This window comes from Eschrichtius robustus, chromosome 5 (genome assembly GCF_028021215.1).
Source record: "Eschrichtius robustus isolate mEscRob2 chromosome 5, mEscRob2.pri, whole genome shotgun sequence".
In the NCBI taxonomy this organism is placed as follows: domain Eukaryota; kingdom Metazoa; phylum Chordata; class Mammalia; order Artiodactyla; family Eschrichtiidae; genus Eschrichtius; species Eschrichtius robustus.
This window is the reverse complement of record NC_090828.1, coordinates 74,414,849-74,534,931: the sequence shown is the minus strand read 5'-3', so window position 1 is coordinate 74,534,931 and position 120,083 is coordinate 74,414,849. Positions and strand designations below refer to the sequence as shown.

Below are 120,083 nucleotides of genomic sequence, written 5' to 3'. Positions count from 1 at the left end.
ATAGAAAAAGCAAATCAATAGCACAATATAAAATACTAGGACAAAAAATTCAATTTATTAAAATAAATAAAATGAAACTAAATATTCCAACTAAGAAATAGACTTTTTAAGGATAAGCTTTTTAAAATTGAGCTACATTCTGTTCAAAAGAGACATTTAAAAAATAAAGAGCCAGGCCCTTTGGAACTCAAGGAAGATCTAGGAGGCTGAATGAAGCTTATTTCCTACAAACAAGAAATGAGGGACACAGGAAGGATTTGTACTTGAGAGGGCCCCACAGGGTCCTGCTAGGTTTCATGCCTGCTTGAGCTAATATGACTAAGCAAAAGCAAACGAATACAAAGGTTAAAGTAAAAGTAAAAGAAACTGATCCAGTATGGAGTCAGATTTGTTCTTCCCAATTACACACTGAGTTTCTGTGATGGACCAGGCATTATAATAGGCACTAGAGAAACAAGGATATTCCCTGTCCTCAAGGATATTCCCTTCTGGTTTGTGAGGAAATGTATAAAATCCATGAAGCCAGACATTTTTGACTGCTTTTACTACTGAAATCCACAGACCTGGATTAGTTCGTGGTTCATACTGTGTGGCTGACAGAGTCTTGGTGCTCCAGCTGGGTTTCAGGCCTATGCTTCTCAGGTGGGAGAGCCTAGTTCAGGACATTGGTCCACCAGAAACCTTCCAGCTCCATGTAATATCAAACAGTGAAAGCTCTCCCAGAGATCTCCATCTCAACACTAAGACCCAGCTCCACGCAACAACCAGCAGGCTACAGTACTGGACACCATATACCAAACAACTAGCAAGAGAGGAACACAACCCCACCCATTAGCAGAGAGCCTGCCTAAAATCATAATAAGGTCACAGACACCTCAAAACACACCACAGAACACGGTCCTGCCCACCAGAAAGACAAGATCCAGCCTCATCCACCAGTACACAGGCACCAGTCCCCTCCACCAGGAAGCCTACACAACCCACTGAACCAACCTTAGCAACTGTGGGCAAACACCAAAAACAACGGCAAGAACCTGCAGCCTGCGAAAAGAGACCCCACACACAGTAAGTTAAGCAAAATGAGAGGACAGAGAAATACACAGCAGATGAAGGAGCAAGGTAAAAACCCACCAGATCAAACAAATGAAGAGGAAATAGGCAGTCTACCTGAAAAAGAATTCGGAGTAATGATAGTAAAGATGATCTAAAATCTTGGAAATACAGTGGAGAAAATACAAGAAACGTTTTACAAGGACCTAGAAGAATTAAAGAGCAAACAAACAATGATGAACAACACAAAAAAAGAAATTAAAAATTCTCTAGAAGGAATCAATAGCAGAATAACTGAGGCAGAAGAACGGGTAAGTGACCTGGAAGATAAAATACTGGAAATAACTACCACGGAGCAGAATAAAGAAAAAAGAATGAAAACAATTGAGGACAGTCTCAGAGACCTCTGAGATAACATTAAACACACCATCATTCAAATTATAGGGGTCCCAGAAGAAGAAGAGAAAAAGAAAGGGACTGAGAAAATATTTGAGAAGATTACAGTTGAAAACTTCCGTAATATGGGAAAGGAAATAGTCTATCAAGTCCTGGAAGCACAGAGAGTCCCATACAGGATAAATCCAAGGAGAAATGCACCAAGACACATATTAATCAAACTATCAAAAATTAAATACAAAAAAATTATTAAAAGCAGCAAGGGAAAAACAACAAATAACATACAAGGGAATCCTCAAAAGGTTAACAGCTGATTTTTCAGCAGAAACTCTGCAAGCCAGAAGGGAGTGGCAGGACATATTTAAAGTGATGAAAGGGAAAATCCTACAACCAAGATTACTCTACCCAGCAAAGATCTCATTCAGATTAGAGGGAGAAATTAAAACTTTACAGACAAGCAAAAGCTAAGAGAATTCAGCACCACAAAACCAGCTTCACCAGAAATGCTAAAGGAACTTCTCTAGGCAGGAAACACAAGAGAAGGAAAAGATCTACAATAACAAACCCAAAACAATTAAGAAAATGGTAATAGGAACATACATATAGATAACTACCTTAAATGTAAATGGATTAAATGCTCCAACCAAAAGACATAGACTGGCTGAATGGATACAAAAACAAGACCCATATATGCTGTCTACAACAGGCCCACTTCACACCTAGGGACACATACAGACTGAAAGTGAGGGGATGGAAAAAGATATTCCATGCAGATGGAAATCAAAAGAAAGCTGGAGTAGCAATTCTCATATCAGACAAAATAGACTTTAAAATAAAGACTATTACAAGAGACAAAGAAGGACACTACATAATGATCAAAGGATCAATCCAAGAAGAAGATATAACAACTGTAAATATTTATGCACCCAACATAGGAGCACCACAATACACAAGACAAATGCTAACAGCCATAAAAGGGGTAGCACAATCATAGTAGGGGCCTTTAACACCCCACTTTCAGCAATGGACAGATCATCCAAAATGAAAATAAATAAGGAAACACAAGCTTTAAATGATACATTAAACAAGATGGGCTTAATTAATATTTATAAGACATTCCATCCAAAAACAACAGAATACACTTTCTACTCAAGTGCTCATGGAACATTCTCCAGGATAGATCATATCTTGGGTCACAAATCAAGCCTTGGTAAATTTAAGAAAATTGAAAACATATCAAGTATCTTTTCCAACCACAACTCTATGAGACTAAATACCAATTACAGGAAAACATCTGTAAAAAATACAAACACATGGAGGCTAAGCAATGCACTATTAAATAAACAAGAGAGCACTGAAGAAATCAAAGAGGAAATCAAAAAATACCTAGAAAAAAATGACAATGAAAACACGACAACCCAAAACCTATGGGATGCAGCAAAATCAGTTCTAAAAGGGAAGTTTATAACAATATAATCCTACCTCAAGAAACAAGAAAATCTCAAATAAACGACCTAACCTTACGCCTAAAGCAATTATAGAAAGAAGAACAAAAGAAACCCAAAGTTAGCAGAAGGCAAGAAATCATAAAGATCAGATCAGATAAATGAAAAAGAAATGAAGGAAACAATAGCAAAGATCAAAAAAACTAAAAGCTGGTTCTTTGAGAGGACAAATAAAATTGATAAACCATTAGCCAGACTCATCAAGAAAAAAAAGGAGTAGACTCAAATCAATAGAATTAGAAATGAAAAAGGAGAAGTAACCACTAACCCTGCAGAGATAAAAAGGATCATGAGAGATTACTACCAGCAACTCTATGCCAATAAAATGGACAACCTGGAAGAAATGGACAAATGCTTAGAAAAGCACAACCTTCCGAGAGTGAACCAGGAAGAAATAGAAAATATAAACAGACCAATCACAAGCACTGAAATTGACTGTGATTAAAAATCTTCCAACAAACAAAAGCCCAGGACCAGATGGGCTCACAGGCAAATTCTATCAAACATTTAGAGAAGAGCTAACACCTAACCTTCTCGAACTCTTCCAAAATATAGCAGAGGGAGGAATACTCCCAAACTCATTCTATGAGGCCACCATCACCCTGATGCCAAAACCAGACAAAGATGTCACTAAAAAAGAAAACTGTAGGCCAATATCACTGATGAACATAAATGCAAAAATCCTCAACAAAATACTAGCAAACAGAATCCAGCATCACATTAAAAGGATCATACACCATGATCAAGTGGGGTTTATCCCAAGAATATATGCAAATATATGCAAATCAATCAATTGGATAAACCATATTAACAAATTGAAGGATAAAAACCATATGATAATCTCAATAGATGCAGAAAAAGCTTTTGACAAAATTCAACACCCATTTATGATAAAAAACTCTCCAGAAAGCAGGCATAGAGGGAACTTACTTCAACATAATAAAGGCCATATATGACAAACCCACAGCCAACATCGTTCTCAATGGTGAAAAACTGAAACCATTTCCACTAAGATCTGGAAAAAAACAAGGTTGCCCACTCTCACCGCTATTATTCAACATAGTTTGGAAGTCCTAGCCACAGCAATCAGAGAAGAAAAAGAAATAAAAGGAATCCAAATCAGAAAAGAAGAAGTAAAGCTGTCACTGTTTGCAGATGACATGATACTATACATAGAGAATCCTAAAGATTCTACCAGAAAACTACTAGAGTTAATCAATGAATGTGGTAAAGTAGCAGGATACAAAATTAATGCACAGAAATCTCTTGCATTCCTATACACTAATGATGAAAAATCTGAAAGAGAAATTAAGGAAACACTCCCATTTACCACTGCAACAAAAAGAATAAAATACCTAGGAATAAACCTACCTATGGAGACAAAAAACCTGTATGCAGAAAACTATAAGACACTGATGAAAGAAATTAAACATGATACAAACAAATGGAAAGATATACCATGTTTTTGGATTGGAAGAATCAACATTGTGAAAATGACTATACTACCCAAAGCAATCTACAGATTCAATGCAATCCCTATCAAACTACCACTGGCATTTTAAACAGAACTAGAATAAAAAATTTCACAATTTGTATGGAAACACAAAAGACCCCGAATAGCCAAAGCCATCTTGAGAAAGAAAAACGGAGTTGGAGGAATCAGACTCCCGGACTTCAGACTATACTACATAGCTACAGTAATCAAGACAGTATGGTACTGGCCCAAAAACCGAAATATAGATCAATGGAACAGGACAGAAAGCCCAGAGATAAACCCACGCACATATGGTCACCTTATCTTTGATAAAGGAAGCAAGAATATACAATGGAGAAAAGACAGCCCCTTCGATAAGTGGTGCTGGGAAAACTGGACAGCTACATGTCAAAGAATGAAATTAGAACACTCCCTAACACCATACACAAAAATAAACTCAAAATGGATTAAAGACCTAAATGTAAGGCCAGACACTATAAAACTCTTAGAGGAAAACTTAGGCAGAACACTCTATGACATAAATCACAGCAAGGTCCTTTTTGACCCACCTCCTAGAGGAATGGAAATAAAAACAAAAAGAAACAAATCGGACCTAATGAAACTTAAAAGCTTCTGCACAGCAAAGGAAACCATAAACAAGATGAAATACAACCCTCAGAATGGGAGAAAATATTTGCAAATGAAGCAACTGACAAAGGATTAATCTTCAAAATATACAAGCAGCTCATGCAGCTCAATATCAAAAAAACAAACAACCCAATCCAAAAATGGGCAGAAAACCTAAACAGCCATTTCTTCAAAGAAGAAATACAGATTGCCAACAAACACATGAAAGGATGCTCAACATCACTTATCATTAGAGAAATGCAAATCAAAACTACAATGAGGTATCACCTCACACCAGTCAGAATGGCCATCATTAAAATATCTACAAACAATAAATGCTGTAGAGGGTGTGAAGAAAAGGGAACCCTCTTTCACTGTTGGTGGGAATGTAAATTGATACAGCCACTATGGAAAACAGTATGGAGGTTCCTTATAAAACTAAATATAGAACTACCATGTGACCCAGCAATCCCACTACTGGGCGTATACCCTGAGAAAACCATAATTCAAAAACAGTCATGTACCACACTGTTCACTGCAACACTATTTACAATAGCCAGGACATGAAAGCAACCTAAGTGTCCATTGACAGATGAATGGATAAAGAAGATGTGGCACATATATACAATGGAATATTACTCAGCCATAAAAAGAAACGGAATTGAGTTATTTGTTATGAGGTGGACGGACCTAGAGTCTGTCATACAGAGTGAAATAAGTCAGAAAGAGAAAAACAAATACCGTATGCTAACACATATATATATGGAATCTAAAAAAAAAAAAAAATGGTTCTGAAGAACCTAGAGGGTAAGACAGGAATAAAGACACAGACGTAGAGAATGGACTTGAGGACATGGCGAGGGGGACGGGTAAACTGGGACGAAGTGAGAGAGTGGCATGGACATATATACACTACCAAATGTAAAATAGATAGCTAGTGGGAAGAAGCCACAAAGCACAGGGAGATCAGCTCAGTGCTTTGTGACCACCTAGAGGGGTGGGATAGGGAGGGTGGGAGGGAGACGCAAGAGGGAGGAGATATGGGAATATATGTGTATGTATAGCTGATTCACTTTGTTATAAAGCAGAAACTAACATACCATTGTAAAGCAATTATACTCCAATAAAGATGTTTAAATATAGATATAAATAAAGATCCAAAAACATGGAAAGCATGGAAAATGATACATCTGGCAAATAAGAACAACAATTAAAAATCCTGAAATATATATATTAATATTAGAAATATGGACTTTAATACAAAAGTATTATAGGGACAAAGTCACCTCTACAAAGTGCTGAAAGTAGCCAGTCATCAGAAAGATATAATAATTCTAAACTTTTATACATCTAATAAAATAGCTTCAGAATACATAAAGCAAAATATTATTTAAACATGAGAAACTGACTAATCTAACCCGAAGTGGAAGACTTTCAAACACCTTTCTCATTGCCCATGCACAGAAAGATGAATTATATATAATTCTACAGCCAGAAATTAGAGTACACGTCTGCTCCAATAAACGTGGAGCAAGAAAAACCTGACCATGTAAAAAGCTAAAGAAAATCTCAGCTCATGTTAAACACAATGCATGATGCAAACCATATTATTTGCATTATAATTAATTAAGGAATAAATAACAAAAAGTTAAATAAAGCATCCCATACATTTGGAAATATAAAACACAATTCTATATAGCTCATTTATAAAATAAGTAATAATGCAAACTTAAAATATTTAGTACTAAACAACAATAAAAAAATACATATATCAAATATTTGTCAAAACCTGTGGGATGCATCCAAACTAGTCATCAGAAAGAAATCTATGACCTTCAATTATTACTTTAGAAAATACAAATCCATCATGAGAAATCAGAAATATAACAGTAGGCTAAATTTGAAGAAAGTAGTAGGAAGGAGAAAATTTTAAAAGAGCAAAAGTTAATAAAATCAAAACCAGAAATACAATAAATTCAACAAAGGTGAAGGTTTATTCTCTAAAGACTGATAAAATAGATGAGGCTCTGCCAAGATTGAAGGACAATGAAAAGAGACAAAAACATATTAGGATTTTTAAAAGGTAACATAACCAGAAAGTTAGTGGAGATTAAAAAGAAAATAAAATGATACTAAGAAAAATATTATACTAAAGGCTCTGAAAAGTTACACAAAATGAACAGAGTTCTAGAAATACATAAACTATTAAAAGTGTCTCAAGAAAAAACAGAATTATCCTAAAATTAGTACAGAAAATCAAATCAAAAATTTTAAAGTTTTTCTGCAAAGCAAATAGTAGACCTAGGTGATTTTACAGTTGAGTTCTACCAAGCCTTCAAGGACCAGACCATGCCAACCTTTCAGAAACTCTCTGGGAGGATAGAAAAAGAGCAGACATTCCTCACTTCAACCCTAAGGCTAGTATTACCTTGATAGACCAAAAGGCTACAATGAGGAAAATGGTTCAGTTAAGAGTCAGGACCATAACGAGTACTAGAAAGTTTTGGGTAATCTTAAACCTCAAATAGGATAAGGAGGATGGGGTGGGAGTGGAGTGACTGGATATCTGGAACTAACATAGACAAGGAAGAAGAAAATCAGGAAATCATTAGCATAAGCAAGGGACTCATTAAGATAGTTAAAAGGCTAATTAGAAGAAAACATTTCAAGGTAACATAAATTTTAAAGGGCTTTAGATATTAAAAACTTGATTGTAAATTTTACAAAAATAAGTGGACTAATGAAATTTAAAACATCAAGTTGCGGAGCATTATATATGGTATAATTCAGTTTATATAAGTATATTAAACATTTTTATATTTTTAGATATTAAAAAGTACAGTTTAATATATAAATTATATATATATATTTTTTAAAACCACAATTTAATATATCAATGGCCAGACAAAGGTCTATAAGAAAACTCACCAAAGTTTTGACAAAAATACCTCTGAGGAAGTGAAGAGGAGTTAACTGTGAACATTTTTAATTTGATTTTAATAACAGCACAAAAATTGTTTTGTCACTGCCAGGCAACTATGCTCATGAACATTCTCGTTTGAGGACTGTCCATAATCCGTGCTTGATTCCTGCTAAGCATGTTCCCTGTTCTGGCACCATGCAAGGGGATTCTGCTCTTGTAAACCTGACATTTTCAAATTCTTTTTTGTTTCCAAAATAAACCCAAAGGGCACACATACTTCTGTTGCCTTTCTAAAATGACTGCCATCGCTTCTTGGCCTTTAGGCTAAAATCAAGTGTAGTATCTGTTCTTATCAGTTTAAAATGACTGCCAAATTTTTGTCTGTTCCATGCGTAGTGATGCATACACAACATTTTTAAGTTTTTTGTTGTTAAGGCAAAAACATCAATAAATGTCTTCTGGACCATTTTGAATGTGAAATTCTTCCCCTTAAAATAGCAACGATCAAAAACCTCCCATTGCACAAAAGTAAACCATGTGGATTTACAATCTCGAATTGTAACATTAGCATAGATACTGCAAACATGATCATGTATTAAAATCCAAAGATTTTGCTAAAAGCAGTGAACGTCAACTCAATATTGGCCTGGCAATATACCACTTCTAAGTTCAATGTATCTTTCTACCCAGAGTTGGTTCATGTGCCAACTCCGATGACAGAAAAAGGGAAGGAACTCATTATTACTGGCCTGCAAATTCTGTGACAGATTTTAAGTCTCTTGAGTATTTAAATACAATCTTTCAAAAGAAAGAAAAGGAAGGGAGGGAGAGAGGGAGGAAGGAAGGAAGGAGGGAAGGAAGGAAAGAAGGAGGGACGGAAGGAAAAAAAACCTGAAAAACAATTCACTGGAGCTGAGTAGCAGCTGGCTTCCTGGCCATAACCTCCTGAGTGCCCACCTTTCCCTGTTGTCCTGACGCTGAGGCTGAGTGTCTGTTACAAAATGATTTGTCTTTACCTGACCCACACCACTCATTTATGCATTCTCTCTAATCTCTGTAGTCATAGAGACAGAAAAGTTTGTTCATTCAATACAATTACAATACAGTGTATGTAGGAGAGACAGGGAAAGATAAGGTCAGAGGTTAGATTAAGAGCAAGGAATTCTGGTCTGGGAAAATGGCTGAGGTATACAGCAGTGATATTTGAAGTTGTAACAGAAGATGAGAACCCCAAGGAAAAATGTATAGAGAGGAGAGAACCTAAGGAATGGCTCCATTTAAGTGGCTGAAAGAGGAATCAGAAAAGGAATAATCAAGAAGGCAGGAGCAGAGTATTTCATAAAGGAAAGAGTCTGACTACAGATATCAAATGTTACAAAGAGGTTGAGGAAAATAAAGTTTAATTTTAAAACAACCATAACACTGTTCTTTAGAAGGCTGTCAATGACACTTTTCCAAGATTAGTTGTTAACAGAAGGAAAAAGATACAGCAACAGATGCAAGAAGAAATCAGTCAAGATGCATATATACAGATGTATACATATGCATGTGTGTGTATATATATATATATATATACACACACACACATATATATACATATACACATATATCACATATATATACACATATATTTAAGGCATATAAAATTACGACAAATTTCTCTAAGCCTAGAAGTGGAGACAGCAAGTTATCTTGAAGTATGATTTTGTTAATAAGGGAAGAATCACTAGAAGGGCTCTTTAATTAGCTAGTTGTAACACAAGTAGCAACCTACCCTCCCAGGTGTAAAGATAAAACAGGACCTTTCATCAGCAAACAATGGCTGTCCTTGGTATGAGAAGTTGGACACCACTGGAGGAGAATCAAGAAGCCAGAAAAGAAATACTGGTTCCTCTCTCTAGACTCTAAAATTAGCTAGTTAAGACCTCTGATAAATTGAGATTGTCTTTAATGAGGTCCACTAACAGGAAAAGCTCACAAAGAGATTTCACCACAAGGGAAGGATCAGTCTCAACTGGTGGGTTTTGCTTAACATCTGAACCTTGCTAGGCATGCAAGGAGGGGTTGCTCCATTTTGAAAATTAGACCACAGCTCCTTCCAATTCAGCCATCCCATTACGAAAGGGGTCTTGAAGACAAAAGATGGAGCACGTGAATAAAAGCTAAAAGAACCGCCATCTTGGGAGCTCACATTCTTTTGGCTGCATTAAATACCAGATGACCTAGACTGGCTTCTTTCCAAGAAATACCAAGATCTTGAAGGCTCAGGAGTAGGAATGGTGTCAGTGCCTTGAACTCTACAGGGCAGGATTTCGGTAACAACATTTTGTGACGGTAGCAGAACAGTAACTGAACCTGGGCCCACTAGTGGCATTTCAAATTCTCCATTTCTCTTTTCAGGAAGTTTGGAAGCACCACCCAGTAAGGACCCTCGATTCTCAGGGAATTTAGGAAAGAAGGCAGAACAGGATCCATGAATGAAAATCTCCTCCTGCGAAGCTGAGCAGATCGTGGACTCATGAAATTAAGTATTGAAGAGACGTGATCTTCTTTTTACTTCATGCTGGAAAAGCAGGTCTAACTGGTTAAATTCAGAATAAGGAAAAACAGAAAACCTTTATGGGCCTAATGGAAGAAATCCGTGGGTAAGTAAAAAAGATGTGAGGGATGGGAAAAACATAAATTCACTTCAGTCAGTACCTTATCTCTGAAACAGGGGCAAAGGGAAAGAGAGACAGAAGTCAATGGGGGAAGGGAATTAAGGAAACTCCTTTCAGAAGACTTCCACTGCAGTGGAGTAAGGGTTAGTGTCACTCACTGAAAAGGAGGGGTAATAGAGGCTGGAAAGGGTAAAGATTTCACACAGCCCTGATGGGAAATCAAACAGGAAATTCCTAGGAGGTAGCTTTTTTCTAAAGACACTTAATATTTTTTAGATTTCTCATAATTTTTTCTTATACTTCTCTCTTTATCGCTCAATCTAGCCCTTTAACACGACCAGAGCTGGCAGAGAAATTGTAAGCTTCTTGTGTTTCTCGAAGTGTGGTTCCTTGGTTATCTGTGTGAGAACCTCTTGGGGAGCTCGTTTAAAAGGAAGATTCCTGGACCCCGCCCAGACCTATTTGACAGACTCTCTGGGATCTGGTGCCTGGGAATCTGCATCCTAACAAGTTTCTTAGGTGATTCTTACACAGCAAGCCAGCACTGGTCTGAAGATGCTGTTTCAGAACCACTATCTTAGCTCATGTCTAGTCCAGCAACTCCTATGCATAACTGCTTACCCACATCCTGTTTTGAATCAGTGGCTCTGTCTACAGTTTTAAAACTAAATAAAAGTGTCACACACTGTGGTGAGGAAATGACAGCCATGCCTTCAAGTGCAGCTAGCTAGGATCAGACTCATACCCATGATCATCTTCTATGGTTTCGTTATTTTTTTTATATTTAAAAATAGTTTAAAAATCCACTTAGTTATTGATGGTCAAGAATGGTAGAATTACTATACTGAAGCAATATTATAATAGTAAACTGCATTGTTTAGTCAATTAGATTTGAAGATATATCGACCTAGTTACTTAATTCTGAGCATTTGAGGCCAAGACAATTACAGAATTTCACTCACCAAACAGTGCAAACACTATTCCTCTTCTCATTTCCTCTCTGGTTTAACTGGTTCATTGGTATTTGGAGATTCAGGTAGGAAACGAGTGTGGCAAGAATGGAAGACACTCTCTTCATTGGTCGTTGGGAAGGAAAGTGGGTACCATTCCACCTGCTCTGCTCTTCAGCCTGATCACACACTTTCATCAATAATGAATTTGTGACCTGACCAGAAGCCTCTCAAGTCATAATCACCAAACTGGCACAGTTGTGAAGAAAAGGAAAGCTTACTTCAAATCCAAGTGATTTGCTTACATTAAAAACTTTGTAATTTCCTTTGTCATATGTCTGCTTTAATGTTATAACCAGGTGAAGTTCTTTGCACTACTCCCCCGAAGGGTTTATGAAAAATAATGATCACATTTCTAACTCCAGTCTGAGTTAAGTGGCCCTTGTATAAGTTCTTAAATTACGTTACATATCTTTACCTTAGAATTGATCATGGGGAATTCCCTGGCGGTCCAGTGGTTAGGACTTCGTAGTTCCACTGCAGGGGCCAAGGGTTTGATCCCTGGTTGGGGAACTAAGATCCCGCATGCCGCACGGTGCAGTCAAAAAAAAAAAGAATTTATCATGCTATAATATCAATATGTGTCTTCTGACAGAACTCTACCTTTTGAGATAAGGGATTTTAGTTGTTTTGACTTTCTAAGAGTTCCCATTAATTAGAATTAGCTCAAAAATTATTTGTTGACTTGGATGATTGAAGAAACAAGTAAAGATTGAATATATGTATTCTTTTACATACATATATTCAAATCCTTGTCCCTTTAATAGTTTCCTTACCTAGTAACTGCAGAAATATAATAAAGAAGGAAAAGCGTGCGCGCCACAAATGGTAAGTTAAATTCTGCCCCTTGGAAAGGCTAGCAGGAAATCACACAAAAGATATCACAAAGTGGCATTCTTTACATGAGGAATTTAGTAGGTCTCCTCTCTGTTACAGATGTAGAAACTTGATTCTGTCAACATCATTATTGTTCCTTGTGATTTCTCTTTTCTCTTTGGTTGCTTTTAAGATTCTTTTCATTGGCTTAAGTGTTCCATGGTTCTACTATAATGTTTGAGTGTGGATTTATTTTTATTTGCCCTGATCAAGCCATTCTTGGGTTTTTATCAATTCTGCTAAATTCTTAATCATCAAATCTTCAAATACTACCCCTCTCTCATTTTCTCTATTTCATCTTTCCAGAATATCCATTAGATGTGTATTGGAGCTTTCCATTCTCTTTGCCTTGTCTTTAACCTGTTTTTAATACTTTCGGTCTCTTTATCTCTCTCTCTCTCTCTCTACATTAACATAATTTCCTCCATCTTTCAGTTCATAAATTCACTCTGTACCTATGTGTGATATGCTGTTCCACCCACTGTGAAGATTTAATTTCAGTGACAATGTTTTTAGAAAAGAAATGTGTTTATATTTATTTATATCGTCCCAATTAATGTTACTATTTTTATTCCACTATGATTTCTATCCTTTTTATTCTCTTTAATCAACTTCAAAATCCTTATACTTACTAAACTTTATTTTTTAGAATACTTTTATATCTACAGAAAAATTGAGAAGATAGTATATAGAGTTCCCATATACCTTGCACCCAGTTTCCCCTCTTACTGACATCTTACATTAGTATGGTACATTTGTTATAGTTAACAAACCAATATTGATATATTATTACTAACTAAAGTCCATACTTTATTCAGAATTTCTTTTACCTAATGTATTTTTCTGTTCCAGGATGCTATTCAGATACCACATTATGTTTAGCCATCATGTCTACCTAGGCTTCTCTTGGCTACGACAGTTTCTCGGACTTGTTTTGATGACTTTGACAGTTTTGAGAACTACTGGTTGGTATTTTGTAGAATGTCTTTTAACTATGTTTTTTATTAATGTTTTTCTTGCTATTAGACTCAGGGTATAGGTTCAGGGGAGGAAGAGCACAGAGGTAAATACCATTCTTACTATATCGTATCTTACTACATACTATCAACATGCCCTGTCACTACTGATGTTGATCTTGATCATCTGACTGAAGTAGTGTTTCTCGAGTATATACTGTAGAGTTACTACTTTTCTCCCCTTCCTACCTTGTACTCCTTGGAAGGAAGTCACCTTGTTTAAGGAATGGGGACTTCTGGTCCACCTCCTTGAGGGTAGAGTAACTACATAAATTACCTGGAATCCTTCTGCACAGGAGACTTGTCTCTTCACCCCACTTGTTATTTATTCAGTCATCTATTTATATTAATGTGGATGGACTCATGCAAGGAGATTTTATTTTATATTTTGGGCTATAATCTAATACTCTTTTATTTATTTTGTTGCTCACACTGTTCCATATTTGGCCATTGAAAGCTCATTCAATTGGCTCCTGTGTCCCTTCAATATATCCCCATCATTGTGAGGTTTTTTTCCTTTTGTTTTTTAAATACTTTCTTACTTTCTAGCACTATAAAACACTCCAGGCTCTTCTTGTACACTTTCTGTCCCTGTCCTAGAATCAGTCTTTTTTATGAAGAATGCTGGTTTCTTTTATTGGAGAATGGTATTAGAAACCAAGATCTTAGCGCTAGGTGTGCTCAGTGCTATCAGGATATTGCTTCTAGGCCCTCTCAGCTGACAGAGCAAGTTAATACATGTGTGTATATTAACCCATGTATATAACATATCTATAAGTATTTCTCTATGTAATCATCCGTATCTATATTAATATTATAGTGACTAAATTCTGATGTCTCCAGCTTTAATCCTTTTCCATATGGATCATTCTAACCTCTTCCATTGCTTATCTGTAAACTCTCACTGTAACAGTGAAAAACCTGGTTCCCATAATCAGCCATTTAATTATTAATAGTTCAATTCCAATATACATGTATACCAGTATCAGAATATTTAACTGGTACCCCCATGGGAAACAACTGTTTCAATTAGAGTACAAATGTCCCTGTATCATTTTTTTTGCCTTTAATTGTACAGACGTAAGTCGTTTTCAAAGTTACTTAGGTCAGCTTCTTTTCCTTCCACTTTCTTAAGTAGGTTGTTGCATACATTATTAATACAGTTAGATTGTCTTGTCACATTCTGCATTCAATTCTGGGATCCCCCAGACGCCTAAGTTGGTTTTTATTAATTTGCGTACATTGAGTCATTCTTTGTGCTGAAAGTTCTGTGGATATTGACAAACACATAGTGTCATGTATCCACAATTACTGGTACAATATCATACAGAGTAGTTTGCCACTCTTAGTCAGCTTAGGCTGCCATACAAAATTCCACAGACTGGATAGCTTATATGACAAAAATCTGTTTTCTCATTATTCTGGATGCTGGTTCCAGATCCAGTCCAAGATCAAGTTCTGGGAGGGTTCAGTTTTTGGTTAGAGCTGTCTCCCTGGGTTGCAGATGGTTTCCTTGTCCTCAGATAGCTCCCCTACCCCCAAGGTTCTGCTGGGCAGTCAGCCTCCAGAACTAAGAGGAAATAAATATCTGTTGTTTCAGCCACACAGTCTGTGGTATTTTATTTCAGTAGCCCGCGTAGACTAAGAGAACATTATAAAACTCATGAGTGTCAGCAAGCCCTCGCTGCCCTCAAGAGCAACAGCAGGGTGTCAGCCTGAAAGCCCGAGGGTGGGAGCGCCAGCAGGTGCCCCCAGAATGGGGCCCTGGGCCAAGAGGAGCTCATCTGACGGTACAGCCCTGAGGTCACGTGGCAGCCATTGGCCAGGGCCGCTCTGTGCCCTCCCCCTCCCCATCTTACTTGTATTTAACCAGGAAAAAATGTGATAGCACATGGGTAGCCTAGGCAGTGGGTAAATACCTCAGAAGTCCTCTTGCAGCAAGTGTCTGTATATGTTGTGGTCATTTTCTATCTTACATGTTCTCGAATGTTTGTATTTCAATAAACCTCTACCTCTTCACACACGCACACACACACACAAATTCATGAGTGCTCCATCGATTCAACCTTCTCCACGTACACACCACCCCCCCACACCACCCACAAACCCCTGCGAACCACTGATCTCTTTACTATTGCTATAGTATTGTCTCTTCCAGAATGTCATATAAGTAGAACCATACAGTATGTAGCATTTTCAGACTAGCTTCTTTCACTTATCAACATGCATTTAAGGTTCATCAAGTCTTTTCTTGGCTTAAGAGCTCATATTTATAATAGTTGAATAACATTCCACTGTTTGTTTATCCATTAACCTATTAAAGGACATTTTAGTTCCTTCCAATTTTTTTGTGATTGAGAATAAAGTTGCTACAAATATTTGTGTGTGTTTTTTTTGTGTAGACATAAGTTCTCAAATCAATCAGGTAAATACAGGCATACCTGGGAGATATTGAAGGTTCAGCTCCAGACTACCACAATAAAGTGAATATCTCAATAAATAGAGTTACATGATTTTTTGGTTTCCCAGTGCATATAAAAGTTATATTTACTGTATACTGTAGTCTATTGTGTGCAATAACATCGTCTAAAAGAACCCCCACCAATGTACACACCTGAATTTAAAAATACTTTATTGCTAAATAATGCTAACCATCATCTGTGCCTTCAGTGAGTTGTAATGTTTTTGTTGGTGGAGCATCTTGCCTTGATGTTGATGGCTGATGACTGGTCAGGGTGGTGATTGCTGAAGGTAGGGGTGGCTGTGGAAATTTTTAAAAATAAGACCAAAAAAAAAGTTTGCCACATCGATTGATTCTTCCTTTCACGAATGATTTCTCTATAGCATGCAATGCTGTTTGATAACATTTTACCCACAGTAGAACTTCTTTTAAAATTGAGGTCAATCCTCTCAAACCCTCTTGCTGCTTTAGCAAATAAGTTTATGAAATATTCTAAATCCTTTGTGATCATTTCAACAGTCTTCCCAGCATCATGACCAGGAGTTGATTCCATCTCAAGAAACTATTTTCTTTGCTCACCCATAAGAAGCAACTCCTCATCAATTAAAATTTTATCATGAGACTGCAGCAATTCAGACACATCTTCAGGCTCCACTTCTACTTCTGGTTTTCTTGCTATTTCCACCACATCTGCAGTTATCTCCTCCACAGAAGTTTTGAGCCCCTCAAAGTCACCCACAGGGGTTGGAATTAACTTCTTCCAAACTCCTGTTAACGTTCATATTTCGGCCTCTTCCCATGAATCACAAATGTTCTTAATGGCATCTAGAATGATGGCTCTTTTCCTGAGTTTACTTTGCCCAGGTCCATTAGAGGAATCACTATCTATGGCAGCTACAGCCTTACAAAATGAATTTCTTAAATGATAAGACTTAGAAGTCAAAATCACTCCTTGATCCATGATGTTGTGTTAGCAGGCATGAAAACAGCATGAATCTCATTGTGCATCTCCATCAGGGCTCTTAGGTGACGAGGCACATTGTCAATAAGCAGTAATATTTTGAAATGAATCTTTTTTTCTGGGCAGTAGGTCTTAACAGTGAGTTTAAAATATTAAGTAAACCATGTTGTAAACAGATGTGCTGTCATGCAAGCTTTGTTGTTCCATTGATGGAGAACAGGCAGAGTAGTTTAACATAATTCTGAAGGGCTCTAGGATTTTCAGAATGATGAATGAGCTTTGACTTCAACTTAAAGTCAGTAGCTGCATTAACCCCTAACAAGAGAGTCGGCCTGTCCTTTGAAGACTTGAAGCCAGGCATTGACTTCTCCTTTCTAGCTACGAAAGTCCTAGATGGCATCTTCTTCCAATAAAAGACTGTTCGTCTACATGGAAAATCTGTTGGTGAGTGCAGTCACCATCATTAATCATCTTAGCTAGATTTTCTGAATAACTCGCTGCAGCTTCTACATCAGCACTTGCTACTTCACCTTGCACTTTGATGTTACAGTGATGACTTCTTTCCTTAAACCTCATGAACCAACCTCTGTTAGCTTCAAACTTTTCTTCTATAACTTTCTCACCTCAGTCAGCCTCTATAGAATTGAAGAGAGTTAGGGCTTTTCTCTGGATTAGGCTTTGGCTTAAGGGAATGCTGTGGCTGTTTGATCTTCTATCCAGACCCCTCACACTTTCTCCATATCAGCAATAAGGCCGTTTCACTTTCTTATCCGTGTGTTCCCTGCAGTAGCACTTTTAATTTCCTTCAAGATTTTTTCGTTTGCATTCACAACTTGGCTAACTATTTGGCACAAGAGACCTAACTTTTGACCTATCTCAACTTTCAGCATGCCCTACTCACTAAGTTTTATCATTTCCAGCTTTTGATTTAAAGTGAAAGATGTGTGACTGTTCTTTTTGCTTGAACACTTAGAGGCCATTGTAGAGTTATTAACTGGCCTAATTTCAATATTGTTGTGTCTCAGAGAGGGGGAGAGATGGGGGAACATTTGGTTGGCGGAGCAGTCAGAACACACATAACATTTATCAATTAAGTTTGCTGTCTTATATGGGCACAGTTTGTGGTGCCTCAAAACAACTACAATAGGAACATCAAAGATCACTGATCACGGATCACCATAACAAGTATAATAATAATGAAAAAGTTTGAAATATTGCAAGAATTATCAAAATGTGACACAGAAGTGAGCAAATGCAGTTGGAAAAATGGTGCTGATATTGCTTGCTTAATGTGGGGTTGCCTTCAATTTGTAAAAAAAAAAAAAATTCATTATCTGTGAAGCATAATAAAATAAAGCACGATTAAACAAGGTATGCCTGTACCTAGAGGTGCAATTGCTAGATCGTATGGTAAGACTATGTTTAGCTTTGTAAAAAACTGCCAAACTGTCTTCCAAAGGGCTGTACCAGTTTGCATTCCCATCACCAATGAAGGAGCATTCCTGTTACTCCACACCCTTGCCAGCAATTTGTATTGTTAGTTACCTGGATCTTAGTCATCCTAATAGCCATGTAGTAGTATCTTGTTACTACTTGGGATTTAATTTGTAAACCCCAAGTGACAAATGATATTGAACTCTTTTAATGCACTTATTTGCCACCTACATATTATCTTCGGAGATGTGTTCACATCTTTTGAACATGCTTTAATTGGGTTGTTTGCATTCTTATTTTTGAATTTTAAAAGTTCTTTTGATATTTTGGATGCAAGTTCTTTTTCAAATATGTGTTTTGCAAATATTTTCTCCCAGTCTATGGTTTTTCTTTTGATTCTCTTAACAGTATCTTTCCCAAAGCAGAAGTTTTTAATTTTAATAAAGTTCAATGTATCAACTTTTTCTTTCACAAATCATCCTTTTGGTGTATCTAAAAAATTTATCATGAAACCCAAGGACATCTAGATGTTTTCCTTTGTTATTGTCCAGAACTTTTATACTTTTATGTTCTACATCTAGGTCTATGATTCATTTTGAGTTAATTTCATGAAATGTGTAAAGTCTTGCATATGGATGTCCAATTGTTCAAGAACCATTTTTGAAAATACTGTCCTTTCTCCATTTAACTGCATTTACTTCTTTGTCAAAGATCAGTGACTATATTTGTGCAGGTCTATTTCTGGGCACTCAAATCTGTTTCATTGATCTATATGTCTATTCTTTTGCCAAAACTATGCTGTCTTAATTATTGTAGATTTATAGGAAATCTAGAAATTGGGTATTGTGATTCCTCCAACTTTCTTCTTCTCCTCCTCCTTCTTATACTTCTTCTTTTTCAGTATTACATTGGCTATTCTAGGTCTTTTACTTTTCCATATTAATTTTAGAATTAGTTTCTCAATGATTGCAAAATGTTGATTGGAATTTCAATGAATCTATAGATTAAGTTAGGAAGAATTAGTATCTTAACACTACTGAGTCTTCCAATCCATGAGTACAGAATATCTATTTAGATTTTCTTGGATTTCTTTCATCAGAGTTTTAGAGTTTTCCACATATAAATTCTGTACATATTTTGTCAGGTTTATACCTAAGTGTTTCTCTTTTTTTTTTTTTTTTTTGGTACAATTGTAAACGGTATTGATTGTTGAATTTCAAATTCCAGTTGTTCATTTCTGGTATATAGGAAATCAGTTGACTTTGTATAGTTATTTGTGTCCTGTGACCTTGCTATACTCACTTATTAGTTCCAGAATGGTTGTTGTTGTTGATTTGAGGGGATTTTCCACATTGACAACCATACCATCTGAAAACAAAGTCAGTTTCATGTCTTCCTTCCTAATTTGTATACTTTTTATTTCCTTTCCTTGTCTTAGTGAACTAAGTAGGACTCTCAGTACAGTGGTAAACAGAAGTGGTGAGAGGACATCCTTAGTTTGTAACTGATCTTAGAGAAAAGGCATCCAGTTTCTCACATTATGATATTAGCTGTAGGTTTTTTGTAGATATTCTTTATCAAGTTGTGAGACTTATCCTTTATTCCTAAGATATACATTTTTTATATTCTTTCAAACTGTTTTATTTCCTCAAGTTCTAATAATCCTGCTATTTGTGGAATCACCTGACATTTGCTCATGGTTGATCATTTCCTTTTGTGCTTTGTAGTTTTGATTATGAAAGTTTTGTTTTGTTTTTCTGTGGAATTCCTGTCGTCTGCTCACAAAGACGCACCCACATAGAAGTGATAAAGACCAGCATGTCAATCACTGAATTCACTTAAATACATTCAGATTCCCTGAGCAGAATTTGGAAGCAAGTAACTGGTTCACTCTTTAATATTCTTTTAAAATCTTCTATCATTTCATGCACTTGGGGGACAAAGTTGGGCGGTCAATAACAGACCTGGATACAGTTTCCTATTCAGCTTTTTGGCTAGTTATACAATCTTGGCCAGTTTCTTTAATTTCAAAGGTCGTTAATCTTAACATTTCTCTCTATAAAAATTAAAAATGGTGACATTCACAATTTCTTTTTGCTCAGAGAAGTTTAGAAAAGACTCAATATCTTAAGTTATCAATCTGTGAACTCCTTGAATAGTGTTGTGAATAGATTCTAAGGTAGCCCCTGATCCCCACCTCCTGATGTTCATGCCTTTGTGTAAGCCCTGCTTTGTGAGTGTGGGTGGTTCCTGTGAATTGTGTCTAACAAACAATATACCACAATTGATAGGATGTCACTCCTGTGATTATGTTCTGTTATATGGCAAAGGTGCCGTGATGTCAGTCTGGTTACGTTGCATTATTTAGGTCTCTGTCTTGCTTGCAGTATCTCTTTCTCTCTGTTGCTGGGTTTTAATAAGCAAGTTGCAATGAAACCTATGGCCACAAGGAATGCTTCTGACAACAACCTGAGGGATTGTGGTAGGAAATCCTTCCCCAATAAAGCCTGCAGATGCGAACTCAGTCCTGGGTGACACCGTGATTGCTGCTTTGTGAGACACTGAGGAGACCCAGGTAAGCTTTGCCCATACACCTGACCCACACTTTGAGATAATAAATATGTTTTAAGCCTCTATGTTTGCAGTAATTTGTCAAACAACAACAGAAAGCTAATACAAGTGCAAAGCTTCAATTAAGTAGGTAATGCCTCTTAAGAACCGCAAAGAGGTAGGTGTTAAGAGGTCACCCAGATTTTTTTAATCTTCTTTTAAAACAACCATTTCATTTAAAGTAAGTAAGTAAAGGGAGAGAGAGACAGAGAGCAGAAAGTTCTGACACTGAAGAATAGCATTCTTTATTTCAAAAAGGTGTCAAATTTTTATTTTATTGCCCATAGTTCTGTAAGGAAATGGATATAAAGCACCAATAATTTTGTGATCTGAAGGATAGTATAGTTGTTATGTATTATTTACTGTGCTTAGATTGTATACATCCATAAATATTTATACTTTATGATTAGTCACACAAACTGTGTCCAAGTTTGACTTTCAGTTCAAACTGGGATTTTTAATACTGTTTGTATCATGCAACTAAGATATAAAAGAATTGAAAAGTAGAAAGTAATAAATAAAAGTTCATTTAAAAAAATATGGTTCCAACCTGTTTGACATGATGGTGTTCCTTTTAGTCACATGACAGAGTAATTCACAATAGGCTTGATTCAAATTTGGCTTATCAATCAATGCCATACTAGAAAAATGCATTTTCATAACAAATTATCAATTAATAAGTTCACCAACATTACATATTTGACAACTTTGGGGTTAAAAAAAACTCTTCATTTTTCTTTTCCCAGTAAATTACAGCAAAGTGAGTCACTGTGGTCATTGTGCACCAGAAAATTAGAGAAATGAAATCTTCTAAAGCCCCACTGAGGTCAGATTCAGTCTTAAAAGCTGTGCTATGAGAAATTTACCCACATTTCCACTAAACAAGAGTTTTCATACAACTTGTGAACACACAAAACATGACATACCCTTACTTCCTGTACTTTGGCTAAAAAGTGCTTAACTTTTTTTCCTGAACATGTCTAATTCTTGACTCTAATTCTGCTCATCACAGACTACAGCAAAACATGCTGTGTGCTTCTTCCCTGTACCATTTTGGGTTTGATGTTTACTGTAAGAAAGTATTACACTGTATTTAACACTTAAAACCACAGAAAAGCAAATGACATATTGTCTGCTTTTCCAGATGAACTGTGGTAGTTCTTGAAACATTGTTCACATTGTAGAAGACTTTAAAGTCATCTTTCCTCAAATAAATGTGATATTTCTTTCCCCTTGACTTGGTGAAATAGGATTAACAGATAATGCTGCATTCATGTAAGCAGATCTTTAACATGATAATTCTAGCCTACGATGAGAAATAAGCAGTATCAATCAAATCACAATTGATTTGCAAGCCCTTGTTGAAAATAAATGTATTGTTAACCATGCAGTTATTAATGTGCTTATATCTGAAAACTTGCTTGTGGAAGCGAGAAGGAAGAGTCACCCTAAATATATGTTTGTTTTCCTATTTACCAAATAGGAATGTTTTTTTCCTATTTACAATATCCTTATTCATGCGATATCTACAATTGCGCATTTTAAATTTTCCTGGGATTGGGGCAGGAGGTAGTCCTGTGGTGATAACTACACAGAACCAGCAAAAGGGTAAGCAATATCTAGAGAGACTAAGCGGGTAAGCTAGAGCTGGGAAGAACTGGCTTCCAATATCAGCACTGCCACTGACCATGGGAACTTCTCCCAATACCTGCTTCCTTATCTGTATGCCTAACATCTCTCTACAGGGTTATTTCCAGGATCACATGGAAAGCATCTATAACCTATTATGCATTCAGTAAATGATGGACAAGATTGTTATTGTTCCTGTGAAAGCTCTGCTTTTCACATGAATGATTCTCAAGCAGAGCCCACTGGATACTTCTGAATTCAGAGACTTAATAGGAAGCAGATCTCAATTAGAAATCTTTTTCTATTTTATTTTATTATTTATTTCTTACCCTACAAGCTTCCTTACCTTCACTTCTTTTTTTTTCTCTCAAAATGACTCACTCTTTATTCAGTTTATTTAAGTGTTTAAGTGTATCAGTTGTGCTCAAAGTCAACTATCACACACACACACACACACACACACACACAATTTAAAATCAGTAAGGACTATTTATTGCATTGTCCAGATTATCTACCCTAGAATATAGGTAATGAGCAGCTTTATCACCACAACAGAGAAATCATGGACTTTAATGGGTATTGAATAAAAATATGATTGAAAGGCTAGAAGTAATGTGATACTAACATAACTAATAAACAAAAGAGTGCTGAGGCAATAACTATTTGGAATATATAATATAAAGTGAGGAGTAATGTGGAAAAAAATCTATAGGAGGAAAATACTTTTCCTGACTAATTTTTCAAATTTTAGACATTTGTTCAAAAAAATCACAAGGCTGTAGGATCTTGAGAGTGCTAGACTTGTCATCAATGTTTAGGCAGAACAAAAGTTGAATTAGGTAAGAATGACATCCTCATCTATTTTGTTTAGGCTACCAATAAAAAAGGACTTATTATAGTCTTCCTTAGCACCCATCTTAGATAACATCTTTCCATAGATCTCATAAAGTTTAAACCCCCATATTAAATCTTATACTTCCTGATTTATTGTCATTGTGGATGTAAAAAAGGGCTGATGATCATCTTTGTTTATAATCTTTCATAGATTTGAACAGAAACATTCAAAATTGCCTATTAATAAGCCCCCCCAAAGGCTACTGAGCTTAAGCAAATATAAAGTTTTGTAACCTACCAATTAACCTACAGAAGGTATTCCAAATAATTATATTCTGTCACTTTCTTATTCACACTTGACTCCAAAAAGTGCTCAACTTTTCACATGAATAATCTAGAAAATAAATTTTACTCTTGCCTTCACAGGCAGCATTAAAATGAGCAGGCACTTGTGTTAATTTGTTATATTTTCTAATTTATTACTTAATTTTCCTACTGCCTGCTTAGAACTTGAGTTGTTCTGGTTAAAAAAATGATTGAAGGAGCAAACATAATGATACAAAAATTTAAATAAAGTTCACTATTGCCGTGAAATGGGATGTCAGTTTTGCAAGCCATCTTCACTTTCCCACTAAGCTGGGTGGAGTTGGTCTAAATGAATCTGAAGATATTTATGAAATAAGCTAATATGAAAGGGCACTACAACCCATTAAAAGCGACTCTCTTCCTCTTCCACAGCACGGTGAAGGCCAGGGATGAATTTTAAGAGCTGTTTCCGGACACTTCCCCTTCTGCTTTTCCTGGGCAGGGTCCCAAACATGCTTGAGAAGTTGCCTTCCCACAAGGGAGACATGGACCCACTACTAGCAGAACTAATGCTCTGGTTCCTCCTCGAAGAACACCTCTTCAGAAAATCATCCCCATCCTTGAGGACAAAACACTCATCATCTGTGCTTGTCTGCCGGCTGAAGGCTTCCCTGCTCGAGTCTTCAGACACACATGTCTGGTACCCATCCTCACTGTCTATCGTCATGGAGCTCAGGCAGCTCTTACAGCTGCTCTCACTGGATAATCGACTCCGGTCCAGGAGAGCTGAACCAGGCAGCGGTCCAAACAAAGCTGAATCATCTATGTCCATATTTTCCAAACTTGGGCAGTTAGCTGCATCACCTAGAAAGCAGAAAACAAAGCCTACTATGAAATGGATCTGAGCATCACCCCTTACAAGTAAATACACCAAATTTCCCTTTGAAGGGCACAAGAAAGAGTAAGGGTAAATAATACTTTTCACTAAACTTTCACTTGCATGAGTAAGTAACCGTTCATGAGACCATTCAATAAACCTTATAGTACGATTTTTCAAACTATCTGTTCATGAACTAGTTTCCAGGTAAAAGGGTTCCATGGTGACAAAAATGGTAATGCTAGATTAAATAAATTGAAACAAGATTCTTCATATGAGAACAGTTCAACTCATCTAACAGTATGCCAGTGTGACTTATGAATTTCCAAAAGAATCATTTCTTATATTGAAGTGACCATGCCACCTTTTATTAAAATTATCATAGAAATGGGCTCCAAAGAATATACTTGGGGAAATGCCTCTTATGGATTTTCTCTATTTTAGTTCTTCTGATTTTTAGTTACTATCTTTTTTTAATAATTGTAAAATTATTATAACATCACTTGAAGTGTATGGGAAACACAGTTATAAAACCTGCCCCTGTAGGCTGATTATTAGAGAATTCAAAGATGTTTAAAACAGAAAGGATATCTTCCAGCCTTGATATGCCCAGTTGATTCTTAGAAAATCCTTTAATACTTAAATGCTTTGAAATGGTAGTGTACCCAGAAAACATCCCTGTCCTAAAATAAGTAATAATTCATTTGAAGAAACTGAATGTTATCTGCTTAGCTGAATTTCTTCATCAACCTTTTATAACCTACATCTGGGCTCTCCAAACTCAAATTTTAATCTCACACCAACAGCCTGTTCATATCCCACTTGTTTCTGTACTATTTGAGTTGGTTAGTATGCTGTTAAAAGAAAGGAGATTATTTGTAATACTAGCATGAGAAAAACATCATTAGAAGATGACTTTGCTTCAGGAAAAGTAATAGAACATTACACACTCAGAAATTGTTTTATTTTGTGCTGATAATCTCTACTTCTGCTCTCCTTTGTCCTTGGTTGACACTATAAAAAGAGACTGTTTATTTTTCCATTTGATCTGCAAGGTTGAGTAGGGCCAGCCCTGTGGTGACTCATTATAATGCTTTCCTTTTTGTTAACAAAACCTATTTTATTTCATCTCCCAACAAGTTGATGAATTTCTTTTGATTGGCGAGCAATTGGCTTGTAGAAACTCATGCCCTGGATATTTATTGTAGGTCTAGAAAAAGTAAGCTAAAGAACTCCTTCAATCTCTCAAAAAATATGTACAACAATGACCTATGAAAAGTCAAACTCCTTGATTCTGAACTAAGGATCGTGTCTATACAAGGCCACTTCCATAAAGCCATAGAACTGCCTACACTTACCAGACCAAACCCCATCTCCACTCCAGGATGCTCCAGAAGTAGAGGCAAAGATATTCCAAACACCCTCAAGCCTACAGAAATCCAGGAAGTGGCCAGAAATGTGTGCCTCTGTCTGGTTAGCAAACTTCAGACCCCCCAACAAAGCCTGCTATATGTTTTTAAGAGTATTAATTTAGAAACACAGAAAAGAGAAGTAACTCATACATGTTTCATTTTTTGAAAAAAATAGAACTTCAACACAAGCCTCTAAGCCATAAATTAGTGCCTAATTAAGAACTAAATGTATCCTTCTTCTGTAAACAGATTATCACTTTTAACAAACAGATATTCTAAGGTTATAAATAGAGACGTTAGCTCTGTGTTATCTGAAGAAGATACAACCTATATTTCACACCCACACAGTTAGTGGTTTCAGTGAATTATTTGTATCTACAAGTTCATTCCTCAGGTTATACCAGTCACATGGCAAATGCCAAGTCAACAAATTTTAAACTCAACCATTCTTTTCAGAATGTACACAACAGCAAGAGCCATGCATTTACTGTTATAACGATCCTTCATATTTCTGTTTTGGATTTGAGGGCCATGAAGAAGGATTTCTCTGCATTACTGTAACTTACACAATTTGAGCAAATAATAGGAGCTCCACCCAAGAAGCATGTTACCATTCCCAGCTTCAAGAGTTTCTGAGAACTACCCAGCCCCTGAACCGTAGATATTCTCAGGAATTTAATTCATCTGCTGAAGTAGTAGGAAAATCAGGCAATCATTCATACTACTCTTCTAAAATCCCCAGGTGCCTCTTGAGAGCGAGTGCACACATGCACGTGTGTCCATGTTTTCATGTGCATGTGTTATGTGCATGGAGGGGGGGGTGTGATGATGACTTACCCCTCCTCCAAATACAGTGGTCACTCCAAAAGCCATGCCAAAGAAACACAGACTACTATTCTCAATCCATGCTAGGCAATTTTTTTCTTGTAATGATGATAATCTTAAAACAATTTAGAGGCAGAAATACTGAAAGAATGAAATGTAAGTGTGGTTTCTGAACAGGAAATCACATTTACCATGAAGCAGGCGTTGTTCCTGTAACTGCAGAGATCTGAACTCCACCCATTTTCTCTTCAAGGTTTGCTGAGAAAGAAGAAGAAAAGTGCTAATTATTTGGAAACCCCAATGAAGATAGCAATTTACTTCCAGGTGTTGAGATTTGTCATTAATTTTTTTTTCATTTCTTTCTATCACTAACAATCCCTCCCATTCATTTGAAAGATTCTTTTTCTGTATAAAAGCAGAATATTGGGAACACTAATTTCTCAAGAAATAATCTAGTATCACCAACAAGTTGAAACAATGATGTCATTTCAATAGAAACAACAGATAATAGAAACAATGATATTTATATATTTTTTATTTAAAAATATTAGAGAAACAGATTGCTTAGGTTTGTGTCCATTTACTAGCTGTTTCGGCAAGGCTTTACACTCTAGGCTTCTTCCATCAGCAATATGAGAACACCAACAGAACCTAAACCTGGGAATTGTCATGAGGATTAAACGCATTAGTAAATGTAAAATGGTTGGAACAGTGGGTACAGCTTAGTAAATGTTCAAAAAATACCATGATCATTTTGAATGGATACAGAAGATGTGGTATACGTATACAACGAAATATTACTCAGCCATTAAAAAAAGAATGAAATAATGTCATTTGCGGCAACATGGATGGACCTAGAGATTATCATACTAAGTGAAGTACGTCAGACAGGAAAGATAAATACCATACGATGTTACTTATATGTGGAATCTGAAAAATGATACAAATAAACTTATTTACAAAACAGAAACAGACTCACAGACAGAGAAAACAAATTTATGGTTATCAAAGTGGGAACGGGAGGAGGGATAAATTATGAGTATGGGATTAAGAGATACACACCACTATACATAAAATAGTAAACAACAAGGATTTATTGTACAGCATAGGGAACTACATTCAGTGTCTTGTAATAACATGTAATGGAAAAAAATCTGAAAAAATATATATGTATAACTGAATCACTTTGCTGTACACCTGAAACACAATATTGTAAATCAACTATACTTCAATTAAAAAAAAAATACCACCATCATTCTATAAGCCTGGGGCACTAAAATAGTCTTTTCTGCTGGATATCTACTTATTTTCTATACCCAAAAGGAGAAGCTGACTAGTTCTAAAAGGCTTCCTTGGAGGGCTAAACTTAGAACCCTGTAAGCGCCCTGACTTCTTAACTGCTTCCATCCTTGGCTACCCCGCACATGAGAGCAGTGGCCCAGGGAAGGATGAAACGGCTGCTGTAATGGTCACGACTGCACGTGAGGCCTGGCCTAGCCCACAGACTGGAATCAAAAGTCAACCAAGCAGAAAGCAGCTGACAAGGCAAAAAGGCTCCTTCTCCCTCCCCCTCTTTGTTCTTTACTCCACCCCTTCCTTTGCCATTTCAGGTCCCCACAGCAAGTCCAGCAGGTAAGCACAGCTCAGATTTGCCTGGGGACACTTATCCTGAAGGACAGCCAGCCTAGTTGGAAACAAGTGGTCCTTTGTACAAATCAATCTGGAAGGGGCAGATGAAGGCTAAAAAGGAAGAGGGGGAAAAAAAGCACATTTGGAACGGGAAGACTGAAGGAAAAGGAATTTTTACAAGAATGTCATTAAGTGTTTAAGGGGGAAAGTGGCTGGTTCCTCAGTTCAGGGATTGAACAATCACTGGGCAGGATTTTCCAAGCCTTGGTAAGAGTAACATTTAGCAGCAATCATTATGGTTGTCAATATAATATGCAATCAATGAGTCAAAGCCATAAAATACCTGGCTCAGTTAATTTCTTGTCCTTTCTGTACTATAATATAGTCTACCTGGCTATGAGACTGCTGGGCTACCTGAATTACAGCTCTTGTAAACCTGTGGTCACGTGAAGGTCAGAGTTAGGAAACCAGGAAGTACAGAACTAGCAGGGATCTGGCATATATACCAAGCCCTTTTTTCTTTCTTAAAGAGGTTTATCTCTTGCAAGAGAATAGAGTCTAGTTGGGGAGCATAAGGATAGACTGATGCTCAAAACTAATTATAGGGAGAAGAGGAAGTTGTATTTCTGCACTTACTATGCAGAAATACGAAGTTAGAGCTTGCCAAACAGTTTCTGTGAAAGTCAAGGTTTTTAAATGTCAAGTCTGTTGATTTGTCCCAGTCATCTAAGTATGTCGTCACTTAAACCAAGAAAACACCAATGCAAAGAGCAGATGTGTCAAAGTGACTAAGAGTTTTTAGTCTATATTGAAGCTTCCTTATTTTCCTCAGAGTCGGCCTATTATTAATATCACAGTAGTGTATTTGGACAAATCTAACCTCTCACTGTCAGAAGAAAATTAAAGTTCATGTGAGATTTAATCCTACTGGATCACGTCACCTCACTGTGCCTAGCTCAGTGCCTGGTACATAGCAGATGCTCAGTAAATATTGGCTAAACGAATAAATGAAAGGATGGCTTCCTGAAACAACACTCAGCTATCACAGACTGGATATTTTGGTTGAACATATCTTCAACGTTTTCATTCTACATGAGACATATAGCTAAACATTTCCATAGCACTTTACTACTTTTATAGTGCTTTCATGGATAATATGCTGTTTAATTTTTCTAACTGTCCTAAAAAGTTCCAGATTAGAAAATAAAGGTTCAATGTAGCAAAATATTTCCCAAGGGCTACAAACCCAGTAAATATCAGAGCTGGGTTAAAAAGTAGGTCCCTCAGCCCACTAGATGTGCTGTTTTCATGTTAAACATTTGAATCATAGGACATAAGAAAGGGAATCCCTGAAAACACAGCTCAGAAGGCACCACTGTTTCTAAAGAAGAGGTTATGGCCCCACAAAGAGTCTTTGAGGGACACAATGCACACGTAGGATGCACAAACTAAATGTCACTGTGTAAAGGGGAAGCCAACCTGACTCTGGTTAATAGGTCAGACCCAGACATTTCTGGCTCAAGAGATGAGCTGGAAATCTCATAATTCCAAGATTAGAAAAGGAACAGAAGTGAAAGAAAGTGAGCAGAAATGAACCCAAAAGTCTTCTGGACCTGGAGAAAAAGAAAGAGGTCACAAGGAAATTAGACCCTATGGCGATAGTTTAAATGCAATTATGTGAGGCAGAGACAAAGACAAGTTTCCTGCTTGAGGGAAGAACCTTGGCTGAAACTCCACCATTGTGAAAAGGAGCTGAGCAAAGCTGTTGAGGGCGACTAAAGCTCATGGAGAGCATGTACCCAGAGAGGCAGGAGCACATAAACGTAGCCTCATGACCTGAACTGAGCAGCACACTGGCCCCCCAGGGAAGGCATCCAAGCTGCCAGACGTGGCTTTAGACCGGAAGCCTTGAAGTGCAGAGCACAGGCCACTGCCCAACTCTCACACTGAGTGGAAGGGAGAGGCCCAGGGAAATGGGCAATCCAGACTCCGGAGCTCCACAGAAGTTTAATGATAAGAAAGACAACAAAACTGATAATCAGTACATGGACTCTCTACAAACAAAATAAAAATAGAAAAGTGTTCAAAGACTTTACAATAAGAATATTTACAGTCCTCTGAGAGAGAAATGTGATGTTCCTAAGAACAAGAAATTTGAAACAAAGGAAGAAAAGAACAGATAGACACGAAAAAGAACTATTTGAAAATAAAAAATTAACTTTTAAAACTCAAGAGAAAGAACACATTCTATACAGAACACAGACAACATTACTGAAGATATTACTAAGGAATTCAAAAATAACATAACAGTGAAAAGAATTGAAAAAAAGAATATAGATATAGTAGATGTATACACACATATACGTGTAACTCAATCACTTTGCTGTACACCTGAAATGAACACAATATTGTAAATCGACTATACTTCAATAAAAAATAACATAACAAAAAAAGATAAAGTGATACAAAATCTGAAGTGGTCAGGAAGCATGGAAAGTAAATCAAAAGACTCTGAAATATGTCTAACAAAAATTTCAGAAGATAATCCAGGGAATGATGAGGAAGGTGTATTCAAAAAAGTCAAGCTGATAATTATCCAAAACTGAAGAAAGTCAGAAGTCTTTAGGCTGGAAGGACACTGCAAGTTCCAAGCAGTATAAATTTAGAAATGAATCCAGACCTAATCACATTGTGGTGAAACTGTAAATCAGGAAAGACAAAAGAACACCTTAAAAGCAACCAGCAAAAGATGAAAAATTGCCCCAAATTGAAATACTGGGTTTTGAAAAGGGCTTAAAAATGGGAAATCCTCTAGAGAGAATTACCAAGGGAAAAAAAAATAGAAAGAAGGCATAAAAAGTAGTACTAATGAAAATGGGGACACAAACACAGCTGTGATAGAAAAGAAAAAGATGAGAACAGAATGTTTATTATCAACTTCATGAAATAAATTTGAAAATTTTAAAACTTTATTAACAAAAACATTATTCAATAAAGCTGGCTCAAACAAACAAACACAAACAGAAAGCCTGAGCAGTCTTATAGCTAATAAAGAAACTGAAACAGAGTTTAGAAGTATTCACATCAAAAAGAAACACAAGCCCAGATGATTCAGATAGCGTTACAAGAATTCTACCAGAGGACAAAAAGGGGAAGAGACTCCTCACCTCATGCTAAGAGTCCAGTAAATTTGATACCAAAACTAAAAAAGATAGTCTGAGAAAAGAAAATTACAGGCCATTCTACCTGTAAGATGAAGTTACCCTCAACAATGCTAAAGAAAATGTTATCAAATCAAATCTACAAGTATATAAAAAAGATGATAAATTATAACCAGGTTGGATTTATTATAAAAATGGCAAGGGTGGTTTTACATTAGAAAACCTTTAAGTGTTATTCACCAAACTGACAGATTTTTAAAAATAAATAAATGAGAAGACCACCTCAACACTTACAGAAAAAAAGTATTTGATACAATTTAATACACGAGCACTGTAAAAACTACCAGAAAACTTGGTGTAGAAGGGAGCCTCCTTATCCTGAAAAGTATAACCCTAGAGACAGGAAAGAATCAAAAGAATTCCCTTTAAGGTCAAAAGCAAAGCAAGGATGCCTACTATTTTAGTTTCTATCCATCATTGTATTATAGGCCTTAACCAGTGTAGCAAAATAAGAAAAAGAGCTAAATATCATCCTCAACAGATAGTTATTATCTTCATGAGAAACTCAAAATAATCTGTAATTTATTAGAAATTATATAGTTTAGCAGGGTGTTTGAATATAACAGCACAGAAAAATTGATTTCACACATCTACACATTAATCTCAATCAAAATATTATTTTTAATAAAGAAACTAAAATAAAAACAAAAATCATTTTACAAAGGAATAAATCTAATAAAAGCTGCATAGGATCTATCTGCATAAAATTATAGGAATTTATGGAAAGACAAAGAAAATAATTAAAAATTATTTACTGAGATAGTCTGTCAGTAAGAAAACTCAATACCATATGGATGTCAAGTCTCCTCAAATTGATCTATCTATATAAAACCGTATTATCTATCAGAACTCCAACATACATTCATAGAACTTAACAATCTGATTCTAAAATGTATACAGACAATCAAAGGGCCAAGAATAACCTGGAAAGCTTGCCCAATCAGACATCAATATGTATTACAAAGGTACAATAGCTGAGTTTGATATAAACAAATTGATCAATGGATCAGAATTGGAAACCTGTAAGATCCATTCGTATCTGGAACTAGCTTAAAAATAGAGGTTTTACTGCAGGTCGGTTGGGGAAAAAGAAGGACTGTATAAAATAAATGGTACTGGGAGAACTGAGTACTCAAATAGAAAAAAATAAAACAAAATTGGAATCCTATCTCATACTACATACAAAAATTAATTCTGAATGAATTAAATACTTGGATATTAAAAAGCTTTAAAACTTTTAGAAGAAAATATAGAAAATGCAGAGTACCTTACAAAGGATAAACAATTAGGAGCTCCCTCATAAACAAAATATCAAAGGAACAATACGTTCAAAGTGCTAAGGAGACAAAACACCAACTTAGAATAATTCAATTACCTATAAAACTCTCTATAGTAGCAGTGAAAGAGATATTTTTCAATAAAGACCCACCTACCCTCACTAAAAGGAGTTTAATACTACAGCAAGAAGGAAAGTAAACCCGGAGGTAAAGAACAGAATACAAGAAACAAGGGCAAGGCCAACAGTTCACTGGTTGGTATACTTGTTTACCAGCTGTTAAGAAAAAAAAGCCTGTCTTTTTCATTTTAAAAATGGATAGAATTTTCTAAAGTAAGCAATAATAAGGAAGATGGAGCCTTAAATGGGCATTTAAACATGTTAAGGTCCTCATGACGTTCTGGGAGAGGATGGAGATGTTGAAAATTTTCTAGGTTAGAAAAAATAATAAAGTATGTATATTAAAAGTTCAAGAGAAAATGTTCAAAGAACAGAAAATGCTTAGAAGCATGCAAATATGTGTTGTGCAAGAGAGTTCTTTATTCCATGAAACATAAACCTATTTTTCACTTATGTTTTAAATAACATCACTAGTTTATATTCTACATTTCTTTCCTTTTTTTTTTACAAAAGCCTGAAAAAGCCAGTTTTACTTTTTTGAAAATGATGTTCACTAAGACTCTCTCTCTTTTGCAGAAACAAATTAACTTTCGACAATTTAAAAAACCTAAATATAATATGAAGAACTATTTACTCCTTACAAAAATTTAATGATAAAATGTTAGAGGAACCCCTTTTAACATGAAGAATAAGACTCACTATTTACAACATCCTGAGGGTCCTGGCCAATATTGTAAGAGCAGAAAAAATAAACTAGTTGAATAATTGGGAGTAAAGGGGCAAAACTTTCATTATTTGCAGATGATATTATGTTTATATAAAAAAATCCAAGGGAATCTACAAACATATTACTAGAATAAAGGGAGTTCAGCAAGACTCCCGGATTTAAAACTTTACACAAAAATCAATAGCAATAAGCAGTTGAAAATGTAAAAGACCACATTTATTATAGCAAAAAAATTAGAAGGTATATAGGAATAAATATAATCAAAGATATATAAAAATGTATGAAGAAATTACAAAATGTTTTTGAAGTACATAAAAGACCTGAATGGAAAGAGAGATCCTGTGTTTGAAGTAAGGAAAGCGAAAACCATAAAAACGTCGATTGATATCATTTATTCTATAAATACAATTCAATTACTATCACAGTCTAAAGAGGATTTTTTTCCAATGAATTTTATAAATTGATTCAAAAGATCACAGGGGTAAGCAAAATGACAAGAATATAAAACCAATGTTGACAAAGAAGAAAACAGGTCTTGTTGATGAATTAAATGTGGTGGAAGGGAGGAATAAAAGATAAAGTAGGAATATACTAACTCTACCCTCTTGAGCTCAATAACTGAGCGCATCCTGAGATGCACATGAGCGAGGGCCTAGACTTCATGGTCTGCCAGAACCTCACCAGTCTAGGAAACTGAGATTTTTAAGACCCTCAAATAGTCTAGAGAATTTTCACTGAACATCCTGCATTGTACACTATCTCCTGTAAACTTTAATTTCCTCTTCAAAGTTGACAGTGTATTTGCCAGTAAAAGTAGATTCAAGGACAGCCACAGGAGTAGAGGGAGATGATTTTTGTAGTAAGAATGAGGCAAAGCGAAAGGACGCAGAGGAGGACAACAGAAAAACAAAAATCCCAGGCCCTCCTGCACACATATACGGCACTTGGGAAAATGACAAAAAGACAGCTTCTACTTCTTTGTTTTTTTCCAAGCAAAATGTAAATTGAAAGAGATCACAGGTGCATTAATGAAAAGTTCTTCAGGTGATGTGCCTTCCTGTTGCCTTTCTGAGCCTCATAGACATGCAGAAGGAGGAAGGAAGAAAGTGATTTGCCCTGGTTTGTGGAATTTAATATTCCTGCAAAGGTAATTGTATGGCTCTTGATAATTCAGCAGTTTAGTCTCATCACGACATTTCATCTTCAAGGGCTATCTCAATTCTTCAAATAGATCTTTATTCTACCACTCACATTCAAGGATGAAAAATGTGTCTCACTGTATTAAATTAAATTACCTTTAAAACTTGCAGCTTTGCCTCAAGCTCTGTTCTTTTGAGAATCATTGTTCCATTAAGAGTCTCTATCCTGTTTTAAGAAAAAAAGGAGGGGGAGGGGAATAGCATGAGTGATTCTTTCAAACAAGTACCATCCTTATGGAGTACTACACTTTGAGCACAGACTATCCTTAAAAAGCAACGTAAATGTTACCATTCTCATGGCACTTCAAGTATCTGGATGTAAGCCAAACCTTCTGACAACATTCAGAGAAAGAATATGGAAAATAAATACTCTCTTTGAGAGGGTGACTGAAAGAAAAGACTCTGGTTTATTTGTAAACTGTAGCTCATTTTATAGAAGCCCCTATATGGCAATGACGGTTGTTCTCTGCTAGAACCCATTCTTGTGTGGTCTGGGTGAATCACCTCCTTCATTTGGTGAAAATTTATTGGGCATCTACTATGTACCAGACTCTAGACATTGTGCTAAAAGTGAGGGATACAGCAATGAAAACAGGCACTACGGACTTTCTAACAATGGAATCAAGAAGCTATTTGTTGAAACAAGGGAAAATCCTTTCTTCCCTAAGATTCTAGGAAATTTTACCTCTGTAAATTGCCTTAATTTTGGAACTAGAACAAATAGAATCAGAACTACTATGAGATAATAACTTTCATATGACTCTCTCATCTCAAAACCTTTTAAGTGTACAAACTTTAATCTGAGAATTATCCATCTAAATGGTGTTCTTTCTCCCTATACCAAATGTCCTTATAAAAATAAAAAGACTTGCTCTATCCTGAGTGATTTGATTTGATTTGTGGGCTCAAGTTAGATGCCATCAATCTGCATAAGATAAATATGATATGTGAGTTATACAACTAAGCATTTTAAAAATATTGGTTCAAATTCATTCTGATAAATAAGCTGTAACTCTATAAAGATGCAAGAAAATTTTCAAGGCATGGTAAAATAATAGTATTAAATGCAGAGACCAGTTTCCCTCTATTTCCAACAGCATTATACCCAAGATAATGAGATGATAGCAAGAGAACACGTTGTCTGATTTCTCATTAGCGGGTCTTGACTCTGGGCGATAGTGACAATCCCTATGAATCTATCTGGCACTTTAATGTTGACCTGACCTGCCCAAGCAATAGATGACTGTGGGCAGAACTGCAGCCATAGATTGGCCGCTCTCTTCAGTATTTGTACAAACGGTCTCTCATTTTCCTTATCTCTGGATTTCCGATTGTCTCCACCCAATACTCTTTAATTATCCACCTGAGGTCTGCCCACTTTACCCATCTGGAATATAGGTTTCTGTTTCTAATCACCAGCATATTCTCCTGGACTTGGTATGATTCCTACCTTATAGACTCAAGTTTCTCTGGAGCTCAAGTGGCCCCATCCTTTACCCTGAACTCATAGGATCCATAGAGTTGGACTCAGTCCTCTACCACCACCAGTCATCTTTCAAAACTACTCTCACACAAACCCCCAAAAAACATCCTTTGAAGTTTTAGACTAGAATCACTAAAGAGTGTCCAGCAGATTTTTTATTGGCAGCTTACGAGGAGCAGCTGTGGTGTAGCTGGAGAATAGAGCCTGGCATCCAGAGCAGATGGTCAAATCCCAGCCCTGGCACTTACTAGATGGTTGGTCTTAACTAAACCTCATTTCAGCCTGAGTCACTTCGTTTATAAATAGGAATATAACTAACTTCTGTGAAGAATAAATGAGATGATCAGAATAAATTCTAAAACTATTAAGCCTGGCTGGCGAGGCCCATACTCTGCTCCCTGGAGAACTCTCTGTCTTCATTTCTTACTATTCCCTTCCTAATTCACCAACCACCAATTACACTGGCTTCCTCTCTATCCCTTGAATATGCCAAGACCACTTTGAGAACTCAGAGACCTCTCCCTTTACCTGAAATGTTCTCACCAGAAGTTCATCTAACCATCCCTTCTCTTCATTTCGCTCTCAGCTCAAAGCTCACCTTCTCAGAAAGGACCACTTTAAACACTTAAGCTAAAATAGCAGCCCTCTCACTCAGTGTTCTATCCCATTTCTTGTTTTACTTTCTTTATAGCACTTATCAATAACTGAAATATCAAAATTACTTATTTTTGCAGGCTCTTCTTACCTATCTCCTTCCACAATAAAGCCATAGAAGAGCCTTTGTCTCTCCTGAGCCTATCACAGAGCTGGAAACATAGTATTTGCTCAGTAAATATCGTTTTAGTGAATGTGTGAATCCCATCTTTTAACTAATTACTAAGGTCTTATTAGGTACTAAGGGTGGAAATGTCAGTTGAATCTCTAACTGGGGAAACAAATGTCCCATTAGTAAGTTGGGAATAGTAGCAGATGTGAGTGTGTGTGTTGCAGGGCAGGAGGGCCAGGCAGACTGTTCTTTCAAACAGAACACTAGGAGAGAAAAACAATTGGCTGGTGGTAGAAGAGGAAAAAACTCAGCCCTTCTGACCTTTCATTTGTTCTAACCACAGGATTATATCAGCCATGGAAATTGGACCCATTCCTCTCTGTCCAAAGAGAATGTGTGCCAGTTTAATTGAATTTGAATTAAAAATAAAATTTAAAAAATGCTATCCCGCCCACTCAGATGTTTGGGCTATTGATGTCCTCTGACTTCAGGTGTTGACAACATGTTCAAGTTTGTGGAAACCTTGAGAAACAAAAGGAACTGATAAAAATGTCTGTACCCAATCCCCAAGCTATGGTGCACTGCCTCCCTTCTTGTGATCCTGAACAAAAAGCCTATTCATTCACTCAACAGGCATGATGAGAGACCGTAACATTTTTGAAGCCCCACAGGAAGCAGCCGGAAACTTACGTTAGCAGGTTTCCTGATGATCTGATCAGGTCAACAACTTGTTTGTGGGTAAAACCTTCTGTGCTCACACCATTGATATTTGCAAGGACATCACCTGGGAGATGCCAAGATAAATGAGTGTTAAAACGGTTGGTTAAATAATCTTTCCTGACCCGTGAATGAAACAAAACAAGCAAGACCCAAACCTTGGCAACATAAAGGAGTTAAGGAAATTCAAAGCAACAATCATGTCCTGACCTTCACTGTCAAAAAAGTTATTTTTCTTGCTATTTAAATAATTCCTACCATGAGCATAGTTCTAACTTACCAGCTTGCAGGCCAGCGCAGTGTGCTGGGCTATCTTCCTGGATTTTGCAGATCAGGGTACACATCTCTGAAGAGCAGGTGTTCTGGTTTTGGAGCCTGTAAGTCTGTAAAATTAAAGGGATACATAATTACCATCACCAAATATAAAAAGGATTACCGTTACCAAAAAACTCAAAATCTATTTGTTACAAAAATATTAAGTGGTATCAGTTACCTTAAGCAGCATAATAGATAAGTACAAAGAACAATTTGGGAAGCTTTTCTGAATATAAACTAAATCTAAGTACCAATCTTACACTTCTCCCACACAAGCTGTAGCTGACTCCATTCATAAAAAATACATCTGGCTTAAGAAAGAAAGTAGGATAAGACTGGCTTAAGACTTTAAGACTTTCAAGCCTAAGAGACCACCTGATGCTATCGTTATTGCATATTTAACAAGAAAAATTTGGTCTCTCTTTTCCCAATGGGCTAAAACAATAATGGCCAAGAGCAGAGAGAAAAATCTCTATGTGGTTCTCCCGAGCTAAAGTACTTACTACAGGAGCGTATGAAACAGTACACATCCAGCAAGGGAGATATGCCAACAATAATTATTTTAAATCAGAGTTCTGCAAATAATGACAATCTGCCCTGCATTCACTCAAAAGCACTATGATTGACTCAATTACCTTCATTCCTGAGTGCTCGGTGGTACATCCGCCCTGAATACTCATTCATTAGCCACTCGACTAAATTAGAAAAAGTTATGCTTCGCCTCTGGCCTCAATTTGGCAAAAGCAGCTTGTTTTTGTTTTTGTTTTTGTTTTCGATTTGTACCAAGAACACAGCACAAATGTTTGGCGAATAGAGTGGCCCAAGGACCTATATTTTTCTTTTTCACATATTTAAGTTATGAGGTCTCGTTGCATTTAGAATCAAAATCAGCATTCTGAGTTGAGTAAGTCTTCTAAACATCTGTTTCCTAAAATTAAACCACATTCCAGTACCGCTTCCCTGTGGAGAAATGAATGTCCGATGTTCATTCCTTTTGATTTTACAGACCTACAGGCTCCAGAACCAGCAGAAGTCAGTCAAACTTCTAGAAACTTGCCTTTGTTAACCTAAGAGATTTCTATGTACTCTGCAAGGCATTTAGAATCCCCGTATCTTAAAGATAGAGGGGACTTTTAGAGATCGTGTAATCTACTTTCCATCTATGCCAGAGATCCCTTTAACAGCTTTTCTGCCAGGGAGTCTTCTTGCCACAGCCCGGGCCCTTCCAGAGATGGAAGGGTGGTCTGGTTCATGGAGGACATGAACTAAAGCTATAACAGACCCTCCTTTGGGAAACCACTGTTGTAATGATTCTCATTAGCAGTGAGAATCTACCCTCCATGTCCAGGGAGTAAGGTGGGTACAGTGAAGGGGAAACATATTAATTGATGTAGCCTGCACCTGTGTATATGTTTGCAACAGGTGTAAAATTTGTGGCTTAGAGAAAGAAAGGCAGAGGTCCCCAAGTTTTGGAAAGAAATTATTAGTTGGATATTTCTCTCTTTTATCCAGTCTTCTAGCTCAATCATTTCCTAGAGACACAAAAGTACATTGCCTTTCTCATGCCTGATAGCCTTCATTCTAACACTTGTCGTTTGCTGCTCTCCTACTGGAACCAGGCACATTACTAAGTAATGAAAGAATATGAACTCAGGTGTACATGAATCTAAGGTCTGTGTTCCTGCCAAATTACTACATTACTCTCTGTAGCAGCAAAAAACTAGCACCCATGGAAACCAGAGGAGGTGGACTTGTTCTCTCCCAGCATGCCCTGCACCTGGTAGACCAGGACCCAAATACGTGTTAATGATGGGGGCACAATAAGGGTACATGAGGTTTTATCTGGTCTTCAAAATGTTCCCAGAGCATGTCCCCTATTTGATGACTACTACAAATCTTATGAGTACTAGAGAATAGGTTATGGCGTAGAGCTGGTAATGGAAAGCATACACCATAAGGGAATTTGCAGAGGAGTGGATCCTTGCATCACAAAGATAACACAGACATGCTGCAGTCCAGAGGTGAAGCCATTAGCTCACGTGAATCCACAAAGTTTCAAGGCACTATAGCCGGCTGTCTACTAATGATAGTTTTGATTCTGGCTTCATGTAGAGTAAGTGTTTATGGTATAAGGGAGAAACATGGGGGAAGCAGTGACATGTCTATAGAAAAATGAGAAGAGATCCTCACTGGTTACATTAAGTAAGAGTAAGTGAGTAGACTTTGCTCCTGTTTTCAGTAGCAATCACTGCACATCCTTGGGGTTAATCTCATTTGAAAAGAAGTGGTCACAAAAAGCATAGTGTCTCTACAACAGAATAGGGAGTGTTTCATGTGAATGAGGAACAAGAGAGAGTACTATGCTTCTAAAACCTGATGGAAGAATTAGAGATTTCACCAAATTCAAAAGTAGAAGAGTTCAGAAAGGAGAAGTTCTCTTCTTTTCTCCTAGAGCCTTCTCCATATTCATTGCAGCTAGAGTTCCATTTTGTTTCTTTATTTATAAAACACATCTTACATAGCAGCTTCCTGTTCCTAATCTTAAAACACACTGACTTTACAACTGTGGGGCGGATATTTAGTCACCAAAGTTTTCTGAATGCAGCACCAAAGTTAAGATATAAAAACTGATGTGCAGTATAAGGATATGGTTATGCAAAATGCCTCTAAAAGAAATGCAAAAGTGTAATGGAAAAAGAACACAGTAATACTTAAACTACTTCTCTTGCACTTAATTAGACTAGACTTCATTTGACCTAACTCACCACCTTAGCAAATATGGCCATGAAAAGCAGACAGCAAATAAGAAATGAAATTCTTAGGCTATTAAATAGAAATCCATAAAGAAGTTAAAATTTTCCTAGAGCATGAGACAATATGCACATAGAGCCAAATGTTCTTAAGTGTTTCAAATAATAGTTTAAAAATGTTGCCATAGCCAAAGCAATCTTGAGAAAGAAAAACGGAGCTGGAGGAATCAGGCTACCTGACTTCAGACTATACTACAAAGCTACAGTAATCAAGACAATATGGTACTGGCACAAAAACAGAAATATAGATCAATGGAGCAGGATAGAAAGCCCAGAACAGGATAAACCCACGTACATATGGTCACCTTATCTTTGATAAAGGAGGCAAGAATATACAATGGAGAAAAGGCAGTCCCTTCAATAAGTGGTGCTAGGAAAACTGGACAGCTACATGTCAAAGAATGAAATTAGAACACTTCCTAACACCATACGCAAAAATAAACTCAAAATGGATTAAAGACCTAAATGTAAGGCCAGACACTATAAAACTCTTAGAGGAAAACATAGGCAGAACATTCCATGACATAAATCACAGCAAGATCCTTTTTGACCCACCTCCTAGAGGAATGGAAATAAAAACAAAAAGAAACAAATGGGACCTAATGAAACTTAGCTTTTGCACAGCAAAGGAAACCATAAACAAGATGAAAAGACAACCCTTAGAATGGGAGAAAATATCTGCAAATGAAGCAACTGACAAAGGATTAATCTCCAAAATATACAAGCAGCTCAATGGCAAAAAAACAAACAACCCAATCCAAAAATGGGCAGAAGCCCTAAATAGACATTTCTCCAAAGAAGATATACAGGTTGCCAACAAACACATGAAAGGATCCTCAACATCACTAATCGTTAGAGAAATGCAAATCAAAACTACAATGAGGTACCACCTCACACTGGTCAGAATGGCCATCATCAAAAAATCTACAAACAATAAATGCTGGAGAGGGTGTGGAGAAAAGGGAACGCTCTTTCACTGTTGGTGGGAATATAAATTGATACAGCCACTATGGAGAACAGTATGGAGGTTCCTTAGAAAACTAAAAATAGAACTACCATATGATCCAGCAATCCCACTACTGGGCATATACCCTGAGAAAACCATAATTCCAAAAGAGTCATGTACCACAATGTTCATTGCGGCACTATTTACAATAGCCAGGACGTGAAAGCAACCTAAGTGTCCATCGACAGATGAATGGATAAAGAAGATGTGGCACATATATACAATGGAATATTACTCAGCCATAAAAAGAAACGAAACTGAGTTAATTGTAGTGAGGTGGATGGAACTAGAGTCTGTCCTACAGAGTGAAGTAAGTCAGAAAGAGAAAAACAAATACCGTATGCTAACACATATATATGGAATCTAAAAAAAATGGTTCGGATGAAACTAGGGGCAGGACAGGAATAAAGACGCAGACGTAGAGAATGGACTTGAGGACACGGGGAGGGGGAAGGGTGACGAAGTGAGAGAGTGGCATTGACATATATACACTACCAAATGTAAAATAGATAACTAGTGGGAAGCAGCCGCATAGCACAGGGAGATCAGCTTGGTGCTTTGTGACCACCTAGAGGGGTGGTATAGGGAGGGTGGGAGGGAGACGCAAGAGGGAGGGGATATGGGGATATATGTATACATATAGCTGATTCATTTTGTTATACAGCAGAAACTAACACAACATTGTAAAGCAATTATACTCCAATAAAGATGTTAAAAAAAACACATCACTAATGCAAATATATAAAATGCACACTATAAAGAGTATATCACTCTCTTATTTACGAGCTGGCTGATATCAAGAATTTCTGATCAGTCTCAAACCTACCAGAAGACTAAAGCAACTACAAACAAGAAGCAGACTATGTCTCAGGGTGGGTTTTTTATCCGCTTGAATGTTTTCTTCCCTTGATGGTACCCAACACACTGAAAAACTACCAAAAACATTGAAAACAAGTCACAGCCTCCATCGTTCTCTAAGCCCAACTTCATTCTTTGTCTGCAAATATCATGACATAACCGGTGCCACTTTCTTCATTAAAAGTCTGGAAAATCTGAAAACTGCCCACCTGAATTTCAAACCCAAATTTTCCATTATCTTGTTTTTCCACAGTAACAAGCTTTCTGTAAAACAAAACACAAAAAAATTAGGCATGAAGATCAAAGTATAACATTTGGTACATACCTATCATTAAAAATAACTGTCAATAAAAAATAGCTGATGTTTATGTAAACTGAAGTATATATGACTCTGTGTGTGTGTGTGATATCAACAGCCTGGAAAGCTGTGTTCCTAAATATCTTGCTGAGAAACCAAAAAATAAATTAATTTCTTTACCTTTGAGACCAGGAAAAGTCACCTAAAGAACTTGATCTCGTCAGAGCAAGCTGAAAAACACAAGCACACAGTTATTGAAAGGTCCTTAAGACACATCTGCAAAATGTTCTATATCACAAAGGACTTTGTTCTTTATCACCTTCTTTGGCCCAGCTCTTGGGAAATTGTTATGGAAAGGCCGTAATTTCCATTCTCTAGCGATAGCAAAGGAGAGCTGGGAAAGGGACCATTCAGGCAGTCCACTTGAAAGATTAAATGAGGCTTCCATAATAATACCCCATGGCAAAAGAGTTAATGTAACGTGGCAAAGCGCCAAAGCTTCCAAAAAGAACTTCATATCTAATCTGTATTTAAAACAGCCTCTGAAAGATTAACCACAGCAATTTATAATCACACTGAAATCCAAAGAAAAATAACACCCATGGAATGGCATATAAAACCCAAATAGTTGACAGTTTGGGGAGATGCTGATGAAATGACTGTTTATTGTAATAGTTCAATATGTTACTGTTTTTAGCAGGATAAAATCATCTCTAAAGAACTAACTAATACCCAGAAGCACAATTCGGGTGAAATCAGAGACTCAAAACCTCAATTGTTTTTATGATTTATTTTTGCAATAGTTTTAAAAGAGTACAGTGAGATTTCCAGCCAAGAAAGGAAAGGAACCTCAGAATGGTGTAAATGGTATAAATGACATCACCTTTACTCCTCTGCATGTTTTGGGAAAAGATCATATAAACATAAGCTTCCAGGATACAGTCTACCATTATAAACAAAGTAAAAGTTAACAAAAAGTGGCATCTTATTTTTAAGGTAATTATAGTGAGTTTTTGTGTTTTTTGTTTTGTTTATTTGCTTAGGAATTAACAAATGTTAATTAGCTCTTGCTCAAGTGTTGGTCCAGGGCTCCAAAACATAAGCTCATGCTACTAGTTAACCCACGGTGTTTATTTAACTGGCAACCTATTATGCTTCTCATATGTCAATGACTACAGAAAATATCAGGGGATCAATGCAGGAGTCCAAACAAATAAAAGTAAAATAGAGGATGAAAGCCAGGAGAAAAACAAGTAGAAGAAATTAATGCACAAATTAAATCTTCATTAAGGCATTTGTTAGTGGAGAAGCTTACATCACTATAAGGAATTTGAATTACCAAGTACAAAATGCCAGCATTCTCACAAATTTTCTGGAATGGCTCAGTGTTCAGAATTTGGCCACTGGTCAGTAATGTTAACGTAATGAAGACCTGATCTCTTCTTAACAATTTGATGTAAATTAATTATATTTTCCTCTCTTGTCAGTTTTGGACTTCAAATCATTTATATCATCTTGAAGACTGCAATAGGAAGGCTCAGAACCAAAAAAAAAAAAAAAAAACAAACTTCTCTATATTTGCTAAAAAGTATCTATTTTCAATTTATAAGGACTAACTGTGGAAGACCTATAACAGTTTGTATGGTTTGTTTCAGCCTGATTTTGTCCTGATAAGTACCATTAACAAGGGTGGGGACCATTCAGCTATGCAGTAGGTTGCCTTCTTGTGGAAGAGAGCAGTAAATTTGATATGCCCAAGCATTCTCAATCTCTCTGTTATACTGTACTCACATTTTCTTAATCTACTTTCATTATTTCCATTTGCTTGGCTTTGATCCTTATTTCAGATTGTAAAGCACTTAGGTAGGGTATACCTAATTATGCTATCTGTAAATCGTAACTAGGGTTTATATTTAAAATTATTACTCTTGCTGTCAATATTCATCAGATAATGCACATATTCATTCATGTGGAGGCATAGATGTGTATTTATGTGAAGGGCAGATTGGATTAAATACCTCACTTCTGTTCATAATTCCCCATATCCTTTGGGTCTCTTGGGGAATGTATTTGTTTTACTTTCTACCCCAGCACCCATCACAGGGCCTGGAGTCGAGTGGAACCGTAAAAACAGCTAAACAGACAAACAGAAGTAAACTACTAGACTACAATACGAGCAAGTAAGAGGTGGTGGGAGATCTAAAGTAAAAGAGTCTTCAATTCTGTCCTTCATTAAATTAAATATCCATAGGAAAAGCTCAAGGGTAGACATTTAAAAATATGAAGTAAAATTTAAAATGAAAGAAAACAAACAATGATAAAAACCAAACACCTGAATTGCAAAACAACAAGAACCATAGAAAAAGGGCTAATAGAAAACAAAGTAAGTCAGTAATGCCTTAATACACAACTGCTAAATGAATGAATGGTGGCAAAAATTAATGAATCCTTACAATTTTGAGCCTTCCTTCAATTTTAAACACCCTTTTGCTAAGCAAATAATCATAGCATTGCTGGGAACTTCAAGATTTCATCTCTTCCACCATTAACCTGCCTTCTAAATCAAAAATTATTCTAGGTAGATTCAAATATAAAATTGTTTAAGTCCACATGACAAATCCCAGACTTCTATAGAGAAGGAAATTTCCCCACCTCTCTCGGTCTAACCTTTCTGTCTAGCTAATCGACTAGATTAATATGGAAATATCTGCCTAGCACAAGGTGAGATGCAGAGCAGATACTCAATTCTTGTGGACTGACTGATCCGGGTCATCAGTGACACAAAGGAAAAACTCAGACTAAATCAAATTATGAATTAGTTTCCACTCTGGATCAGCAATGAGCCTGTCATAGGCACCTAACGTTTAAATAAAAAACAATTTAAATAAATTAAGCACCATCAAATTCTCTGACACGTTCCACGTCTTGACACAATGCTTACTTGGTTTTGATCTGGGCTGTCAGACTCAGGCGATGTGGAAAGGAATGTTCTCAGGGTTCAACCAACTATCTGCCTAAGTGACAAGAAGTACGTCTGAGGTCTTACCAAAGGTCTCACACTTTAGAAAAAGTTTTCCCTGCAGCCCCTTCTCTGGACTGAGCAGCCCTCTTCTAGAATCTGACCAGTGGCGTCTCTGCTCCCTTGACTGCCCTCCCAGCCTGAGCTTTTTCATAGGGCTGTGGGGATGACACCAAAACTCATGAATGAGGAACTGGTGTGCAATGAACAGCATATGCTGGCAACAGCTGTCTTTTATTACACATTATCTAATATGAGAAATCTAGGTTTAGCAGTTTTTGGCAGGGCTGCAAACTGCACATTCAATTACATCTGCTGAGTAGACAAAGCTCCTTAACCCCTTGCTAGCCTCTAAAATAAAGATGCCTGGGGAAGGGCTGAGGAACCATCTCTTTTGTTTTTAGTCAGATGACTTAAAAGATTAGACATCAAGGTTAAAAATGTAATTTTTGCTGCTATGCAATGATTCACAATGCCCCTCTTTAGTGGGAAACCAAGACCAAATACTTCAGCTGTCAGTCTGCAAAAACTAGGAATAATCTGCCGCAGAGCCAGACAGACAGCCCTGCAGAGGAGCTTGTAGTTCCATACTGTAGCCACTTCTGCTGCTAAGTAACAGCCTGTTACTTCCTGCCCCCACTGTGTACTCATTTCCTGAAACTGCTGCGGGTCGGGGAGGGGAGGATACCTATTCACAGACGAGGTATTTTTGTCTTTGTTGTTTGTTTCAAAAGTCCCTAAATTATGTGCTCTGCTCCCTTTCCAGTCCCCTGCCTCATTCTCCCCAATTCTTCCATGAACACAACGTTTTTTTTTCTTTTCCTTTTTAAGTCAGGAGCCTTAGGATAGCAGGGCTCCACAGAAATATTCTAAGATTAGCAAAATAATAGAGCTGAACTCAAGTTTTTAACTTTAAGTGCCCTTAAGGAACCCAAATAGAATGTTGCGGCTTCTCGGGAAAGTCTCATTGTGGGCCCATGAACCCCCTTTTCAAGAAAATATTTTTGGATATTGTCTCTAAGCATACCACAGTATGGATTAGAGAATACTTTTCCAATTCTTTTGTAGTGAAATTAACAGTTTTCTACTAAAAGTATGCATTAAATGATCAAAATATCTTGCCGTCAGGAACACTTGGGAGTTTTGGTAACGGATGGGTGTGTAGCCAGAAATAATATAAAAGCTCCTGAAGGGCAGAACCCATCCCAGAAATACATGCATTACCGGGTTTAGCACAATATTCTGTACCTGAACTTGTAAGTGAAATAACCCTTCCAGAAGTTGTCTATTTAGTAATAATTCGATAACCAAAAGAAAACCAGGCAAAGAGAGTCTGTCTATGGTCCCACTAATGCACAGTCAGGCTTCTCCTCTGTTTGTCAGGTTTTCACTATAGCATTCAGTGAAAACTACTTTCCAACGACAACCTACTACCCTTGGGAGAGTGGGTGTAAGGTCCAATGGCTACTCCTTTAGCATTGTCACATTCATCAAGATGACGTTACTTCGTCCTGTCTCCTTCCTACAGCGTTTTCCATTGTAGAGATTTTTTTTTCTAAAACCATGTTCAGAAGTAGGAGCCACACTGAGAGTGTGTCACCTCCTAAAAATAAAGGTATTGAGATCATATAAACACACAGAAATCTGTTTTTAAATAATGTTGAGTATAAACACTCTGGCTAACCAGATAGGGCTTTGCAGAAAGCAAAGCCAATGATAACAAGAAGTATGAATTGTTGACGTCAGCCCTGAAAGGGTTGAAAATAACAGTGGGCAGAGAAACACCGGCTTGTGGGATTGCCTCACAGGGATCTTGTTGCCTGCAGTTCAGTCAGTGCCAAATAGGTGATTATTCTCTAAAAAACCAGTTAAGGGAAATGAACATCATTCGGAAAATTCTGAACTGTTGGGATAAACTTGCATCAAGCCTCACTGATGATAACTGTACAGAATCAGAAGTATCGTATACAAGATGTTTTGTTTTGTCTTTTTTTTTTCTTAAGTAAAACTCACAACAGTAAGAAAAAGCTGTTTGAATAGGAAAAGTCTTACCATGGGAAAGAATATGAGAAAAGGGAAAAGAGAAGAACTAAAAAAGATGAGAACATATGAATAAAATAACTGGTGTGGAAATGTGTGTGTACGTGTAGATATTATACAGATTATACACACACACACACACACACACACACACTCATGTACATCTCATATGCCTACATCCCTCTCATTATCTTCTGCCAATAGCCTTCTACTGATTCCTCTTTTTAGTTCATGCTACCTTCACTCAGGCTTAAAACCAGATGTGTCTCCTCCTTCTTCACTGCCTTCACAGCCAAGCCTTTGAGTCTCTTCTCCATTCCTTCGAATCTTCTTTCTCCAACTACAAAAGTTGCTCCCTCACTGCCAGTCTCTACCCACTTACCGACAAGCACGTTTCCCGACTAAGGTTCCTAAAACCTTCTACTCAGTCATGCTCAGTTGTTTCCCTGTGCTGGTCGAATTACTACTTCCTCAGGGGAAGTGTCCAAGTGTTGTGTAAAGCAGCCCAGCTCTGAGGTCTCCCCTCCCCTCCCACACAGACTCTCATCAGGTCCACCTAACATAATAATGTGTTGTTACTTAAACCGCCCTAAGAGCCCCAAGATCTGTGCTGTGGCATTTTAATTATTCCTTTGCTCTAGAATACCCTTCAGTATCTGGAATATCTATCCTTCAAGGTTGTATTCAAAGACATGTACTTGGATTAGAGCAGGTATGTTATTTTACGTTGTATAATGCCTATTGGTTCTGCCTACTCAATTGTAAACCCTATAAGGCCAGGAAAAAGTGTCCTTCTCATCTTTGTACACCCTACACTGCTGTACATATGAAAAGTGAATAGAGATTTTGGTACTTCCCACAGTTGCTTTAGTTTCAGACAGTAAATTGATAAGAATATTCATTATTATGTTAAAAAATGTCATAAAGGCACTTTTGGATTGAAAAGGATCAATCATCCAAACCACGACAAATTATTCCCTTATCTTCATTGTGAAAAATACCAAGGAATCAGCTATGTACATCACTGAAAAAAGATCACGACTCTGCCACTATGCTGTAAATCTCTAATCCTGAAATTAGAAGGCTTAAGAGGAACATATGATGTGCATACAAGATTTAAGGGCAAAAATTCATGCTTTAAAGCAATTCTTAATATTTTCTGTATTCAGATATGTATGTGCGGCATTATAGCAAGTTATTTAACCAAAATCTGAAGAGGTGTTTTGGTTTAAATTTTTTTTACTAGCTGGAAATTGAAAAATGAAAAAAAAAAAACTCACAATAAATCCAGTTGTACATGGATTTTTTTCCAAATGAGTTTTCCTCTCTAGGGAAATACTTTTCAATAAAAATTAAAATAATAGCATATTTATTGAGCACATACTACATGTCAGTCACTCTGTTAAGCCCTGTACATTTCCTCACTTAAGCCGCAGAAGAGCTCCACTGGATGGTTCTATTATTATCTTCATTTTAGAAAAAACAAAACTGAATCTTAGAGAAGAAAGTGACTCTACTCAAGATTCCACAGCTAGTAAGTGGTGGATCTTGCACTCATTTATCCCGTTAAGAGTCTTAATTCCCAATAGTGTGAGGTATGTGCCAGTGCCCCAGAACTGAAGATAATTTAGTCAATAAAATTTGCCCTAAAAAAAGTATTCTCATTGGATTACGAACTGAAATGACTATCAAGGACTGGAAGAGAGGCTGGGACGGAAGGAATCAATGGGAGACATTGGAAAAAGGAAAAAGGAACAATAACTCTCAAACTGGTTGTGTCTACATACACCTTCTTCAAGTTGATGTGCTCAATGATTTTTATTTTACCTGAGCACCTCTTCCAGTGAGAAAAACAATCTTCTTTTAACTTTTGCCTTAAAAATGTTGTCTTATAGTCTTAAATCTTAAATTAAGATTTAAGGATTAGTGCAGGAGCTGTCTGGGCTCCTCACCTCCTTCCTCACCCATAGTCTGAGCCACTAATTCCAAAGCAGCTAAAATAACATTTTTAATATGCAGTCAGACAAACATATCACTCTGCTCTCAAGAGAACATGAACACTCTAAAAGGTACAAAATAGCAATCATACCTGCTTTCTTCCCCGAGGCAAAGTAGCCACAGTATCTGCCAGCATTTGAAGCCTTCTATTATCATCCACGGGAAAGCTGCCTGTGAGTGTGGGGTAAGAGCTGTACGCTGGACCAGCGCAGTACTCCACGAAATTGCCATTGCTGCTCTGTTGCATGAGCCTTTGTAAAGACATTGTGAATAAAGATTACTCCAGCTAGCACATGGTTGAGTGGCCTTGCAGGCTGGGGGAAGCTAAAAGTATAACCCTCTGACAAGTAATCAAAAGTAGCAAAGCAGAAAGAGCCCATGTGACTTCTGTGGTTTGAGGTACTTGCTACACAAACCCTATCTTGCAGTTCACTCCCATTTCTCAGTGCTCTTTTCTTTAAGCCCCTGAGAAAACCTAAAGCTAGTTTATACCATTAAAATAAGTCGACTTTTTTTTTTCTCCTTCAAACAGCCAGAACTCTTATGCTTTCATGTTCTATGGCAAGTTGTGTTCAAAACACCATCTGCCTTTTTTTTTCAAAGGAAAAAGAAAAACTTCCCCAAATTCTGTCATTTGTTTGCCATCCACTAGCCTACTTAATATGGTCAGTACAATGTAAAAGCCAGGACGTGCGGACATTGAGTTCTTGTGAATTTAAGCAAGACTTACAGGATCCAGTCATAAGGTCCTCTCACGAAGTCCTTGGAATGTACTTTCCCAAAGTACATCTTAGCTCATTAATGGTCATCAAAAAGACATTATATCTGCCACGTGGTCTGTGACCATTCAGCATTCTTCTGGTTGCCCTTCCACTACTTTGTCCTCACTAAAATTATCCATCACCTTTACAAAGAACAATGGGAGGGGAAGACCAGCCCATTTAGAGCACAAAGTTGGCCATATCTTAGACTGGACTTTGTCACAGCATCAGCAAGTGGTCCCAGGGGAGGCATGAGGAGGGCATGAAAGTAATAGGCAGACCAAGGTGGCACAAGAATGTTGCCAGTTGGTCCCTGCCTATGCATATGGGCCAAAGGTACCATCATGAATTACTCAAGATCACAGATGCTTTTATGGGCTGGGGGGTGGGGGGATTGGGGACATGCAGTTTTAAGAGACTTGATTTTAGAGAAGGAGCAGTGTATATAAGTAGAAGGAAGATTCAAAACAAAAATCAAAATGAGAAGTTTTGCATAGTATAAAAATTCAATTGTCATTTTCAAAATCATTTGGAAAGTCAATAGTAGAATCTTAGAGACAGAAAGTCTTTGAACTAAAATGGAAGTCAATGTGAATTCAGCTCAAGCAGAACCTGCCAAATGTAAATTGTAAAATCTTCTGAGTTAACAGTGCTTCAAGAGATGGAGCCACCTCAGAAATTTTTAAAACCCTATCACAGCATGACTCATTACCATTGGAATTGGATAATGACATGAACAAAATGATGTCTCCAAAGACATAAAAAGATCTAAATCAGGGATTACAAACACATATGCCGTCTGGGTTCAGGTAGGTAAAATAATATAACATATATGTGTAAAACAAAAGGGAGTGCTAGAGACTTTGGCAACTAAAAATATGGTCAGTTATAAAGACATTTATGTAATGTGTGCGTGTGTGTGTGTGTGTGTGTGTGTGTGTGTGTGTGTGTGAGAGAGAGACAGAGAGAGAGAGAGATTGATTTTAAAAACATCTCCAGGCTGCTATAAGGTACATGACTTAAATCAACACTGTTACTTGAGGACAGCAGTCTACCTGTCCTCTGGGAATTTTATAAAATTAGGGAAATATTTTAATATTTCAAGATACCAAATGGAAATTACGTATTTGCCTGATATAAGGCCACTAGGCCAACCAACAACCAAGTTTTACAGATGGATGCTAAAATTGTATCAATTTAGTTGTGTGATACTAATCTTAAGCTAATATAAATTATAGAAATCTATTATTAAATTAAGAAATTGGAAAATAAATTATTTTTTTACTTAATTTATGAAATGTGTTTAACAAGTAGAATATTTCAAATCATGAGATCCATGGCTGTAAAACTGGGGTCAAAGGCAAGTTTGACATTCAGCCAGTACATACTGGTATGGTCACGCTTGTTAATTACATATTTATGACTTGGTCTATTTTGATTGGTCAGTTCCCTGTTCTGATTGTCAGGACCTGTGTCATACTAGTTATTAAATATTTCTAATAACATCCCTGATCAAAAGTATCCTTTGTGACAAAATGTGGGGAAAAACTAATCTTTCCATACAAATGTGACTTCAACCCTCAAACCTTGATTTACAAAGGTGTTCTACTATATACAACTTCTCTTTTCTATAGAATTTACCTTAAGACAAATATAATAGCCTGAAGCTGTCTTCCCCTTCATCATCCCCTTTATTTTATAATAAAATGAAGCCAGATCAAGCTATCTATCTACTCAAATGATTTCAGGAGCCTGAAGCTGTCTTCCCCTTCATCACCCCCGTTATTTTATAATAAAATGAAACCAGATCAAGCTATCTACCTGCTCAAAAGATTTCAGGAGTCCCTCATTGTCCATAAAATAAAATTAAAAGTAAAATTAAATTAAAGAATTTCAAGTTCTTACCTAACTTCATCTCTGAAATGTCATATCCCTTTTTTTAGAGACATCAGTGGTTTAATGGATGGAGGATCTTACACGTCTGAAGCAAGGTCCTGGAGCAAAACCCCACTGTGTGCTGCAGACGGAGGGCAGGATGTGGTATCTGCCTTCGCTCTCATATCACTTTTTTCAGATCATTCTTTTAAGACTTAATATTTTATTGTTAGATTATAGTTAATTGTACACAAGTCTGTTTCTACACTAATTTCCTCTAATTACCTTGAGCACAAGGCCCATCTCTTATCTTTAAATTTACACTCATGTCCTATATCTATAGGTGTTCAGTAAATGTTTGTTAAGAAAAAGAAAAGGGTAGAGCAGTAGATATTTAACAAAATGAATTCAACAATATTGTTCTAAAACATCAAAGAAGAAAAACTAAACTGGCAGAAAATTTTTGTGCTATTAACCCATATTCCAAAGTGCTATAGTCTTCTATAAGAGTGATCTGAAAGATGTGGACAGAATCTTTTACAGCAGTCAAAGTAGTCAAAAAATCATGAGATTAGATCCAGGTTATTTTATCAGTGCTATACAAAAATTTCAAGATAAATACAAATTTTATATTAATTGTCCCAGAGCATAAAACAAGATGCATTCTCTAAAGCTAATTAATCTGATCCTAAACTATATATAGAGGGAAAAAAGGAAGGAAGGAAGGAGTGAAGAAAGGAAGGAAGGAAAGAAGGGAGGGAAGAAATTAAGCTAATTAAGCTAATCTCACTTATTAATTCTGATACAATTAAAATATCAAATTGAGTCCAATAGTGTATTAAAAATAATACCTCTCAATGAAGTAGGATGTACCCCAGGAATACAAGGATACTTCAACTTTAGGATATAAAATACTAACAGAAGTCACTAAATCTCTGGATGAAAGAAGAAATTCAATGCAATAGACACCGACACTAGCGTGATTCATCTTTGCTTTGAAAAATCCTAAATAAATGAGGAATAGAAGGAAAACTTTCTTAACATAATGAAAGGTATCTACCAGAAACACCCACAAAATATCATCTTCAATGTTGAAATGTGTTTCCATTACAGTGAGAAGGAAAGCAGAGATGACAATAGCCCTCACCACTGATCACTGTTGTTCGTATCACAGATAGGAGGTATAGAATTTGTAAAGAAAGAGACAAAACTATAAGGTTTGTTGGTGATATGGTTGCATAACTAGAATATCCAAGACAATCCACTGAAGAACAGACTTAATAAGATAGTTTTCCTAGATGTAAGATTCAAAGGGTAACATATAAAAAGAAATAAATTTCTCATACAGCAGCAGTGGATGATATGAACTGGTAATATCGGAGGAAAGAAACACTATCAAAATAGCCAAAAATTCATAAAACAGGAATGAACTTAGCAAGCATTTTTAAGATTTTATGAAGAACATTATAAAGTCCAGAGTAAGGGAAAAAATACCATGTTCCCATATGAGAAGAGTCCTTCTTGTAAAGATGTCTATTGTCCCCAAACTTTCTAAAATATTCAATGTACTGAATTCAAAATCCACACAGGTTTTGTTTGTTTGCTTGCTTGTTTATAAAATTTGACATACATTCTTACACTCATCTGAAAGAGAAAGTGCACAAGACGAGCTAAGAAAAATTTGAAAATAATAATGGTAGGGGATAGAGGTAAGGATGAGCATTGAGAAAATTACCCTACTTGGGTATCAGACGATATTACAAGAGTTAGGACTGTACGGTCAAATAGAATAGGTCAATGAAAAGAATACTGACAAATCAAATATTGTCAATGAATAGAGAATCCCAAAACATGTCCATGCATATTCAGAAATTTACCATATCATTAACTTATTTTAATTCATTAGGAAAAGAATAACCCCTTCAATAAATGGGTTGGTACCCGTGTGGAAACAATTAAGTTACCGTCTTTTATTACATTATAATAATAAATTCCAGATGGCTTAAGGAGTTAAGTATAAAGATAATTTTAAATATTCAAAATAATAGCAAAAATATAGAGTATTTTAGTAAGATTAGATTGGGAATGGTTTTCCTAACAACACAGAAAAGTCCAGAGAGCATTAGCAACATAAATATTAAAAACTTCCATTCAAAAAAAAAAAAAAAAAACTTCCGTTCAGTGGAAGCTATAATACACATAGGTTAAAGCTAAATGACAACAAGAAATTATTTGTGATACATAATTGATTAAAGGCCATAATACATAAGGAATACTTTATTCTTTGAAGAAAAGTATTTTTGGATGATTAAAGGCTCTGAACAGATAATTTACAGAGAAAGCTCAAATCATCAATGTACTTATTACAGGATGTTCAAACTTACTAGTAATCAGGAAAGTAAAACTTGAAACAACAGTTAGATTGGCAACTAACTGTTGCCCACCAAAAAATGAACAAAAAATAAAAACTGGTGGTATCCAGTACTGGTGAAGTTACAAGTAAATGGGCTTTTAGCACTTTGTAGGAATATAAATCAATAAAACTTTATTAGTGGGGTAATTTGACAGTATTGAAATTTAAAAATGCATTCCAGGAATTCTACTTTTAAGAATTTATCCGACAGAAGTACTCTTACATGTGCAGAAAACAAGTATGTTTCTTGTGACATTGTTTGAAATTGTGAAAAATTGCAGTTTTAAATGTATATCAGTTGAGAAGTTGCTACATAACTTATGATATTTTAATTCAATGGAATGCTCGGCACCCACTGGAAAGTACAAAATCAACAATTACGTGCATGAAGATTTTTAAGGCAGATAAAGTAGGGGAAAAGATAGAACAATGTGCACGATATGTTCCCATTTATTCTTTTTTCTTAAAGAAAGAGCATGTATCTATATGTACAGTGACACTTACAGACATAAAAAAGACTACGTAATATGGATGGTTCCGCACGTAAGATGGTCTGTCTTAGGATTTTTCAAGTTTACCTTGGTGTGAAAGTGGCATTCAGTAGAAACCACACTTTGAATTATGAATTTTGATCTTTTTTCAGGCTAGCAACATGGGGGAAGAGACTCATGATGCTGGGCTGGGCAGCGAGCAACCCCTCCCGGTCAACCACCTGATCACGAGGGTAAACAAACGATACACTTTACAACCATTCTGTTTCTCAGTACAGTATTCAATAAATTACATGAGATATTCAGCACTTTATTATAAAATAGACGTTGTGTTAAATGATTTTGTCCAACTATAGGCTAATGTAACTGTTCTGAGCACATTTAAGGTAGGCTGGGCTCAGCTATGACGTCCGGTAGGCTAGATGTATCAAATGCATTTTCAACTTACAATATTTTCAGTCTATCTGGACGTAACCGCATTGTAAGTCGAGGAAGATCTGTATATACTAATCTGTTAACAGTGGTTACCTCTGGAGAACGAGTTGAGGGAGAAAGTGGGAAGGGTTGTGAAGGGAGACTTTCAAATTTTGTTCTATTATATATATGGTTTGAACCTTTTTAAATAAGTATGCATTCTTATACTAGTTGGTCAACTTTTAAAATATTAATAACTCACAGAGAAATTTTAAAAGCCAATCACATTTTGCTGATCATACCTTATGATTTTCTAGGTCTTCATACCGTTTATGCTTACTGATAAGAATTATTGGTCTATCTACTGAGTGTTTGCCATTTGTTTATAGGCTAAAATTTTATTTTGCTTAATGGGACTTTTTAGGTAATTCTTTCATATTTCTTTATCATTTTCTTCCAGCCAAGCAAAATTCCTCCTCAAAAAGGACTGCTGAAGTCTCCACGAAATAGTACAGTAAAGGAGAGTAATGCAATCACGCCGCTAATTCTTATGGAAGCAAAGGGCATTGGTTTGTCCTATTGAAATCCGTGGTTCTCAAATGGCAGTTATCAACTGCCTAAGAGTTCTCATTAGTCATTATTACCTCCACCCTCCCCCACTGCGTACACACAGTTCCATTTCAAAATCTAAATCTTTTATCAAAATTCAGGGTAAAGAGGTGACAGTGTTCCTTCCTCTTCCTTTAACTAGCACCCTGCGTCACACTCAGGGTTCAGCTTTTACATAACTTGCTCAATGGGAGTGGGCAGAGCCACCCCACAGAACTGAGAAGGGCTTTAGTGCTTTAGAAAGTAGCTTCTTAGAAAGCAAGAAACCTGTTTGGGACTGGAATTTTGTGTAATACTTGGAACAACAAAATACTTACTTGAGATGTACGTAAATTCCCCCTGGCCTTTGAATAAAATCCAAACTTTTTAGCCTGTCATTTAAGGTCATGCATGCTCTTGTAGATCCTATGGCGTCATATCAGACCACATCCTGGTCACACTGGCCTTCCTTCTAACCCTCCAACAGAAGCAGTTTCTCCTCAGGGCTTTTGTACTCACTCTTCCTTCTGCCTGAATCACTGCTCTCCCCACCAGTCTTCATTTGTCTTGTTTTCTCTCTCTCTTTCTCAGCCTCTCTCGTCAAATCTCAGCTCAAGTGCTATCTACTAGAGAGGCCCCAAATATTCCTAACTGAATGGATAAAGGTGTTAAACAGGCTGCATCCAAACGGAACAGCTCCAAAGAGAGCTTTCACCCTGGAGTTCTCTAAGTAGACACCCCTCCAATCTGCTCACCCACCAGAGCTGCCTGGATCGGCCCTGCCACCTGTTGGAGACTTGCCTTTGACAATAGCAAGAGAATCAGCAGCGAAGGGCCAGCAGGAAGCAGCTTAATGGAATGCTCCTCACCTTCCCCGTTTTTGTTTTCAGAGTCTAGAAAGGTGGCAGGGGCGGGTAGCGGGAAATGTGCGTGCACCAGAAGGAAGTACAGAAGAGCAATAAGGTAACTTCTTAGAACATCAGAATCCCCTACTTTCTTTCTATCCCTGTCTAATTACAATTTCAGAAAACGATATGCAATCTCAATTTCTTTGATATTCAAATGTAACACAGGGAAGAAGAGTATAGTAGTCACTTCTATGTATAACGTAGCACAGAGACTAACAGTGGGCATCAGTAAGTATTTCTTAACTTTACTGAGTTAAAATAATAAAGCCAAACAAATATAGCACAAGGTAGTAAGTACAGGAGATAAACCACTAACAATACATCTTTCTTTGGTAATCACAGTGTTTGTTAGAATAGAATCAACTATATATAGAACTGAAACTATATATATATTCTGGAAGTCATCAGAAGATACCAGCTGAACTTACAGAATGTTAGACTGGAGGGAACCTCAGAGCCATCTCATTGAACTCCCTTAATTCTCAGATTAAAAAAATAACGCCTAGAAAATGTAAGTCTTGCCAAAGAGACACAGTAGTTTAATGGCAGAACTATGGCTGGACTACTTGGTCTCCTTCAACTCAACTCTACAAATATTTATTGAGAATATAGTCATAGTAACAGCTAGGCAATGTGCTAAAGAGTTTAATCCCATAAAACAATGAGAATAGTATTATATTTCTCATTCTTTTCCAGATGAGGATACTGAGGCTAAAACACCTGCCTAACATTACACAGCTGGTACATAGGAGAGCTGGGATTAGAACCCACCTCATCCATTTCCAACGACAAGGTTAACCACTATGCAAAACTGCCTTCCCCAGATTGTGCTAACACTGTACGGATGAGCCAGGTACGACCCCTGCCCTCATGGAGATCAGAATCTGGTAGGAAAGAGAGAGAAAAAAAATGTCTCAGTAATTAAATAGCAATTAAAACAGTGATTCTACCAACCACTCTGAATTTACCAAAGAACAAAACAGTACTCCCTCTACTATAGTTCAACTCATACCCCTAAGAATTTTACAATCTAGATAAAATGTTATTATCTGTATAGAATTAACCATAATAAAAAGGAAAAGTGCCAATTATTGCTTACTATCTTATAGGTTAAATTGTATCTCCCCAAATGATATGTTGAAGTCCTAACCCTTGGTATCTGTGAGTGTCACTCATTTTAGAAATAGGGTCTCTGCAGATGTCATCAGGTTAAGATGGGGTCTTAGGGTGGCCCTAATCTGGTATGACTGGTGTCCTTATAAGAAGAGAAAAATGCCATGTTAAAAACAGACACACAGGAAGAACACAACGTGATGTCAGAGGCAGAGTTTGGATTGTAGGCTTTACAGGTGTAAACTAAGGAACACCAACTATCAACGGCCACCACCAGAAACCGGCAAGAGGCAAGGAAGTATTCTACCCAGAGTCTTAGGTGGAACATGGCCCCATGACAGCTTGATTTCAGACTTCTAGCCTCTGCAACTGTGAGGGAAAAAATTCTGTTGTTTTAAGGCACTAAATTTGTGATAATTTGTCACGGTAACTAGGAAATTCATACGCTAGGAAACACATACACTCTCTATTCTTCCTTACATTTAGAGATATTATGACAATATTAAAAGTGCAATGTGCTGTCAATCTCAAGAACAGATAGGTGATTGTTCAGCACCTCATTGGCCAGGATATTAACTCAAAACACAGTGGAAGGTCTTTGAAATAACCAGTATTGAAATTTAATATACAAATATATGACAAAGAATTGTGCTGAATTCAGAAATAGTGACACCTTCTCTTTAGCCAAGCACTGTGGACATTCTATCTCACTAATAAGCTGCAGAGTTGGGGGTCAGAAAGGTTGTGAAATGAATGATTTAACCTAAGATAGTTGGACAGCTGGCCTAGTTCCCAAAAGAGAAGTCTGGGAAATTTTCCATGAAATCCTGACACTGTTTCAAGAGGCAGCAGCTAGGACAGCTCCCTCCTCATCAGTGGAAAAGTACAGAAGTTACTGTCTCCTGACCAAGCACCTGACTATGTTGTCCTGCCTGTGTCAGCCAGAAACTGGTCCATTTTTCTTGTTGGGCAAGGATACTATCTTCTACTTAATAAGGAGTACTTATTTCCAGTGTTGAGCAAACGCATCAATCACAGTATGTAGACCCATTTACACCTCTGAATGTAAAGAGGGGATTGTTGATGTAAAACCAGTAAAAGGAAAAGAGGTCTGAGGAAAAGGCAGTAGCAATGATCTAAGCTCCAGAAGATCTTGCTTCCTTCTCTAGCTCCACCATCTATCAGCCCTGGGGCTTGCTTAGGCAAAGTTAGTACCAATGTGGGGTACGTTTCCCCATATACCCAATGCAGGGAGAAATGCCACATCAATCTGAGGATCAAAATAAATGACATAGGGAATGAAAAAGATCTTTGAGAATGTAAAGTCCTATAACAATTTAAGGGTTTTAAATGTCCCCTGGAGGCTGCTCGAATTTGACACACAACCTACCCTCCTCTGGTACCGTATTTCTAAAGACCATTACACACATTGATTCTATTACACACACTGATTCTATTACACACATCAAAAGGGAGGTGGCAGAGTGTTCCAAATCCAGAGAATGCCGTAACATTAGCTACAGAGTAAACTTCAGACTCCATCACATAGTTTACAGTACCTTCCCTAATCCGTGTCCAGCATTCTTTCACAGCTGTATATTCCTGTGTGTGCCCTTACAAGCACACTGCTTATGAAAGGAATAAGGCCATCTGGTTCAGCTTGAGCTCTTAGACCCCTGGGCAAGTTAATAAACTGACCTGGTCTCACTGTCCTTAGCTATAAAATGGGATCAATCATTCTACATATCACCAAATAAAGTATAACAGGACCTAGCACATAGTAACTGCTCAATAAATGTTTCCTGTAATCATTGTTATTATTATTATTCACACTTTTCCCTGCAACTACCCTGGGCTGCTGTGCTCCCTGAATATGTATGGTTCTTTCCAACTTAACCTTTGTTCATAACACATGGTTCACCTGGATTCACTTATTTCACCTCTATCTGTAGAAATCCTACCCATTCTCCCAGGCCAAGTTTAAATGCTACATCCTTCATGAAGCCTTGCCTGATATCCCCAAGCAGATACGAGCATCACCTCCCCAGAACAACCGAAGTACATCTAAAGGACCTCTCTTATGATAAATCACACTTTGCCCTGTGAAAATTATGTGCACCTGCCTTTCTTCTGTAATAACTTGTAAGCCCCCAGTCCTACCCCAAGACAGAGTTTCTTTCTCATTCCTCTTTGTATCCCTCCTGCCCTTAGAAGAGTGACTTTCTCATAAGAGCCGCTCGGTACGCATTTGATGAATACATCCATAATCCCCCCAAAGCTCTGGCAGTTGATTTATTCTCCTAGTGATTCTTTTCTTTGGGCAATGTAGGTATTTGATGAATAATATTTACTGTGTGCTTAATACTTAATGTAAATTATATTTACTGGGTAGTTTGGCTTAATTATAATGAGAATGAAGTAATTTGGCAGTTTGAAAGGAAAAATCCAATACAGTAATAATATATATTTTTAAACTTTATTTCTATTATGATAAGTTGCCATCAATTGCAGTATTCACCATTGATTTACTAACTACCTTTCAAGGAAGACTTTCACATTAAATGTGCCCATAGATGGTAAGAAGCATCTTAATTTCAGAAACGTAAAGGGTAAAGTAGAGGTGCAACAACATGAAGAAGTGCAGTCAGGGCTCTTTTCTCCGAATACATATTCCCCTCCGTACCCCAAGATGTACACACATTAAACTAGACTCACCCAGTCAGCCCTGTAGAGCAGAACACAGCCTAGCATCTCATTTATCTCAGACTTTTCTTTTTCTATTGATTGGACCTCACGTTTTGTCCTTCTGCCTCTAGAATGTCTAACATCTGTCTCCTCCTTTCCATGACCACCTGCTGCTTCCAAGCTGAGGCCCTGGGTTCAGTCCTCAACACATACAATAGCAGGCAACGGGTCTCCCAATATAGAGTCTCCCAAACCTAACTATTACTATCTAATCATGTCCTACCCCATGCCTACTGAATTAAGTTTAGACTTCTTAGCCTTGTATTAAAAGTTACCCACAGTCTAATTCTTACCTAATGTTCCAGTCTTAAATTTTAATCTAAATAAATTGACTTAGAGGTGCCAAGATATAATAGCCTTCCTCCTGAGAACATACCTAGCATTGTCATACCTCTGCATCTTTTTTTAAACTATTCCCTCTTCCTAAAACTCCCTTCTAGTCATTGAAATCCCCTCTGCTATTAAGAGCTGAGTTCAAATTCCACCTCCCCTGTGAAGTATTCCCTTTTGACAGCAGCCAAAATATCTCATTACCACTACTGAACTCCCATAAAATTTAGTATCTGCCCCATTCACATAACCCTTGGTACATCACCATATAACCCAGTTATTTACTTGCATGGCCATTCTCCTATTAGGACAGGAACCCCAATTTATATCTATTTGTGACCCTCACAGACTTGAACATCTTGGTTTAGTAAAAATTGGATTAACGTATGTCAAATAAGTAAGATTTTTGGAACAGGTAATTTCGTTGATTAGATGTCACATGGCGGTTTCTGAGATGACACGGAGGGAGTCAGACCGAATAAAAATTACTGAAATTAAGAATTTTATTTCAAGCTATTTCGCACGCTCACTCAGTGGGACACTCAGAAGCGTGGTAGAGGTACACACCAGACATGTTTAGAATGCACTAAAAGGTGAAATAGCCACTGTCCCGACCAATTTGTGTTTTTTAGACCAAGTAGAACAAGTGCAAAGTGGAAATTATAAAACGTTAGTTTCAGAGTCAGAGAGGGGGGAAACCAGGGTGTAAATAATCTACAGAATACCTGTATTTTGCATTAGCGGTGTCAGGAAAAATCTATCATCACCATTTTACAGGAAAGAGAGAAGCAAGGAAAAATAATGCCATTTTGCAGGAAGAGAAAAGGAAGCACTTTATGTCTTTCTCGCTAGTGGTATGACTTCAGCAGATAAGCTCTGTAACACAGAGAATTTCAGCACCGCCCTTCTCCATAAGACTGGAGAGGAATAAAAATGAAGTCTGTGTAAGAGATGCATCTGGAGAGAGACAGTAATTACTGGCCAGGACTGTTTAAAATTCTCAGTAGGACCTCAAAGAAACACAGTGAACATGGCTGAGCAACGGAAGGAAAGCATAGCAACTGCTTGGAGGGAGGAACAAAGAGAGGAAAATATAACCCTGGCTTCCAGCTACAAGCTAAAAAACTGAATGAAGGAAAAGCCAGATTGTATCGATCTGTCACTCCTATCCATGATGTGATATTCAACTCCACCATACGTGTATAAGATGCACTTCCCCTCCCTGGTAAGAAGATTGTTAACATTTCCTAGTCTTTCTCATGCTGCTGCATTTCATCTCCCTAAATAATACCTATCATAAGGGCCAAGTGTGTTTATGTCACATATTTTGTCTTACACACCTGGCAAAAATTCTGTACACATTACATACCGATACAGAACCAAGTAGGGAATGTTTCCTTCCCTCTTGACTCCAGAAAACAGACCCAAGATTTCACTCCCAGAACCAAGGGTTGTAAGGTGTTTTTTTGCCAGGCTACTGACTCCCATCTTTCCCTGGCTTTGAGAGTCAATTTACTAACTAGCTTTTAAAGTAGGTTTTTCAAAATAGATGTTTTTGAAATATTCTTTCTAAAATGCAGGGATAGGGACTTCCTTCGTGGTGCAGTGGTTAGGAATCTGCCTGCCAATGCAGGGGACACAGGTTTGAGCCCTGGTCCAGGATGATCCCACATGCCGTGGAGCAACTAAGCCCGTGTGCCACGACTACTGAGCCTGCGCTCTAGAGCTGGCAAGCCACAACTACTGAGCCCACGTGCCACAACTACTGAAGCCCACGCGCCTAGAGCCCGTGCTCTGCAACAAGAGAAGCCACGACAATGAGAAGCCCAAGCACCGCAACAAAGAGTAGCCCCCGCTCGCCACAACTAGAGGAAGCCCGCGAGCAGCAATGAAGACCCAATGCAGCCAAAAATAAAAATAAAATAAATAAATTTTTTTTTTTAAATTAAAAAGAATTAGCCAGGAACCTTTAAAAAGATAAAATAAAATGCAGGGATAACATGAGCAATGGTGTTCACTACGATTAACTGATTCGTTTTCCAATTACTGCTAACCGATGACTTTATTTTTTCAAAGGGTAGAAGTTCCCTTAAATAGTAAAGAGTTCACAAGTGCATAGCAATATTGATTTGTCACTCTCCACTGGACCCGTTGCTTGCTGTTTGCTATCCTTTGCTTAATGGTTTGGCTTTTGAAACATGGCTCACTCTTTCAAGCAACTGGAACAAAAACCCCCTAAATTAGTGAACTCTCCAGGAAAAAGAGTATACTTATCCGCAATGCTGGGTAGGGGGGTTGGGTAGGGACACACTAGGAAGTAAAACAGCCTTTGTCATTTTCAAGTGAACCGCCTTGCCCTAGTGTGACTTCCCCTTTCCTCCACTTTTGGAATGCGATTTCCCTAGAGGCAGGAATCATGTCATGGAAACTTTAGACTGCATGGGACTTTGAAGATTGTCTAGTCCTTGCTCAACAAACCCTGAACCCCTCTTTGTCATTCTCCAAGGAAGAAGTAGTTAGTTATTTACTCGATTCCATGGGCTTGTGAAGGTTTTAGGTGTGGAGAGGAATGCAGTTCTGCTATTTTGCTTTTAAGTACTGAAAGTCTGTTAGTTTTATTTAATTTTGTGATTGCCTTTCTTTTTATTTCCTTTTTTAGCCCCACTTTTTTTTTTTTTTTGCTGAAACTCTAACACAGTTTGCAAAGAGACACACAAAACTGGCATGCAAACCAGGTTTGAAAAAAAGTAGGGCAGGCTGGGAGGAAACAAGTAGACTCCCCAGAAGAAATTGTACTTGGCATTAATTTTTCTATTTACATTCTTTTTTTTCTTTTTTACAGCTGGTATTTGAACTGCTAAGAATAAGCAAGACACAATGGGCTTTACAAAGGGAAGGAAAGAAGATAAACATTGAACCCAAATGCCAACATCATAGATTAAATAAAATTTCCCCCAATTCTATGAACGTTTCATCCCTAGCTTTAAAAGTGCAGTATTATTTTTCTTACCAAGGTTAACACCATACACTCTGTACATTTCTTCTTGTTCCACATATCTGGTAGATGAGAAGCCATTATAAAGTTTGAGCTGGAGAGACCTTAAAAATTAACCAATGCCCTCATTGACTAATATGGACAATTCGATGCAAAGAGGTAAACCGACTTGGGTCATTGGGAGCAGCTGTAGAACAAGGCAAAGGTCTCCTACCTCAAAGAGCAATGCTCTTCCTGCCAAACCACACTACCTTTTACTGGAAGATCATCATTAGAACCCACTTTGCCGTTTTCTCACCTTTCTTCATAAATCCGAATTCTCAATCATTTTTATGGTCTTTCAACTAATCTGTAAAATTTCAACATGGCACAAGTAATTTTTCAATAAAATACAAAATAATCAGTTCATTTTGTTGTAATGGTATCAAAAGTTCCAGCTCTCTACACTTACTATCTTTCTATTCCTCCTAGTAAAAATAATTCTTTGCTGCTATTTTCTGACTTTAGACCAAATTCTCATACATATTTCTGTTTTTGCTCTTTTCCTACTCTTTTTCATGTGCTACAGATCAGATTGCTAAGATTTCTGAAGCCTGACACAAGAATCGTTTAGTACTCAATCCTGCTGCCTACTGCCTGTCATCCATCCATCAATTCAAAAATGAATATGTAGGAATGTATTTCACAGTCTTGGCAGGACAAATTTTTTAAAGACTCTTACTGATTTACAACATTATACTAAATTGCTAGAAATATACTCTGACAAAAAATAACTCTCAATACTAAAACATAATTATAGGAAAGCAAAAAAAAAAAAAAAAAAACCTGGAAAAAAGTCCAAGATAAAACAACTCTAAATGAAACTGCTTTTCTTTTTACTTATTCTTCTAAATTAAATAAATCTAAGACTTTTTTTTGTCCTTGATTATTTAAGGTAGAAAGAAAAGGAGATAGAATACAGATTCAATCATGGTAACTGGAATTTCATTAGAAAATAAAATTAATATGTTAAAGCAAAAAAATCCATTGTACTAAAATATGCACCCTGAATTAGCATGACCTTTTTTCATGGGAAGGAAAAATATCATGGATATAAGGAATCTCACTCTCTAATAAATATTCTATCCACTGAGCCCTTTCTGTCTCAGGTGGAAAGCTAAGGAGATGCAAAGTTAATTTAATATACACATAATAAAGTTTTTAAAATACATGTGGACATTGTCACAGACTTTTTGTTCAATATCAGTGTACGTAAGAATAAGAATTTGGGGTAGTCATTGCGAAAACATCCTAAGTGTGCTGCCTAGAAAAAGTATGCCTTTTTTCCTCTGGAAGAATAAAATGGGAAGAAAGAAGAAGAAAGAAAAGCATAGGGGAAGGAGGAGAGAAAAAAAGGAGAAGAAGAAAGAAAATCAGCAGGGGGAAGAGAAGGTTGAAGACTCTTCCTGAGTTATGGTGAAGACTTTCTCAGCAGGACAAAGACGATCCTATTTGACTCCCAAACTCTTTTTTAACTTCAAAATTCATGTCTTTTTGTCCAACTGTCCCTTCACATCACCTTTCTATCCACAATGAAGTTCACCTACAATCTCAAAATCAACAAGTATGATTGGAGTATGAAACATCCTTGGCATAATCCCGTTCCTCTGCTTCACTTATAGACAAAGAAACTTAGGTAGAAACAGGGTATTCAGTTTGCCCAGGAACACATAGAAACTTATTCTAAATAAGTTAGAAGAAATAAGTTAATTCCAAAAGAGAATTACTCTGGGCAGGAGGTGGTGGGATGGTCCTTTAGATCAGTTTACCAAAAAATTTATAACTGAATATTTAGAAAAGATATATTGTCTGTCCTCAAGTGTTCCATCCCATGTATATGAAGACACTAAGTTGAAGGACTCAGAATGACCTTTTATTAAAAGTTGTCACAGGAGTATATCTTCCTGGTCCTTGAGGTTCTTAACCAGAAGAGTTGGAGCTGAACTAGTTGGTGAAAAAGCAAACTTCCTTCACTGAGTTTATTTCATGTAGAAGAAACTTCAATATGGAAAATAACTTTAGAATAAAGAAAACCCCAATTTTAGTCTTTCATAGGTTGTGGATATCTGGGAGGTGATTCAGAGAAGAAATCAGGAAGAAGCTAAGACCTTAATGACAGGGTTTGGATAAAGCATGATAGATAAATGACTTGATATCAGTCTTTTGATTATCTAAAAGAGGACATGACTGACGTCCTCAGATATCCCAGTAAGAACAACCTGGTCATTACTCTTCAGATGATTACTTGAGGTGGTACTTTCCAGAAAAGAAGACCATTTGACATTAGCATGTATTGTCAAGGGAATTTGTGAAGTGTCTTTTTCGTAAGTTCTACAAAGTTAGGCAAGACATCTGGGGAAGAGGGTTGGATGAAACCCAGTGACTACATATAAGAACTGAGCATGTGGGACTTCCCTCGTGGTCCAGTGGTTAGGATTCGGTGCTTTCACTGCCGTGGCCCAGGTTCAGTCCCTGGTCGGGAAATTAAGATTCTGCATGCTGTGTGGCACGGCCAAAAAAAAAACAGAACTGAGCGTGGAAGAAGTGAGTATCATCAAGCACCCATCTAACCCTAAGAAATCAAGCAAATGACCAAGAATGTGGAAAAAAGAAAATATATCCTATTCTCTAAAAACAAAAACAAAACACCATAAAACAACAACAAAAAAATAAACAAAATCAGGAGGTAAAAAGGAAATTGCCTTAGTCTGTCTCCTAGCATTTGCAGAAGAGAACACGCTGTTTGCATCTACAAGGACTGAAAGATACTATCAAAACTTATCAGTTTATGGGGTCACATTTCCTGCCAGACTAACCTAATTGTCTTTAACTCACTTTTAATCTGAGTGGGTGTGGTGAGAACTGCTGATGTTGCTTAACAGCACTTGGTGTTGGTGTTAAATATAGAAAATTCACAAAAAGATTCTTATCTACAGAAGAATGGAAAACATTGTTACACATGATGAAAGAGTCGGAGAGAAAGGAAGTTGGGAAATGTCCCCCATCCTGCCACACATTTCATCTATGAACAAAGCTCTGACTGGCCTCAAAGGAAGCTCTGTGCCAAAAAGAAATAGTTGAATATGTAGTGGGGACTGAAAATCAGATCCATTATGAATAACATTACCAAAATATATATGTATGTATTACCTGAAGGTATGGTGGAAAAATGACACACTTCAAAACTGAAAACAGGATAACTAAATATTGTTGAGGTGCAAAGAGAATCAATTCTGAACATTATAACATTTAATATAACAGAAAAAAGATTTGAAACAAAAAATCACAAGAAAGAGCTTTTCTTTAAAAATAGCAGTTTTAAGACTTTAACATGCAATTTTCTGTGACCCTAATTCTCATACTAGCCTACACATCAGTTGGCTCTTGTTAGTATAGTTGAAGATGGAAAGACACGTTAGAGGTTCTCTCTTCTCATAAACCTACCACATGACAGAGCTCACCTCTAAAAACAGATGAAGAAAACAAAGGCATAAGGCATATATAGCAAAGTATTTAAAGACTCCCCATGTCAGCATATTGGGTAAACAACCACTGGCATTGCTTATAATTGGAGTTACTGTCTACGAGAGTTGTTAGAGTTGATAAGCTTTAACACATAAGAATAACCACTGTACATCCAATTTTTGAGGAAACAACCCTATTGTCCTTGGGCAAGTATATCTCTTTGATATCCTTTAATAAATCACATTTAAAATTTTTGGTTTAGAAAATATAATCATGGTAATTAGACACCAAAACCAATCATACAATTTCTTTACATACCCCTTGCTTTACACTCTTTACATACAGAAAAACTGGAGTTAATGGTCTGAATTAGATGTAACTTTTACCCAGAGAGAATCTGTGAAAATTCGATTCAAAACAACAAATTTTAGCAAAGGTCTACTACCTACCTGGCTCTAAGCTAAGGGAAAGCAATGCTGAAGTTATTAAAACCTCATCTCAGCCCTGCATGAGCCTACAGTCTGGTAAGAAATCAACATGCCCACTTCCATAGCTTACAAGACAGAAAATGATACAAAGCACGTCAAGAAGACAGAAGAGAAAGAGTAATTTCTTCTTGAGGTGGCATAGGAGTTGCCATTGAAGGACAAAGAGAAATTTAAAGAATCAGTATAATTCCAATAGTTAGATGTGGTGGCCAGGAAAGAATCAACATTTCCCATGTGAATGAGCTTATTAAGGAGAGCCATTAAGAGAAAACACAGAGAGAGAACTGATCAGAGATTGGTAATGAGACTGGTGTTTCAGGACTGTGGGATGCTTAGTAAGGGATAACTACCATGCACTTTATTAGGGCTGGATGGGTAAGGCCCCTTGTCTATTATACCAAATAATTTGAACTTGATTCAACAATCAAAGGGGAAGAAATAGAGTTACAGATGTAGAAAACAAACTTATGGTTACCAGGGGATAAGGGGGCAGGGGGAGGGATAAATTGGGAAATTGGGATTGACATATACACACTACTATATATAAAATAGATAACTAATAAGGACCTACTGTAGAGCACAGGGAACTCTACTCAATACTCTGTAATGGCCTATATGGGAAAAGAATCTAAAAAAGAGTAGATATATGTATATGTATGACTGATTCACTTTGTTGTGCACCGGAAACTAACACAACATTATAAATCAACTATACTCAAATAAAAATTTTAAAAAAATATCAAAGGGGAATCACTTTTTTTTTTGGCCTCTCCACGTGGCTTGTGGGATCTTAGTTCTCCAACCAGGGATTGAACCCGGGGCCACAGCAATGAAAGCGCCGAGTCCTAACCACTGGACCACCAGGGAACGCCGAAGGGAATCACTCATTTTTGGAGGAGAGGCATAAGTTAACTAAATAGGAATTTTAGGAAAATTGACTTGGCATTGGGTTATAAGAGGATTGAAGGGAGAAAGCTAAAGACCAGTTCAGTTAATGCCATAATCTTAGAAACAGACAATAAAGGCTTGAACTAGATCAGTGCCAGTGGGGGAAAACGGGAAAGAGTAGAAGCCAGAAGCACTGGAGAGGAATAAGCAATAGGACTTTGTGCCTCCTGGATATGAGGAGCAATAGAGGGAGATGATGACTGAACCATCCTGGGGAACAGGAAGGATGATGGGCAGTGATGACGAGGAGCCTAATGATTTTGCTCCATCTTTTGATCTGAATTTCACTGCCACCACTCCAGTCAAGATCCAGCAAACTGTGCTCAACCTCTGACGTCCAAAAATTAAAATCACACTGGGAAATCTAATTCTCTCTTTAGCCCACACTACAGAAGCCATTTTCAATGGCAACTCAACAAGTGTCAAGATTCTGTAGCTTTCCAAAAACAGTAATTCTGAAAGCCACACTAAATGTACACCTTGAACTCGACTAGATAATTTTGTCTGACCATCCCTTTAGACCAATGTCCAATCAGAGAATCTGACTTGAGTATCAAGAGGCTGTCGTGAAATTCATGTTTCAGTTGCTTTCTCTTCCTATATCAGGCAACCCCCAGTGGTTACCAAGAGGTTATGCTCTACCAAAGAATTTTATCAATAGGGGAAGGACTTGGTCAGTGATAGGTAGGCAGCTGGAGGTTGGCCTTTAATGACCTTTTCAAAAGCAATGGTTTAAAGTAGTTTAAATGTTAAAAATAATAATAAAGCATAAGCCACCACCTGACCTCCCCTCTTAGCACTAAATTAAAGGGAGGATGGAGTCAAGCAATACTCAGGATATCCACTTGGGTGGAGATGTCAGTAGGTAACATGACAGAAAGCTTCTACAGGTAGCCAGACGTATTTAGCCAAAGACGTTGACCTTGTCTGTCTGATAGTTTTCCAAATACACTTAATTGTGAGTACAACAAGCTTTTTTTCCATTGTATCTCTGGTTCTAAGCCCTTGCATCATCACTGAACCTTAATGACTGCTTGTTCCAACTCTATCGAAGCCAAAATGGGAAGAAGAGCAGAGCCCTTGGAGCTTGCATGCCCCAGTTAAGACTCCTCTCAGGGAAGACCACAAGTATGTGCGTTACAGTTGTACGTGTGCATGTGGTGGGGGTCAGAGATTATTCCTAGGGGCCAAGTTGGTCTGAGCTAGGTGTCAGTTCAAACGACACCAAGAGAGAACTAATATGTCAATTTCCAGTGAGCAGGGGAGGTTGAGAGCTGAGTGAGGAAACCAAGTGTGAGAAGATGAAGGGTAGTTCAGAGGAGATGACGGAGAAACAAAGACAAAATAACATGTAACAAGAATGGGTTCTGAAACAAATTCTGTGAACAAGGGCATCCATCCTATCTCCACCTCTCTCTTTTGCACAGCTTACTTTGCTTGGCTTGGTCAAGAAACGTGTTTTTCAAAACCAGACCTCAGCTGGTGTTACAGACTAGTTTCAGTACCAGAAGGCCAACATAGATACTGTCAGTGCTCTGATAGTCACCTATAATATTTATCCCCCCCAAGGCTAAGACTAAATAAGACACAGCCTTCACACTTGGCTCTCATCTTTCCTACCCAGAGTTTCACCTTCATACTAATTTAACCACTGCCAAACATGCAAAACTTTTGAGCAGTGCAGGTGAGCTTCACTAGAAAGGGGCAGGGCTTTACGCGCTGACCGTGGTTCCTAGAGGATGCACAGTTTCAGTGCATCTGTTCACATGAAACTGAGCCTAGCACTGGCCCCTCTTTCCCCTTCACAATCAAAATGGCACTTCTCAGAAACCTCCTGGACAAAGAAGACAGCTCAAAGGCATCTACTAGCTATCCCAAGGGAATCATTTCATAAGCACCTTTCCTAGTAACCCCTAGCAATTGTCCCTTGTGAGATCTTCTACCCTTTTGAGATAATGGACAGCATATTCGCAAGCATGAGCCACCACCTCCCCTCCCTTGTTAGCCCAGAGCAGTGCAAAGAGCTGCCTCCTCCCAATCTGGATTCAACAATTCTATCTCCTAGACATTAATTGAGCACCTACTGTATACATATATAGGACATAAACGTCTGGACAATAGAGCGATGGATCTAAAATAAAAAGATACTTGTAACAAGTTGTATTTTCCAAAGATGGCCTCACCCATATAGCTTATCCCACACAATCTACTTAACAATGTGACTTTTGAGAGGCAGGGTATACATTCTTTCCCCTTGAATCTGGGTAAGCCCATGGCTACTGCAACAATGATGTTATGTGGCATCCAAGGGTAAGTTATAAAAGAAAATACAGCTTCTGCATAGTTCTCTTGGGATGCTTGGAACCCAACCACCACACTCGAGGAAGCCAAGCAGCTACATGGAAAAACCATGTGTAGGTGTCCCAGCCGCCACCTCATCTGAGGTCTCACTGACAGCCAGCATCAAACACCACACACGTGAACAATTGAGACTTCAGGTAATTGTAGCCCCCAGCCTCTGAGCCACCCCAGCTGATGCTGAGTGCAGCAAAGGTGAGATTTTCCCAGTGAGCCCTGCCCAAATGGCAGATCTGTGAGCAAAATAAATGTTGTCTTTAGTTTAAGCCACTAAATCTTGGGATTATTTGTTACTTAACAATACATAACCAGGACAGCACACATAGCATGACCTCAGAGAGCTTACAGTCAATTCAGGGAAATAAATATGTTCACAAATAACTATAATATGTCAAGGTATGACACAAGTACCTTAAGGGATCCAAAAACTAAAATGAATATGTAGGCATATGTGTGTATATCTTGATTTATGCATAGACAATTTTGAAATACATAAAAAATTAATAATAGTTACCTCTATGGAGTAGCCCTTGGGTGTAAGGGATGGAAGTCTTCTTTTTGTTTCCCTATCTCTTTGTATGTTTTAGTCCTTACCTTATACATGCACTTACTTTTGTAGCTTCAAAAACAGTTTAATTTGTAAAATAAAGATGAAATAAAGAGGAAAAGAGCTAAACAAGTGCTGCTGGTACCCCATGAGGACTGTACTAGGGACCCCATGAGGACAGGAGGCAACCAAGCTGCTGGGAATCACTGCATTTTCTCTCTGTGTCCCAGTTTTCACATCTGTATAAAAACAGTACCAACCTCATATGGTTTTTGTGAAAATTAAAGTGCTGTAGAAGTACCTGACACAGTAGCAAGCACTCAATAAATATTAATGAAAATAAGATATCCTGAGTGGCTGAGCACTGGCTCGGCATGTGGACACAGGGTCACAAGTGGCAGAATCAGACAGTGGCTTTAGGAAGAAAGACATTCTCTCTCCTCCTTAGATTAAAGGATAAAAAGGAACCAGCATTCTTAGGTGCCATTACAAGAGAGAATATAAGATGACTTTGATAACAATGTTAGAACTTCTGCAAATGCCACATTGACTTACATTTTCCAACATGTTAAAAGACCACTAAATTAAAACTTTCCACCCCACTTCCCCATTCTTCTTCCCCTTCATGGTTTTCATTGAGTGTGACAAGCTGTCTGTATATTACAGATGACTGCCTTCCATAGGAGGCCAAGGAGACTAGGTGTTTACAGTAATTTTGCATCTAACGTTTAGCTTCTCCCTGTATTTTGAGAAACCAGTTATTATCTCAACTATGGCAAAGGAACACCAATCTTTCCATTTGTTCTCATATATAGTTTTCCCATTCAAATTATCAATACATAGTATAGAGTAGGTCACCCAAAAGATGGAGTGTTGTAAGTCATCTTCTTCCTCCCCAGAGTGTCCCATGTTCTAAAAAGTTTGTGAAAATGTGATCTAGTTCTGAAGGGCTGGAGTTGTCTAAAGGAAATGGAGGAGGTGAAGTTGTCCATGAGATTACATGGTGTGAGAGCATAACCATGGCATTTCATAATCGACAATGAGTTGTCTTAAGTTTTGTAGATTTCAGGGTAGTGGCATCATTGCTCTGCCTGCTAAGTCACATGAATAATGAGCAGTTCCTCTCTGACTCAAGGACTTCTGTTGTTTCCTGTTTGGTTTAACTTATCTAAGTATCTTAGAAACCGATAAAATATTATTACAGCTCCTTAAAGATGGCTGGACTTAATGTTTTTTCTTATGAACCAGGTGTTTTACCTCATTCAAATTACTGGCGTTTCAGAAAAATTTTTTTATCTCCATTTTCCTTTCTTTAAGTTAAAGATGATTCCAGATTCTCAACTGCAAGAAAATTCTCTATACTCACAATGAATTAACCCTCTCCCCAAAAAAGTAAAACTTTCCAAGGAAAAGAGAAACCATGCTAAATGTCAAGAGCCAAATGGTTGCATTTTACTAAAATTTAGCCATTTAAATCCCTTTTGATATAAACAGGGATGAGATTAAATAAACCATGAGACTGGCTAAATAACAAACAAAATCTGGCTGATTCCATCACTGTGTAGTGCATATGAACAAATGTGTGTATGTGAATTGTAATGAATATGGAGTGTGGACCGGACAAATTGAATACTCAAAACTCTTGCTGATACATTGGGTAGAATTGTATAGGGGCATGAAGCATCCCGAATTAGCTCTATGTGAAGTTCTTGAAGGGGAAAAATTTACCTATAAAGATTTTGTGACAACACTTAGCTGGGACTTCTGAAAGCTGGTCCAAGCCAAGAACAAAAAAAAATGTAAACAAGATTTATGGGATACAACAGTCAGCCACAGCCCTTTTCCAGGCAATTTCCCCTTCTATTTCATGTCTCCGTCTATGGCAACATTCTGAAAAAAGAAGTAGAAGTGATTCCCTTTGATATCTTCTAAGTACCCTTTTATCTCACGCCTTTAGCACCAGTGGTGCTTCAACAAGAAGGCTACTCAGTATAAGATGAATAAGGTCTGAGGATCTAATGTATAACATTGAGACTATAGCTGATAACACTGTATTGTACAATTGAAATTTGCAAGAGTGTAGAACTTAAATGTTCTCACAAAAAAAAAAAAAAAAGGTAAACTTGTGAGGTGATGGATATGTTAATTAACTCAATGTGGAGAATCCTTTCATGATTTATACATATAACAAATCATCACATTTTACAATTTCAATATCTTACAGCTTTGTCAATTATACCTCAGTAAAGCTGAAGGAAAAAAGAGAAGTCTATTGAGGTTGACAGTACTTCAAAACAAGAAATAGAGCCCCATTAATCCATGGCCTATAGCTAAATACACCTTCTATTCGTAGCTTCCCAGGCCATACCTCTTCCTCCATCACTGAAAGTGCCTCTTCAGTGACCTGGTTAGAACCAACTTGACACTTGCTCTAACTTTATCCCCTTGAAGTAAGGAATCTCTATAATCTTTCTTATCTATCCACATAGCACAGAGAGTAAAAATTTAAATTTGTTTTTGTGTTCTTTCTTATTTTATGTATTCTTACAATAAGTAAAAAATTATTTTCATAAAAATGCTTTTTTTACTAATAAAACTTTTATAGCAGCACCAAAGCATCAGTATATTTGCAGGGTTACATAGGAACTGCTGATGTAAATTGCGTTGATCTGATACTCAAAGCACCTGTCTCCCTGTCCCCAACCAGGGTGGTTTCAACTACAATACTTCAGATCATTTTTTCTGGCCAAGAATTATCAACTCTAAGCCCATAACAACCAACACTCAGTAAACAGTACAAACGAAAACAAAAAATAAAACAAAACAAAACAGAAAATTAATGCCTAATGACACCTCTGCCCCAGGATGGAGTATTCAGGCCTCCCCACTGATTGCTGACTCTGGAGTCTGACATTGTTTCTCCACCAATGGGGCCCACTTGGCCTCAAGAAGACCCTTTGCTTGCCTTGTGTTATGGACTGCATGTTTGTGTCCCCTCCAAATTCATATATTGAAACCCTAATACCCAATGTGATGTTATTTGAAGATGAGGTAATTAGGCAATGGTAGGTGCTCTCTCTATATTTGCTAAAAGAATGATTGAATGCTAGAGGTGGAAGCAATGGTGGAAGGGTTTACATCAGAGGTTAATAGCAACAAGAATTCCAAGAGGGAAGAGAGGGACTTATGTGATATGGAGTAAAACCGCAGGCTAATACAGCTCCACACTTCTAAAGAGACTTAGTGACTCTAGAGGCATCTGAGCCTACCTATAGACATTCAAACTTTAGATTAGCATTTTACAATTGTTTGCGACTTTTATATTTACAAAGCAGCAGCCAAAATCATAGCTGAACTACCAGTAGGTGTGTACCCACTGAAAGATGAACTGGCTCAAGTGATGAGATATTCCTGTAAATAGGCACACCACCACTTGCGTTTAAAAATTTGGCAGTTGGGGTACAGTATTTGGTGGCAGGCAAAACTGCCTTCAGAGAGAAAGAGGAGATAGGAGATGAAACAAAGTGAGGGTGGAGGAGTATGAAATCACAGGCATCATCTCCTTGGCTCAGCAGAGCAAAGCAGCAAAACATTACATAGGCTCTGATGATTAATGCCCTGGGACTCGGTGACATCACTCTTTGGAGATCCAACAACCAGAATGTCACATCCTGGGTTGATGGAGAACCCCGTGGAATCTTACTGAGTCTGAGGGGAAAGAAAATTCTCCTCTCTACATAATATAGTTCAACGATGACTCAATGGAAAACACAACTCTAAATACACTTTGTTTCTAGTCAAGTTCTTTAGACATAAATAATTATGTTCATGTTTTAACCAAAGAAACATTGATACCTCTTAAAAAGGAATTAAAAAAAAAACCACATTCTTTTCTATCATGCCTACCTAAATGGTCACTCACTGTTGGAATATGGGGTTAGGTGGTGGTGGGCAGGCTAGTTAGTGCAAGAGAGGACAGGATGAGATCCCAGAGTAATCTGAGGAGACAGAAGCTGAACTTATAAACTTGAGTGTGTGGATCAGGGATCCAATATGCTGAGAGCAAGCACATAAGAGCCTGACTCTGGAAGGGTTTGATTAGAACCAAGAGGTCCAGTTGAGAACTGAAAATGCAGGGAAGTAAATTCTCTTGGCCATGGTGCAGAGCCTACAGCCAAGAGATAAACACATCCAACTTCAGGGGAGAAAAGCATTTAAGAATATACTTAGACCTTCAAATGCCTCCAAGACAGAGGAGGCCAATTGATGTGAGCGTAGGAAAAGTTGGAAACTTCTGTATTTTTAGACTATAGAGAAATAAAAGCAACAGTTAATAGACAAATTACATCTACGTTTGCTGCTGCTTCCTCAAAATTTATAATATAGCATGAATTGGAAAGCATGTTCCTGGACTTAAACAAAATATAGAGAAAATGCTAGAGACTGAATTCCAAGACTCATTTCTTTGAAAACATCTTAACCAGACATTTTAGAGGTAAATTTGAAAATCTACAAGACATCTGTAAAAACATGAGTTTGGGCAGAAAACTAGTTTGTTTTAAGAAAACACTTTCATCAACATATCCCAGGGGATGGATTGGCTTCCCAGTGGTTGAGCGAGAAGCAGAGGTCTGTCCTTGCGGTTGTTCTATTGACTCCGGTACTCTGAAGGAGCTGGCCAAAAACATTAATTTTTCCAATATATTTATTTGCTCTATGCTCCATTCCAGCTCTGCCAGGATATCAGATTTGAGATAATATCCATGTGCCTTTCACCATTTTCAATGATCTGCCCTTTTATCCTTTGTCTCTGTATTGCACCCTGTATTTCTTTTTTCTTACTTAAAATTATTTTCCTCATTATTATGTCTGTTTGTTTTAGGCAGTTTGTAAACTATAAAAATCCTTTCCGGGGCTTCCCTGGTGGCTCAGTGGTTAAGAATCCGCCTGCCAATGCAGGGGACACGGGTTCGAGCCCTGGTCCGGGAAGATCCCACATGCCGCAGAGCAACTAAGCCCTTGTGCCACAACTAGTGGGCCTGTGCTCTAGAGCCCGCGAGCCACAACTACTGAAGCCCGTGCACCTAGAGCCTGTGCTCCGCAACAAGAGAAGCCACCGCAATGAGAAGCCTGCGCACCGCAACGAAGAGTAGCCCCCACTCTCCGCAACTAAAGAAAGCCCGCGCAGAGCAACAAAGACCCAACACAGCCAAAAATAAAAATAAAATAAATTAAAAAAAAACATCCTTTCTGTCACCAATTATCATCATGGACATTTATCATGACCTTTCTAGTCCTTTTCTTATTGTTATTAATTTTAACTAGATGAGACAATTATGTATAAATAATTATATACCCTCTTTTATTACACAAAGCATTATCTAGTAACTGTTTTCTTTTCTCACTAAGAACTACTCACAACGTGATTTTAATTGTGGTGTGATGGTCCATCCTATAGCTGTACCATAGTTTCCACTTATTACCCACAAATTCAATTTTATTAAACATTGTTTCTAATATTGCACTATTAGAAATTAATGATGTTATAAAAATGTGAACATAAATCTTTGTCCACATAACCATTTTCTTAGGACAAATTCTTATATGAAAAAATATTGGTTTGAAAAATATGGCTGTCTTTAAGGCTCTCGATGGATGTTGCTAAATTATTGTCAGAAAACTTCAACATGAAATCGTCCATCCATCCTGTAGAACTCCTGATAACCTTGATTATTATCAGTTAAAAATATTTGCTAAAATGTGCTCTGTGAAAACTGCTACCTAATTTTTGTTTTAATTTGAATTTCTGAAAAATTTGCCTTTCTTATATTACAGAAGAAGGTATTTTTCATATTTTGTTAACAATTTGTTTCCTCTTTTGTGATTTTCTTATAGATATGTATGAAAAACCGCAATTTCTTTAATGTGTTAGTTGTTGTTTATCTTTTCATTTGGTTTATAACATTCAGAAACTTTTTCATTTTACCCATCAATCTTTTCCTCTGTGATTTCCTTAATTGCTTTTAAGTTTAGAAAATCCTTTTCCATCTAAAGATCAGATAAATATTAAAGTATATTTTTTCCAAGTTATTTTGGTTTAGCTATTTAGACTTAACTTTTTAATCTATTTAGAATAAAATGGGTAATTATTTTAGGGGGATTCGCGAAACTGAATTTATTTAATCTAAATAATCAGTTTCCCCAAAATAGCATTTTAAATTACCCATCCCCTCTCTCACTGATATATGGTGTTTCATTTATCCTATTAAGCGTTTCGTTATTCTCTCTTATTTATCTTTATTACATTAATAGCTCTGATCTTTAGCTGGTACTGGTGCTTGTTCTCAGATTTCAACTCTACCCCTTACTAGCTATCTAACAATAGACTAGTTATGGCCTCTCCGTGACTCAGTTTCCTTATCTGTAAAATAGGCATACCAATATTACTTCCATCATGAGACTGTCATGAAGAGTAAATTGATTAATAGAATAAAGAACTTAGAACAGTGCTTGGCACGTAGAAAGTGCCACAGAAGTATTGGCTATTACTGTTGTCATTGTTCTATGTTAGCAGTGCAAGTCCTTCTTGTAACCCTCATCTTTCAAAATTGTCATACATCCTTTATCTGTTTTTCTTTTAGATAACCTTTATTTTCAAATGAAAGTAGATTAATTTTTTCTGATAATAAAAAATGCATGTCTATTATAAGAACATTTTTCAGAAAATGCATAACTATAATTTTAAATCACCTATCATACCACCACCAAGAAATACATGTTCTTAACACCTAGCTAGAAGATTTCCAAATATTAACTCTTTATTAGTTGGGCACGACCTCTTATTTTGATAGAAGGTAGTCTGAGAGACTGAGGCACAGAATGGGTGTCTATAGCTAAATGTGAAAAAGTAACATAATAGGCAAATGTGAAGTTTGCCCAAGGGGCTACATTTCTCAGAGCTGCTATACCATGTCAAATTTGCCAGCTTCAATTTTGTCTTTCTCTGCTTCTTTTAACCTGGTTCAAAGACCAACTAAAACTGTGAACACAGAAATGAATGTTCTAGGAAAACAGAATCCCAAATTTGGGGGACTGCTGGTTTTTTTAGGTAATAATGAGTCACTGTAGAGTTACATCATTCAGAACAGTAAGTGTGGTGCAGTTTTCTGTGGCCTTGAAAGTAGCTGCGCTATCAAAGAGAAGGCTTCCAGGAAGAAGGGTCTCTACTCACCCACCTGTGCTGCTGCCTAGTCATTTCAGGATCAGTATCGATGACCATAAAATACAGAGGAGGCAGAAGAGTGAATGCATCTATCATTTGCTAGACATTCACTGTCCAAGGGAAGGAGTCATAAAACAAAGCATCCCTCAGTCCCACACAAAAGTGGAAAATCTGTTATCCATTTAGAAAGCAGACTTCTCTACTTTGGCTACCTATGACTGTTTATAATAATATTTCAATATAAATTAATGTTTAAGTAGACTATCTTTTACAGTAGTGTTAGGTTCACAGCAAAATGGAACAGAAAGTGCAGAGAGTTCTCATGTATCCCTTGTCCTCATACACACACAGCCTCCCCACCATCAACATTCCACACCAGCGTATTTGTTACCACTGATGAACCTACACTAACACCTCATTATCACCCAAAGTCCAGAGTTCACATTAGGCTTCACTTTGGGTGTTGTACATTCTATGGGTTTTGGTAAGTATACAATGACATGTACTCACCATTGTAATATCACACGGACAAATTTCACTGCTCTAAAATCCTTTGTTCTCCACTGGTTCATCTCTGTCCCCCCAGTCCTTGGCAACAACTGATCTTTTTAATGTCTCCATAGTTTTGCCTTTTCCAGGATATCATATAGTTGAAATTTGGAATCATACATTTTGTAGCCTTTTCAGATTGCTTTCTTTCACTTAGTAATATATAGTTAAGATTCTTCTGTGTCTTTTCATAGCTTGAGAGCTAGCTCATTTATTTAGTACTGAATAATATTCCATTGTCTGGACATACCACAGTTTATCTATTTACCTACTGAAGGACATCTTGGTTGCTTTCAAGTTTTGGTGATTATGAATAAAGCTGCTTAAACATTCATGTGTAGGTTATAATGTGGATACAATTTTTTAACTCATTTGGGTAAATACCAAGGAGTGCAATTGGATCCTATGGTAAGAGTATATTCAGTTTTGTAAGAAACTGTCAAACTGTCTTCCAGAGTGACTGTATCATTTTGTATTCCTATTAGCAATGACTAAGAGCTCCTGTTGCTCCACATCCTGGCCAGCATTTACTGTTGTCAGTGTTTTGTATTCTCACCATTCAAATAGGTGTGTAGTGGTATCTCACTGTTGTTTCGGTTTGCAATTCCCTAATGAGATGATGTTGGGCATCTTTACAAATGTTTATTTGCCATCTGTATACCTTCTTTGATGAGGTGTCTGTTTCGGATCTTTTGCACATTTACTAATCAGATTGTTCATTTTCTTACTGTTGAGTTTTAAGTGTTCCTTGTATATTTTGGATAACAGTCTTTTACCAGATATGTCTTTTATAAATATTTTCTCCCAGTCTGTATCTTGTCTCTTCATTCTCTTGATAATGTCTTTCACAGATAAGAAGTCTTATATTTTATACCAATTAATTTTTGCCCCCAAGAGTGCACAAATGTAACAGGCTATTGAGGGCAAGTCTTTCTCTTACCCTAGATATGGCCTGTAAGGCCCCAATATTGGGATAAAGAAGTTGGATAACTAATGACTGGAGCCACTATCTCCTTCAAGTTCAGACTCCTCAGGCAAGTTCAGACTCATCAGTAAACTCTTTACTCAAAGTAAACAAAATAATATAATATTGCCGTTAAGAACAGAAACGCTCCACTAAAGTGATCATAACTGAAGTGAAGGAGTAGGACACTAACACACCTTGCATTGTATTTCTTTTTTTTTTTTTAATTTCAAATACATATATAATTTTTCCAAGTCTCCAGATTTTTTTTGGTTAGTTTCTGCTTTATAACAAAGTGAATCAGCTATACATATACATACATCCCCATATCTCCTCCCTCTTGCGTCTCCCTCCCACCCTCCCTATCCCACCCCTCTAGGTGGTCACAAAGCACCGAGCTGATCTCCCTGTGCTATGTGGCTGCTTCCCACTAGCTATCTATTTTACATTTGGTAGTGTATATAAGTCCATGCCACTCTCTCACTTCGTCCCAGCTTACCCTTCCCCCTCCCTGTGTCCTCAAGTCCATTCTCTATGTCTGTGTCTTTCTGAATAAAAATTAGGAGACTCTGAATCAAGGAGAAACTATACAGGATTATTATGAATGCACTCAGTACAGCAGATTTATGGTATATTAAAGGAGTAGAAACATGGGTTTTGGAATTAGAAAGACTAGATTCAAATCCTGACTCTGCTATTTGCTGTGTCTGTGACCTCTCAGAATTCTCATGGAAGATGGCCACAATAACGCCAACTTCACAAGGTTAGTAATAAGGATGAGAGATGAAATGTGATGAGCATAATAACTGTCAGATGATAGGTGTTCAAAACCTAGTGGCTTCTGTTATTTTTTTCTTCACTATTTATCATTACTCTCTATTATCATAGTTATTTATCCAGAGAACTAACAGCACTGGTAAAAACATATTTAAGTTGAAATTTGGATTTATGGGGGAAAAAACACTAAAAACTTCATAGTTCAGGGTAAACAAAATTCCTCAGAATAGCTAGCATTTGGTGATAACTTAGGTACCCTAGTTAGGGACTACTTTCCAGGTGTGAAAAATGCAAAATGAAATGTTTAAAGTGTTGGGATTTGACCCACCATCTCTGCCTTATCACAGTGTATCAGGCCTAGAAGGGCATTTAGAGAGGAAAGTAAGGCCCAAAGAGCTAAATGATTTGCCTGCAGACAGTCTGATCCTACCTCACCCCCACCGGTCCATATCCCTCATCTATTAACTTGTTGGCTGGTTCAGCCGTAGCATACATTCAAGTGCTGATAAATTTCATCTTTGTCTTTTAAGAAAGGTAATCAGTCCCATTTCCTCTACTCTTCATGCGTCATCTTGGGAGAGTACCTGGAAGCAGCCACATGCAAGCAAGCCAGCCGGTTCAGTACCACCGACATCCCACTGAATTACCAGAAAAGGATTTCATTTAATGACAGTCTATTTGATTTGCGGTCCCTGTTTCCTTGTCCCTTTGACCATTTTTCTCTTCATTCATTAATCCTTCTATGTAGGGTGGGCGGCAGAGATGAACAAATCACTGAATTTGATGCATCTCACTCTGTTCCCTTTTAGATGTTCTTATAATGGTTTTCCCGAGGACAATCAATTAAACTATTGACTTAAATACTTTTTGGGGATCAATTATAATTCCAATTAACTGTGCCATCTGGGTTGTTCATTACCATTCTTGGGAAACATTTGTAATGGTGAGAAATTCTGTCTCCCAAGCTCATGTTTATTCATCTTCCGATCTAGGATCTAATGTCTTTAGAACTAGCCTCCTGGTTGGTCCTGCCTTGCTCTGTCTGCTGCACACCATTTTCCTGGCCTCAGAGGACTTATTGACATTTCCTTCTCTCCCCACCACAAGAAGTAACGTTTACTAATTGCTTTGTTATGTGCCAGTCACTCTGCTAAGTGCTTTTTGGCATTATTTCTTTAAATCCACGAGGTAGACAATAGGGTTCTCCTCTTTCTAAAAGGAGGAACCTGAATTTCAGAGAAGGAAAACACTTTGCGCAAAGCCACAGGGGATTCAAACCCTGGTCTGCGTGGCACAGGCATTGATTACCTCTTCATCCAAGTTGCTCAGTCCCTCTCAGAGCCAGGTAGCTGGTGGGTTCTGAACCAACAGTCCTGTGATGAGATCAACAAGCTAGAGAAACCTGACACTTTTTTCTCAAAAGTGACGTCCTCCAACACCTACATCTTTTACAAAGTAAAGATTCCCAGGGATATCCGTCCCACCCCAACTGATGACTTCCTGAATCTGAATCACTAGACGTGACAACCTGGAACTAGTCCTTGAACACTTTTCATTCTTAAAAGTTTGAGATCCACTGCCCTGTGTCTTTCTTCTTTGACACCAAAAGTGTCCTTTAACAAAGCTTTCTTGGAGACAATGTCCTGACCCCTGGTGGTCTAACCCAGAAGCGTGACTACCCTGACGGGGCTTTGAGGGAATACTCTGTGATCTGCTGCTCACAGCTCGCCTTTTGGCTGCAACTTATTTGATTAAGTTCCAGCTGCCTCTGCCTGAGCTCTGATTACCTTATTCAGGCCTGTCTCACAGAAAGCACATAAAAGCAACTAGTTTGTGGACCTTTTTTTGTAGCAGCTACAAAAAGAAATACCTTTCGTGATCAATATATGTTTTTAAATTGTCATTCTTTGCAGATTGTACAGAGCTAAGAAGAGAGTCCCTGTCCTCAGAAAGGCTAGTGTGGATGTAGATAAGAAAATAAGCAAGTCTTCTCTCCCTGTCTCTTACACACACAACACACACACACACACACACACACACACACACACACACACGGTAAATTTCCATTAGCTGCCTTACCCTGTCTTCATCATTAGAATATTGTGTTTGAGCTCTAGCACTCAGCCAATTTAAACTTGGCTTCTTACCAATTCCCTCTTTTCTTTTCTCTTAATAAGAACCTTCAACTTTCTAAATCAGCCTCTTCTATTTTTCCCTTCTTGCAGTAACGTCACACTCCAGTTTTTATTGGACCTTTCTAACTACTACCAAAAGTTATCTGAATATTACAAATTCAACCTTTGCCTTGATAGAAGACATCCCTGTCATCAAATCTGCTGACCATATGCTATCAGAAAAAGTAGCAGAGACACAGTAACGAGAATATCAACAAAAAAGAGAGACCTAGTAAAATCAAGAAGTCCAAAATATTTAGGAAATAAACCAGAAAGAGCCAACCAGCTTACTCATTAAACACTTGAATAAGGAATTCCCAATAATAATTCCGTCAATATTTTATTTATCTTATTATAAAACACTTCATTAAAACTCGTTTGCTTCCTCCCCTCCCCCATATCAAAGACAAGAACATAATGAGAATCAACCGCATATTTCAAAGTCAAACTTACCATAGAAGCTTAGTTGGCAAATCTCAGTCAGAGATCCCTCCTGGTCTCCACACCAGAGCATATGAGGTGTCCTCTAGTCTGCTGTAGATGAATTTACAGCCCCTGCAATGCAACAAGACACTGACATTCTGAAAAGGAAATTCGATCTCACCCTAACTCATGCTAACCTCCTCATCTTTCCTGAAGGGGGTTCCCATCTATTTATTCCAGGACATGGACAAACTGTTTAGTATCAAATATGTTACAAAGACAGAGAGAAACAACAAAAATTCAGTAATGCCTATGTGATCCTTGAGCCCTGTACAAATGGAAAATCAGGGTTCTTCATTCTATAATGAATTAAGTGGAGAAAGAAACCGTTTCTTATCTGGAGTCACTCCCATCTAAATGTTTCACATGTGGCTTTTATGGGGACGCTAAGCTTTCAGAGTTTCAAATGCTACTTACTGTAAACTAACTACAAATTTTATTCCCCTTGCTTTTGTTTTCAGATTAATAATGATTGCAATTTAATTGGAAGGAACTTCCATAATTTATTCTGAACAAAATTTGAGACTTTTGGTTGACTTCATGCTGTTCAACTAAACCAGGCTTACCTGAGTTTTCCCTTTAAAGCAAAGCAGGCATCATTTACACGGTCTATCTTTTCAATAGAAAACCACGTTAGCTTTTATCCACATAACGTTCATTTCCAGTCCCTAGAAACAATTTCTAGAGAGAGCAAATTTGCACGCATACAGCAACTAACATATAAATATGCATCATGGAAAATTTTCCACACACAGAGAAAACATCATGATTTGGTTTGGAAAACAAGTCATTTTAAAGTTGTGGAAAATAGGATCTGTTCCTGCCTTTAAGGCAAGATCTGCCCCTGATAGTCATTCTAATTATTCTGCACCTGTAACCGGCTTTCCCTGAATTACCTTGAGATATGCATTGTGTGTGATCAGTTGAAAGTTCATATATTGTAACCTGAAAAAGAAAAAAAAACTCTTCTTCTAGAATTTGTTCATAAAGGACAACCATTCTTAATAGAAAGCAGCTTTTGTTTCCCAGATCACATTTGAACTGTTTAATTATTGAGTTTCTAAAAATCAAGGCAATTTTTATAGCAATAAACACATTGGAAAACATTGCAGCCTATGATTATCTATTGTGAGATAGAATCTCTGTTTTTCATCACCAAATATTTTTAAAAATTATAGGGAAAGTAATCATAACAGTTGAAATTTTTACCCATGTAAAAGAAACACATCTTGTCTTATTGAGTCCCTTCTAAAAACAACTCTAGTATTTTCTGCCAGCTACTAGCCAAGGTTCTGTATTGTGTGTCTAAAATCATATACACTTTAGAAACCAGCTGCTTTGGCACATGCTCCCAGTTGCCTCTCTGACACCCTCTATCTCCCCTTCAGGATCTAGTTTGATGTATCCTCACAGATCAACCTGCCTGTCCCAATAGCTTCTTCCATGGCTGACCAAGAATCTGCATCCCTCTATGCATCAATTGCTCTAAGTGTTATTAAAATCAACCCAAATTCCATATTTCCACAGTCTCTTGCAAGGTCTTAAAGAAATCTTTCTGGCATTTGCTCTGTCCCTACCTGTCCTGCAGGGCTGGAGGTACAGCTGGGAGAAGGCAGTGAGAGCGGTGTGGCTGCCTTCTGGGAGATCCTGGTGCAGCACAGAGCTGGGGGAGGGCACAGCGTGGGCAGCTGGAGGAAGAGGAGGAGGAACAATTTGGGTGCCACTGCAAACATGAAATGGTGCCAAAAAAAACACCGTTCTTTTTCCCAAGAAGTTCAAAGTGCTTTGCAAACATTAACTCATAAGACCAAGTAGTCATGGAGCAATTACTACTTTATTATGCCCTTAAGGTAACCACTGCAAGCAGGGTCTTGAGGAAAGGGAGTCTATTCATTGTTTCATTAGACCACAGATATTTAATGAGTACCTACTATGTGCAGGGCACTGGCGGTAGAGAAACAAGCAAGGCAGCCAAGATCTGTGCTCCTCCAGGCTCTCATGCTAGTCTCTGGCCTCTTGTTTGCACAATCAGGGCACTAAGAACCTGGCTACACTTTTCTTATCACACTTATTTACACTTTATTTTTGCCCAAATTGTTTAATGGCATGTGCTCCATCCTTCAGAATGTCTATAATGTGCTAAGTGCTGAGCAAACATACAAAAGAAAAATTTTGTAACTTACATGTAAATCTCATTATGATGATAGGGATTAGGGAATATCAGTTCAAAGTGCTTTCTTTTAAGATGCCATAAACAAAGCTTTACGGTGAGCAACATGTCTCTTGCAAGTTTGTGGAATTACTATAGGCAGACAAGAAAGGTTAATATCGGTAATATCATTCCAGCAGCTTATATAAATCATTTGACTTTTAAAAATGATTAAGCAGATGAGCAAGCATATTTGGTGAAGTGGAGAGCCTTTATCCGTGGGTCTTTTTCTGATCTCTTTTTTATTTTATGTGACAAAACAGCAGGTCAGACATAGAAAGTGACTTAACGACATTTGTAAATACTTCTCCTTAGGCAGTGGACTCTAGATATTTTAAGGTATATGGTTATCTAAGACTAACTGGACCAAAGAGGCTGCTTTTTAAAAATGTGTGACTTTCTGGGGATTCAAAAGGGATTTAAGCTGTTGTGTTTTAAAGATGCAAGATAAGGATTCTAGTCTGTTCTGAGACTCACTCACTAACCCAACTTAGAGGTTGTTGCAGTCCTCATGCAGCAACTTACACATATTTTGAAAGGCAGAGGGAATTATAACACTACTTAAAACCCAACTTCCCTCCCTCATAAACACTTCTCTGACTAAACAGAATATCACAGAGGTATAATATTAATTCGTCACTCAAGTGTATTAGTTTACACACATACCCAGTGGAATTCAAACTCTATATCTTATTAGTTTAATAGCCTCTACATTGGGCCCCAAAGTACCAGTCCAACCTCGCCTCATCTCCGCATTATTTGCACAGATATTCATAATTTTCACTATATCTTACCTGGAACCCTCTCTATTGAAGGCTGCTCTTCACCCACTCTAACACATGCATATATTCACTCTGCCCACCTGGAAAATTGTTCAATTTTAAGATCCAGTGATATCTTCTAGTTATTTCTTCCCCATTTTCCACACCACTAGCTTATCACGTATTTATTTATATAAGTATGTAACTAAAGCCTGCATATCTCATGGATATCTCATATGTAGAGATATTTCTTCATATGTTCAGCAACTAGCACTAAATCGTTGTTGAAGTAGAATTTCCTACAAAACATCAATATAGCACTTACTGAGGCTGGCAAGGTGATCAATTAAATTTGGGTTTACTCTTCAAGTGAAAGCACGAATGGGATGTTTAAAAACCCTTTATTATGCAGAGCTGCTAATAAAGAGAATAACATCAATGAAATAAAAAATCTATTATTTTTTTATTAAAAAGCTACTACAGTAATATCAACACCATTGTCATTCAGCTTTTTACCCTTTAAATGAGCCAGGACCATACTCTACTCCAATTATAATAATAACACTGAAGAGAAAACGACGTACTTATGGAATTGCTACAGGGGACGAGAAATAGCTAACCATTGACAGCAGTGACAATACTAGCTGAAGCTACTTATTTCTGGTTTCAAATCAAACAGAAGAATGGAAGAGAAGGATAGGGAAGGGCCCAAGAAAAAAGAGGAAAGGAGAAAAGGGAGGGATTATATTTCTGTAAAAGATTATTCTTCAAATTCATTTTTGCCATTTTTCTCTTTATGAAAGTGAGAAAAACAGATGTTCTTATAGGTTGTACAGAACATAGTGATAGGCAGTTGAAGATAAATACTACTTAGTAAAAAAGTTCTGTCTCTAGAGTTTTTTATAAAAATTATTTGCAGGGCATCCTGCTTTCTTTTCATTCTCTGGATTTGAAATATCGATGATCTGTTTTCTAGTTTTACCCAAATACATTTCAGGAAGTCAATAATTGAACAATGTTGGTTTGTACGTTTGTGTGAACTCTTGTGTGTTCTGTTTTACATAAACTTAGTTGATAAAGCGGTGGCAGGGTTTGAGAGGCTTGACTCTAATTTTGAAATGTTCTACTGTGGGTAAAATGTTATTAAACAGCGTTGCAGGCTACAGAGAAATCGTTCATGGAAGGAAGAATCAACCGAGGAAGCAAACTTCATTGTTGTCCTATTTTAAGAGATTGACACAGTCACCAGAACCTTCAGCCACCACCCCCTGATCAGTCAGCAGCCATCAACATCGAGGCAAGACCCTCCACCAGCAAAAAGATTACGACTCGCTGAAGGCTCAGACAATGGTTAGCACTTTTTAGCAATAAAGTAATTTATAATTTAGGTATGCACATTTTTTTGGGACATAATGCTATTGCATAGTTAATAGACTACAGTATAAACATAACTTTTATATGCAGTGGGAAACCAAAAAGTCTGTGTGACTCAACTTATTGTGATATTTGCTTTGTTGCAGTGGTCTGGAACCAACCCTGCAATATCACTGAGGTGTGCCTCTACTTTGTGTGTGTGTGTGTGTGTGTGTGTGTGTGTACTCTTGTGTGAACCTGTGCATAGCACGTATATTTAAGACCTCATACTTTCAGTGGGCACAGTGAAGTGCTTTCTCATTCCTTATTAGCTCATCTGACCCTCACAGCAACATTTTAAGGTGGATACGTACCTTACAGATGAAGAAATTGAGTCTCAGATAGATTTAGTAACTTGCAGAATTAATATATAAATCCGGGCAGTCTGACGGTTTTCCCAAAGTTCTTCCTGTCATATACCATGTGAATACTTTAAAAATTATTAGAGATGCAGCTTTGATTCTTTACATTTCTTTAAAAATGCCAACATTGCACCCCTGTTTACTGAGCAAGAGGTATACATATGATACACAAAGATTTATTTTTTTTCCTGGATACCTGGAAGTCTTCTAAGAAAGCCACATGTCATCCAGGGGATGCACTCCTTGATTAATTAGACCTCATCAACATGCAAGCAAATATTTATTTTCAGATAAAACCCCAAACTTTCAATCTTCATTAATTCTTTAGCAGGCAATGCAAATTCATTTTTCCTGCCAAATCCAGCAGAGGGCAGGATGCTCCCATCAACAGCCAGCTAGCTGGTGCCAACAGCCAAACCAGAGCAACTGCTTGGTAGAGAGTGTTCTACCTTTAGAGCAATCATCATTTTCTCACCTGGATCTGATAAAGGGTGTAGGCTTGAGCTGCGAATAGTGGCTGTGGGATGTGGCCTCGGAAATGTCAGGAAAAGTTTTGCCTTGGAGGTTGCCCATGTTTTGTTTGGGACTTGAAATTAAGATACCTGGAAACCAGCCAATTCCAATTATCTTCCTGAAATATCTTTCTGAAGAGGCTACACTAGGGAATTAATTTAAAATGTGGCATGATAATTTCTGTTTCTGGTTTTAGGCTGTCTGAGGTCACAGCTGGGCTATTACCCTCACATGTCCTGTCTCAGTTCGCCCACCTCAGCCCACCCTGCACCTACCATCTCTCTCTGTCTTTCAAAACTTCTCATGACTTCCCACTGTTTGCCCTCCTCTGCTTCACAGTCCCCACTGATAGGGGCTAATGACCCCCTGCTTGCTAATTCAAATCCTTTCTTTCTCTCCCCAGGCCCAACTCAGGGGCCACGTCCTCTAAGAAGTTTCTGGAGATCCCAGCCCCAATGATCATCATCAAGAAATTTTCACCAAATGAAATACTAGGTGAAGGTTTTATACCAGGTCTTGGATCTAAAAATGTATTGCCCGTTCCTCCTACCCCAGGCAGTAGCATGGTCAATGCAAAGTGGAAGGGAGCAAGGATAAGAACCACAGCTCACAGGAGGGATAAACCAGGGCTTCTGAAGGTGATAGAAAAATTGTAACAATCTGCTAGAGTTTTCAAACTATGGACTGGAAGTTTGTCGTTGGTACCTCAAAGGTTTCCAGAGTCGGGTGGTGGCTGGGGAAGGGATGCTGTTTCGGCAGGTTTTCCATCACTCTCCCACACACTCCTCTCTCCACATGTCCCCCAGTGGAGCAATTCCATCTTTCCTCGTATTATTTATGTACACCTCTGGACACTACATACAGATTTCCTTTAAAGAAAAGGGGCCTTTGAAAATAAGCAAATAAACAATCCCTTCATCAATAATCACAACAACAGCAAAACAAATTTTAAAAAATTTGAAAAATCATTGCTTAAAAATCCAAACACCTTTCTTTACTCTTGAAGTAAACAAACCTGGAGAGGGAGAAAGACGGAGGTGGGTTTCTGGCTGGAGGGTGAGAGAAGTAAGACCTGAATCCTTATATTTAGTCTCTAAAGCCCAAGATGGGGACTTCCCTGGCGGTCCAGTGGTTAAAACTCCGCGTTTCCAGTACAGGGGGTGTATGTTCGATCCCTGGTCAGGGAACTAAGATCCCACATTTTAAATAAATAAATAAATTATGAAGTCCAAGATGCTCTCCACCAAAAGATGGGGCTTGCATTGAGCCTGAAGGAAGAGGAAGCATTAAATAAAGGAATGAAGCCCTCAGCCACCAGTGGATAGAGCCTTCCAACCAGTGCAGCTACTCAGAGCAAAGTGAAAGACAAAATGTGTTTGCATGGGCTTGACCAGCAAAAGAAGATTAAGGTTATAGTTTTCAGCACATTTATTGAACACTGACTATGTGTAAGGCAATGTGTGGGACAGAGCGGTGAATGAGATAGACGTGCCACCTCTCTGTGTGCATGGAGCTTACATTCTAATAGGGGAGACAGACAGGATTGCAACTTGATAAATGCTGCACTGGAGAAGTACAGGGTGCTACAAGAGCATTCTTAAACTCTATGACCAGCAGCACTTCCTGGATTATTCATTTGACCCCATCTCTTTAATTATGCAAGAAATCACCTATATTCTAATAGCATAAAATCCTACCTGGCTCTCCAGAGAGCTTCCCCACCCCCAAGACAGGCTCTAATCCATGATCCCACCCAGTCTCCTCCAATCTGGGACTGTTCCTCAGCCTTATATTTTCTTTGTCTTTCATGACCTTGACACTTTTGAAGAATACTGGTCAGTACAGAACAGTTCATAAAATGTTCTTCAATTTGGGTTTGTCTGATGGTTCCTCATAATTACATGAAAGTTACGTGTTTTTGGAAGAACACCAAGAAATGATGTTGTGCACTTTTCAGTACCTCCTATCAGGAAATCCATGATGTCAACGTATCACATTACTGTTGATGTTAACTTTGGTCACTTACATTGGTGTCTGCCAAGTTTCTCCATTGTAGAGATACTACTTTATCTTTGTAATTAGTATCTTGTAGAGAGATATTCTGAGATTATGCAAATATCTTGTTTCTAATTATGTTTCTGCCTACTGATTTTAGCATCCATTGAGTCTTTCCTATGACAACTATTACTGGGCATTTGCGAAATGGTGATTTTATATTTCCACCATTCCTTCTACATTTACTGATTGGGATTTTACTGCAATGAAGAGCAGTCTTTTCTGCTGTATTTATTTATGTAGTCAATCATCTGTATTAATCAGTACAGACGCACAGATATTTATTTTATTCAGTGTGTTATAGTCCAATATTATCATTATTTATTTTGTTACCCAAATTATCCCAGCTTTGGCAACTGAGCTACTTCAGGTTGGTGTCCAAGCTTTTCAATATGCTCCCATGATTTATTGAACACTTACTTTCTGGTACCACAAGATGATCAAGGATTACCTTATGCTTTCTGCACCCAGCCCTGGATTCAGTCATTTTATTGAAAAATGGCACTTAAAAACCAAGTTCTGGGTACTAGGTGTACTCATTACTGCTGGGGTGTCATTGCTTCTAGGTTTTCTAAGTGAACAGAGCAAGGAAATATATACATGTATACATATACAATTACATGTACATCTGTATCTATTTTTATATCTCCCTTTTTCTCTCTCTCTCTCTCCCCCATATATATTATATATACATAATTATTATAGAAAATTATTATAAATAAATATATCTATATTACATAATATATTATGTATATATATATAACTAGTAGTGAAACTGATACCTACAATGTTAATACCTGAGGTTCACTCTAGTCTTCTCCCTTTCCTCAGTTGTAACCCCTTTCTCTGACAGTGATAATTCGGCTCTCATTCTACAAAATTTATTTACTTATTTACTCACTTTCAGAATACACATAGTTTCAGAATTACTAATATATATACCTCTGTGAAAAAACAAATTTACTAAAAAGAGTACAATATTTGTGTGTAGCACTTTTGACTTTGGCCTTGTAGATTATATTCAAAATACTGTTTTTCAATATTACTTATGTTTGTTATTTTCTTTTTTATCCCATTTGTTATGGTTGTGGTATTCATTTCTAGTACATTTACTAGTAATCATTTGTATTCTGTTTGGATTCCCACACATCCTGGTTAATATTAATTATCTGTTTGTTAATATGTGAACCACTACTTGGTTCTCAAAGTCAGAACTGTACAAGAAGGTGTGTTTACAGAAGTGTCCCCTCTCATCCCTTCTACTCATTCCCTCTCCCACATTCTTCCTGCTCCATTCCCAGTCACCTCTGTAGGTAACCAATCACATTAAAGTTTTTAATTTATCCTTGCCATATTCCTTTTTGCACAAATGAGCAGATATATGTATAATTTCTTCTGTCTCCTTCATTTTTACTTGAAGGGTATCATACTATAGATATATTTTGGCACTTTGCCTTTTTTCATATGAAAGCATATCCTGGATATCACTACATGTTGGTTCGAAGTGGTATTCCTCATTCTTTTTTTATAGCTGCATAATGCTCTCTATTGTGTGGATGTATCATAGTACATTTAGATGGTTTCCCATATTTTGCCTTTACACACAATGCTCAAATTAATAATATTGTGCATTGTATTGCTAGAGATAGGTCTCCAAAATAAATTCCTAGAAACAGAACTGAATCAAAAAGTAAAAGCATATGTACCTTTGTTAAATATTGCTAAATTTTCCTGGGGAGTTTTAATACCTGTTAATGTCCAAGCCCTACCCCCAGAGGTTCTTGTATAATTGAAGAGTGCAGCCAAGCAACAGTATCATTTTTTTAATATTTTCTACCACTTTATCAAGGCATAATTTACACTATAAATCCACATACTCTAAGTGCACAATTAAATAGTTTTTAAAGTAAATTTATAGATTTGTTCAAACATCACCACTCTTGGTACCTTTTCAAAGCTTCCTAATGATTCTAATGACAATCAAGAATTGAAGACCACTAAACAGGCCCGCTACTGTTGGTGCTTTTTGCTACCACAGAGTGTCGCTATTAAAGGCCCATCTGTTACTTGGAGGCACCAGGCTTTTCCTACACTGCAGTGCCCCTGCTGGTTTAGATCCAATGGAACCCGTTTCACATTCAACAAACTGCAGCTCAAAATCCGTTTTCATTCTTCAAAGTGGAATCAAAATCCCTAAGCTAAAAAGGCTGCATTTGAGGGAGCTTCCAGCAAAAGTTACACACTTGCCCAAACCAGTTCTCCACTAGACTTGTATGCCGAAAACATGTCATTAAACCAGACTTCATTTGTGACTCCTTTAAGGATATTCTCTTTTTCATATCAATCGGTTCCTTCTATCTTGGCAACTAGCTGAGTACAACCCTAACAAAGGAGAAGCCAACATAAATTTTAAATGTCTCCCATATGAGATACTCCTTTGAATGTCTCCCTTAAGAAGCACTCATACTGTTCCTTATATAAAGGGTGTAGCTACAGACTCAGTCTGGGAGATGTTGAAATGGTTTCCTTAAGTAGGTGATATTTGAACAGAGCTTTAACTGAAGACTGCTAATTAACCTGGTGAAACACAGGGAGGTGAAGGAGGACACACCCCAGGCAAAGCAAGATGCATATATATGCAAAGACCCTGCAGGAGGATAGAACAGGAAGGCTAGTGTGACTGGTGCACAGAGAGATGATGGGGGAATATGTTGCTAGATAAGACTAGACAAATAGACCTGAAGCCAGATCATCTGGGCTCATTAGAAGCCTGAAAGAATTTGCTCCTAATCTTAAAAACAGTGGAGTCCCACTGAAAAAAATATAAGTGCTGGATTAGAGGAAGATAGGGGGGAATTGCATGACATGACAATATTTACTAAGAAAAGTTCACTGATTGCAGCAAAGAAAACAGACTGGCGAAAGTAGCTAGTGGAAACCCATTTAGAAAATTAATGCTTTGAAACAGGGAGAAATGATTTTTTTAAAAACCCAGTGGGTGACTGGAGTGGTGCTAATATTGAGAAAAGCAATAGACTGACAGGATTTAATGACTGGTTGACTCTGGGGGCTGAGAGAAAAGCACTGAGGATGACTCACGCTAACAGACTATACCACCCACTTCTCCTCCTTACTGCAATCATCTATGGCCCTCCTCATCATTCTTTTTAAACTTTTAGCTCTTACTTCTCTGTTGTTTTCTCCATCCTGTGATAATTCTTGATTATTTCAACATATGTGCAGAAAATCCTTCCATTTTCCTGGTTGCTTAGTTCCTTGATTTCCTCTCCTTCAATCATTTTGTGTTCGGTTACCTTAGCCACAGATTCCCATAGACATATACCTGACCTTTCACTACTATTAACTGAAATCCCTCCATAGTCTCATTAGCAAAAACTCCTCCTAGTACTACAACTCCAATAATTGTTTTACCCTATGTGGCCCTGTATTCCATTGATTCTATCATGGTTGCACTGTCCCTCATCCCATCATATGCTCACTTTCATTACTAAAAAGATTAAATTCCAGAATCAATTATTGCAATTACTCTCTTTCATATACTCTCAACTCACTCAGATCTCTCTCAATCTGTAGAATCTCTTGGCCAAGCCACCATTATGATAATTAAATGATGCCCTTTGAAGTTGTGTAAAAATAAGGCATATGCCAGGTATCTTCTGTTTTTCCCTTAAGATCTAATCTCTTTCCTTCTCCTCCCCACTCGATCCCCTGGGAAGCTGACCTGTAAGTACTATATCTACAGTGTTCTCATGCCCTCTGCTTTCAAATGTACAACCAATGGAAAGTCCTAGCAGGAAATAGAAGGGATAGAGGATAATAGAGTTCTGATTATTTATTTCACTGGTTCCATCCCTGCAATTCACCAGAGTTTGTCCACGTCCCTGACTGAAGTCAGTTCACCGGCCTGTTGTAGGGAATTCACTCTTCTTCTGAATTTTGGAACTCTCTGCTTTCACCCAGGCCTTCCATCTAGAGATGTTAGTAGCTCCACTGCTAGTAGACCTGTGTTCCAACATATCCCTGTAGTTCGACTGCACCCCACTCACAACTTTTGTTTTACATTTATTATTAAAATATAAATGACACAGTGAAATGTACATGAGCCAATCAACTTTGACAAACGTATACACCTAAAAATCCCACATTCGAATTAAAACATAGAACATTTCCATCACTTCAGAACGTTTTCTCATGACCCTTTCCAGTCGGTACACTCTCTGCCACAGCAAGCACTGTTCTGATTTCTGTCACCATATATTTTAAACTTCTGTAAATTAAATTATATAGTTTTTATTCTTGCTTTTTGCTCTCAATATTACATCTATGAGATTCATCACATAGTTTTATCTGTGGTATGTCTCCTTTTACTGTGAATGTTATTCCATTGTATAAATATACTATTAATGATCTCTTCTTCTAGACATAGACATTTAAGTGGTTTCTAGTTATTGGTTTTTATACATAAAGATATTATGAGTATTCCTCTACAATATTTTTGTGGGCGTATGTTTTCATTTTTCTTAGATAATTAAAGAGGAGTGGAAGTGCTGAGTCATAAGGAAAACCTATATTTACCTTTATAAGAAATTGCCAAACAGTTTTTCAAAGTGATTGAATAATTTTATAACCATAAGGAATGCATGATGGCTCCAGTTGCTCCACGTTTTCACAACATTTGGGGTTTTCTGTTGTCTTTATGTTTTTAGGCATTTTACTCAGTGTATGGTAGTATCGCGTTGTGGTTTTGACTTGCATTTCTAATACTGAGCACCTGCTCATGTGCTTTATGACCATTTGTCAGTCTTTGTCAGTATTTTGGGAGGTGTCCCAGTCTTTGTCCCAGTGGGGAAGGGAGCATTTATCTTTTTATAATTGAATTATAAGAGTTCTTTTTATATTCTCAATGTAAGGCTTTTTCATATACATATATTTTGAAAATATGTTCTTTCATTTGTGCCTTGCTTAATCCACATTTTCTGTAGATCAGATAATAATATTGTATCAATGTTAATTTCCTATTTTGATCATTATACTACTGTGGTTATCTAAGAGAATGTCCTTGTGTTTAGGAGATACATACTGAAGCAGGTAGAGGTAAAGAAGCATCATGTCTGCTATATATATATATATGGATGAAAGAGAGAGAAAATGTTATAGCAAATATAGTAAAATGTTAACACGGAGAATCTGAGTGAAGGGTAATAAGGAAGTGTTTATACTAGCAACTTTTCTGAAAGTCTGAAATTATTTCAACATAAAATTTAAGAAAGAATTTGTGATATGAAAGAAATCATAGGAAGAAAGTCTTTTAGTAAGAAGGAAGGTGTTATGGACTGAATGTTTTTTGGCCATGCCACATGACTTGCAAGGTCTTAGTTCCCTGACCAAGAATCAAACCTAGGGCCATGACAGTGAAAGCACTGAGTCCTAACCACTGGACCACCAGGGAATTCCTGGACTGAATCTTTTTATGTTCCCAAAATTCATATGTTGAAGCCCTAACACCCAATGTGATGGTCTTAGGAGGTGGGGCCTTTGGGAAGGTTTAGATAAGGTCATGAGGGTAGAGCTCCAATGATGGGATCAGTACCATTATAAGAAGAGGAGGGTAAACCAGAGCTCCCTTCTCTGCCATGTGAGGATACAGCAAGAAGGCAGCCATCTACAAACCAGGAAGAGTGATCTCGCCAGACACTGAATCTGCCAGCACCTTGATATTAGATTCCCCAGCATCCAGAACTGTGAAAAATACATATTTGTTTTTTAAGAAGCTATTCACTCTATGGTATTTTGTTATAGGAGTCTAAACTAAGACAGAAAGATTCATCAGACATGTACTGGTGGGAAGTCAAGTCAGATAAGGACTGGAGTACATTGAAAAGGTACGTAGAAGCTAAATTGTAGAAGTTTTCAATGCCACCCTAAAGATAATTGATTATATTCCTGAGGGATACATTAACAATTATTGAACATTGAGACAATATGTGTGATGCACTATTTTAGGAAGATTAATCTGGCAAAGGCATTCTTGGGGAGACAAGAGACTAGTTGGAGGCAACAATTAATAAATAATTGCAACAACCCAGCAAATGAAGATTTGGACTTGGGTGGTAATGAGAATGAAAAAGAAGGAACAGATATGAAAAGCATTATGATGCAGTAGCTCTGGATGGGCCTTAGAAATCTATAATTTTCAAAACTCCTCAGGAAAGTCTGATACACAGCCAGCCTTTGAGACTAGAAGAGGTACCAGCACCATATAGTGGCATTAATGGAGCAAAAGAGCCCTGGACAGAGGAATCCATGATCAAAGGGAACAAGATTGATGCTAAAGAAAGTGGAAGGTTACCATAATAAAATTGTGGGTTTAATTATTATAAGACAGAGCACTTGAACAAAATGAAACCTCAAAGTAATAAATCCAAAGGGAATGTAATGAAGTGGACAACTTTACATTGACTAGAAATGAAGCTAGAGATTTGGATGGGGGCTGTTCAATACTGTTTAGGACAAATTTTTTTATATCTTTATTAAATTATAATGAATTATAAGTTTTATTTTATGTATATTGGGGAGGGTATGAATTGATAAAAATATGTATGATACAACACAAGCTCTATCTATTCTTATTCTCTTTCTTCATCTCGCTCATTGGCCTGAACTGTAAAAACCTCTCTTGCATATTTCCTAAAGAATGAACCAAATGCCTGTTCCAAAGATCTAGTTATACACTTTGTTCTCTGTAATGTCTACCTCATGAGCCTCTACAGCATCGCATAGAGTAGTGCTTTGTGCTCAGTGTCAAACAAAATGGAGTGAAGTCACCTTTCCAGAGTCATAGGAACAACATAAATATCCCTTTCTCCTGCCCCCCCCATAGGATTCAAATAATCACTAATAATGAACATTTTTTTTTTTTTTTAATTTATTTATGGCTGTGTTGGGTCTTCGTTTCTGTGCGAGGGCTTTCTCTAGTTGTGGCAAGCGGGGGCCACTCTTCATCGCGGCCTCTCTTGTTGCGGAGCACAGGCTCCAGACGCGCAGGCTCAGCAATCGTGGCTCACGGGCCCAGCTGCTCCGCAGCATGTGGGATCTTCCCAGACCAGGGCTCGAACCCGTGTCCCCTGCATTAGCACGCAGACTCTCAACCACTGCGCCACCAGGGAAGCCCTGAACATATTTTTAAGAAAATAAGGTTTGGCTAATCCAGACAGTAAATACACAAGCAAACAATGGAATACAATGAGAGCTACATCAAGTACTTCAAGGTGGTCAATAAATGGTAGCCTCCTCCCCCAACCAACTCCATCCACTATGTGAGGAGAGTGAAAGGTAGTAAAGAAATTGTAACTTTAAAATAAAGTTCATTTGTGTTCTTACTGCCAACCTCAATTCTCTCCTCAGGCAACAAATTTATTTCTATTGGGCCCTGTTGGCAACAAATTCATTTCTATTGGGCCCTGTTGGGATATAGAGTGTTTTACAAAAGGAGTGCAGAGAGGTTACAAAGTAACTTTCAGGAATATTTTTGCTTATTGTGGGAGGAAAGAGAGAGTAGGCCAAGAACTCTGGGAACAAAAATTGTCTCTCCCACTAATTCTACCAAGTAGAGACTCATAGTAGTTAATGAGCTGTTCTTTTAAAGTGCAAAGGTCTTACAGGATTAAGCCTCACTTGCACCTGAATGTCATTAAATAAATAACCTATTTTAGCTAAAATTCAAGGCAGAAAAGTTTGTGGTAGGGGAAGGAGACATGAAGAAACTTTCTGAGGATTAGGGGAAGTGGCAGATTTCTGATAGCTAGAGCCCCAGAGGGCAGTGAGTATCTGAAACTAGGGAAAGAGATGGCAGTGTTTCCAAAGAGAAAGGGACAATGGCCAGGTTCAGTGTTGACATTTTGATCAAAGGTCAAAGAGCAGTAGATGTATGACACTCATGTTCCCCCAGGACTTTCAGATGACTACAGTAAGATAGTCAGACTAATAATAATAGTTTCTCTTATTTTCATACAAAAAATTGTAATTCTTACAACAATTTTACAAGACAGACATTATATCATTGTTTCCTGATTGAGGAAACTTGCACACAGGGAAGTTATATAGCATGTTTGCGGTCACACAAAAACTCATAAATGTAAGAACAGAATTTGACTATAAATTTTTTGACAGCAAAATGTATCTTGTCTTCAAGGAAGGCCTCTACATTTAGCAGGCTACAAATCTCATCTTCCTTCTGCTGGGCTCAATCTTCTCAGTCTAGAGCTCAATCTAGTCCAACTCAATGTCTTTCTGGTCAACCTATGCCATTTTACAGAAGGGTTTCAAAGAGTGGAAGGAACTCAAACTGTGGATTTAGGCACGCTGAGATCCACAACTCAGCTCTTCCACTTATGTGCTATGTGGCTGTCAGCGTATTTCCTTGTCTGTAAAAATTGATGATCATACCTAGTTTACAGTATTCTTGGTGGTTATTTGAGTTATCTATTGCTGCATAACACACCACCTCACAATTTAGTGGCTTAAAAATGATATTTATTCTGTTAATAATTCTGTGATATGATCAGAGTCTGGTAGGGATAGCTCATCTCTGCTCTACTTAGTATCAGCTGGGGCAGTTTGAAGGCTAGGGCTAGAATCATGAAAAGGCTTAGTTACTCACAAGTCTGGCAATTGATTCTGGCTGTGGTCTGACCCCTTAGCTGGTGCAGTCAGTCAGAACATCTACATCTCCCGGTAGCTTGGGCTTCCTCACAACATGGGGTTCCAAAGACAAGCATTCCAAGAGAAAGAGCTGTTAGGTGGAAGCTCTATTTCTTTTTGTGCTCTAGCCTCAGAAGCCAAACAGCATCACTTTTTATAGCAATCTATTCTTTGAGGTAGCCACTAAGGTCTGCCAGGTTTTAGGGAATGGGATATATAGTCCATTAATGGGGGAGTGGCAATGTTCTGGAAGATCACGTGGGGCCAAAAGTAGAGTAGAGGCTGCTCTTGAAAACTAAAATATGCCATGATTAACTTCCAGGCCATACCAATTCACATCTCTTCCACAAGCAAAATACACTCACTTTCTTCCCCAAGACCTCTCTCCCAAGCTCATCAAGCTTAGACTTGAGGTTTAGGATCTTGTCATCTAAGTTTGATCAAGTTTTTTGGGTGTGGTTCCTTGGGTTAAGCACCTTGAGTGCCATTCCTCTTGATCTGCAGATCTGTGAACTAAAGACATGATTCATCAACTCCACATACACCTGAGATGCAATGATGTGTTAGACAGAGGAAAACCATTAAATGTACTCATAGTCAAAAAAGGTAAAATAGATGAAACACAGCAGTCACTGGTTCATAACAATTCTGAAATACAGCCAGGTACATGTTACCAGTTCCCTGATTAGTGCTCAGTCCTACTACCAGGAATTCTCCATGACTCTTTGCTCTGCTTTTTGGGCTCTTTCCAAACACTGACTCATTTTTCTATTCCCTACAGTATAGGTTACCTTTGCAGTTGAGTGGTTTTTTAATCTGCTTACTGTCCATAGATTTTGAGGGGTCCAAATATATCTTTTCATGTTGTACTATCTCTATCATTTTCAGTACAAGGAGATAAAATTCCTTTAAACACTTTGTGGGTTTCTTATGAATCAATTTATAATCCACCCCATTAGAGAATAGAAATATGTCCAAATCTCACTGGGATAAGCTTTTTTCTCACTTGAGCTCTCTTTAAGACCACCTCCTTTAAGATTCTTAAAAAGCTTATTGTTTGTATAGAATGAATCTGTGAGGCACCTACTAAGATCCCTAGAGGGCCTTTTGTCTGTTTGAAATGGTCTGTAAGGCACTATCTAAAACCTTTATGAGGCTTTAACAAAAGGTTTTATATTTAGACCACATTTTCCTGACAGCACCCTGGATTTGATCTCTGCTCAGAAGCCACATCTTAATTTTAGTATCATTTGCCATCTGGAGAGGCTGGGAATGAGAAACAGTTTTCTTTTCCAACCCAGCAAGTCCTAGAGACTTTATATATAACAGTTCTTTCTTTAGCTCATCTTTCTTCCTTGCATTTTACTACAGGCAGCTAGAAGCAGACAAGAGGCAAAGTACATTCAACCCTCTTTCGGCAATTCTTCTTAGCTAGAAAATAGGTATATTTCTTATTTTCCACCTTATTGCAGGAGACATTGTTGCTAAACTTTCTTTCACTACATAACAAGAGTTATCTTTTCCTCCAGCTTCCAGCATTTTCCTCTTCCTTTAAGTCTTCACTGAAAGCTATTTTAAGATCCATGAGGCTTCCTCTACTGATTTCCTTGACCCCTTTAAGATTGCACTAACACTGTCTTAAAGATGCTTCTCATTTCTGCCTGAGTCCTAGTCCAAAAGCTATTTCCACATATATTTGCTTTAGTTTTGGCTGTATGTTACTTCCTGAAACCCAAATGTGTTCCAACTGTTTACTCCTGCCTGTAAAACCACCCTAAAATTCAATGACCTAAAAGAATGACATTTACTTTGCTCAGGAATCTGCAATTGGAGAAAAACTCTGTGGGGATTGCTCATCTCTGCTCAACTCAGCCTTAGCAGGGGCAGCTTAAAGGCTGATGACTGAATTCACATTTTATCTCTGCTCCATGATGTTTGGGACGTCAGCTGGTAGACTAAAATCTTGCAAATGACTTGTAGGCTGGGGCCTGGAATCACCTGAAGGCTTGTTAACTCACATGCCTGCTGGTTGATATTGACTGTTGGCTTAAATCTTTACTGGGGCTGTTAGCCAGAACACCTACATGTAATCTTTCCATGTGTCCTGAGCTTCATTACAACAAGGTGGTTGGATTGCAAGAGTGAACGTTTTTAGAGAAATAGTGAGCCAATAAGAAGATGTATTACCTTGTATGACACGGATGGATGTCATGGATGTCACTTCTGCTGCACTCTTTTCATTGAGACAGTCACACAGGCCCCATAAGTTCAAGTGGAAGAGAAATAGCTTCCATAGAAGGGACAGTAGCAATGTTCTGGAAGGGTACGTGAGACCAAAAAAAATTATTGCCATTTTCAGAAAATACAGTCTGCCTCAAAGGAGATAAATGAAATAATTTACATTAAAAAAGTAAATGGGGCTTCCCTGGTGGCGCAGTGGTTGAGAATCTGCCTGCCAATGCAGGGGACACGGGTTCGAGCCCTGGTCTGGGAAGATCCCACATGCCGCGGAGCAACTAGGCCCGTGAGCCACAACTACTGAGCCTGCGCGTCTGGAGCCTGTGCCCCGCAACAAGAGAGGCCGCGACGGTGAAAGTTCCGCGCACCGCGATGAAGAGTGGCCCCCACTTGCCGCAACTAGAGAAAGCCCTCGCACAGAAACGAAGACCCAACACAGCCATAAATAAATAAATAAAATTAAAAAAAAAAAAAAAGTAAATGTTCAACACATATCAGTTCTCTGTCTCAAGCAAAACATACGTTTCTCTTCTACCTTCATCCAGAATACTGCCTTAACATGGGATATATTCATGGTCTTTAAAGACACCTTGGATTGAATGCACAATCTTGTGAGTGTTTGTGTGTGTAAAAATTTTTATATGGGGAGAACACATCACATTCTTAAAATATCATTGACAAGAAACTAATACAATTAAGAACTATTGCTATGATCTGTATTATAGAGTACAATATTTTAAAATTGCATTTTTGGAAAAGGGACCTATTTCCTGTAATGCTGAAGTCAGTTTTACAGGTGTTTCATTCAGAGAAATTAACAGAAGGAAAAAGGAGCATTGGTACAAAAAAGTTAAATTTCCTATCATTTTTTTAACGTAAATGATATGTATTATATAGTCTTAAGCAAACACATATTGTCTCTTTATGTGTTAAATAAGCTCTCTCAACTGAAACCAGAATCAATTTGCAGTAATTCAGCATTACTATTTCTTTAGAGTGGGCATCAAAGAACGTACATTATGATAGTACTGAAAGTCACTGGGGACTGTGTCAACCTGCCCCTAGAGTTGTTTGTTCTCAAATTTTGATAACAAGCTCTGGTTTCATGAATCTAGCCTCAAAAGACATTAAGTTAGATTCACATGGGTCATGATTCAAAGGTGACCAAGCCATGTGAAGGAGGAAGTAATGAAGCAAAATTCTTTTCCCCTTTTAAACCAGTCCTCACCACTATAATTCCTATTATCTACTGCTTCTTGAGTAACTAGAGTGGGAAATGGAAAAATACACATAATCAGAAAAGAAAAGAAGAAAAAGTGGTAGTAAGAAAGAGGAATATAAGTGTTATATTAGGAAGGATGTCAGGCACTTGCCACTCCAACCCCCAATTCCAGAGAAGAAAATCTTGTAACTGTCAGAAATAAGATGGAAGTGTCAAAAGTATATATAATTACCTACATTCATTTAGAATAATAATCAATGGTTTTGTTCTAGTGTTCTGTAAAAACTGCAAATTTCATGGCGATCTAAAACTAAAGATCCAAGTAACATAAGCATGCTAGAAAATATTATTTTCAAGCTATTTCTACAATGAAATTGAACATTGCAGAGACAATTTTGGAAATGCTTGCCTGCTTACAAGTAGTCTGTACCTCAAAGTTATTATTCTCCACCTCCCACCATCTGTCTATACTAACTCCTCAATATGAACAAATGATTGTGAAGCCCTTGTGACCTTTCTCTCTCTCTCTTATTCCCTGTTCCTGCCCCCTTTAGTATAAACACGGCTTAATGACTTGTACCTGTCCAAAATTTTATTGTAGTTACTCTACTTGATTCAGTTTCAAAAGACCTAGTCCACAGAATAGACAAGCTTATTGATAAGCAACTCGAAAAACACATTTAATACATCAAAAACTTAAAAAATAAAAGTAGATACTTCTGCTTCCATCCATGACAGACCATCTGGTGCTATAATTGCCTCCCTGCCATAAAGAGTTAAAAATCTGAAATGAATGAAATATATGCACAATATGTATGTGAAATAGATATGTAAATATACTTGTGTAATATACAGTTGACCCTTGAACAACACTGGTTTGAACTGTGTGGCTTCATTAGGTGAGGATTTTTTTCACTAGTAAATATTACAGGACTACACCATCTGTGGTTGGTGGAATCCCTGAATGCCAAACAGCAGATAGGGAGGAACCGCATATATGAAGGACTGATTATAAGTTATATGCGGATTTTCAACTGCATGAAAAGTTGGCACCCCTAACCCCAACATTGATTGCTCAAGGGTCAACTATACATGGAGTATTATATATTTTATATTATATATAATATATTTACATATATATATATATTTCAGACATCCAACAATAGGAAGCACAGGATTATAATTGCTAAAATGAGGGAAACACATGAAACAGGCAGCCCCACCATTGCCCAGGATCTTTTCCTAGAGGCACTTCCTGGAGGACTGTGAGGAGAGAGGAGGAGCCAAGCTCATTAAATTGAGGAGATGGAGTTTGGAGTTTGAGAAGGCTAAGATAACTCATATTTGCAGAACAGGAGGGAGGTTCACAGAGAAATAGCTTCAAATGTCTGCAAAGAGGTACCCTTGAGTCTCTTGCCAAATATAGTGCAGTGCATGCTTAGGTGAATCTTGATGAGAAAAGGCAAAGAACAATTATCGAGAAGTTGTAAACTGAACAATTCCCAGAGCTCACACAGGACTGGGAAATGTTTGAGTACTGACCAGGCAGTGTATAGAGAGCTTACTGAAACCTGGGGCATTCAGTTGAAACCCCAGGAGGGTCACACCTTTGTAATAGTGTTAAACTAGCCCTAGAGTTAGGCTACTTTAACAAAAGTAGCTAGATTAACGAAACAATCTTGAAAACAAGATTTGAAAGGATAAAACTATTCTCCAAGCCCCTCAAATGCCTTCTAAATCAAACTTCAACTCTCCTAAAAGGATGACAATAAAATCCAGACACTCACTAAATGTAGCCTTTATAATGTCCAGCTTCTAATAAAAAATTACTAGACATGCAAAGAGGAAGAAAAATATAACCTATAAACAAGAGAAAAAGCAGTTAAAAGAAATAGACCCAAAGGAAGACAAAGATTTTAAAACAGCTACTATAAATATGCTCAAGGACACATAAAAGTACACATGAAAATAATGAGAAAAGAAAAGGTGTATAAAAGATCCAAGCAATACTTCTAGAGCTGAAAAAAGCATAATATCAGAAATGAAAATTTCACTAGAAAGGTATATAAGCAGATTGGAAAATGCAAAAGAAAGAGAGAATAAACTTTAAGTCATAAGCAATAGAAATGAATCAAACTGAAGCACAGAAAAGAAGCAGCAGAAAAAAGATGATTAGAACCTCAGCTACCAATGGAACAATATCAGGTTGTCTAATATAAACATACTTGAAGCCTCCTATTTGAAGAAAAAAGCAAAAAAAACATGATAATACAGAGGAAGACAAGAATTACCACTGACTTTTTTATCAGAAATAATGCAAACTAGAAGATAACACAACAACATCTTTAAAGTGCTGACAAACAAAACAAAGCAATTTAGATTTCTATGTCCAGTGAAAATATTCTTCAAAAATGAAAGGTATTTTCAGATTAACAAAAGCTGAGAGAATCTGGTGCTATATAAGTAATGTTAAAGGAAAATCTTCTGACTGAAGAAAATAACCTCAGATTAAAACTCAAATCTACACAAAGAAATCAAGAGCATCAGGTATAGTAAATATGATGAAAAAATAGTGCTCATTTAAGGATTTTTAACTTATTTAAAACATAACCGACCATTTAAAGTGAAAATTAAGTCAATATATTGTGAAATTATAACATATATAGAAGTAAATTGTACAACAATAAAAACACAAAGGAGGAAGAAAATGGAAATATATTTTGTAAAATTCTTACATTATATGTAAACTGATATGACAGTATTTGAAGGTAGATTAGGATAAATTAATTAAATTTGCATATTGTAACACCTACAGTGATCTCTTAAAAAAAAAAGAGATGTCGCTAAGTTATAGAGGAAATAAATTAGAACAGTAAAAGTAGTGAACTAGTTCAAAATAAAATAAGAAGGAAAAAAGTAAAATAAAAGAACAGATGAGAAAACTACAAAAAAATAGCAAGGTAATAAATTAAAATTAAATATATTGATCATTATATTAAATATAAATGGTCTACACACTCCAATTTTGTAAAGTCAGAGGTTATCAGACTGGCTAAAAATGTAAGACCCAACTATATGCTGTGTAAAAGAAATCCACTTTAAATACAATCTACAAGAAAGCTGCATTGGCTATATTAATATCATACAAAGCATATTTCAGAATAAGAATATTATGAGATTTCAAAAGAGATATCTCATAATAATAAAGGGATCCATTAACAAGAAGACATAAAATCTAAATGTGAATGCACCTAAAACCAGCTTCAAAATACATAAACAAAAACTGACTGAGTGAAAGCAGAAACCGACAAATCCACAATTATATTTGGAGTTTTCAACATCTTTCTTTCAGTAACTGATAGAAAATAGAAATCAGATAGTTCAAAAAGACTTGAAAACTCTATCAAGTAATGTGTCTTTATTTACTATTATAGAACACTATACACAAAACTACAGAATTCATATTGTTTTCAAGTGCACACAGAGTACTCACCAAGATAAACCATGTTCCAGACCATAAAACAATACATTGAATAATAAGTTAAAAAGGATAGAAATCATTTGGAGTACGGACAACTCAGGACAAAACTATCAGTAAACTAGATTTGGGCTCAGAAGACTGATTCCAGTAGCAAGGACAACATGTCATCTGCAAAGGGGGAATACTGCCAACTTCTGGAAAGATGTTCTTTTTTCCAAGGATCTGTTGGTCAAAGTATATAGAACTTGCTTATTCCTATTTGATAAGCAGAAAGAAGGAGAATGAGATTTTGCCCTCTACTTTTTATGATTTAGAGCCATCATACTTATGTTTTAGAACTATTGCTAATGTTATCCAAAAAGGAGGAAACATAAAGAGTAGAAATGAGCTAAAACAGTAGCGGCATAAAGATGGAGAGGAGGAATAGTCATACTAAGGAACTAGAAACAATAGGACTTGGTTACTGGGTGGAACAAGAGAATCATAGGCAAGAGCACAGGTTTGTCATGAAGAAAATGAATTCAGTTTGACAAAATATTTGTATCTAGTCTATATAAAGAACTTTCACAACTCAACAATAAGAAAACAAACAACCGATTTTAAAATGGGCAAAATATTTTAACATACCTCCCAATATATGAGTCAATACTCACAGGAAATGAAGCTAGATATCATTAGCCATCACAAAATTGCAATTTAAAATAACAAGGAGGGCTTCCCTGGTCGTGCAGTGGTTAAGAATCCGCCTGCCAATGCAGGGGTTACGGGTTCAAGCCCTGGCCGGGGAAGATCCCACATGCCACAGAACAACTAAGCCCGTGCGCCACAACTACTGAAGCCCGTGCGCCTCGAGCCCATGCTCTGCAACAAGAGAAGCCACTGCAACGAGAAGCCCGCACACCGCAACGAAGAGTAGCCCCCGCTCACCGCAACTAGAGAAAGCCCGTGCCCAGCAACGAAGACCCAATGCAGCCAAAAATAAATAACTAAAATAATTAAATTTTAAAAAATAACAAGGAGATACTACTGCATTGTCACTAGAAAGGCTAAAATGAAAAAGTTGGGAGCAACTATTACCTCATACATTGACAGTGAGAGTATAAAACGGTACAAATACTTTGGACAATGGTTTTCACTTATCATTTGATCCAGAAATTACACTCCTAGGTATTTACCCAAGAGAAACGAAAATACATATCCACAATAAAACTTTTGCATGAATGTTCATAGCAGACTTATTCATAGTAGCTCCAAACTGGAAAACCCAAATGCCCAAAGGTAACTGGATAAACAAATTGTGATATGTTAATACAACAGAATTGTACCCAGCAATACAAAAGAACAAGCTGCAGATACATCTAACGACATGAACGATTCTCAAATACATTATGCTAAGCAAACGAAGTCAGATACAAAAAGGACATTTTGACATTTGAGTCAAGTAATTGTAGCACATCAGAGTGGATACATCAGGAAGCAACTAAAAATTAGGACTGGATGTTAGAAGAGAAGTCTGGAACAAATGTGTAGGTTTGTTAAAGAAAAAGAGCAGATGAGATCACCAAAAGGGAATTTTTAGGCTGAAAAGAGCCAAAGCCAGAATCCTGGGTAAATATTAGCATTTTAGGGATACACAGAGAAAAGAAACTTTGTGGAGAACACTGAAAAAGAGAAAAAGAGGTAGTAGGAGGAGAACCAGAAGAAAATGATATTTCAGAAAATAAGGAAAAACAATTCTGGGAGAGGACATTCTGTGTCAAAGATCCTAGAAGGACTAAGAAAGAAAAGGGTAAAGTGTTTTCTGCACTAGGCTATATACGGTCATTCCTGAGCATAGAGAAGGATATTTTAGAGGAGCAATGAGAGAAAAGGTCTATTACAGTGGACTGAGGAATGGATGAGAGGGGAGATGGGAGAGAATATATCCTACAGAAGTTTGTTTCAGAAAGGAAAGAAGAAATAAAGAAATAGCTACGTCTATGTATTTTTATGAATTTCTGTGAATGTAATCTTCCTACCTGATTATAAATTTGGGCTATTTAATAAGTACTCTTCAGCAAATGGATTCTCAGTAAGAGGTTCATGATATCACCCATGCATTTCTGATAAAGGAAAAGCTGACTTAGAGAAAAGCACATTTTATAAACTAGTTCACATATTATATAAAAGCAAAGATCCAGATTGCGGTATAGAATTGAAAGTCTTGTTTTTGCTCTGTGCAGAAAACTAGGCTGTATTTCCTCGTTTCTGGTTCACTTGTGTCTCATGCGGTTGTGTCACCTTGTGTTTCTCCATTTGAAAATAAAAGGCAAACTCAGCAGTTCCTTTTTTCCTAAACTGCTTCAGTAACCAGCAGTTGCCACATTAAAAGCTTTAGCTGGAAGATTGTAAAAATAGTCTGATGCTTCCTAGCAGGTAACTACTTTTGAACAAATTCTCCCTTCAGGGATGTAGTAAGGTCAAATCAAATGGCCTAGGAAGGACAGGCTATGAGAGAGAAGAGAGAGCTGGTTGAGATTCGAATGGCAAAAGTGCATTGTGTTTGGAATGTTTTGTGTAAATGTGAAACAGCGCCCACATTTAACCACCTGCTTCTTGTTTAGAAGAGTTCAAATGAACAATTTCAAGCACAATTGAGTAACACTCAAAAGAAAATCAAGTGTAATTTCCTAAGTTGCTGAAGCAAGTGTTCTTCTATGAAATCACCATTAGTATTTCTAAACCGAATTTGATTATATTTGAAATTTACTGCACACAGTTCAGTGGCACCTGGAAATTTCTTCATGCATAGATAAAATTACAAGAAAGACTTTTTAAGATGATTGTTTCTGTGTGTGTGTGTGTGTATGTGTGTGTGTGTGTGTGTGTGTGTGTTTTAAAATACCCTGGGTCATATTTGTGATAAAACTAAATTACTAAAGATGAAATCTTTAATTATCTTTAATAATTTTTCATTTAATTTTTCTCTTCCTTGTGAATAAAATTTGCTTTTCTTTTAAGACACAGTAAAAAGTAGGGAAAAAGTACCATATAGAGACACCTACATGACACCAACCGTACAGCTTATCTTGAAATTCTTCACCTGTCTGCTCTCTCTAAATATTGACCAATTAGGGAAGAAAGGTAATGGTAGGATTTTCAGGTTACTTTGACAAATCTCCTAAGAAGATAACTCTTTTACTGCCTTTATTAAATACCAACGTCACATTATCTTTGCTGCTTTAAACCCTTCAGTCTCCCTCAAAGGCAGAATCAAGTTTAAATGTTGACCCTCATCAGACCTTCCATTCTAGTTCCGTGTTTACGCACTGCCATGAGCATTCCTGACTTTCAGATATTTTTTCCTACCAAGGACTTCTCTGTTTATTCCACTTATACAGATCTTTCCCATCTTACAGTATCAACTCAGTAATTTTCTTGACTCTTCCAGCTTAACTCATACTTCATTTCTTTGTCTTTGTTATCATTTGATATCTGTACCCACACTCAGCCTTAATAATTTTCTTCCTTATGACTTCTCTGTATTACTAGCTTCTAAGGCTAGATAGCAATTCGTGTACATGCTTTGTCTTCCTTAATAGATTATCTTCTTAAGTGCAGGTGCTTACTGGTTTCTTAGCACCACCTACAATGACTCTTATGATACTATGCAGCAGCAATATTTGATAAAGATTTGTTGACTAATATATGAGAGGAAAATAATTTTAACTTATTTTAATTATAGAAGCGATTTTAATTAAACATTGTTAGATATAGCATTAAAATAAACTATAGAAAAATGTTTCTTATTAAATAATTTTAAAGAAACTATTCAAATTGAAGTTTTCATAACCCTCCTTAACTGAACATACATTTATTTCCTCTAAAAGTCATAAAAGTCATAAATCTCTTCTAGAACATCCCATAAAACAGCCTGGATTTAGTAATTCCCTGATCTCCAGGAATCCATCCTAAGGGAAGAAAGGTAACTCTTCAATTGTTAAGTTCACTCATTAGGTAAATCATTTCATCAGCGTGAATGTTCAACTTTTGCACACATTAGTGCTAAAAAATCAAATGCTAAAAAGTTATTACAAAATTAGAGCTGAGGATAAAATACTAACACTAGTGCTGCTGAAACTAAACCACTTGTTTTATTTATTGCATAGGTTTCACAATCTAGGTTGATGTAAAATAAATATATTTTGCCTTTCTCCTCAACTCCAAGAAGAAGCTAATGATGAAGCCAGATGAGAACCTGATTTAATGATTGTTGAGCAAGAATATTTGGCTTGTAAATCTGGCTAGTATCCACTTAATGCAAGATAATGAGGACATATCAACAAAACTGCCCCCCAAATGGGAAAAAAATGAAGAAGCAAAAGAACTTCAGAACCCACACCAAAAATAAAACCAATGCAGGGTTCTGCTTCTCTTATGCTAAGTCCTAGAAAAATCTTTGTAGGGTTGGAAATATAAACCAAACAACCTAATTTTCTCATAATGTCAGTCTGGAACAGCCACTATGAATTTGGCTAAACTATTCTTGATTGGGTTTTATTACAGACATTTCTGGGGGGAGGGGGGGAGTTAATGCATTCCATACAGTATTACTCACTGTGCCAAACAATATATTAGTCTTAATGTTTTAAAACTACATCTTCAAACTTAACTGAAATTACCCCTAATTCTAGTGCTCAAGGATTTAGTCACCATGATTCTATATACTACAAGACACATGATATAATATAATGCCAGCTAATGCAGAATGCCATAAAGAAAAATAAAACAGACGGAGTGGATGGAATGACAAGGGTGCTGCTCTAGAAAGGGTGGCAAGAAAGGTCTGTTTGGTGTGATGGTTTTCGAACAGAAACTTAAGCCATACAAATGTCTAGAGCAGGAACAGGCAGAGGAAATAGAGCAAATCCCTTGGACAGGTATGTGTAGGGCAAGTTCAAGGAACAGCAAGAAGCAGGTGTCTCCAGAACAGCTGGGGCTGGAGATAATGGGATGCCGGAAATAAGGGCAGAGGTTGTCAGGGTCCATATCCCCAAGGTGCTTGTAGACCTCGTGAGTGTTAGGCTTTTATTTTAAGTGTGAAGAAAGCTATTTTAGGCTTGAAAGCAGGCCAACCCAGCTCAAATATTTTTCCTGTTACTCTACAGGAAAAAGAAAACAAAGGCTATTGTCCTAAGTCTCATGTAGAGAAATAGCCGTTGAAGAAGCAAGTGTCTCTTCCGGGAAGGAAGGAAGGAAAATTCCAGTGCCCATGGAGACAGCATTTAAATTTCCAAAACCCCCTCCAGATACTGCATGCAAATATAAATATGATTTTAAAATAATAGAACATAATTGTATAGAAACTGGAATATGACACTTTTTCTTTTTATTTAAAATAGAGCTCTATATGCTTCACAGAAACAAGTTCAAGGAGTGCTTAATTTATTATCTTTGCCACTTTACAAAACAATACATTTTTGGAAAATGCATACATAAAAATATAACATTTAGGCAGATACCTATTTACATCTGGAGGCAACTGAAAGTTATGCAATAATATTTTTAAAAGCTTTAAAATAAATACTTTTATGACTTGCTTTTGGTAAAGTTAAACATTTGGTATGAAGGCTTTCACTGAGTTCATACTAAATTCTAAAATACTGTTATTTTTAAACAAAATAAGTATACATATATTACTATAAAATGCATATTTCCACAGGCTAGAAATTAATGAAACCTCTGAATATCATTCATTTCTCTTTGGAATTTGGAATTCTCTTCAGCATCAATGATTAAATTGCAACTACTAAACTTTCCATCTACATATTTTATACAATTTATTGCCTATTTCTCATTTTAAAACCTAATTTATTTCTTCATATTTCTTATATACATTCATTTGTGCCTGTCTGTTGAAAGGTAATATATCTTTTTACATTCTTAAGAATTTCAGCTAGCTTACAATGTCTTTACAACAGTGATTCTTTTCACAGTAGTTCAAGAGTTCAAGGCATGTTTTGCAATGTCAAAATGCAATGGTTTTGACATTTGTAATATGTTCTTAGGTATAAGAAAAGTCACACTACCAAAAGAAAAGTATAATTAGTATTAGTACTTTGAAAGTCAATCCAAAATTACTTTTTTTGAGATCTGAATCTGATTTTCTGTTTTTAGGATATTTTAAAATCTGAAACACAGATTAAGTTTGAATAATTTTCTCCAGTCTAGGATCAGAGGAGTACAAAAGCTTAACACTAGTCATTGTGGAAATGAACTAGAATTTAGTATTTTGGCTAAAATAACCTTACTTTATATAAAGAGAAAAAAGAGCTGGATTTTTAAAAATATTTAACTATTTGTATTTAGCCTACTGGAGGAAATGTAGATACTGGTAAATATCACTCTAATCCTGCATTAGTTAGACAGAATTTAGGCGTGTAAGTGCCTTTTTAAAGGCAAAGTCAGCGAATAGGTTTGGGCGTGGAATTAAAAACTCAATGGAGATATAAAAATTAGGGTCCATGTGTCTTGCTATCTATTGTCTGGGTTGAAAAATTAAATCAACAAGATAAACATGCAATCTCTTTTGCTCTCTTGGGAATGTAGGATGAAAATCTAAAGTATTTTTTTTCCAAGTTCTCAATTTGCAGATATCAGGAACCATTTTGAAGTTTTAGTTCTCATTTTCTGAAGATGTGTAAGCAGGCCCGTTTCTAAAGCTATATAAGCTAATACGGTGCTTTTCTGCAAACTATAAAAATATTTCTGCAATTGCAGGTTGGAGTTCAGCCCCTACCTACCCCTCAGCTGAGAGGATTCGAGCAAAGCACACTCCCAGCTGGATCTGGTGACACTCAGCGTAAGGTTAATTTCCCTAATGCAGTCGGATTCTTAGTGGCTATGCTAGTATTCAGGTTCATGTAGCCCAGAGTAAAAATCTAGCAGTTAAAACTGTTAGTTATGGAGAGAAAAACTTCTTGTAGGATAACACTGACCAATGATAAAAAAAAATTAGTCATATCTGAAAATATTAAAATCTAGGATTAGATAGAGCTCATATTCTCCCAAATGTTGTATTAATCTACAACTTAATTAAGAAGTATCCTGGAAGTTATATTAATAGAGGGACTTTTTAAATAGGGATTATTACCTAACATCAATATAATATTATATTCCAAACCATATGGCATAATGGCTTAATTTTAAAAGACAGTCAAAGCAAAACAAAGCAATAGTATGAAATATAGCAGAAAGAAATTTAGCAATCACATTATGGGACATATATTTCACATTCTCTGTCCAATCCACGTCTTCGGTGGAATTTATCATTAAGGCAAAAGTAGACATCCCTTGTATGTTAGCTAAAAGCTAGAATATACTTAGACTGCTTAGTCTTTTTAAAATTTAAAAGAAAGTCTTCTCTGCCATTAACAAATACACTCTTCATAATGCCAAATGAAAAAGTACCAGAGAAGGCATGAGATGAAAGCTCTCATATGTGGATATGGGAAATTAAAATCTTGCTAAGAGGTTCAGTGTGTAGCAATCTGGACAGGAGCTAGAATACTAAAAGAACAGTGATTGGAATTGATGAAATCCAGCAAAGATATTTTTTAATGCACTGAAAGAATGTGAATGCCGAGGATGAACTAATGAGAAACTAAGAAAGAAGTAAGATAATGTGCTACTAAACATGGTCCCACATTCAACTACCAAATCATCTTTCACTCCCACTACAATGCATATAAAGAAGAGTCCTTATAGAAAGAAGTCATGAAGAATCTCTTATCACTACTTGCACTAAGAAATTCTATATTCTCACAATTTCTAAATTTTATTCAGCACTCCAGTGGTCGCCTACCTAGCTGGACAACTATTTTACAACTCTTCCTTAGCCTATTTTAGTTTTTCTCACTGATCTCACCATGAGTGAGCAGAATATTTTAGCAGAAATAAAAAGAGAAGGGGGATTTGATCATCACCATTAAATGGCATGTTAGTTTACATTCAACGTAGGTGTAGATGGATGCTAATTATTTTTTAATTAGTAAATGTTGGATGTGGCAGGGCAGTGTGGTAGGTGTCACCACTGGCTTTTCACATTAGTTCTGCTAATAACTAGCGGTCATTCAATCTCTGATCTTCAGTTTCTTCATCTAACAAAATACGGGAATTGAATTATAAAATCCCTTACATCCTTTACAATTCCCAAATACTGGGTTTGGTTTTTGTCTGTGACACCTCTAAAATAATTTAGACCACGAAGGGATTCTCCCTTTATTAGAAGGCTAAATAGTAAAATGATTAAGTTAAATAGTAGCTAGTTTTGGGGTTTTTTTTTTAGTTAGAGACTAAAGATAATTTTGGGAGACAGCGAGGGAATATTTTAAAAGGAGGTGAGAAAAATAATGAAGCATAAAAGAAAAGCTAGAGGGAGAAAAGAAAGCCAAATATCTGAAAATTTGTATTAAAACACTTTGAAAAATTGTCTATACTATAGAAATTCTATTTAATATTAACATTTTAATGAAATTTTTGTAACCCAACTGACATTTTTTTCTGTTTAGAAGAAGCCCTCGGGAGCAAGGGGATTACTGTCTTCACTAAATAATGCATCAAGTCCATGTAGGTATTAGCTTGTGGAGGGAGCTAATGCAAAACATTATCAAACATAGAAGAATATGTTTCACAAAAGAAAAAATATTTAGAATCTCTTCAAAAACCACAATGACACCAGTTTAAGATACTAATTCTTAAACATTTCCAAATAACTTAAAATGTTGTACTTGTAAATTTATTTAAAGGAACAATTATTGAAGACATCAACTGCCATCACCTTCACTCATTTGCTATTTTTACTTTCTTAATTTCCTGGTGGGAAATAAAATGTCCATACTTTAAATAAATTTTTGTAAATGAATTACATTTCTGTATTTATTTTAAATAATTAATCAGAAACTATTCCCTGCTAAGTAATTTTAAGTTGAACTTTATATAATGGCAAACGTGAGCTCCCTGCCTTCAGATGATTTGCTAAGTAGTTTCCCTGGTACTTTTGCATAAATTCTAAGATAGCCCTGAGTTTTCTCTGCCCCAATAAGTCACATGGTGGCAAAATTCCAGCATAGTAGAAGTAGTTTTCTTTCATTTCATTTAATAATTCTACTAAGGTAGAAATATTACAAATAATAAATTTTTATGGAACGTCTAACCTAGTGAATCTATTGTAGATTTTCATTTTAAAATAAAAGCTGTTTCTGAAGTCTTCAGACACTGCAATCAGGTTACTATTTTCATATAATCATGGAAATTTAAAATGCAAAGTTAATTGAAAGTATAAAGATGAGAAGCAAGTGCTATACCTAAAATAGTGCACGACACAGTCATGTTTCACTTAACTTTCAAGTCAGAACATAAATTAAGAATTCTAGATGTGACATGCCAAATATTTTAGACAAAAGAAAGCACACAACAGAATCTGTACCAATTACACACTTAAATGTTTAGCTTATAAGGCAACAAGTTCATGCTGAAATATTGACAACAAATGATGTTTCCCTTAGTTTAAGGAAGTGATGTTGCATATAAATCCCATCACCACTTTATACAGTACTGAAATTTCATAAATAGCATTTTCCCAAGCTTCACGTTATACCCAAAGCCAAAATATTTGAAAGGAGCAAAGAACACTGACACTTTGAGCCTAAGAAGAATATTTTTGCTTGTAACACAATTCAAAAGAAATAAATATTACACAATGACTCCATTAAAAAGAAATAATATAAAGTTTAACAGCACAGGTTATATACAGTAAATTTGCCTAATGCTCTAAACTGCATCATAGTTCTGTAAATGAGCATTTTCTATTTATAATCATTCTGAAAGTTAAGGAAAAATTAGAACTTGCAACTTTTTCTTATAATTTATGTTAACTTACCCTCTTTCTTTAAAAATGCATTTGGAAATCGAAATATAAGACTATTCATTTAGGAGTTATAGTTAACAAACACAAAAACAAGAAAAATATCTCAAAATGTACAGATTTCTCTAGAGTGAAAGTTGACTCAGTAAAAATATGGAATTATATTTGGACACCTTCAAATAGATTATAAAACATAATGTCAAGGAAAATGGAGATTATAAAACACCCTCTCTCAAAAATTAAATAAGTATATTCACCCATCGTATGTGAATAAAAGAGGAAATATTACTCTTGTTTTTATGAAACTATAGTACAATCATAGTAAATAAATAATTTCATTCTCACATATGCAGAAACAATCTATGAGAAACCAAGGTAACAAGCACAAGCAAGATTACTCCTTCACAGAAGCTCTTTTTAGAATTCCTTCCCATATACACTTTAAAAAATTGATTACATAATTTAGATTGTCTCGAATAACCAATAAAGATACTTTCTAAATGTGTTGGAAATTGAGAGCAATTTTTGAAACCCACGGTCATATAGAATTCAAGACATCCTCACTTGTATTACACCTATTTGTCAAGTTACTTCCCCTACACACCCACATCCCTGTTCCCATTCCCAAATTAGACTTTAAAATCCCTGAGGGCAGAACCTATCCACCTTTTAATTTCCCTGTTGAACCCAAAATTGTGGCAAGGAAGATATGCAGTGCCCCACATTTTTTAATGAATGGATAATTGCATGAATGAGAATGAAGGTATATGCAAACCACAGCTGTCAGATTTTTGCCTTTGATATGTCATCCTAGTCAAATGAAGATGGGTTTAGTAACAGATTTCCATAGTGGAATGAAGTGTGATCACTAGATTGTGCTCTATGTGATAATACACAGGTATATCCTTTAGAACACTGTTACCCAAGTCATGCTTTGTAGAAACTAAAATGTGGGCTAGTAAAAGGTTTCCCCTGTTTTTTATAAAAGAGTTCGATTGGTCAAATAATTTGGAAAATCCAGTTTAAAGAAATTCAAGTAACATTTTTTTACTGCTAGACTCCTCAAAGCACATAATATGCTAATATGCGGTTATCACTTTCTAAGGATCTATCAAAGAACACTTTTGGTCTTTGATCATCTCAGAAGAGCATTCTAAGGAACAGAGTTTAGGAAACAAAGTTTTAGAACAATAAATGATACCATGTTAAATCTTCCTTCACCAAAGCAGAATTATAGTTTTGAAGGAAATATTTAATGTTCCATGTATTATTCAGAATGCATCACTTTTGTCTCCACAGGAAATAGAATAGAAGCAAAATTATCATGAGCCTTCCGTACCCATTGCTCATTTTGAAAGGGTAAGGGAATATCTCTTTACTGATAACCCTTGCTTGTGTTTGGTTATTATATTTCATTTAAGAGATTTCTTAATTTTTCCTCAAAATATCCCCTAGTAGTCTCTTCCTTTTCTGTTCTTCTCTTTCTAAATGTATATGTACAAAAGTAGTAGGGACCTCTGCAATACATCTTAAAGACATCTCTGACAATTTATGACCTTATGACTGATTAATGTCTGGAAGTATTCAGAGAACATTAAAACTCATCTAACAAATAGGGTGACTATGGAATTTCTATGAGGAAAATGTCAGTGGATATTGTCCTGAGAGTTCATATAGATCCATTATGATTCTGCAGAATAACTTAATTTGTCTTCCGTTTGACTAAACCACAAATTCCATCATGAAAGATGTTGTTTCTCCATAGGGAGAAGAAATACTATAGGAATTAAAGGGAAAGTAGGAAGCTAGCTAACTACCATGTGGATTATCATAAGATTTGGACCTAGTGCCAGCTCTATCACTAGCTATGTGACTTTGGGACATCTGTCAGTGTCTCAAGGTGTCAGGTGTCTCATTTGAAAATAAGAGAAAGTAACAACCTTAGTGACTTTCCAACTGTTTGCCTCAGGGGCTGCTGTGGTGGTGGATTATGAAGAGGAGAAGAACAGGGAAGGAGAAAGCAAGGAAGTGATCTGATCTCCCTTCCATCTTCCACCTGAGCAGCACTACTTTTACATGTTTTGTATCCTAAAGTTCAGAGCAATATTTAATTTTTAAAAGATCCTGTTTAGAGAGAAAACCACAGATTCTATGATCTAAAGTTTTGTTTAGATATAACATCCTCAGTC

At 37.0% G+C, this 120,083-nt stretch overlaps 1 protein-coding gene and 1 pseudogene across 5 annotated transcripts; one reads left to right on the top strand and one right to left on the bottom strand.

Moving 5' to 3' along the window:
• The first annotated feature begins 8,279 nt into the window (after positions 1–8,279).
• On the top strand, positions 8,280–8,489 carry LOC137765528 (U2 spliceosomal RNA; annotated as a pseudogene).
• Positions 8,490–23,171: 14,682 nt separating this feature from the next.
• Positions 23,172–86,682, bottom strand: CYTIP (cytohesin 1 interacting protein). 5 transcript variants are annotated; one of them, XM_068543976.1, is made up of 11 exons: positions 86,593–86,666; positions 85,912–85,960; positions 84,986–85,087; positions 50,460–50,619; positions 43,492–43,541; positions 43,223–43,277; positions 38,305–38,407; positions 37,998–38,091; positions 35,155–35,224; positions 27,078–27,144; positions 23,172–24,636 (listed from the first exon to the last, which is right to left on the bottom strand). In XM_068543976.1, the coding sequence occupies exons 4-11, from the start codon at positions 50,613–50,615 to the stop codon at positions 24,176–24,178; spliced, it is 1,056 nt and encodes a 351-aa protein (XP_068400077.1). In that variant the 5' UTR covers positions 50,616–50,619; positions 84,986–85,087; positions 85,912–85,960; positions 86,593–86,666; the 3' UTR covers positions 23,172–24,175. The 5 variants fall into 5 exon arrangements, with proteins under 5 accessions (XP_068400077.1, XP_068400076.1, XP_068400079.1 ...); XM_068543975.1 differs by lacking the exon at positions 85,912–85,960 and having other exon boundaries at positions 86,593–86,682; XM_068543978.1 differs by lacking the exons at positions 50,460–50,619; positions 85,912–85,960 and having other exon boundaries at positions 86,593–86,682.
• Positions 86,683–120,083: the final 33,401 nt, after the last annotated feature.

Coding starts and splice junctions, on each gene's coding strand:
- CYTIP (XM_068543974.1), bottom strand. CDS start 50,633: ATGTCTTTACAAAGGCTCATGCAACAGAGCAGCAATGGCAATTTCGTG. Junction 35,225..37,997: donor TCATCAGGAAACCTGCTAAC/GTAAGTTTCCGG, acceptor TTCTTAAAACAG/GATAGAGACTCTTAATGGAA. Junction 27,145..35,154: donor CAAAGCTGCAAGTTTTAAAG/GTAATTTAATTT, acceptor CTTCTTTCTCAG/CAAACCTTGAAGAGAAAATG.